General features: G+C 50.5%; 1 protein-coding gene across 1 annotated transcript; it reads left to right on the top strand.

Moving 5' to 3' along the window:
* Nucleotides 1-27,910: 27,910 nt before the first annotated feature.
* EYA2 (EYA transcriptional coactivator and phosphatase 2) lies at nucleotides 27,911-117,417 on the top strand. The gene is made up of 10 exons (XM_032592732.1): nucleotides 27,911-27,968; nucleotides 29,359-29,501; nucleotides 36,109-36,192; nucleotides 70,977-71,066; nucleotides 93,971-94,029; nucleotides 98,791-98,951; nucleotides 103,379-103,493; nucleotides 104,442-104,563; nucleotides 109,594-109,694; nucleotides 116,550-117,417. The coding sequence occupies exons 1-10, from the start codon at nucleotides 27,911-27,913 to the stop codon at nucleotides 116,628-116,630; spliced, it is 1,014 nt and encodes a 337-aa protein (XP_032448623.1). The 3' UTR covers nucleotides 116,631-117,417.
* The last annotated feature ends 2,071 nt before the right edge of the window (nucleotides 117,418-119,488 follow it).

Here is a 119,488-nt window from a genome sequence, read left to right as displayed (position 1 = left end):
TATTACTCAGCAGTTCCCTGGCAGATGCTATGAAATGCACCAGGTGGGGATACTGATGAAGAATTCTGAATTACTGTACGTGTTTCACCTCATTCTGTCCCAGCCAAAGAGAAATGGTGGGAGTGATGGTGATAAGAATAATGATACTATCGATGGATGGCATTGGCCCCGGCATTGCTGAGGACCAGATGTGTTGAGCATATTACGTGTATTAGTTCATTTGATTTTCACAATGGCCCTGTGAGGAAGTGCGGTTTTTAATGCCCAAATTACAGAGGGAGAGAGTAAGGCCCAGAGGGATTGTAAGTGACTTGCATGGGATCATATAGCCAGTAAGTAGCAGACTTAAACTCTGTCTGTCAGAATCTGTGTTCTCGTTCTTTTTTTGAACAATTCTTTTTTTTTTTTTTTTAATTTTTTTTTTCAACGTTTATTTATTTTTGGGACAGAGACAGAGCATGAACGGGGGAGGGCCACAGAGAGAGGGAGACACAGAATCGGAAACAGGCTCCGAGCCATCAGCCCAGAGCCCGACGCGGGGCTCGAACTCCCGGACCACGAGATCGTGACCTGGCTGAAGTCGGACGCTTAACCGACTGCGCCACCCAGGCGCCCCTGAACAATTCTTTAAGGGTGCCTGGCTGGCTCAGTCAGTGGAGCGTGTGACTCTTGATCTCGGGGTTGTGAGTTGAAGCCCCATGTTGGGTGCAGAGATTACTTCAAAATAAAATCTTGGGGGTCCTGGGTGGCTCAGTCGGTTGAGCATCCGACTTCGGCTCAGGTCGTGCCCCAGACTCAGGTGCTGACAGCTCCGAGCCTACAGCCCGCTTTGGATTCTGTGTCTCCCTCTCTCTCTCTCTGCCCCTCCCCCGCTCATGTTCTGTCTGTCTGTCTCTCTCTGTCTCAAAAATAAATAAACGGTAAAAAATTTAAGAAGTAGAATAAAGGAAACAAAAATCTTAAAAATAAACTAAAACAAAAATAAAACTCTTCATTTTGAAGTACGTTTAGACTTACAGAAAAATTGCAGAGATAGTACAGAGTTCCCAGAGGCCCTTCATCCATCCTCCCCTTCAATTTCCGGAACAGTAGTGCAGCGGCCAAAACCAGGAAATCGACAGTGCCCAGTGCTTTAATTGAACTACAGACCTCATCTGAAGATCACCAGTCTTTCCACAAACACCCATTTTCTGATCCCAGGATCCCACGTTGCGTTTAGTTGCTGTGCCTCTGTTGTGGCGGCCCCTCGAGGTCTTTCATGACCTTGACCTTTTGATGAACAGTAAGTCAGGCATTTTGTTGCAAGTCCCTCAGTTTCGGTTTGTTTGATGTCTTCTCATGATTAGATGGAGGTTGTGCGTTTGGGGCAAGGAGACCACACAGGCAATGTCGTACCCCCTGTGCATGTTATCAGGGGCTACGTGATGTCAGTCTGCCTTACTACTGGTGATGTTGACCTTGATGAGCAGAGCCCATGCCCTGGAACCCGTGGGTTTCAGTGCTTCCCTTGTGCAAAGAGAGGGGGGAACATAAAAACACAGAACGTTCAACAGGACACGTCGGCAGGCCTCGTCTGTCCCTTGGGCTGGCCTGATCTGTAGGATGCGCTCTGTAAAATGAGCACCCCCCCCCCCCGAGTTTCAGGACAGGCTCAGAAGCACCCACTGGTGATGGCGGGAGTAGGGGAGAGCAACACCCAAGTCCTGGGCCTTTGGAAATAATTTCAACTACAAAGATCGGAAGAGCTGGCCGGAGAAGGGGAAATAAATCCAGCAGAGATGAAAGGCCGAGGTCCGCAGCTGCTGGGTCCATCAAATCTTTAAAAGCAACGTGAGGTTTTAGGGCAAGGAGTGAATTATGGCCGTTAGGACCAAGGACAAGACGGCTTTGATCTGAAAGTGGGAGATCTCTGAAGGGAAGCTGTGGCCTTTGCATGCGTGGTTCCCACATCCTCCTGGGGTACTTTAGACGGACCGCTTGGAATTTACAGGTCTGCGGAAAGAGCCTGGCCGCTAATGGTAAACACTTGGAACGGGCAGCTTCGGGAGGAGTGGGGCGGAGTTGACATTCGGGGGGAATGGGCCCGGTGCCCCTGCAAAGGTACCTGAGAATAATGTACCGTTTTACGAGGCTCTTTGCCCGTCAGTCGGACAGATGGAGGTTTTGTATCTTATGAGGCACTCGAGGATTGCCGTGGGAGGTCATTTCGGTGAGCACTTGACCTCTCTATTTGAAAAAAGTATCAATTTGGAGAAGGTTGTCTTTACTGCCAGGAAACTTTAGACTAGAGGCCGTCCTGTGGCTTTTTGGAGGCCCACCCTGTCACAAACCAGATGTTGGCCTCTGCTAGCCCAGGGCGAGGCCCCCGCCGGCAGCAGACTCGCCCCTCTTTGCCGAGCCCCGGCTGCCAGGGAGCTAGGCAAGTGCGTTTGCAAGGCTCCACATTACGGCGTAGCCATGGGGCAAGCGGCTGGAATCGCAAACCACAGTCAGAACATCTTAGCCATCTCTTGAGAGAGAGAAAGTGAGACGGGGGGCAGGAGAGGGGCAAAGAGGAAGACAGAGAGTCCCAAGCCGGCGGCTCAATCTCATGAACATCATGACCTGAGCTGAAATCAAGAGCCGGACGCTTAAAGGTGCCTGTGTGGCTCAGTCGGTGAGGTGACCCACTTCGGCTCAGGTCATGATCTCACGGTCCGTGAGTTTGAGCCCTGCATCGAGCTCTGTGCCGACAGCTCAGAGCCTGGAGCCTGCTTCGGATTCTATGTCTCCCTCTCTCTCTGTCCCTCCCCTGCTCACACTCTGTCTCTCCTCTTTCAACAATAAATAAAACCATTTTAAAAAAATTTTTTAAAAAAGAGTCAGACGCTTAACTGAGCCAACCAGGTCCCCCCACTGAAACTATTAATGAACTGGAAATTCCCCCAGCAGATTGGAGGTGGGGGAACATTGAGGTGAAAAACAACAGGTCCCTGAGTCAGACAGCCCTGGGTTCAAATGACAGCAGGGCCATTTACAGTCTCTGAGCCTATACACTGCAACTTGCTTGATCTCTGTAGGTGTCAGTCTTTCACGTCTTGCAAATCTTTCCTCAAATACCAAGCCTTCTTTGACCACCCCTCAGTACCTGAGTTCCCTAGCTCCAACCAAGTGAACGTATTTATTCATTTTCGGCACCCACCCCCTCCCCGGCTAGGATGTCTGCTCCACCGACGCAGTGATCTCCCGGTCTTGTCCATTGCTGGGTCCTTAGCGCTAGGACAGACTGGCACATAGTAGGTGTTCAATAAACACTGATGGAATGATTGAAAAGGGATCACAATAGAGGCTACTTTGTTCTGTTCTCTTTGTTGAGTGGGGGATAAACTGGGATAAGCAAGGGAAGGGACTTAGCATGGTTCCTGATACATAGTATGTGCTCAATAATCAAACCATTATCAAAGTCCATTCATTTACAATGTTTTATTTATTCATTTGATGTACAGTTATTGGCTATTTGTTCTGTGCCAGGTCCTGGGAATAGTGCCAAGAACAAGATAGACTTTCTTTTTGTTTGTGTTTTCTTCAAAACTTATTTTCGGAGAGCCTGCCACTTCCTGGCCCACTTTTCTAGAAACCAAGCATAAAGCAGCGAACAGAGACAAAGTCCCAGCTCCCATGAGTTTGCATCCTACTTGGGAATGATGTGAACAATAAGCGTGTATCTAAATACGTAAGATGGTTTCAGGGGTGTCAATCCTACCAAAAGGAAATAATCGAGCCGGGATGACGTGCAAGGTGCGGCTGGATTGGGGGGAGGCGGGGAGGGTGGGCATGCCACTGGAGTGGCCGGGAAATGTCACAGCCGAGAAGAGACCTGGCTGAGGAGGGGCAGCCAGGCGTGGGAGGGGCCAGAGCTTCCCGCTGTGGTCCCCGGTCCGGCAGCAACAGCGTCACCTGGGAGAGAAATTGGGGTCTCACCTGGAAGCTGCACAATCTACTTTGCAACAGGACCTGCGGGTAGTTCCTCTGCACGTTAACGTTGGAGAAATGCTGGGCTGTGAGCACATACTCCAGGCAGAGGGACGAGTGAACGCAGAGGTCCTAAAGTGTTCCATATGTGGAACAGGAAGTTCCTAAACGTTCCAGGCAGAGGTGGGGTGGGGTGTGGATTTGCTAGGGCTTCTGTAACAGAAGTACCCCAAATGGGGTGCTTAAAAATGACAAGGCTGTATTCTCTTCCAGTTCTGGAAGTCAGAAATCCAAAATCAAGCTGTCAGCAGGGGTGGTTCCTTCCGGAGGCTCAGAGGGAGAATCTATTCCTTACCTCTGTCCCAGCTCCTGGTGGTTGCCAGCAACCCTTGTCATTCCTTGGCCTGGAGTCACGTCGCTGTCTCCATCTTCACATGGCGTCTTCCCTCTGCGCCTGTGTCCAGATTCTTCTCTTTTTGTGAGGATACCAGTCATTGGGTCCAGTACGACCTCATCTTGACTTGACTACATCTGCAACTACCCCTATTTCCAAATGAGTCGCATTCATAGGTACTGGGGCTAGGGCTTGAGGATGTCTTTGGTGGGGGACACGCATCAACCCATCACAGGGCCGAAAGGTGGGGCTCGGTGAGGTCAGAGAAGAGGCAGGTCACACCGGGCCCGTGGACCCCGTGAAGGGTTATAAATGCACAGGGAAGCCAAGAAGGCTGTGACTGATCTGGAAAAGAGCTCCGGGCGGGGGGCGGGGCGGGGGGGGCTATGAGGATAGCAGATTGAGCTGGGGTGGGGGCAGATGAAGGGGAATTAGCGAGCAAGCTAGGCGGCCCCCAGGCACGGACACGGTGGAATTGGAGAAATGGGGAGACTCATAGGGTTTTAAGGGGCCCTAGTCACAGAAATGGGGGGTGGTATTTAGATGGATGGAGAGGGGGAGGGGCACCAAGGATGATGATTCAGTCATCTGTCTGTCCTTTTAACAGACATTTTTTTTTTTTTTTTTTTTTTGCGTATCTGGTTAGTGAAAAACGGGTGTGTTATCTCTCTGGGGAGGAGGGCAGTCATGTGAATACCCAGTGCTCTCATGGTGGCCAAGTGACAAGAGCATTTCCAACCTCTTGACTATACATCTGGCACTTTCCTCTCATCTGGGTCTGCTGAGTTGAGGTGCACATCCCCAAAGCAATCGCTGTGGTCACGGGAGTGTGATGCCCTGACTGGTCCAGGCTGCGTCATACCCCACCCCTGCCGAATTTCCAACAGGGCGCGGCTGACCTCAGTGCCTTCCCGGGGCACTCGATCCGTGAACATCTCTCTCCGTCGTGCGTGACTTGTCTCAGAAGCTCTGATCTTTATGGCTTCCCGTTCCCAAGAATCCCTCCAGAGGAGATCCTCGGCAGGAACGATAGCACACGTGGTCTTGGGATCCACGTGACCCTCTCTGGTCTCTTTCTGCCGCGCTGAGTGGAGTCACACGGTCGGTCCTTCCCTGTGTCGTCACAGATCATGTCACTCCTCTGCTGGAAACTCTCCATGTGAGGCTTCCCCCTGCAGTCAGAAATACATGCCAGTACCTCGCCGTGGCCTCCCCCCAACTAAACCCTGCCGCGATTCAGCCCCAGAAGACCTCCCTGAGCTCATCCTGCCTACTGCACACCCATTGTCTCCACTTCGCACACAATGGCCGTTTTCGTATTACTCACACCGCAGGGCCTTTGCACTTTGCTCTTTCCCCCCGGCCTGAAATGCCCTTTCCCCAGATCTTCACATGGCTGGCTCCTTCCCTTCCATTTAGCTTCCGCTCGATCACCAACCTCCTCTAAGAAGCCCTCCCACGCTATCAATCCCCCGCATAATTCCCACGAACAAATATCCACATTTGGTTCTGGAGTGCGCTCACGATTGCCCCTTGCCTTTTGCCCCAGCTGGCACCGCGCGCGGGATGTCTCTCCACCCCGGCACACGTGGATCCACATGGGTGGCTTTCTCATCTGCAGCATTATCGCCCTTCTTGGCCCCCTTCTCCCCCATCTCTGCCCCGACATTATTCCCACTCGTGTGGCAGAGATGCAGTGACAGGGCAACCTATCTGAAATGGCATTCTCAGGAATGCAGATTGTTTTATTGCCGGTTAAATACGCTTTATGCTACCTGTGAATGAGGCCATTGTGACATTTAGCAACTGATTTGATTCAACACAGATGTGGGCAAGAGGACAGGATCCGGGTGCATATTTGGGTTTTTTAAGATGGCAAAATAGACCACATGACTCACTGCCAGCAAAACAGATATGGACGCCTCCCTTCCTGGCGTAGGGACTGAGTATCCCTGTTGGTTTTAGAACTGACAGGCCAATCCAGAGCCCCCCCAGATCCTTTGTTTTCATCTGGGATCTTCTGCTTGGCCCTATCCAAATTGTTGTAATTTGTTTTGTTTTGTTTTGTTTTGTTTTGTTTTAACCTTCCCCGGATGTTTTTATTCCCACGAATATAGAAAAAAAAAATGGTGCATCAATGAAACACTAACATCATTGACATCCTCCGTAGTGATTATCAACATGCAGAGAATAATAATCCAAGCTGTCATTTGTTGAACATTTACTCTGTTGTGGGCTCTGCTCTTTTTATACACCGTGTCTTACAGAACCCTCCTAGTTAACCAAATAAACTACACTTAGTTCCATTTTACAGATGGGGAGACTGAGGCTTAGAACTCTCAACTACTTGTCCACAGTCACTGTGGTTAATAATCAATTACGTGTGGATTCATGGTCATCTTCTGCCCCTTCCAGGCTCTAAGCTCCAAGAAGACAGGTCCTACCTAGCTCTTTCTCAAAAGAGAAATCTTAGCACATCCTAGGCAGTCAGCAAATATGTACTGAGTGAGGGAACACAGTAGGTAAAGGGCAGGGCCAGGGCTTGCCGGGTCAAGCCAGGTCTTTGCCTTCACAAAGACATCCTTCATCCTGTTGTTTTCTGGGCAAGGAAAAGAAACAGAGACATCAACCAGTGGAGATCTGGGATTTGCCCCTTTCTGGAACCTGGGCCAGAAGTTGGGGTACTTGGGTGGGTGGGGCTTCCTAAGAGGCTTACTTCTGTCTGTGGCTTTTCAGGCTGCTTTTTATCTCACCCCCCTCCCCCATCCCTGCCCCGTGACACATCCAGATCTTTCCACTTGCCGTCCTGGTATATTTTCAGCAATTTTATTTTAACACTGGCATCGGTAAGACTTAATCAAGAGGGGTAAGGACTTGTTTTTGAGTTGACTGTGGACCCGAAACGGTAGGTCCCTTTGCTGTGGGGAAAGGACTCGCAAGATCGATCCCCAAGCATGTAACACTGACGAGGGGATGCTTTGCATTGGGATTATCCACGAGGCTTTCTTGGCACTGCTGGGGATGGCAGGCCAGACCTGCGGCGACAGGGAAGTTGGCGTGGCTGAAGAACCGAGGCAGGCGGTGACCTGTGCTGTTTCCCACAGCTGCTTGGGAGGCAGGGCCCTGCGCTGGCTGGGAGCCGGGGCTTCGGGGTCAGGCTGACCTGGGCTTGAACCCTGCTGTGCCACTTCCTACTCGGACGGACTTCCTAGGGTTGTGCTGGAGATTAAGCAAGATACTGCTTGTACAGTGACCGGCCCTGGGGAAGGAAGGACGGGCTCAGTAAATGGAGGCCATTCTTGTGACTTCATTATTATTTGTCCGAGTGCTGACGCCAGTAACCAGGAGGTTTCCGAGCTGAGCTGAGCCCAAGCAAAAGAGGAGAGGTGTTCATGGCGACGGCCACCATCTCCGTGGAGGGCAGAGGAAATCCGGAAGGCAGCAAGCGCAAGGGGGATGGGCAGAGTCACCGGTGATCAGAGAAGCGTGGATTCAAGACAAGTCAGAGCCCATGTCAGTGCTGCTAGGACAGCAACACTGACAAGTGGAGTTATTCCAGCCGGTGGTGGGAGTGCAGGGATGGGGGCCCCTGGGCACTGCCGGTGGGAACACGCACCTGCAGTCAAGAGCTCTCGCCCAGCCCTTAGGGAGATTAGGTCTTACGACCTCGGGACCCGGCAGTCCCACCTCTGAGGCTACATCCCACGGAGACTCACTCCCAGACCCACTCGGGGACGGTCCCAGGGTGTTCATGGCAGCCGGGCTGTGGTGGGCAGGGTGCCCTCCTGGAGGAGGAGGGGCAGGAGATACGGAGAAGGCACACGAGGGAGGGCTGAGCGGTTGCCAGGGCAACAGGTGAGTGGGGGGGGCGGGGGGTGCCTACAGCATCGTGGACAGAGCCCGAGAACTTATTTTTTTTTTTTTTTTTAAAGACTTTGGAGGCTTTTATTTTTTTTTTAATTTTTTTTAACATTTATTTATTTTTTGAGACAGAGAGAGACAGAGCATGAACGGGGGGAGGGCCAGAGAGAGAGGGAGTCACAGAGAACCCATAGGGAGTGGGACAAACAGGACATACCCACAGCAACATAGATGGGTCTGAAGAACTGACCGATGAGTGAAAAAACTGAGAAACCACAGGGAATGTAACACACAGAATTTACAAAAATTACACACCTGCCCACAAAGCACTAATGCACTTTTGCAGGCACGCGTAGAAACAATAGGAGGTGCATCAGACACACAAGAGTTACTGGGAACAAAAGGAAACAAATTCTTTAAAAACAGGAGGTCTTGGGTGCACAAGTGAGGAGGACGTGCCATGAACTTGAATTAACTCCACAGTCAGCACCCAGCATTTTGCAGGAGGACAAAAGGGGATGGACTGATGTCAGCGACTGTCCACGCAGGCTCCCCGACTGTCCACGCAGGCTCCCTGACACCGGCGGAGGCAGAGTTCCAGGGACGTAGAGAATCCCCGTCTCTTGCGTAGAAGATACACATCTCGGTCTGGAAGCTCAGTAAAAAGTGGATCTGACTTTATTTTCGGCCTTTCAGCATGAGTTCTGTTTTGAGCTACGGCTCCCCTGGGCTCGTGGGAAAGTTTCATGGTAGTCGTTCAGGGCTTTCCCCAGATTCTCCAGAATTTCGACCATGGTTGTGGTTAGATTACGCCCCGCCAGTGTGTTGTGGTGTCAGGGCCTCATCCTCCTCGTCGCTGAGACCCAGGCTGCTGCCAACGTGTCCTTTCTCTTGGCCCGTGAGGCTCCTTTTAGTCTGGGGCCCTTCGTTGCCGTGTCTTTGCCACATTGTGGGCACAGGGATCTTACATCGTTCTATTTTCCTAGACCAGACGTCACAAACTGGAAACCCACAGGCCACCCCCTGCAAAATGTTTTTGCTTGTTTTCTTTTTCTTTTGTCCCCACTAATTTGTATTTGTTGCCTACATGTAAAAATTGGGCAATTTCACATGTAAATCCAGATTTGTTTACTTCTTTTGAGAAATCAGAAGCCCTGACGACATTAGACTCATTTCTAGGTGACAGAAGTTGGCTGGAACTGAGTAGCATCGTATCAGTTCGGAATGTTTTTGGCTTCTAGTAACAGAAGCCCAACTAATGTTGGCCTAAACCATAGTAACATTTGTTGTGTATTTAGCAAGAAGTCTGACCCCAAAGTTGGATGGGCAGCTCATTTGTATCTTCAGGGACCAGGTTCTTTTCATCCTTCTACTCCTTCAGCCTCAGCATGGCAGCCTTTTGCTTTTACGTTTGGAGCCTCATGTCCCAAAATGGCTGCTATAACTCCAGGCATTACATCCTTACGTCATCCAGGGGTAGAACTGGCAGGGGAACAAAAGAAAGGTCTTTCCCAGAAGCCCCGTGGCCAGAACCTGATTACACAGCCCTCCCAGAACTGCAGGGGAAACTGGGAAAGCGAGGAAAGAAACTGGCAAGGAGAAAGGAACTGGGAATACCTGTGGGGAGCCAGACAGCACCTGCCACAAACTGCTGCCCCATTAGGTAAAACTGTGCATTCCAGTTTGCCACGATCCCCACCACCCCCTAGTGTTTCCCAACACTGTCGCCATGCGTCAGTTGCCATTTATGTGGTGGCTGCACCAGCTCCTACCCTCACCTCCCTCTCCTGTTGGGCCCAGAAGGTTTTGAGGGCTGCCTGTCTCAGACTCCCATGGAGGAAGGGCTCGCTGCTTTCTCAGCAGCTGTGTGTGGGGACAGAGGATCCCTCTGCCCCAGAACCCCCTATTCATTCTCTCCTTCTTTCTCTACCCACCCCCTTGCCTTCCCTCTTGGCCTGCCCCGTTTCTCCAGCCAGGAAAATCCCCCATCCACCCACAAGAATCCTTCTTCCCTTGTATTTCTTAAGCCGTTTTGCCTACATCGATCTAATTCTTAGTTGGCCAACTGGGGCCAGTCCACAAACTCACTGGCCTGTGATAACCTAAGTACAGAACTGAGAGTAAGCGAGGGAGACTTTCCCAGCAGTTAAGTACTAAATCCTGTGCCAGGCACAACCCAGCACGCACTCCCAGGCTCGTCCCAGCACCGGGTGCAGACCCGTTTGGGACTTGTGGTGTCCCAACTCCCATGCACGAGGCATGAGTTGCATGCTGGCTGTGCAACCGTATCTTTGTTAAACTGGCCCTTCGCCGACAGTTCGAGAAGCATTGGTCTGCGCCTCAAATCCTCCCAGATGCCAGGGCTTAAACTTCAGGACACAAGAGCTGGGATGACTCATTTCTGCCATTTCTTCCACGTACCTCTGCATCCCGGCTCAGCACCCTGGACCCTGATGTGACTGGGAGAAGTCCCAGGTGCCCTGACCTGCCTCCCCTCCTCCCCTCATCCCAGCATGGCTTTCCACCTCTCACTTGTGGTTATGTGGTGAGGAGTAGCCGGTGGAGGAAGGAACAGTGAAACCAGATCGTCCACCTTGCAGCACCGTGGGAGGGCTTTCTCCGCAGGGACGCGGGGGAGAAATGTCCAGAAAGCGCACGCCTCTCAGCGTTCTCCTTAGGATCTCTCCATTAAACATCTCCGTGTCGATAGGGTTCCCGGTTGTCTAATCTGCCGTGTAAAACCTGCTGGCACGTCTGGTGCTGAGTTCGCGGGGAATTCTCCAGAATCAGGGCAGGCGCTGCCACTTTTATGCCGTTAGCCTCCCGTCGTGGGGCGATTTGGGTGCGGTGAGCATGGTCCCTTCCCGGTTTGCATGGAGTGCGTCCCCCTGGGGGCCCCGGCCCTCCGGACAGCAGTAATAAAGGAGGATGGATCTTCTCGCAGTGACAGCATTTGTAAGATCCCAGATGCCCCCCACATTGTAAGCGGCCCCCGCGCATGAGTGCTGCTTCGTGAGTTCAGAAAGTGGCACGCGTTGGCTGGGGCAGCCGGGCCCAGCTGGTCCTCCCCGCGTTCAGAAGAGCCTTCTGCAGGGAACCTTGCAGCCTGGTTAGATGAAGCCAGAATACTTCCAACAGAGGGAAAGAAGAGGATGGGAAGGGAACGTGAGGTTGTTGCCGAAGAGGTGGGTGCGAGGAATCCCGGAGACGCAGATTATCATCTCTGCTCTCGGGGCTCAAGGCATGGACTGTGCAAGAGTCCTACGCGAGAGGGAAGGGTCCTGAACTTTCTGGGCCTCCCGGTTCCCTTCCTTTGCTGCTGCCTGGGAGGCTGGGTGAGGGACGGTGCCGGGAGGTGGTGGGAACAGCAGCTTTGATTTATTTTTAATGGGGATGAAATTCACAAAACATTTTAAGGCATGTGGCTCAGTGGCATTTAGTGCATTCGCAGTGTTGCGTGACCACCGCCTCGGTCTGAGTCCAAGATATTCTCATTCCCCCAGAAGGAAACCCCGTTACCCATGAAGCTGTCACTCCCCATTCTTCCCTGCCCCTCGCCCCCAGCAGCCGCTGGCGTACTGCCTTGGCCATGTATCGGCCTATTCTGGACGTTTCATGTAAGTGGAAATCCGACAGTACGTGGCCTTGGGGGTCCAGCTTTTTCACTTACGATGTTCCCGACATTCATCCCCGTGGTATCGCGCATCAGGACTTCCTTCCTTTTCTTACAGCTAATATTCCATTGGATGGATGTGCCGCATTGTGTTCATCCATTCATCAGCCCCCGGACGTTAGACATGCTCTGCCTTTTGGCTTTGTGAGTAGCGCTTCTAAGAACGTTTGTGTCCAGGGTATTTTTGAACATCGGGTTTCCACTCTTTGGGGTACGTACCCGGGAGGGGAATTGCTGGGTCATACGGTAATTCTGCGTGTACCGCCTTCCACAGCCCCTGTAGATCTTACGCTCCTACCCGCAGCGCACAAGGCTTCCAGTTTCTCCACATCCTCACCGATACCTGCTGTTTTCCATTCTGTACGGTTTGGGGTGGTTTTTTTGTCTTTTTATGGCCAACCGAGTAGGTGCGTCAAGAACAGTTTCCAGCTCAGATGCGGCTCAGCGAGCATCGGAACGTTCCCAACACCGAGTTTCTGTAAACTAAATAACACTATGTTAGAGGGTCGACAGCAGCATTGAAAAAGTCACTGTACATGACAACGTGCGGTGCTGGGGACGTCTTTACTTGACATGGAGGCCCACCCTTGGTGCCGTTCGCCCAGGACTTCACGTGTTCACCGTGGGGAAGGACCAGGGGCTTTTCCTGAACCCAGTGTAAGACGCAATAAAAATAAACCTCTAGACCTTGCATTCTGAGTGGGGGCTGTATCCCCCAAAAGGAACAAACACTGCTTCTCAGAGCAGGGGCGAAAACGTCTTACTCTTTTCGTGTTAAGCACAAATCTACGCCAATACCCTAAATAGATACGCGGTGTATCTACAATATTAAAATTTCGTAGGAGAAGAGGTAAGTAGAGGGAAGCATTTCAAAAAGGATGGGCCAGTCATGAAAAAAGAAGAAAAAAAAAACCGGTTCAGAAACAATCAAATTGTTCTAAGAGTCCGGATTTTTTTAGTATCAGACTGAGCAAGACGTTAGAAGTTCCTACACGCCGTCTCCCGGGGTCTGTAGTCATCTCATCGGGAAGCGTTTGCAGACAGGCTCCAGTCCACAGTCCACATTTCGGTAGCGCTGTGCTAACACATCACTGCGTTTTGATCTGGAGTTATCGTACCTCTTTGGGTATCTGTCCACTTGATCGTGTTCTGTCTCCTCCCTGAACGTAAGTAAGCATCAGCCTCTTACTTCCCGCCATGCCCACAACGGCGCCTGACACAGGGATGCTTGGTTGGTCACTAGGACGTGTGTTGTTGACTAAACGGGTGAGTCTCCTCTTGAAATTGTTCTGCTGATGTGGTCGTTGTGGTCTGCAAATGTGGCAGGGGTCCAGGCTCCTTACGTCTCGATGCTCAGCCATGCGATCCAGGAAGACCCTCCTTTGCAGGGAAAGGGAGGCCCCGCCCCTGCCCTTGAAGGGCACAATCAGGAAGTCGCACACATAAACTTGCTCCCCTCCCCTTGTCTAGAACGCATCACATGGCCACGCCATCCACAAGGGAAGCTGGGAAAGGCAGTGTTTTATTCTAATCGGCCGTGTGCCCGGCTTCAAAGCGGAGACAGAAGGGGTGAATGGATATTGGGGGACCCCCGGCGGGACCCGCCACCATCACCTTAAGACAGGATGTTTTCCCCGCCTTCCCCAGCCCTCCCATGGGCACCCCGCCAACCAGATGGAGACATGAAGCCGGTGTTTTAACATCCCAGCTCAAGGTGGGTCCGTTTGGAAAACCCCCGCAGAGACCACATATTGTGGCACGAGATTTCGGGGGCCGCGTGGCCCGTCCTCCCGGGTCCCGTCAGGCATGGGACGGACTTCTCCCCGCGGGGGCTCTGGGGGTGCCCTCGGCACACCACGCGTTGTCCGGGCGTCCGTGCTCCAGATGCCCCTGGGTCACAAAATGAAAACAAACACGAGGCCGTTTGGGAGAAAGGATACCGACGGACAAGATGGAGGAGAGGGTGGCCTGTTTGTTTCCAGACCCGCCCTCAGTCGTCATTAGGTTGCCACGGAAGAAAAGAGAAATCAGAAGAGAAAACGCTGTGGCAGCCAGGCGACTTCCTAGGGCAGGTTCGTTGCTCAGTTCAGCAGGTAGGGTCACCATGGTAACCATAACCCAACGATGGCTTCGAATGGAAGAGGCCGGCCTAGACCTTCTGCTGGCCACGCCCGACAGGCCACGGAGGACAGAATGGGATGCCAGCGTGCCACGCTGTGGTGCACAGGTTCTGCGGTTTCTGGCCGTGGGACGGGCCCCTCACGTCACGGAGACTGGGAGAGGAGGCCCAGCTGTGGCCGTGTTCCTGTCCTCGCTCTCCTCAGAGATTAGTGTAGGTGCCACTTCCTCCAGGAAGCCTTCCTGGCCCCGCCGCTCCCCAGCAGGCGTTCCAGAGCGCTTGCCGCCCCCCCAGTGCATGTTCTTCTCACCCCTGCATATGGATATGGTTTATTTTGTAGATTTCGCTTTGGAGCCGTTTCAGTATTTGGTATAAAAACAATTCCTAAAATGTGACAGCAAACTGTTAGAAACCCAACTGCGTGTGGAATTGGTGGCATAACCATACAAAGAGGAGAATTTATTTACCCATAGTTTTGCTTTCTTCTTCTTTTCTTTCTTCCTGATGTTTCAAGATTCCTTTTTTTTTTTTAGTTCCTTTTTTTTAAATTTCCTGTCTGTTTCAAGAACTGCTCGTACCCATCTTTTCAGAGTGTATCTGCTGTGACAGGCTTTCTTAGTTTTCCTTCATCCTATTCCAATTTACTTTAAAAATCATCCAACTGAAAAAAAGAAAAAAGAAAAAGGGGCACCTGGGTGGCTGGGTTGGTTGAGCATCTGACTCCCGATTTTGGCTCAGGTTATGATCCTGGGGTCGTGGGATCAAGCCCCAAGTCAGGCTCTACACTAGGCATGGAACCCGCGTGGGATGCTCAGTCTCTCTCTCTTTTTTTTCTCTCTCCCTCTCTATCTATCTGTCTCTTTCTGTCTCTTTCTCTCTCCCTCCTCTCCCCAGCTCATGCTCCCACTCCCTCTCCAAACTAAAAATGAATCATCCAACTCACCCCATGGAGGAATTCTAGAGTATATAAGTTGTATCCCCAACAAAACAGTTTGCAAAAGAAGCAACAGCACAGAGTGATGTTGAAAACTCGGGTCAGGGAGCACCTGGGTGGCTCAGGCAGTTAATCATCCAACTTCGGCTCAGGCCATGATCCCGCATTTCATGGGTTCGAGCCCCGCGTCGGGCTCTGTGCTGACGGCTCGGAGCCTGGAGCCTGCTCCCGACTCTGTGTCTCCCTCTCTCTCTACCCCGCCCCCGCCCCCCCCACTGCTTGTGCTCTGTCTCTTCCTCTTAAAAATAAATACACATTTAAAAATTTTTTTTAAAAAAGAAAGAAAAGAAAACTCGGGTCAGACTGCCCGGTTCCAGCCCCAGCAGCTGTCACCCGCTCTCTGTGCTGCCTTGTGCACATCACTTAACTTTTCTATGCCTCACTTTGTCCAGAATGCCTCACTTTGTGTCAGAATGTCACCTGACACACAGGCGTCCACTGATATTCCTGTAACCACCCCCTTCCCTCCCTGGGCTCCTGCCTCATTGGCCTTTTTTTTTTTCTCTGTCTCTAACCTGCCAAGCGCATCCCTCCGTTAGGACGTGTGTGCTCAGTGTTTGTGGACACCCCTCCCCCTGGCTGTTTCCATTGCTGGCTCCCTGTCGTTCACGTCTCAGCTCCAGTGTCACCTCACAGAGGGCTTGCCTGACCACCCAGTCTTAAATGACAGCCCACTTGGGGCGCCTGGGTGGCTCAGTCGGTTGGGCGTCCGACTTCGGCTCAGGTCACGATCTCGCGGTCCGTGAGTTCGAGCCCCGCGTCGGGCTCTGGGCTGATGGCTCAGAGCCTGGAGCCTGCTTCTGGTTCTGTGTCTCCCTCTCTCTCTGCCCCTCCCCCGTTCATGCTCTGTCTTTCTCTGTCTCAAAAATAAATAAACGTTAAAAAAAATTTTTTTTAAATGATAGCCCACTCACTCACTAAATAGCACTTTCTAGTCATATCATCTTTAGTCCCATGTTACAGATGGGGCAAGTGATGCTCCAAGAGCCACAGTCATTTCATTTATTTATTCAATTTACCACCATTGAGTGTATTTATTTACCACCTTGCACCCGTTACAATGGCTGCTATCAAAAAAAAACAAAAAAGAAGTGTCGAGAAGGATGTGGAGAATTTGGAACCCTGGGCGCTGTTAGTGGGAATGTAAAATGGCGGACCTGCTATGGAAAACAGCAATAGGTTCCTCAAAAAATAAGAAGTCAGATCGCCATATGACCCAGTAATTCAACTTCTTTTTAATGTTTATTTATTTATTTTTAAAATCTTTTATGGTTTATTTATTTCGAGAGAGAGAGAGAGCAAGCATGAGTGGAGGAGGAGCAGAGAGAGAGGGCTAGAGGGAGAGCCTCAAGCATCTCCCTGATGGGGGCTCGAACTCACGAACCATGAGATCGTGACCTGAGCGGAAGTCAGACCCTAAACTGACTAAGCCACCCAGGTGCCCCAGAATGTTTATTTATTTTTGAGAGAGAGAGAGAGAGAGAGACAGAGCGTGAGTGCGGGAGGGGCCTGGGCGTGTAACGAAAGAACTGAAAGCAGGGTCCGAAAGAGGCGTTTGTACGCCTGTGTCCTTAGCAGCATTATTGACAACAGCCAAAAAGCGGAAGCAATCCACGTGTCCACCGACAGATACATGGAAAAACAAAATGTGGTGTATCTGTGCGATGGGATGTTATCCGGCCTCAAAAAGGAAGGAAGTTCTGACACCTGCCACAGCACGGACAAACCTTGAAGACGTTACATTACGTGAACTAAGCTATTTACAAATCCTAGGTGTTTCTGTCTACATGAGGTTTCCAGAGCAGTCACATTCGTGGAGAAAGCAGAGGGATGGGTGCTGGGAGCTGAGGGAGGGGAGGAACGGGGAGTCACCGTTTAATGCGGATGCAGTCCTGGCTTCGCGAGATGAGAAACGTTCTGGGGACGGATGGTGGGGAAGGTCGCACAACTGTGTGAATGTGCTTCATGCCAGTGAACCGTAGGCTTGCAAATAGTTGAAATGGTAAGTTTTAGGTTATGTACGTTTACCGCAATTTTCTAAGTAAGTCTCTTTAACCGCAGTTGTGAAGAACAAGAATCTGTATTCTATGTGCTATCTTACTCGTTGCTCACCGCAGTCCTTTGATGAAGGAGTTACTGTACTCGTCAGTCGACAGAACAGAGCGGCAGAGAGATTTGGTATACTGCCAAGGTCATGGCTCCGTCCCAGCCTGTCCGCCCTCAGACCACCCGTCTGCCAAATCTTTCTCCTCCCCGTCCCTCTCTGACTGCAAGAAACCTCACCTGTACCCATTCCTCCAACCTGCAGGCACAGCGGGGATCTATCAAGGAGCAAACGGGCTGACCAACGCGGCTGGATTCGGAAGTGTGCACCAGGTAGATGTCGCTCGCCACCACTCGTTTTCCCTGTTCTTTCCTTAAATCGCCCCCTTGACTCAGGGCATCCCAAGAGCCCACTCCTGCCCACCACCCCTGCCAGAAATGCAGTCTCTTACTCCCTGGGTTTGAAGACCACAGGAGTCAGGCTGTGCCAAAGGCCATCGGAAAGGTAACAGCGTAGAGACAGAGAAATTGGAATTATCAGCAGATTTCCAAGATGACATAGGCGATATTATATACTCCCCCTTGACCTGAGCCCGAGACGCCCATTGACTGTTGAATCTCGAACCTGTGAATGCAAACACATGTGCTCTCCTGCCAAACGTGACCTCCTCGAGCACGAGAACCCCTTGTCTTTGGTTCTGCATTCCGGTGCCGAGTGCCCGGCACACAGTGGGAGCTTTATAAATGCTCGTTAAACCACACCAGGCCAACCCTGTAAAGGTGAACGCTGGCTAATAGTTTGATTGTCCCGGCTTCCCTTAGAGAGTAAATTAAGAGTTAACCGGCTAAGGGTGTATGGGAAGTCCGTGTCCCGCTTGTACACCTCTTCTGTAAATCTAAAATTATTTCAGAACCAAAGGCGAGCATGTTTTCAGGCTAGCATTAAAACAGAACTACCACGGAGTAGGTGGGCTATGGAATATTTAACGTATTTAAATACGAGGAACGCACGGTTTCTTCAGTGAGCTAAAGAATCTAAATGGTGTAAACCTTGGAAGATTTGAAAATTTGTTTCACACATCTCTTATATTATTTCCGGGGTACTATCTCCATGGATAAAACACTTGTAAGTAAAAGCCTGTTTTAAAAAGGTGTGGTTCTTCACCAATAGGAGCTTGTCAAAGACAGAGATTCTCTAAATGCCACCCCCCAGAAATTCTGATTCTGTAGGGCTGAGGTGCAGCCCAAGAAGCCAAACTACCCGTGAGTCCCCGCAGGGTTGAGGAGGCTCGGTTTATGGTGATGGTGGGGCAGAACATTTGGACCAATGACTACCGTGGGAGAGCTGGAATGTCCAGTTGGTTTAAGCAAAGCTTGATAAAAAGGGGATTGGCACTCTTTTATTTGATGTCCCCGACTTCCTCATAGAAGATTCTGGATCCCTGATGCTGTATAAGTGCTGCTGTATTTGTACCCCTCACGAACATGTCACCTGGTCTCCTGGGTATGTGTGTAGGGTCTTTGTCCCTCATTCATTGGTTCGTTGATTTGTCTCGTATTTACTGAGTCCCCCTATGTGTCCAACACTGTGCCATGTGCGAGGGATAAGCGGGGATCAAGACAGATACTGACAGAGCCGCACCCACGTCCCTTAGGGTGCACCTGCTGACCTCCACATGGCAGCCGTGGCAGCCCTAGGGTGGAGGGTGTCCCCAAGAACCAGTGACTAGGGCAGGAGGGAAGTGCCGGGGAACCCCCAACCTTTTTCCCAAAAAATTGCACTTGCGGCCTTGTCTTGGGGGTCTGCATCTGGGGAAAGTCCCTGTCCTCACAGAGCTTTTATTCTAGTGGGAGAGACGGGGACAGACACAATAGACCCCCCCCCCCACACACACACACACACACACAAGGCCCCTCACCACTGGCCTCCTCACTCACAGCCTCATGTGTTTCCCTTTCTAGGACTATCCTTCCTACCCTGGCTTCCCTCAGGGCCAGTATTCCCAGTATTACAGCTCGTCCTACAGCCCTCCTTATGTCCCGGCCAGCAGCATCGGCCCTTCCCCACTCTCCACCTCTACCTACGTCCTCCAGGAGGCACCGCACAGCGCCCCCAGCCAGAGTTCCGAGTTGCTCGGCGGTAAGTGCCGTCGCTGTCTCAGGGTCATTGGTGGCTGTGATCTGAGCTTTCATATGAAGGGTGGACTGGACATAGGTCCCAGCTGTAATGAACTGTAAGGAACTCACCCAAAAGCTAAATCCAGCCCTCACATATATTTTGTTGACTGGAATTTTTTAAAAAATTCTTTAAGAAGGAATTTTTAGATGTATGTCATCAAGATGTACGGGGATGTGCGTGCATGTGTGTGTGTGTGTGTGTGTGTGTGTGTGTGTGTGTGCGTGTGTGTTTCATTCCACCTATGTTTAAAATTTTATCTGAAAATCTCTTGAAAGCAGATCTGAACCTGTTTGCTTAGGTCTACATTCCTAAGTGACAACAGTTCGCTGTTGTCTATAATGTCTGACCCATCAGACAGGGCATGAACAATTCCACATCTGGCCAGTTTACTTCAACTTCATTACTGCCTGGCCCAGGGAGGCACTGGAGTTGGTGAGCCCTGGTCCTCAAAGAAGGGAAACTAGTATTTGTTGCCCGTCCATGTTGTGCCAAGCACATATCTGCGTGGTCTTCTCATTTCACTTATTTATATGCTGATTCAACAAATATTTATAAAGTACCTGCTATTTTCCAGGTGCTCTTTAGTTTAGAAAGTAAAATAAAGTGCAACGTAGACTTCTTGATTTTTTCAGGCAGGAATCAAATAATCACATAAATACACAATTACAAACTGTGGTAAGGAAACTCACAATCCCTACGAAAACAGGTTTTCAGTCACCTCCTCTTTGCCAGGTAAGAACAATGAAGATCAGGGTGATCAGTAACTTGCTAGTAATTAGCGGAGCTGGGATTTGAACCCAGGCCTGCTGGGCTCCGTAACCAGTGCCCCTGGATACTCAGTAGCCACACGTAGCTGAGATTATGTTCTCTAAAACCCATCTGAGAACAGAAGGGCAGCGACCTTCAAACCTTGGTTCTCTCTCATCGAGAATTCTAGAATGTTTTAAAAAATCCTCATACGTGTGCCTTTCCAATAGCATAACAGTCTTATTAGGAATCCCTTTTGCTGGTCAGGATGTTTTGGCTTCAAAAGATAGAGAATGCAATGCAAACTAGTTTAAGCAAAAAAAGGAATTTTTAGGTGTATGTCATCAAGATGTACAGGGATTCGGGGCTGGGTCCAGGGGTTCAGATGATAATGTTGGGACTCAGTCTCTTTGTTCCTCTGGCTCTGCATTTTCCTGGATTCATTTCACCCTCAATCAGGCCTTCCTATTATGGTGGCAAAGATGGTCACCAGCTGCTCCAGGGTTCAGTCCTGCCTTCTTATCTACCCCTCAGAGAGAGTTCCTCCTTCCTAACAGCTCCTACCAGAGGTCCCAGGTCATGCCCCCGTTAGCCCAGCTTAGGTCACATACCTGTCCTCACACCAGTCTCCGTGACAGTGGATGGAATGCTGGGTGGGACAGCAGACTTGGGTCTCGTGCCCACAGCTGGAGCTAGAGTTGGGTCATCCCCACCCAGGCCACGTGGACTGAGTGAGGGAGAGGTGGTCTCCCAAGGAAACCCAGAGCCCATTACCCAGAGGAAAACGGAAGAGACGCTGGGTGGGCCAAAGTGACAGGTGTCCCCTACCTATGGAACCCACCTAGATTAGGAGCAACGTGTGGGAGAGTCCATGTGCTGGCCCTTGGGTAATGTACGTCCCTGTACAACTCACTCACCATTCTGTTGATTCCTTCGTTCCTTCCATAGATCTATGCACATATCTTCTCTTTCGTGCAGTGGTTCAGGCATATTATCATTACATGACATGACAGCAAGTGAATTAGAATGTCCAAGTGTGAAGAAGAGGTCATTGCGCTTTGTTCGCTTTTCTTTCCAGTGGGTTTTTCAGTAGAAGCTGAGCTGGCATGACAGTGTGTGGACAGTCAATACATACTGGTTGATGTTTAGAACAAGAGCAAGAGTGGAGACTTCTTTTGTTCCTGGGGTTCTTGGTGCCGCTGTTGCTTTTAGCCCTTATATTTTCCATCCCTGGGGACACGTTAATTATCCTTGGTTTGGTGACAAATAGAAACAACATAGCCAGGCATTTTTAAGTCAATTTTTAAGGAAGTTTAAGGCTGGAGCATTGATTTTGATCATTGCGATTTCATCGCAGAGTATTTAATGAATCCATAGTACCTATGTAGCAAGTTCCAAATCGCTTTCTTTGAAGGGGATGAAATTTAGCAAACTTTTCTTGGTGGCCAAGAATGTGGCCACTGCAAACTGGCTAGACGCCACTACCTATGTATAATTTGGAACTGGATTCCAAAGACTTACTTCCCAAGAATTTGGGGTATGTGGGAACGGTATCTTTGTTCCCTCTCAAGAGCAAACATAAAGGTTCATTGTGTCTCTTTGAAATTTTTCTTTACTGTTTCCCCCTGTTCTTCATTTATCCTCTAGTCTAAGGTTCAACAATAAGTGCTTGAGATGGTTTTTACTGTGTGTCTAACAAGCTCACATAAAATCTAATGACATAAATAATCGTCAGCTATAACTGAGGTCTCTTGCCTCTTTTCCCCAGTGTCTGTCATAAAGGAAGGGCATGTAAGCACGCATGTGTGCACATGCACACACGCACACACACATGCACTCTCTTAAAATTTCCCATAAAACCCCACTTTTGAAATTATCCAGGATCTCCTTGAGTGGTTGGCTCCAAATTCCAGAGCCTCAAGAGGTTTATATATTACCGACAGATCATGCTCGCTCTCTGCATTGCCTGGATACAGTATCCTAATGCTCTTCTCCACCCCCAGCCCCCAGCCCAGTTTTCACTGACATGTATTAACAGTCATATGAAGTCCCGACAATTTACAGATGATTGCAGGGCAATTTGCTGGTGTAGAGGGCAAAATCTAAACATACGATGTTACTCAAGAGAAAAGACAAATTAGTAGTGGTTGCTTAAGGACTTTTTTTCTTTTCAAACTTTTAAGTATAATGCAGATTATCTAAAAAGATAACTGGACAGACATTGGAGCTCCTGTCTCACAGGCCTTTGGACTCTAGGGCTTACACCAGTGGGGCCCAACCCCTCCAGAGTCCCCCTACCACTAGTTCTCAGGCCTTAAGCCTCAGACTGAATTATACCACTGACTTTCCTGGTTTTCCAGCTTGCAAACAACAGATTGTGGGACTTTGTGACCTCTATAACTGCATGAGCCAGTTACTATGATAAGTCTCTTCATACACACACACACACACACACACACACACACAAATGTATCCTGTTGGTTCTGTTTCTTGGGAGAACACTGACTAATACACCATGGGTCAAAGAAAAGAAAAGGAAAATTTTAAAGTATTTTGAATGTAATGAAAATGAAAACACAACATGTCCAAAATTCATAGACTGTCATTTAAAGCAGTATGTAAAGGGAAATTTATAGCACAAATGCTTGTGTTAGAGAAGAATAATTTCAAGCGAAACACCTCATCTTCCACCTTAAGAAACTAGAAAAAGAAGAGCAGATTATCCTCAAAGTAAAAAGAAGAAAGGAAACAATAAAGACCAGAATGGAAATCAATGAAATGCAAAAACAGAAAATAGATAGGCTGATACAGGAAAAAAGAGAGAAGACACAAGTTGCTAATAAAATGAGAGCAGTGACATCTCTACAGACCCTACAGATATTAAAAGGATAGTAATGCAATTTTGTGAACAACATCATGCCAATAAATTCAACAACTTAGATCAAATGGACAAATTCCTTACAGGGCAAAAACTTCCAAAACCCCCTCAAGAAGAAATAGATGACCTAAACAGACCTATATTTTTAATAGACCTATATCTATTAAATAAACTGAATTTTTATTAGAAATCTTCCCACAAAGAAATCACCAGGTCCTGATGGCCTCACTGATTAAATGTACCAAACATTTAAGTAAGAAATACCAATTATACGCCAATTTTTTAAGGAAATTGAAGAGGAAAGAATACTTTCTAACTTATTCTTTGAGGTCAGCATTACCCTGATGCCAAAATTAGGCAAAGACATTATAAGAAAAGGAAACTATAGACCAATATCCATCATAACAAAATTTCTAAACAAAATATTTAGCAAATCAAGTCCAACAATATACAAAATAAGGATAATACATTATGACCAAGTGGGATTTATCCCAAGGATGTACAGTTGGTTTAAAATACGAAAATCAATATAATTTGCCATATTAACTAACTGGAAAGAAAAAAAAAGATATCTCAATAGATGCAGAGAAAGTATTTGACAAAATTTATCATCTGTTTCTGATAAAATTCCAAATTAGGAGTAGAAGGGAACTTTCTTTATTAGAAAAAGACATGCTATGGACTGAACGTTTGTGTCCCCCTCCAGATTCATATGTTGAAGTCCTATTCCCCAAGGTGATGGTATTTGGAGGTGGGGATCTTTGGGAGGTAATTAGATCATGAGGATGGAGCCCTCATGTATGGGGTTAGTGCTATTGTAAGAAGAGACACCCAGGGCGCCTGGGTGGCTCAGTCAGTTAAGCGTCCAACTTCGGCTCAGGTCATGATCTCAATGGTTCGTGAATTTGAGCCCCGTGTTGGGCTCTGAGCTGACAGCTCAGAGTCTGAAGCCTGCTTCAAATTCTGTGTCTCCCTCTCTCTCTGCCCCTCCCCTGCTCTCTGTCTGTCTCTATTTCTCTCAAAAATAAATAAACATTTGTTAAGAAATTTAAAAAAAAAGAGACACAAGAAAGATAACATCTCTCTTCTCCACCATATGTGGATACGGCAAGAAGGCAAGAAAACCAGAAAGAAGCTCTGACTAGGAACAAAATTGGCCAGTTCCTTGATCTTGGACTTCCCAGCCAACAGAAATGTGAGAAATAAATCTTTACTGTTTAAGCCATCCAGTCTGTGACATATTTGTCATAGCAGCCCAAACTGAAGTAGGATAGCTGCAAAGAACCTACAGCTACCCCCAAGATCAGAAACAAGACAAAGATGTCCACTCTTACCAATTCTATTCAGCATTGTACTAAAGATTCTAGCCAGTGCAATAAGGCAAGAAAAATAAATTAAAATCTCCATATTGGATACGAAGCAAAACTTTATAAAGGGAGAAGAAGTACAATGACATGATCACCTAAGTAAAAAATTGGATAGAATTTATTAAAAAGCTAGAACTAAAAAGTAAGTTTAGTGGGGCACCTGGGTGGCTCAGTTGGTTAAGTGTCCAACGTTAAGTCAGGTCATGATCTCACTGTTTGTGGGTTTGAGCCCCACATCAAGCTCTGCCCTGTCAGTGTAAAGCCTGTTTGGGATTCTTTCTCTCCCTCTTGCTCTGCTTCTTCCTGACTTACTCTCTCTTTCTCTCTCTCTCAAAATAAATAAAAATAAAATTAATAAGTTATTTTTAAAAATAAATAAAAAGTAAGTTTAGCAAAGTTTCAGACTACTAAGTGAACGTATGAACGTGAGTTCTATCTCTATATAGTGACAACAAACAGTGGGAAATAGAATAGTTTTACATGCCATTTGCATACAGTGTTATCAAAAAATATGGAATGCTTGGGGATAAATCTGACAAAAGATAGATTTAAGTACACTTAAAACTACAAAGCTCTACTGAGAGAAGTTAAGACTTTAGTCAGTAGAAAGATACACCTTGTTCACAGCTCAGATTTAATATTGTTACGATGTCAGTTCTCCACAAATTGATCTATATATTTAACACAATCTCTGTCAACATCCCACTCGTTTCTAGAGATTGGCGAGCTGATTCTGAACTTCATATGGAAATACAAAGGACCTAGAATAGCCTCAACAGCTCTGATATAGAAAAACAAAGTTTGAAGGCTAACACTACCTGATTTTAAGACTCATTACAGAGCCACAGTAATCACAACATACGGTTTTGGTAGACAAGTATATCAATGAACCAGAATAGAGATTGCAGAAATAAACCCACATGTATATGGACAAGTGATTTTTTTTGACAAAGTTTCAAAGACAATTCAGTGGAGAAAGGATAATCTTCTCAAAAAAAGATTCTCTAACAACTGGATATCTATGTTCAGAAAAACTCAATCCATACCTCACATGACATTAAAAACAAGTTGCATATGGGGTGCCTGGGTGGCTCAGTTGGTTAAGTGTCTGACTTCAGCCAGGTCGTCATCTCATGGTTCATGAGTTCAAGTCCCGCGTTGGACTCTGTGCTGATAGCTTGGAGCCTGGAGCCTGTTTCAGATTCTGTGTCTCCTTCTCTCTCTGCCCCTCCCCCATTCATGCGCTGTCTCTCTCTCTCTCTCTCTCTCTCTCTCTCTCTCTCTCTCTCTTTCAAAAAGTGAATAAATGTTAAAAAAAATTTTTTTAAGTTGCGTAGAATAGACTATAGACCAGGGGCACCTGGATGGCTCAGTCAGTTGAGTGTCTGGCTCTTGATTTAGGCTCAGGTCATGATCCCAGAGTTGTAGGATCGAGCCCTTTAGAGCCCTGTATCGCTCAGCATGGAGCCTGCTTGGAATTCTCTCTCTCTCTCTCTCTCTCTCTCTCTCTCTCTGCCCCTCTTCCCAACTCATGTTATGTCTCTAAAATTAAAAATTAAAAAAAGAATAGATCATAGGCCTAAGTATAAAACCCTAAAACATCTATAGAAAGCAGGAGAAAAATCTTTGTGACTTTGGGTGAGGCAAAGAGTTCTCATACATGACACCAAAAACATCCAAAAATGAGGTGGATATATATTGGACTTCATGAAAATTTAAAACTTTTGCTCTTTAAAAAAGACTGTCAGGAGAATGAAAAGACAAACCACCGTTTGGGAAAAAAATAATTGCAAAGCATGTATCTGATAAAGTAAGTTGTATTAGAGTCCTCCAAAGAAACAACCAGTAGGAGAGAGACATAAGAGGAAATTTATTATAGAAGTAGCTCAGATCGGCAAATCCCATGATTTGCCTTCTGCCAGCTGGAGAACCGGGAAAGCCAGTAGTGCAATTCAGTCTGAGCAAAAAGGCCTGAGAACCAGGAGCCCAGCTCAAGAAGAGAGAGAATTTACCCTTCCTCTGCCTTTGTGTTCTGTTTGGGCCCCAGTGGAATGGGTGACCGCCCCCTCCCCCCACACTGGTGACGACAGATCTCTACTCAGTCTACTGACTCAAATGCTAGTCTCTTCTGGACACACCCTCCTTGACACACCCAGAAATAATGTTTTACCACTTCTCTGGGCATCACTTAGCCCATCGACTCGACACACAAAATTAACCATCACATGTATGGATGCAGAATATATAAGGAATCCTCAAAACCGAAGACTAAGAGAACAAACAACTCAATAATGAAATGGACCAAATGTTTGAGCAGATGCTTTACCAAAGAAGATACAGGGATGGCAAAAAAAAAAAAAAAAAAAAAAAAAAGTACACAATTACATAATTAAGAGGCTGATCGTTAGTCATCAGAGAGGTGCAAATCCACAAGGAGGGACCACTGCGTGCCCCTTGGAATGGCTGTAATCACCAAGACTGACCTTACCAAAGGGTGGCAAGGATGTGGAGGAACTAGAACTCTCTCACCTGCTGGTGGGAATGTGAAATGGCACAACCCCTTTGGAAAACAATTTAGCGGTTTCCTAAAAAGTCCGACACAGACTCACCATACAACCTCGTCGTCACACTGGTAAAACGAAAGCTTACGTCCGTACAGAGATCGACGTGTGAATGTTCATAGCAGCTCTGTTCCGTCCCCAAACTAGAATCAACCCACATATCCATCCACAAGTGACCAAAGTCCAAGCGTGATATATCTGTACAAGAGAATAATACTCAGCAACACAAAGGAATGAACTATCAGTATACATAACAACACGGATCGAATCGCAAGATGATTATTCTGGCTGAAAGAAGCCAGGCAAAAAAAGAATATATACCGTGTGATTCCATTTGTTTAAAACTCTAGAAAAAGCAAACTAATTCCTAGCGAGACAAAGTGTATCGGTGGATGCCTGGGAAGTGGAGTAGGAGGGAGAGGTCACAAAGAGATTAATAAGGAGCATCTTGGAGGTCCTGTAAAAGCGTGAGAAGGAAGAAAGGAAAAAAGTGAAATGACTCCAAGGAAGGTTTACATAAATTGCTCTGACTGTGACCTTCAACCTTGACCCTTCATTCTCAAGAATGTAGAAAGTTGGGAAAGGGGCTGCTTCTTTGGGATCGGGGAAAGGGGTACTCCTAATACAGTGGCTTCCCCCACACCTTATTCAGACAGTTCTTAGATGCCTGGCATTTTCCCTCTTTTTAAATAATATCTGCCTGGATTTTGATGGGCTCAACAGGTGTTTTCTAAGCCCCCATACCCTTAGAACCACCAAGTGAATCCGGATAAACCTTATTTATGACTCGTAAGCACCTGTGAACTTATCTACTGCCTGTTCCCCACCCTCCCGAGGAAAGTCTGCTCGCTCGATATTCGGGAATCTCTAATGCTGTGTCCTAGAACTGTTGGGGAGTTGGAGGTGGCCCCACAGTCCTGACAACTCAAAACCAAACCTTTTCTGATCATGTCCTTAGTCTGCTAAGAAGTTTTATAAATATTAAATAAACCAAGTTCAGCCCCTTGGGTTTTGGAGGGAAATAGTCCTTCCAGGGTAGGAAAAAAAAAAATCAGTCCATTGCCAAGTCTTTTTAGACAAAAGCATTTTCCTCCTAATGATCCAAGAACTGGCGATTATGGAAGGAGAGATGAGATCCACGGGATGCATCTGGGAACTAAAACAAGCAGCTGTAAAATGAGAGCGCGGGAGGGGGTGTCCTGTAAGGTTCCACGCCGGTTCCCGCTTCTGTCCCTCTCGCCACGAGGGCTGGCCCGCCCACACTTTGGTTCTGCCTTTACCGCTGGTTTTGCAGGGTGACGCGGACTGACATCATCCCACTTTGTGAGTGAAATGAGGTCACTACGCTTTCATAAAAAGCCACGTATTTCAAACTCCTGTGCTTAACACACAGCCTGGATGCCGGCTTTGGGACCTGGGTCCCAGGAGGGTGTGCTGCTCACTCATGCGGGGCTGGCGGACAGTGGCCTGAGGGCGTGAGTGCGGCAGCCTCTGTGTGCAGAAGCACCACCTGAATGGAAGCAGCAGGTGACTGCCCCCTGCCCTGCACCTCCTCACCGACCCCCACGTGAGTGTGGATGAAGCCAGAACTCGGTTCAGATCATTTCCTCACCGCCCTAAGTGCAGCCCTGTGTCGGGTGCTTTCGTGGATGTCATCTCCCTAATTCTCAAATCCACAAACGTCTTGACAAGTGAAGCTTTAAAGGGCTTCCTTTTTTAAAAAAAAAAAAAAAATTTATAGGTTTTTTAATTTATTTTGGAGAGAGAAACAGCACAAGTGGGGGAGGGGCAGAGAGAGAGGGAGACACAGGCTCCGAGCCGTCAGCACAGAGCCCGATGCGGGGCTCGAACTCATGAACCGTGAGATCATGACCTGAGCCCAAGTCGGAAGCTTAACCCACTGAGCCACCCAGGTGCCCCAGGGGCTTGCTTTTAATAGAGAATGGAGCAGGCCACATAGGGAGAGCAGCAGCATAGAGAATGCTCCCCACACACCTCCCTTTCACCCCAAGTTGGGGGTGAGGGGGTCTTCAAGATAGAAGAGTTTGCTGCCCTGCTCCACGCAGTTACTGACTTTCTTCCTTCTGTTCGTCTGGGGAGTCTCAGGCTTCGGGATAGAGAGAGTTGCAAACACTGTCAATACAGCTCCCCCAGTGGCCCACCCTCACTTCCCTAGATTCTGCTCAGGTGTCCCCTCATCCGCAAGGCCCTCCCTTGCGGCCCCATACCCGTTAGCGACCACCCAGCTCTTCCCCGTCCCCAGCCCATTTGCTAATTCTCGGTAACACACGGCCCCACCTGGCACGTTACATACTCACTTGTCTGTCCAATGCACCTCTCCTGTCTCTAGAAGCTGAGTGTTGTGAGAACCGGTACCTGGAACTCTGCGCACTCAGTGCATCTTCGCTCGATGAGTGAATGATTCTGAATAGGCAGCCTGAGGGACCGTCATGAGCAGTTTCGAGTCCACAAGGTCTTTGCCTTCTGTGCTGCCTTTGGGACCTACCACTGTTGGTTCTGGTGTGATACTTCCTGGGAGGCGACACTCAGCAAAGCTTCTGATGTGTCCACCCTTCCCTTTCCGACACCAGGCGAATACAACACACACAACGGGCCTTCCACGCCGGCGAAGGAGGGAGACGCCGACAGGCCGCACCGGGCCTCCGACGGGAAGCTCCGAGGCCGGTCGAAGCGGAGCAGCGACCCCTCCCCAGCGGGGGACAGTGAGATCGAGGTAACTCCAGACTGCCTGTTTGACTTGGTGAATGTAATCTCCAGCCGTGGCCGGAACGAGAGGCTGGGGGGCAGAGTTGTGTCCACGCACACAGCGGGGCTCTGGGTTCACAAAGCTCAGTAACAGAACAGGACCCTTGAGGGGAAAGGAGAGAATTGCGGGGGCCGTCAGGAAGCGCTGTTGACTGTCCAGGCTAGGAAAAGTCACCCCGGGGATAGTAAACAACTCGGGTAGACAGCCGCAGAATCACCTGGAGGCCTGTGAAAACCCAGCTTTCGGGGTCCCACCCGCAGTTTCCAATTTAGTAGATTGGGGGCGGGGCCTGAGAACTGGCATTTCCAGGGCATTCCCAGATGATGCTGATTCTACAGGTTGGGGAGCACACTCTGAAAGGCCCTGGTAAAGACACCAGTGGGCAGAGAACCTTCCCAGCTGGGTCAGAGGGTTCTTAGCCTCCTACGTATTACTGTCAGCTGGAGTGCTCTTTAAAATACAGGTGCCCTGGCCCCATCCCAGACTAATTAAATGTACATTGCAAGAAAGTTCTATTAGTTCCCCTCGTGGCTCTGATATGGCTTGAGGATTTACCTATCAGGAGACAGGAGGCTGGCTCAGCTTGCATCATTTCTACGATTCTGAGTTTTCATAGAAGGTTCTTGGAACCGTCATTCTCAAGCTGCATCCCAGATCAATTAAATCCAATTCCCTGAGGGAGGGACCCAGGCATCGGTATTTTAAAGCTCCCCAGGTTATTTCCAGAGTGCAGCCCCAGCTGGTCTAAGGGATGTGCCAGTCTTTAACAAAGCCAAGTGTAGGATCGATCATTGGTCACCCACTGGCATTGTCCCAAACAAACAAAAAAGAACAGCATACATGGGAGAAGGGAAAGGGTACTAGTGGGGACAGAGGAAAAACAGATGCCCAAAAAACAGATGGAAGCAACTGATAGACATCTAGGGAGAAAAAAAAAAAAAAACGGGCAGGTTCGTTAGTTTGTACTTTGCAAAAGGCAGAAATAATAGGAGGGCCGATCTATTGGCTTGAGTGTGCCATGGGTATATGGGTAGTATCGGCAGAGTCTGGGTCCGGGCCAAGAAATTGAAATGCACCATCATCCCATCTCTGTTCATAATCCTGTACAATTCATGCAGCAGCCACAAGGCTCAGCCCACAAACTCAGATGTGCTGAGAAATACAATTTTCACATCTCCTTAAAGTCATTGTGATTTTGACTCTGAGTCCCCATCCCATCAGGACGGTAAGAAATGCCGTGTCATTTGCGGGGGGGCCCTTCTACCTGGAATTGTATGAGAATCTCAGGGCTCAGGTGGTCTCAGAACAGACCAGGTCTACAGAACAGATCCTGCAACGGCGAGGATTCGAGGTGATGGCTGCTTCCTTCCTCCTTGTCAGTACCTGCCGTGGCCATACATTGGGCGTTGAAATCCTCGTCGAGGACCGGAACCTTGGAGCATGAGATACAATCCTTTGGTTGCAAGCAACAGAAACCAGTTCTGGTTACTTAAGCAAATGCGAATTTACCGGGAGGGCACAACAACATGGAGGGGGGAGGTGATAAAACCAAGGTTGGAAACAGCTGTAACAAAGACCAAGGAATCTAGGGAACCTTCCGGGTGCCAGCCCCTGCTGGAGAGTAAACCACGTGCGATTCTAACGCCAGTTCACTCAATGTCTGATTCCAAGGAGACAGCATCCACTGGCCTGACTCGGGTCTTGGGCTCACCCTTGATCGGCAGCCCCACCAAGACAACAGAAAAGAAAACCAGGGTGCTCTTATCAGACAGGGACGGATGCTGGGGGCCCAAGCACAAATGGCCGCCACCAGGGGATTTGAGATGTAGCCAGCGTTCGCTGGTAGGGCTTGTTTATGGCCAGCGTCTGTTCCGGCTGTCCCAGGAGGTGCTGCGTATTTTGATTACCACTCTCGTCTCCTCCCCTTGGTCAGCCGCCTGAGGTATTCCAGTGGCCACCCAGGCTGAGAACTTGACCCCCTGCGGACCCGCCACGGAGCAAGCGTTCCCACTGCTCATGGGACCACTCTTAGGCCAAAGGATTTGTTCTTGCTTTTCCTCTAATTCTTAGAGCCCTCTCCTTCCAACACTGAGGAGACTTTGCAGCATCCCCTCAGCAGGACTTAGGCCTTTGCAAAAGACTAGAAGAGAATTTGTGTGCCTCCGCTCGTCCTTAGGTTTCCTGCCTCCCATTTTCCCGAGGGTTTCCTACAGCTTCAAGTTGCGGGATCTGTGGGAATCACAGGGTGGCACACACACGAATGTCTTGTTGTTGTTGTGTTGTTGTTGTTGTTGTTGTTGTTGTTGCTGTTTCTACTATTCGGTCACTTAACACGGCTTCTGCTCTTGGTGGGGGTGGAGAGACATTTTCCACTGAACTGAGAAGGCAGGGGGGGTGGCATGGAAGTCAGGGATTACGGGGCGACGTTATTCTGGAAACAGCTGCTTCTCGATTCCAGAGGAAAGTACCACTGGGCGAGAGCCGTTGAAAAGGTGTGAGCTGTGTTTCACTTCTGTGCTTAATGTCAGCATGGAGGGTTAGCACCACATCGCACCTCCGAAGGCTTTGGCAGTTTTGCTAATGACTGAAGCCCACGAGAGAGAAACGACGTGGGAGAAGTGGAAAGGAGGGAAATTCTGAGCGTATATTAGTTAAACTCCATCGACCGCAGGTGCCAGAACCCCACGTGAGCTAGCTTAAGTGGAAAAGCAGAATTTATTTTAGGGATACAGAGATTCTCTTCCCCAAGGTGGGAAGAGCGGAGTGTCAGCAGGATGCTGGAACCAGAAGGAAGAGTGTGTGTGCCTTCTCTCCGCACGCACTACGGTGCAGGTGCCCGGATGCCCAACGGTAGTGTCTTCAGCCCGCACAGGCGCTGGTTCCTGGGCTCTGCCCTCCTCCAGCCTCGCTCTGTTTCTGTCTGAAACCAGGTCCTGGCAAAGTGTGGGGTGGTCTTTCCATCTCTCACCCCTCTCTGCCACGCTCCCTGCAGACTGGCCCTCCCTGCCCTTCAGATTGTGCGGCCTCCAACAGCCACTCAAAGATGGTGAACGTCTTTCTGGGTTCTGATTTCAAGTTTCCAAGGAAAAGCCTCTGGCCCAGTTGGGATTGGGGCTCTCCCTGGCCCAAACCATGATGGGCTAGGGGGGAGGGTCACTGCAAAACAGCCACCCGGAACTTACCCACCAAGGATCTAAGGCAGGGGAACAGAGTGGTAGGGAGGGGGGGCAGACTTTCTTCTTCAGAGGCTATGTTGTAGATAAATGAATGGGGTCTGCATTCAGTTTGAAAATACTCACTGATTTTTTTTTTTTAATTCCCTTACCAAAATCTCTCGGTTTAACTGATCCGACTAAGTTCATTTATTTTTTTTTTAAGTTCATTTATTTATTTTTGAGAGAGAGAGCTTGCATAAGCAAGGGAGGGGCAGAGAGAGAGAGGAAGACACAGAATCTGAAAACAAGCTCCAGGCTCTGAGCTGTCAGCACAGAGCCTGACATGGGGGTCGAGCTCACTAACCATGAGATCATGACCTGAGCCAAAGTCAGACGTTTAACTAACCAGCCACAGTGGCTCCCGATTCAATTGAGTTCAGATAAATTAGGACTTAGCCATTGAAACCCAGAAGCCCTCCTTAAAAACAATAGTTTTCAAATCTCTTTTTTTTTTACCATGACCCGTAATAAGGACTATACTTAATACTGTGACATACACACACATAAATGTAACTAGACCAAAAAACTCACAAAGTCACACTCAGATGTGCCAAGTGCCTTGAAAACCCTTGCACTAACTGACCTTTTCCTCCTAGAGACCACCCTTCTGTTAAAGGCATGGCGAATGCCCATGTTTCAATTAAGTACAGCCGTTCACCTCCAGAGAGGTTTCAAGGGTGGCCCATTCAAGATAGCAGACTGAGTAGGTGCATCGGGCCCCCTGCTACCAACACCAGCTACACACGCAGTCACTCAGGCCCTTTGCCCTTAAAGACCGTGATCCCCGGAAAATGACGGAAAGCAACAGTGTGAAAGATAAGGGCCAAAATAAGTTAATAGGATACATGACAGGTAACTTAAAAACCAGAAAAGAACTTTGGAAAACTCTGAGCAGTTTTCTTGTAAAGATCCAGGGAGCTCTTGCTTCTATAAAATATGCAGTGGGGGCTGTTCGGAAGGAAATACTCAGAGACAAAGAGTCATTGGAAATTTTTAAATGACAGAATCAGAAGTTTAATAGAAGGGTTGGAAGAAAACGTTTAAGAAATCTCCCAGAACACAGATCAAAAAGACAAAATTCTAGAAAATATTTTTTCTTAAAGTACAAGCAGTATCAATCAAAAAGGTCTAATTTGACTGTCTTCATGTAAAGAAGATAAAAAATGCTTAGGTGCTGAACAGTATGAATGAAGAAAGACCATACCTAGGTTTATCCTCATGGAACTTGAGGACTGCATGTATAAAGAAAAGATCTTAAAATATCCCAGAGAAAGAGCCCAAATGTCCATCACTGATGAATGGATAAAGAAGATGTGGTTTATATATACAATGGAATACTACTTGGCAATGAGAAAATGAAATCCTGCCATTTGCAACAGCGTGGATGGTACCGGAAGGTATTATTGCAGAGTGAAATAAGTCAGTCAGAAAGACAGATGTCATGTTTTCATTCATATGTGGAACTTGAGAAACTTAACAAAAGACCATGGGGGAAGTGAATGGGAAAAAATTAGTTACAAACAGAGAGGGAGGGAGGCGAACCATAAGAGACTTTTAAATACAGAGAACAAACTGAGGGCTGATGGTACAGGAGCAGGGGAGAGGGGAAAATGGGTGATGGGCATTGAGGAGAGCACTTGTTGGGACGAGCACTGGGTGTTGTATGTAAGCGATGAATCACGGGAATCTACCCCCAAAACCAAGAGCACGCTGTCCACACTGTGTGTTAGCCAACTTGACAATAAATGATACTAAAAATAAATAAATACAATAAAAGATGGACGAGGAAAAAAATAAAAATAAAATATCCACAAGAGCGAAAAAGCAAAACCTACGAAGGACTAAAGATTCATGAAACATTACACTCCCCGTCGGTCACACGGGACACTATGAGATAATGGAGGAATTCTTTCAAACATCCGGAGGACTTTATTTTCCAATTGGAATTCTGTACCCACGGGTACCATAGAGCAAAATGAAGATAGATCAGAAAGGTAGGAATTCAGCACAGTTACTTTCCAGACACCCTTTCAGAAGAAGCAGCTTCAGGATATACTCAAGCAAAACAAGGAGGAAAACCAAGAGAGACCTGGGTTCCAGGAAACAGTCGATCTCGTCCGGAAATGCAGTATAAGGAAGTCTCAGGATGCTAGGTGACCCTAGCCTCAGGCCTGAAGGTGACCTCAGGCCTGAAGGTGACCCAGGCCACATTGGAGCATTCTGTCACTGAGGATGAACCTCTTTGCTACAGCGGGTGTGGCCGAATTTGAGACTCCAACGAAAGCACATCATTGGAAATGAGACAAAAATTAAAGCAGTTCATAAACGCCTGCAAAAACAAAAAGTTATTCCAGACAGGCACGGTTCCTCTGTAGAACAAACTGGGATATGCCGTGGTTTTTAATCGGGAAGGAGCACAGGGAAGGACGTGACCTTCGTGGTAGAAACAGTCTCCTGAAAGTGGCTCTGGGGTTAGGACGTTGGACACACAGAGAAGGAGGTGAATCCCAACATAGTACTTGGCTCTACAGGTGATGAGAGATGCACATGCCCTTCACTGTTTACCAACCTTGAAAATCAACATAGAAACAGAGCACAGAAGATCAAAGTACCTCTATGAAACCAAGCACACGAATCGGTTTATCCACGGTGGGAGTGCAAAAGTAAGCCTAACGCCGCTAAATGACGGAGAGGGGAGGAGGTGGGGGAAAGGGTGAGAACACGACAACCGCCTTCCATGTGGGATTTACTGCGTCAGCCCGGGAGAGTGTCCAAAGCGGATGGTCTTAGAAGTCGAGGGGCTCACCTACGTGAAAAGCGTAAAGTCCTGGAGAAATGCGGGAGATCGCCATAAGCTAAACCCTCATCTTTCACATTACTGAGTCAAGAGCTGTTGTCTCAAGTCGGCCAATCAGTAAGTAAAAAGGCACAAGTACGTTACTTAGAGTTACGGGGGTAATCGCTAGAACTGCTAAAAACAGGAGTGTTTAGAAGTGGTCGGGCTTAGGGTGAGCGGGTGAATGTAAAATGGTAGTACTTCATTTTTTCAAATGAGTTATATGATTTTTATTGTTGCTTTTGGACTGAGCTCCTCCACTTTTGAGCTTCTATGTGGAAGGCAGGAACAGGCTTCTTGGTTCTGGCATCTGAGGGTTTGATAGGAGCCCAAAACTGGTCCTCAGAATACACTTTACACGGCTGAAGTTGGATGGGGACCCAGTGACACATCGGTGAGTCACATGTTTTATAACTTAAAGATAATGGTTTTCAAGATTTCTTTCTCCTCCCAGGGAATTGATTTCTGCAGACATTAAGTCAGATGCAAGCAAATCCATTTGTCTTCCTCTTTTTCATCACAGCGTGTGTTCGTGTGGGATTTGGATGAAACGATAATTATTTTTCACTCCTTACTCACCGGGACTTTTGCATCCAGATACGGGAAGGTAAGAATCCATGTTGTGTCTTCTCTCTCTGTTTCTTTTTTTTTTTTTTTTTTTCCCAACATGACAGTCTGTCCAGCTGGTTTGTCCTGGGAATTGTGGGGGCAGTTTATGAGGCGGCTTCTCCAACAAAAGCTACCCCTCTGGGTCAGTCTGGGTTTGAGAGCTCCTATGGAATTTTCCCTCGACATGTGAAAATTTAATTAGCTTCCCCTTCTGTCGTCCCCCATGCCTTTCTTCCAACCCACGAAGCGTTCAGCATCCACTTGATCGGATATAAGCTCTTAGTCTGATACACCACAGCCAAAAACAGTAATTTTAGCTAAAAAACGAGGCAAAGTGTTTTCCTTGTTCCCTGTTGTTTATCTTAGCGTCTCCGGCAGATGAATTTCATCTTCCTTCCGTGTTTCTGAGACGAGGGGCAGGCGTTTTGTCAGCCCCGGCGTGGACCTTCACGACAGCTTGGCCAGTCTGTCACCGACAGATTATATCAGAGAACCATCTAGTTAGAACTCTGGGCAGATGCTATGGGCTGATCGGTGGTGAATGGGAGAAACCCGGAAACCACCTTCATAATGCAAAAACGAACCCAGCTGCTAAGACCCAAACCCTGCCGATTCTGTGCATCCGTCCCGCGGGCTCCCCGGCAAACCACATGTGGATGCCGTCTCCCCGGGGAGGCCGGTTGGGGGGGGGGGGGTGGGTGGAGGGCAGGGATTCCGAGAACAGGCAAAAGCTATCATCTCATCTGAGGTGAGCAACCTGCTGGCAGCTGCGTCCATGCACGGGTAGGAACCCTGAGACTCGCCAGCGCCTGGAAAATATTTCTGTTTCTGTTTAGAGGCCAGAAATATGATTTGACATCACCTCATGGCTTTTCCAGCTGCCCGTGTTCTTTATGGGGCTTATAACAAGCTGGATGTGTAATTAGCAAGATAGATTTATCATCTGCCATTGTGTTGTAAAGAGTATAAAAATGGTGTTGGTGGTGCAGAAATCTCTTGCCACGTAGGAATGCCGTTAATACGTCTAGCAGGGCCTGCGGGAAATCCGGCGTGCGTTCTTGGACAGAGCACGGCTTAGGCAGAGGGTGGCGGAGTCGAGAACTGCCGAAAGGACACCAGACCGGACTGGCCGGCGTTGCAAAAAGTTGAGCCGTCCCGCAGGGGCTATTGTAGCGGGTTACCCACTAGGTCTGGGCGTTTTAGGGTTTTCCGAACCACCCCGGTAAAGTCACTGCCCCCTGAAAGGCTTGCCTTCACTCGTCTTGCCCTTAGAGACGGCCCCCTGTCAAGTTCTGCGGCTGCGGGTAACGGTCGGGTTCTTGCGGGTTGTGTAGGGCTTTGTCATCGTGGGGATGGTTTTTGTGTCTGTGTCTCACCACCGTTCCTGAAACCACACTGTGGGCGTCCTCGAGACCAGGGCAGAGCCCAGAGCCCATGCCACCTTGTCATCCCTCACTGCCAGCTGCCTCTCTCCAGCCGTACCACCTCAGCCCAGCCACGTTCACGTCCAGCTGTGGTGCTGGTCCTTTATAGCTGCCTGTAGAGGGACCATCCTACGGTACAAACCTGGTCGTGTCACATCCCTCCCAAGGCTGTTCGTGAGCAGGCTCCTGCCCGCCTCTGCAGCCCTGTTTCCTGCCTCTCGTCCTAAAGTGCTTTCTGTCCTCAAACCAGCCACCTTCCCTCCCATCTCTGCTGGGTTTCTCCCAGGAAGGGCCGGATGCGGAGTGGAAAAGTGAGATGGGAAGGCAAGGCAGCCCGTACAAGTTACCGCTGCAGGTGACTGGGGCCCAGTCCCACCGGGGACCCCTGGGAGACTCTGTAGAACACACCTCCGAGCTGACCCGCCAGGAGTGAGGGCGCTGGGATGTTTCTCTGCCACTTCCCTTCCATCATAGCTTAAGGGCTTCCCTAGGGGATTACCTCCCTACACTTCGGGCCTGCCCCTGAGAAAGCCCTCCAGCAGGGAACCTCGAGACTAACAGTTGAAAGCCTCTGCACCGACAGGAATGGCAACAGCTGAGAGGATGTGGGGAAGGAGCACCCTGGAAGCCTCTGCTATACTCTGGAATGTTCTAGCATGTTGTTTTACTAGCATAACTCTTACTTGTCTTTCAGTTCTCATTTTATTTTATTTTTTAATGTTTATTTATTTTTGAGAGAGAGACACAGCGTGAGCAACAGAGGGGTAGAGAGAGAGGGAGACAGAATCTGAAGCAGGCTCCAGGCACAGAGCCCAATGCGGGACTCGAACTCAGACAGTGAGATCATGACCTGAGCCGAAGTCGGACGCTTAACCGACTGAGCCGCCCGGGCACCCCAGTTCTCATTTTAAATGTAGCTTCCTTCGAGAGGACTTGGCTAACCTTTATCTAAAGCACATCGCTCCCCATAACTGTGTTTTTCATCTATAATTATGCACTCACTGTGTGTCTCCCTTCTAGGCTATACGTACCACGAGGGCAGGGCCCATGAACATTTTTTTACCTATTCAGCCAAACAATGCACGGGCCAGAATTGCTCAATAAATATTTGTTGCATGATTAAGTCAGGACGATCCTCTAGAAAAGCTACATGATGACAGGCACTTTTTTTTTTTCCTTTTTTTGCCTGTTTGGTTCATTGCTTTATCCCCAGCGCATAGAACAGTGCCCCCACTTAGAAGGCATCAAATAAATATTTGTGGAAGGAAGGAAGGAAGGAAGGAAAATAGTATCCAAACAAAAAACGCCTAGCTGGTGGCCGCTGACCAAATTCAGCCTGCGGACATTTTTGTTTGGCCCCTAGAGTGTTTGAAAAAATGTGAATTTGTTGCCAACATTTAAAAATCAGGAGATTGCACGGACCCAAACAGTCCAGATTTCCAACTCTTCTTGAAAAATTAGAGAATCTGGCAATCCTGCATTTTCGTGTGGCAGCCATCGATGGGAGCTGAGTAGCGACTGGCCTCTTGGGGGGGTACCCTGTGCAGCCCACCCCACAGGCCCCCTTGGCCTGTTTAACCCACTTATGGGACCCTCCTTGGCCCCACTGGCATCTGACTTCAGCGTCTATCCTAGAATTTCAGAACCACAGAAGGTCGGAGTTGGAGGGACCTAGGAGACCAACATGGCCGGTTACTCTCCGTAGTACAGAAGGAGAAACTGAGGCCCAGAGAGAGAGAGAGTCATTTTTCAGGCTCACTTGTCTGCCTCTGTGCCCCCAGGATGTCCAGGGGAAACATGGTGCCACGTTCACATCTGTTCTAGAATTCACCCCACCCTCCCCCCGCCGCTCTCCCGTAGGTGAGGAGTATTTTTTTTTTTTTAGTTTGCTAAATCCAGCCACTCCAAGAGGGACCCAAAGTGACCGTGGCTTAAACAAGATTGTTGACTTCGTCCAGCTAGCCGTCCAGGTGTAAACAGTTCAAGCCAGTAAGACTCCTACACAGCACCAGGCACGAAGGCCCTCTTTGTTCTCTGCCTTCCCTAGAAGTTGCCCTCATTGGCAAAATAACACATAGCTCGCCCCCCGTGTGTACATCCCAGCCAGAGAGAAGGGGGAACAGGAAAAGGAGAATTTACCCCTCTTTATCTTATTTTTCCCCTTCTCTGTTAAGGGCCAGACTCGGAATGTGTGCCTATCACTTCTTTTCACGTTCTGTTGGCTGGAACTTGATCACGTGGCCACATATAGCTGCAAGGGAACCTGGGAGATGTAGTCTTGTCACATGCACCATTCAAGTTCAGGGATTCTGTTATTCTGAGAGGGAGAAAGGAAGAGTGGATACTGGAGGAGAGCTAGCGTTTCCTAGCACGGAGCACCATGTAATAAGAGGAAGAACAATGAAAGGGAAAAATGTTGAGGAAAAAGAACCTAGAGGGCAACTGTATCTGTAGCTCCAAAGAGAGATCTGGGCTACAGCAATAAACTTGGAAGTGAGAGAAGTGTAGAGGACCCTAGAGGAACAGAAGTATGAACCACATTTTGCAGACAGAGTAACTAAGGCACAGGGAGGTTATGGAGTCAAGGTATTCATAATAGAAACAAAATACGTAGCCTTGACTTCTGGCCCACGACTCTTTCTCTTTGTGCTTTTCCAGAAGCTACAGCTACGTGGAACTCATTACTAACAGCTGGTAGCAAAGCAGGACTCAATTTGAAGCACTTTGTAGAGCGTTTAAGCTACAAAGGGAATTTATTGGATCGCAGTAATTGAAAAACTCAGAGGGACTTGGAATTCAGGTTGGGCTGGATCCAGGAGCACAAGCAGCATTCTCGAGGCTTGGTCTTTCTGCATCCCTCAGCCGACTTCCTCCATACAGCGACTCTCTGTCAGCAATCCCATCCAAAAAAGGAGACCTACTTCCCAAATTCCAGCACAACTCTCAGGCTTGAATCTCATCGGCCTAACCTCTGGGGCTCTGATTCGCCAGCCTAGATCAAGCCCCAGCCCAGATCAAGAGCCCACGGCCAGAGAGGGTGGAGGAGCGGGTCAGCTCCATCCCAGCCGAATGGATGGAATGGGAGAGGGACGCTTCCCAAAGGGAGACCGAAGTGCTCTTTCCAGAGAGGGTGAGGACAGGTACAGGCCAAGACACCTTGTACCTCCGTGCCAAGGACCAGCAGCTCCCTGCTTGTGGCCATGACACTGAGCACTGTACAGGAAGCAGAAACCATGCCAATTGTGGCCCCAGCCAAAGGGGTAACTTGCTGTTTACTTAGGGAAATAAGGGCAACAGAGCTCAAATGATTAAGGCCTGACTCAAAACAGAGCGTTTGAATTTTCAGACAGAAACTGGGCTCTCTTCCTGTTCCCAATCAGAGGCATGTGCTGCTCGAGGCTGTCGTCTGTCCACTTCCTTTCCATCTCTTCATACCCAGTGCTCGGTGCCAGAGCGTCCCTTTGGCAGAGCACCTCCCCCCATCTTGTGGATCCATTAGAAATTCCCTAGAGAGCTGGAGGAGCCCGCAGTTGCTGCCTCTCCCCTCACCTCTCCTCCTCCCACCGCTCCCGTGAGGCCCCGAACTTTTTTTTTCCAGCCCGGATTAGGCAGATGCAAGGTGTTCGGTAGCCTTTCTTTGCCTGTGGCCAGGAAGGGACTCTTAAGGGGGATTAATCAGCGTGGGTCGCCCCGGACTCTTCCTTTTGTGCCTTGCCTTCGAGACAGCTCAGTACCGATGGGAAACTCAACTCCAGGACCAGTTGTGTGTGCTTTTTAATAACAGCTTTCTTGGGGCGCCTGGGTGGCTCAGTCGGTTGAGCGGCCGACTTCGGCTCAGGTCACGATCTCGCGCTCCGTGAGTTCGAGCCCCGCGTCGGGCTCTGTGCTGACGGCTCAGAGCCTGGAGCCTGTTTCGGATTCTGTGTCTCCCTCTCTCTGACCCTCCCCTGTTCATGCTCTGTCTCTCCCTGTCTCAAAAATAAATAAAAAACGTTTAAAAAATATATAATAATAATACTAATAACAGCTTTCTTGAGATATAATCCATGTGCTATACCTGTACGTTTCAGTCTGTACAATTCAGTGGTTTTTAAAATTTTTTTTTTCAACGTTTATTTATTTTTGGGACAGAGAGAGACAGAGCATGAACGAGGGAGGGGCAGAGAGAGAGGGAGACACAGAATCGGAAACAGGCTCCAGGCTCTGAGCCATCAGCCCAGAGCCTGACGCGGGGCTCGAACTCCCGGACCGCGAGATCGTCACCTGGCTGAAGTCGGACGCTTAACCGACTGCGCCACCCAGGCGCCCCAATTCAGTGGTTTTTAGCATGTCAGAGTTGCACAACCATCAGCAGCGTGTAATTGTGGGACATTTTCATCACCCCAAAGAGAAATCCGTGCTCCTCAGCAGGTACTCCCTATTTCCCCACCTCCCCCCACCTCCGCCCCGTCCCTGGCAACCACTAATCTACTTTCTGTCTCCATAGATTTGTCCTGTCTAAACATTCCTTAGGAAAAAAAAAAAAAAAAATCATAGCGTGTGGTCTTTTGCGGCTGGCTTCCTTGACTTAGCATCATGTTTTCTCGATCTACCCCGGTTACTGCGTGTACCAGTTCTCCATTCCTTTTCGTTGCTGTGTGATTCTCCATGGTATGGGATGTGCCACTCTTTGTCCGTTCGTGAGTTGACAGACGGCTGGGCTTGGGGCTGGTATGAATAACGCCACTGTGAACATTTGAGGGTGAGATGTTGCACAGACAGGGGTTTGCAGTTCTCTTAGGTGCGTACCTGGGAGTGGTAACTCCAGGTTGAACATCTTGAGGAACTGCCAGGCTCTCCCCCGGAGCGGTCACGCCATCTTACGGTCCCCTAAGCAGCGTGTAAGGTTCCAATCTCTCCACCTCGTCCCCAACACTCGTTAGTGTCTTGGTGGTTATGCAGTTTTCCCAGTGGGGGTGAAGTGGGATTTTACGGTGGTTTTGATTGGCATGTCCCTGATGACTAATGACGTTGACTGATGACTAAGGGTGTTTTCATGTACTGCTTGGCCATTGGTGACATCTTCTTGAGAAAAGTATCTGTTCAGATCCTTCGCCCGTTTCTTCATCGGTTGATGCGACTTTTTAGCGCAGACTTCCGAGAGCTCTTTATATATGCTGGGTATATATGTGATTTGCGGTATTTTGCAATGGCAGATATGTGAGTTGAAAATACCTTTTTTTCCCCGCTTGGGTTTTTTCCCTTGGTTGATGGTGTTCTTTGAGGTATATGAAGCATTTCAGAAGAGAGGGATTGTAATTAAATTTGAGAAAAGGCAGCCAGAGAAGGAGGCCTCATGGAGAAGCTGAATGTCGAATAGACTTAAAGGAACAGATAGGTATGTGGCAAAAGAGCAGTGGAACGGCAAGTGCAAAGGCCCTGCGGCAGAAGTTTGCCTGGTGGATTTTAGGGACAACCAGGAAGCTAACATGGTTGGAGCAGAGCAAGCAGGGAGGAGGGTAATAACTCACCGAGCTTTTGCTCTAAAGTGGGAGCCATAGAAGCTTGGACCAGAGAGAGGACAGGGTCTGAGTTATATTTCTAAAGAATCCCTCTGGCTGCCCCCCTGGGGAGGGTAGACCACAGGGGAGCAACACAGGAAGCAGGGAGACCAGTGAGCAGGCTACTGCAAGAGTCCAGCTGAAAGATGCCGGCTGTTTGGACCAGAGGGGTAGGGGTGGAGTGAGGGGAGTCTGGATATATGTGGAGGGCAGAACCAACCGCAAATAAAGAATGCAACACGGCTCCTTCTTCTCCAACGTTGGGCTGTAGAGGTGTCCTCATTTCTGGCCCTGACCTGTCCACCCCCTATTGCCAACTAGCAAATTCCTCTTGAACAAATTCTGGTTTTTTTGCACAGTTTGCCATACGCCGAGCACTCTGCTATGAACTCTCTTGTTTTAGAAGTTGGGCCTCATGCGCAGATGTTGAGTTATTCGTGTTCTGTGGGCACACAAAGCCCCTCTCTCGTTTCACGGGGGTACGATGTGTGTTTCCTTTTATTTTTTTTATCTTTTATTTTTTTTTAACGTTTATTTATTTTTGAGACAGAGAGAGACAGAGCATGAACAGGGGAGGGTCAGAGAGAGAGGGAGACACAGAATCCGAAACGGGCTCCAGGCTCTGAGCGGTCAGCACAGAGCCCGACACGAGGCTCGAACCCACGGACCGCGAGATCATGACCTGAGCCGAAGTCGGACGCTCAACCGACTGAGCCACCCAGGCGCCCCGTGTGTTTTCCTCCTCCCCTCTCCCCATAGTTCACTGTGGTCGATTCTGGTTTCCTGGAAAATACGTACTGCTTGTTTCTGTACATTTAGGGCATGTATGTAAACGGCCGTATTTAAATACCCCGCGCTTCTCACTCGTCTCCCTCTGCTCTGTGGTTTTTTGATCCTTCCACGAAGCCGTACATCCAGTCCTAGGGTTCTGACTCCGTGGTTCTCAACTGGAGGTGACTTGGCCGCCAGGCGACATCCGGCACTGCCATAACCAACATCCCGCAGCGCCCAGGGTGCCCCCACGCCAGGGACTTACCTGACCCCAGGCGTCCATAGTGCTGCGTTTGAGAAACCCTGCAAGTAACCGACGCCCTGAATTCCACGCTTACGTCCTCCCCCTCCCCACGAGGAGGACAGCCAGGCCCCCCAGCACGGACAGTGAGGGACTGCTGCAGCTTTACACGTTCTCTCTGGCGGAGTCCCCACCACAAGCCTGTAAGGCATGGTGGCTCCTATTATAGTCATTTCTGGAGAAACTGACGCTTTGAGAGGTGGCCTGACTGGAGTCGCAGTCACCCAGCTCGGAAGGGACAGAAGCCAGGACGCGGCCCGCTGCTTTTAGCCATGCACCTAAACTGCGTCCCCCGGGGTCCATGTGAATGTTCTCAGGCCACTGGAGTGAACTCTTCTGCTGGACTGTGAGCTGCAACCGGGCATATCTGCTGACAAAGGTTTGTTGAATAAACAAATAAGTAAATAGCTTGCGGGCAGGGAGTTCTAAGTGCATGTGGTTTGCAATCACTGCAGAAATGAGACTCCAGGGTGCCTGCCCCCTAGGGAACCGAGAGCCGAGAGCCGTGCGCATGTGACAAGACGGGGGTTTATCAGCATCTGCCCAGAGCCAAGATGATGGGTGGCCCCTCTAGGGCAGGCTTGGGGCAGGTGGGGGACCTGGGATGGAGCCCAGTGGCCCTTGATGCCTCTGCTGCCTGGGCACAATCCCATCCAGGTTTTCCCTCCACATCATCCCTTTAAAGGGCCATGTCCCGCTGGGTCTGAAGAGATTCAAGGTTTCAGATGGGCAGGGCAGGGCCAAATGTGGCCTAAAGACAGGCGCACTCTGGCCCCCTGGCATGTCTTTAAGTTCTCAACTCGTTGCCAGTGTTTTGAAACCTGGATAGTTTTCATGAAAATCTGGATGTCTCGCGTGTCAGTTAAGCGCCTGACTTCGACTCGGGTCATGATCTCACAGTCTGTGAGTTTGAGCCCCGCATCAGGCTCTGTGCTGTCGGCATGGAGCCCACGTCGGACCCTCTGTCCCCCACCCTCCTCTCTGCCTCTCCCCGGTCTGCGTGCTCTCTCTCGCTCTCTCTGTCTCAAAAATAAACATTAAGGAAAAAAATACTTTTAAAAATCTAGATGTCTCACTTCTCTTGAAAACTGGGGCGTCCTGGCAACACGAGACCTGAGTTTTCAGAGAGTGGAGACCCCTCGCCAGGACGTGTGCACCTCGGCACCCCCCACGGGGTGGGGCCTTCCACGTGCGGCCGGACGGCGGGCTGTTCAGCGCTTCCTCTGTCCCCAGAGGCATTTACATTTGTGAGCCACCAACGCCAGGTTGTGCCCAGGGTGTGCGGGACGTGTGGGGGCAGAGATGGCCGGTCCCTGGCTCCCTCCGGCCGACCTCCAAGCTTCGTCGAGGAGTCCCAAACTGTGCCTTTAGCACCCTGTCTCAGAGATGCAGGCTGTCCCCTTCCCCGTGACGGTCCGTCTAGGGAATCTCCTGTGGCTGGGAGCTCCGCTCACTCCGCGTGGTTCAAGCCCCTCCCACAGGCACCACCAACCCCCCTCTTCCAGCAGCTGGAAGGGAAGCAGGGCCCCGCACCCAGCGTCTGCTCTCAGACCTTCCTGATGAGGTCTGAGCACCCTCCCGATGGCTCATAGCACCACGGGGCTTGCCATCGGGACGCCAAAGAGGCTCATTTCTCACTGGGATTGCTTGGTGATGAATCGCATCACTTCACCATTAGTAAGTGGCCAGGACGGAATTTTCATTAGAGCAGTGCTGTTAACGCCCCACCCTTGGCCCCCGCAGCCCTCCCCGTTCCTGTGGGCATGATGGCCTCCCCCTGCAAGTAGCTGTGACACTCTGGGGGTGTTCTTCACCGTCCCCCAGATGTCCCCACCCTCGTGGACTTCCTTCCCCCGGCCCCACTTGCCTCCCGGGCCACCAGAACTTCCCAGCGGCCCCTCCCAGATAAACTGCTCACACCTGAATCCTAGACTCAGGGTCTGCTTCTGGGGAGACCCAAACTGAGACACGGAGGGGGGTCTGAACGTTCAGACTTCTTCACGATCGGTTCTTACAGGAACGGCCACTCCTCATTGCCAGAACCCCGTTGCAACGAGCGTAAGCCCTCTTGGCGACCTGAAGCGTGGTCCAGGGACCGGCATCGCCGGGGAGCTCTTCGACATTCAGGGTCTCGGGTCCCAGATGAACCAGAAAGGACATTTAAACTTGACTCCCAAGTGATTCCTTCACACATTAGTGAAGCAAGATGTAAGCCACGAACTCACTTGGTGACGACTTTTCTGGTGGATGCAGCCAGCCCACCGGCCTCTCTGTACGTCTGGAAGAGGCTGGGCAGAGCGGGCCCGGCCAGACCTTGACTCCCCGCACGTTCCCTCCCATGGCTCCCCTGTCCCCTCCGACCAGCCGCGGTCCTCCCCCCACTCCTCAGCGGGTGTTATTACGTGATTCCGGCCCGGATTCCGGAATGCAATACCCAGCACAGTGCCGTCGGGATTCAATCAGATCCAGTTGGCGATACACGGCTTAGCCTGTCCGTTACTGCTTTACAAACTGAGAAGAAATAAAAAACCCCGGTTTTATGACCCAGCAGTTAAAAACTATTTGTAGAAGTTGCTACGGTTCAAATCAAAAGGGCCCTCCCTGGAGGACTATTAGTTAATTCAGAGGACCACGGATTCTTTTCCTTTTCTTTCTTTTTGCCCCATCTACCTTGAGATGTAGCTCTAATTCACCTCTGTCGCTCAGACATCTAGAGCTTTCTATCCTTTGACAAACACAAGCCAAAGTGCTTAAGGACATCTGTTTATTTTATTTCTTTAATGAGAAAACCTTCCAATTTCTCCGGGCTCAGCTGTGTTTATTTACACTGTGTTAGCCATGTGAGGCCAGCACCTTGGAAGTTTAAAGGCCTGGCGGGGCCCTCGCAGCGGCCTCCAGCTCTGGAATGGAGTCAGCCCTGCCCAAGGAAAACAGAGTCCTTGGAACTCTATAAAATGGATTTTCAAAATAAATACTGCCTAATTCACTCGGTAGATGTGGATTAAGTCAAGATGAATACAATTTGGAAAGGATTTTCTGAGGAAGTCGGAGATTTCTTTCCCCCACTGGGGGTTAAACCTTGTATTTAAATCTTTGTTTTTCCCCCTCCAGCTCTCTTTTCAGTGAAGTGAAAGGTATTTCATCTTTGTGGCTAATAAAGAAATGAGGACTTTGATTGGCCTTCTCGAGCGGTGATTATTTTCTCGGTAGGACGAGGGATGGGGACTTAGTTAGCCGCTCCCGTCCATCCAGAAGGGCAGGAAGCAAACATCTGAGGTTGTCATTCTGGCGGTGGTGGGTGAGGAAGAGGCTGGAAGTGCTTTGAAAGGTGTCCTAGAGGTGAATGACAGTTGGGGGGGCCGTGGGCAGGGGATGGTACCCTTTGTAGATTTAATCCCCTGTAATAGTGCTTCCCTGAGCCAGCGTGCCTCCCTGCCAAGTGCCTTATGTATTTTAGAGCATTAAAGGATTATTTCCAACATAAAATATATTTTAGAGATGGTTTGGGGTTGTCAGAAAAGTGCTCATTAGCAGAGACTGTCTTTGAAGCCCTGTGCTCTCTGCTGCTTGGAAAGAGACCATTTCCTTACAGAGTCAACTTAGGCTGAGGGTTCTCGAGCCGGTTAAGACCCCCGATTTTCCGCCCACCAGATTTAACAAACGCCGACTGCTTCCCAAGACTTCTTTTGCCAACTTCCCCCCCCCCCCCGGCCCCGTGCTTCTTTAGTTCTACCCTTCAGTGAATGCTGATGGGGATCTGGGGGGGGGGGGGGGCGGGGAAAAAAAAAAGTAATAATAATAAAAGGGATTTAAATCTCCTATGCAAAACCTACAACAGATTGTCGGTTGGGTTCAAGCAAGACACTCTTTGTCTTCTGTAAATATAGGGTTTGGTGCTCACAATGATAAGGAGTGAAAAAAAATCCTAGGCACCCTGCAAGCCGAAATAATGGGACCAATTTTCCCTTATGCTTAACTAGCAGGTTGGGAGGCTGCCTCCCCCATCGCCCCACCTGCACTTTTTACGGTACTAATTCCCCAACAATAGGGCTCTTGAGCTGTCCAAGGAGCGCTGGGATTCCCGTGGGCCTTCGGCAATGAGGGTGTCACACGGGGGACGGCAGGAAGGTGTCAGCTTGGTTAGATGGGGGGTTGACTTTGACAGGGCCTTAGGAGGTTCCCACTGCCACGCCTGTTCCCCCCCCCCACTTCCTCTGTGAATTAAGGAACTCGTAGGGCCTCCTGATGGCAGAGGGGGAAAGCTCTGACCCAAGTCCCCCCACGGGGCCTAGTTCAAAGTAGAAATATGCGGCTTGAGAATCTCTTTGGAGATGCCCGTCAACGGACAAAGGGATAAACACGTAGTCGGATGTTCGTACAGTGGAATATTTTTCAGCCACATAAAGGCACAGAGTGCTGATCTATGCTTCCACATGGGCCGACCCTAAAAACACGACACAAAGTGAAAGAGGCCCGACACAGCACACACATGGTGTGGTTCCATTTATACGAAACATCCAGAATCGGTAAATCCATAGAGGTAGAACACGGGACGGGTGCTTGCCAGGGACTAGAGGGGAGTGGGGAACAGGGAGCCATAGCCTCATGGGTATGGGGTTCTCTTTCGAGCTGATGGAAATATTTGCGAACTAGAGAGGTGTTTGCTCCCTTGTAAAACTGGAGTATCGTTCCTGCCCCACTGACCTCAACCGACGAGTCTGAGAATCAGGTGACTTTTCCCGAAGGGCACTGTGGGTGCTTTGGAGGGGACACAGCTGCCTGGAGCGGTAAGGTCAACATTTCTTACTTGAAAAATTAGAGGCTCTTTAAGAAATAATCTCTTCATTTGGGGTCAGGGTCACATTGGCCTCATAAGATGAGTTGGGGGTGTCGTCTCCTCTTCTGTTTCCCGGAACAGGTTGCGGAGAATCGGTGCTAATTTGGTAGAATTCTCCAGTGGAACCATCTGGACCTGGGGATTTTGTTTCTCGGGAGGTTTTCAGCCATGAATTCAATCCCTTTAATGCTTGCTGCTCGTTCATCCTGGGCGAGTTGTGGTAGTTTGTGGTTTTCGAGGAAGTCGCTCATTTTGCTCATTGTCAAATTTATGTATGTAAGAGCTAAAAAAAAAAAAAGAAAAAAAGGTATTTACTTTTATGGTGACTTTCAGTCTGTCCTATAACCCATACCCAGAAGCCTTCAACTATGGGGATAAAAGCTATAAACCTTTCCCCCACGTGCATGGCACTGGGTCACGAGTCAGACCCTTGGTCCTCAAGACAAACCCACAAAGGCAGATGTGGTGATCCCCATTCTACGCAGAAGGACACCGCCCCAGACCGCCAAGCTAGTGAGCAGCAGAGAAGGAATCAGACCAGAGCTCCAAAGACCATTCTGGGCCCCCCACCCGGCCCCTCCAAGCAGGCTACAGCCAATCACCAAGCCCCCAGTTCTAGGGCCAACTTTCAAACCTCCATCCAAACCAGCCACTCTCTATGCCGGACATCATGGCGGCGGCAGGGGGAGGGACTCTCAGCCATATTTTTTGTTGCATTTTTAAAATCAGTTGCAGCATTTACATTTGGGAGATTTCAGGGGCACCTGGGTGGCTCAGTCAGTTAAGCATCCGACTTCGGCTCAGGTCACGATCTCACGGTTCGTGGGTCCGAGCCCCGCGTCGGGCTCTGTGCTGACCGCTCGGAGCCTGGAGCCGGCTTCGGACTCTGTGTCTCCCTCTCTCTCTGCCCCTTCCCTGCCCGTGCTTGGTCTCTCTCTCTAAAATGAATAAACATTAAAAAATTTTAAAAATATGAAATGGGGAGATTTCACGTAAAAATTCAGATTTCTGGGTCCTCTTGAAAAATCAGAAGGTCTGGCCATGATCACAATCCCACGTGGCATCACTTGGCCGGAGCTTCATGGCAGCCGCTCCTGTAAACGGGCCAGCTGGGCTCCAGTTTGCCACAGTCCCCACCACTCCCTGTTGCCTCAGGCCAAATATCCGTTGTCATGACTCTCCCTTGCACTGTTGTCTGTCTCCAGGAAGAGTGAAAAGGAAAGTTAAACATTTCCAACTCCAACAGGAGTTGGAGAACGAAAGACAACAAGGCCGTGTGTGTGTCACTTGGGCCATGTGGTTGATTTAAGTGACCTGCTCAGTCCCTGTCAGTCTTGCTGGCTTTGGTGCCTCATTCACAGAATGAAGTCCAGGGGCCCCTGGGTGGCTCAGTCGGTAGAGCAGCCAACTTCGGCTCAGGTCATGATCTCACGGCTCATGAGTTCTAGCCCCGCATCGGGCTCACGGCTGTCAGCACAGAGCCTTCTTTGGATCCTCTCTCCCTCCCTCTCTCTCATCCTCTCTCTCTTCCAAAAAAAAAAAAAAAAAACAGGATAAAGTCCAAACTCTGTGGGTTGGCTTCCAGACCCGTCTAGACCCAGCTCCTTCTGTCCTCTCCTGCCTCAGCTCTGAGACTCCCAAGTGGATGTTTTAGGCTACAGCCTTGCTGGTACCCAAAGAAACCGCAGGCCTTTGCCCATGTTGTTCCCTCTTCCAGGAATGCTCTTTCCACTTGCCACCATTTGCCCAGCTAATGCTCACTCAGCCATCAGGTCTTATCCTGAATGTCTCCGCCTCCAGGAAGCTTTCCTTGACTGTCCTGAGTTAGGCATCCCTCCCGTGTGTTCCCTTAGCACCCTGCACTTGCCCCCTCCTACAGCATGTATCACTGGATGTTTCATCACCTCATTACTTGTCTCTCTCCCCAACTCGACTTTAGCCCCTAAAGTGCAAGGGTGCTGTGTCTGTATCCCTACTTTCTAGCACAGCACATTCAATGTGCCCCATAATCAGCCATCAGATCAGTTTGCTTTCAGTTGTAAGTAACAGAAACCCAACTCAAGCTGACTCAAGCAGAAAAGTGAATTCACTGGCTCTTATAAAATGTTCAGGGGTCTGTTGGCTTCAGGCATGGCTGGATCCAGAGCCTCAAGCAACGTCAGCAGAACTCGGTTTTTCTTTCATTTGTGGTGGCAAAAATAGCCCATAGCAGCATAAGACCAACATTCTACCAGCTCAGTAACCCCGGTGAATGGACTATCTCTTGGTCAGTAGTTCCAACCAAGTCGCGGACAGAGCTGTCCTTGACCTGGCTGGAACCAGTCACCCCGGGGGTTGGTGGGGTTAGCTCCCTCACGACTACACAGACGGGGCATGGTGAAATTCTGGCTCCCCCAGAATCACTCCTGATGCTGTTACCAGAAGGTGGGCTGTGTGCTCTCTTTTAGTTCTCCTCCCCTCCCCGACTCTAGCCCAGCCACACTGGCCTCCCCAGTGGTAGTCAGACCTGCCAGACACACTCCCACCTTAGGGCCTTTGAACACTTTGTTCTCTTTATCTGAAATGCTCCTCTTCCCCCACGGCTTCCTCCTCTCCTCCTGAAAATCTGCTCAAATGCCATCTTCTCAGCAGGAACCTCCTTAACCATTGTATGAAATTGCCACACCTCCAACATAGTCCACATACATGACGCGGATTCTTTGCTCTATTTTTTTCTGTAGCATTTACCACTGCCTGGCGGAAGCACAGGATGTACACTGCTCGGCGCTGGGAGGCGCCACTTTCATGGCGGTTATGTGTGAATGGTGCCCCTAGAGTTATGCAGTGCGCAACCTGTGTGGCCGTACACGGCATCCCTGCCATCAAACGTACTACAAACCTTGTTTTGTTCATTTCTATAGCTATTTTGCTTGCCGGTGTACCCCAATGCCTGGAACAGTGCCTGGCACATAAAAGACACTCAGTAAATATTTGAGGAATAAATGATAGGATGGGTGAGTGAGTTTCTGTCACCCTCAACAAGGCTGCATCTTGACAGCTAAGCTGGGGTGTGAGGGAAGAGGAACCCTGTGTCCTGATGGAGGACTTCCAGCTGCTTCTCAGGGCCTCTGTAGGTGCTGGGAGTCCGGATGACAGTATGCCGAGGGCTCTGTCACCATTTAAGGGGAAATCGATTTTGCTACTCAAAACAGTTGTTTGTTTGCTCCTACCGTCCTCCTGCTCTTTGGGTGGGGGGAGGGGTGCGGGGTGGGTAGGACGCTTAGCATTGTTGGTCACACCAGGACATGTACCATCAGTGTTTGTAAGATGGGTAGCCTCTCTGCAGACCGAAACGATGCCAGTATCGGCTCATGCCAAACGCCCTCGCTTTCCTGATCCTTGACACAAAGGAAACCTTTGGGCTGAGAGAGGACGGTCCAAACAGCCGATGTCACATGCTCTAGGGCTGAGTGGCAGGGGAGGAAAAGGTGGGATCGGAGCAGACCATCCTCGAGCTGGGTCCTGTCTCCACGGCCTTCTTTCTGCTTCTCCAACACAGAGCTTGGTCCTGCCCCATGGCCTTTGCTCTTGCTGTTCCTGCTACCTAAGCGCCCCACGGCCAGCTCCCTCGTTTCATTCGGGTCTTCCCTCAGCTCCTCAGAGAGACCTCCCTGCCCACCCCACCTCTAGCAGCCTCCCCCAAACACGCACAGGCACAGTCAGTCTGTCCTGCTCTCTCTCTTCCTCCCTCACCCTCCAGCACATCTTCGTGTTTCATTTTCTTTGGCAAACTGTATCCATCCCGTGGGCCAAAGCCGGTTCCCACCTGTTTTGTTTTGTTTTGTTTTTTTACATAAAGTTTTATTGGAACGCAGCCATGCCCATCCATTTATATATTGGCAAAAGCTTCTTTTGTGCTGCAGCAGCAGAGTTGAGACATGATAGAGACCCTATGGGCCACAGAGCCTAAAATACTTGCTATCTGGCCCTTTATAGAAAAGGCCACCTGGTCTAGAAAAGTTCACCTCTGGTCTAGAACATGGGCTCTTGAGCCAGACGGCTCAAGTTCAAAGCCAGCTCTACTCCCTAGCCATGTGACCTCAGGCAAGTCATTCTGCCTCCCTGTGCCTCAGTTTCCACCGCTGTAGCCTGAGTATAGTATCAGTAATACGTCATAGCATCCCTGGGGGAGGGTTAAATGAGTTGATACATGAGAAGCGCTTGGCACTGAGCCTGCTATGTAGCAAACAGTCTATAGAATAAGTGAATAGTAAATATCTTAATAAAAATAACGATGAACAGGTGAATAAATGTCTTTTGAAGAACCGCGTCTTTAGAAGCACGTGGCTGGTTGTATAAGAATGTCCTCTGGGTGGACGATACGCTGAAGCAGCATGGTCACTGCTAATTATAATAAGACGAAGACGCCCAGCGTCGAGGACGCGTCGCTGGTGCACAGAGGCAGTAGGCACTTGCTTGGTGGCCGGCCCTGATCTAACTCTTGCGTGAACTTCCAGAAACGCGCTGGTCTCCCATGCCATCAGATAGCCCTTGGTCCCAGGCAGTGGCTCACTGACCTTAGGGTGACCGACTCGTAGGATCCTTCCAGAACCCTTCCAGTTTTAGCACTCGGAGTCCCAAGTCCCAGGAAACCCCTCAATTTGGGCAAATCAGGACGACGGGCCCCCTGCTCCGTCCAGGACCTCCAGATCCACTTCTAATTTTTTGCCTTTGAATTTACATCCCAGAGAAAAACGCTTTAAAAGCTGCTAGATCCCGGGGCACCTGGGTGGCTCAGTCAGTTAAGCAGCTGACTTTGGCTCAGGTCATGATCTCACGGTTCATGGGTTCGAGCCCTGCGTCGGGCTCTGTGCTGACAGCTCGGGGCCTGGAGCCTGTTTCGGATTCTGTGTCTCCCTCTCCCTCTGCCCCTCCCCTGCTGGTGCTCTGTCTCTCAAAAATAAACAGGTTAAGAAAAAAATTTAAAAAAAAGAAAAAAGCTGCTAGATACCTCCAGCAGAAAGAACATTTTTTTCCAAAGGATAAAAACAAACCAAGGAGTCTGAGTCCTTGGCTAAAACTCCCAAAGAGGAACCAGTTTAGACACCTTTGTTCTCTTCGATTTGACCATGATTTAAGCATTTGTAGTCAGTGTGGCTGCTCTTGTGACTCAGTGGTGACAGGGTTTATCCTACAGTTTTTTGGGCAACGTGCTTGTTAGTACAAATAGACCCCTTTGCTGAGCTAAGAAGATCTTTTCTGTTTTCTGTGTTCTCCTGTGGAACTGCCCAAAGAAGTCAAGTTGTTGGGACTTTTTTTTTTTTTAAACTTCACTGTTTAAACATGCGAATCAAACTATTTTTTTCTCTACAACCCTCATTTTCTTGTCTTTCTCTTTTAAACAAGCTGATCTGTTTTCCAGGAGTTTCCAAGTAATTAAACCCAATTAAAATCATTAAATTCTTTCTTTAATGACAACTTGATTATTAGAAGCAAACCGCAAGGAGGAGATTTCACTGGCAAAGCCTTCCATTGTGTGCTAATCCGTCCCTAACCTCTGGCTGACACTTCCTCGAGATAAACCCCACAGAATAGTGGGGCTGGTTTAATGAATAGCTTTAATTAATACTTTTCTGCCTTGTGGCAGAGTAATTATTTGTTCAGCTTGTAAACAGCTACTTGGCAGTGGTTTGTTTTTTTTTTTTTTAAAGGCCCAGTTGGCTTGGAGGGTGCGATGGCTTTGATTGGTTTGGTGTGTTTGTGGTTTTCTTCTTTAAAAGTGGGGGAGAGGTCCCAGAATAGGTGTTGAGACGCCTTGTCCTGAAGGTTGGGATGTCAGGCTCACACACACAGAAGAAAAGCAAGGCAGATGCAGGTGGCAAGTCGCCTGTGTTTGTGAACCGTCTCCAGAGTGGGCAGGTCTGCCCTTTGCCACAAAAGTCTACAAGCCCAGACAGGGTACCCAGCCAGCCACCGGCCTGGCTCGAGGCAGTCTGCACGCTGCGATGACGGAGGGCCGCGACCACAAAATGCCAGGCCAGGCTCCCACCCTGGGCCCCCCCCCCCCCGGCCTTCCCTTCAGGTGACAGCGGAGGCGACGCTGGGTGTGGCCAGTGAGGCCCCAGAGAAGTGATTCTGTGAATAAGAAGGACGAGCCTGCCGGGGGGAGCGTGTCCCCAGCCTTGGCACCCATCTGAAGTGCTTTCCGTGCGTCCTCTCACCGACTCCTCATCACTTTAGGAGACAGGTGCTGTGGTTACCCCCCACGACACCCAGACAGGGAGCGGGCACAGTGACGTGCCCAAAGCCACACACCTTCTAGTTAGGGAGGGCAGGAGCCCCGGTCACACACAGATTTGCAGGCAGGTGTCTGGCTGCCGTGATGGGATCACACTGCCCTTGGGGACAGGAAAGTGGCACCTTTCACTGTTGGGAGACTGAGATTGTGTGTGTGTGTGTGTTTGTTTGTTTTACTTTACTTTAGAAAGAGAGAGAGTGGGAGGGAGGGGCAGAGGGAGAGAGAGAATCTTAAGCAGGCTCCGCACTCAGCACGGAGCCCAGTGCGGGGCTCGATCCTAAAACCCTGGGATCGTGACCTGAACTCAAGAGTCACACTTCAACTGACCGAGCCACCCTGGTGCCCTGAGATTTTCATTGAATGTAGCTCATCATTATTTAGAAAGCTAGTTTCGTTAATAAGGTTGCCCACTGTATAAATACAAAGCTGATTGACTAAACACCAAGGACTGCGTTTTTTCATTATTTTTTAATGACTTAGAGCAGTGGCTTTCTACTGATGGTAATTTTGCCTCCCGGGTGCACGTGACGAAGTCTGGAGACATTTTTGGTTGTCACAACTGGGTGAGGGGTGTTACCGGCATCTAGAGGCAGGGGGGACCCCTCCGTGCCCTGCAGTGGACGGGACACCCCCCACACCACATCATGATCTGGCTCAAAATGTCAGCAGTACCACGGATGAAAAACCCTGATCTGTGGACACAGGTCGGGGAGGGGCAGAGAAAGGGGGAGACACAGAACCTGAAACAGGCTCCAGGCTCTGAGCTGTCAGCACAGAGCCCACCGCGGGGCTCGAACCCACGGACCGCGAGATCATGACCTGAGCCCAAGTCGGACGCTCAACCGACTGAGCCACCCAGGCGTCCCTACGTTGCTTTTATTTTTTTAGTTTATTTTTTATTTTGAGAAAGAGAGAGGGGTGCAAGGGGAGTCCAGAGGGAGAGGGAGAGAGCGAGAATCCCAAGCAGGCTCTGCACTGTCAGCACAGAGCCTGATGCGGGGCTTGATCTCACGAACCATGAGATCAGGACCTGAGCTGAAATTAAGAGCTGGACGCTCAACCAGCTGAGTCACCCAGGCGCCCCTCATTTACATTGCTTATAATTAGTTAACTAAGTTAATTAATTATCTTAGTGATTTTGACTGTTAACCATGCCACCAGAAGTTTTTCAGAAACTCATGTAAGGTACTAAGAGTTCTCAACCAAGCATTAGCTATTGATGAACTTTGCATGAATATTTGAAGACCACTTCCCAGGTTCCCAGACATCTACGTCGATTTGTTACACAGGTTTTTTTAAGAAAATGCCTCGTGGGGCGCCTGGGTGGCTCAGTCGGTTAAGCAGCCGACTTCGGCTCAGGTCACGATCTCGAGGTTCATGGGTTCAAGCCCCACGTCGGGCTCGGTGCTGACAGTCAGAGCCTAAAGCCTGTTCGGGATTCTGTGTCTCCCTCTCTCTCGGCCCCTCCCCTGCTTGCACTCTGTCTCTCTCTCTTTCTCTCTCAAAAAATAAACATTTAAAGAAAAGAAAATGCTTCGTGAGGAGCACGAAGCAGGGTTCGCTAATTTCACCATCCGAGAAGCGTCGTGCTACGAGAAGCATTCAGAAATCCCCAGATGCCTCTTTAGAGCCACCAAGTCTTCCCTCCACTGGGAACAGTGCAAAGATGTGTCTGGAGCAGGAAGGATAAGCCAGCAGTCCAGGGGGCCTTGCATGTGGGACTGGGTCGGCTCAGAGACTGAACCTGGGGTTGGCACTTAAGGATGTCAGAATCCGAGCAGCTTGGAGCAAAGACTGGACTTCCCCGTCCTCTTCTAAAGAGGCCCTCCTCTAAAGAGGCCCTAAAGCTGGTCCGTTCTGACTCCTACAATGACATCCTAAAAAGTTATGGGCTGCCAAAGGGTGGGGGGGGGGGGGCGCAAAGAAAGGATTCGGAGCCGTCAAGGGCGGCTAACGTGATCTGATTTCCGATCTCCGCCAAGGTGTCTGGTTCCCGAGGCCTGGCCCTCAGGGCGGGGAGGAGGGCAGCTCAGAAATGAGGGATTTACCGGGGAACTTTGCTTTTCCATATCAAGTCCAGGAAATGAAAGGCACAGATGCCCAGAGGCAATAAGGGGAGATCCTTTCCCACCCCTGGGCCCTCCTTTTATCCTTTCTAGAGCCCAGCAGTTATTAGAAAGGCAAGCCAGCCTGAGACCCGAGGAAAGGGTCCGGGCTGTGATTTTTACACAGCGGCTACCTGTCATTCCTCCTAACTTTGCAAGTGTGATTTACTTACACAGACCATTTATTTCATTAAAAGTAGACATCGACAGTTTTAAAGCAGGCATTTACAAAAAGAAAAACCTGATTATAATGTGCCTTAAGCCTCTCTTCCCCCAAATAAGATACTTTATGTTAATTCCTGTGAAGATGTGGTCCATGCGTTAAGTGCTTAAGATTTTGGATTCTTGGTGGGAGAGTCGTGAGTTTGAATCCCAGCTCTGCTGCTGATTAGCAGGGGGACCCTGGACAAGTCACTTTGTCACTTTGCATCTTGATTTATCTGTAAAACAGGGAAGAGATAATTTGAGGAGGAAATGTGGTAATGCGTGTAAAGCTCACGTACAATCGTACGTTTGTTTAAAAAATAACTTACCTGAGCACCTGCTGTTTACTGGGCTGTGTTCCAGGCTCGGGGGCCATAGCAGTAGCTCTCACAGAGCTTGCCTTTTGGTTGAGGGAGAAGCGCCAAAAATCATAAATAAGAAAGATCATCCCAGATGGTGATAAATGCTATTAAAAACAGTAACAGGGTAAGAGATGTAGAGCGAGGGGGGCGGGGGTGGTTGGCATCTGGGTTATTTTGGATGGAATGATCGGAGAAGGCCTGTCTGCTACTGAAAGTGGGAACTGAATGTCACGAAGGAGCCAGCCATGAAAGCACCCGGGGGAAGGAGGAGTGCAAAGGCCCTGAGGCAGGCGCGGGCTTGGCAAGGTCGGGGAGCAGAGAGGTGGGTTGGAGAGGAAAAGTCGACGGTGGCCACTGAAAGATGTTAGCTGGTGGATTTTAAATGAAGACAACAGCTCTGATTTTTGCCTTAAAGAGGGCCCTCTGGCTGCCCCACAGACCACAGATGTGGGGGAGAGAGGAAGCTCTCTGTCTTTATCTATAGCCCAGCACACAGATACACTTGCTCCTCCTCCCTCCCTCAGCATCTCCCCCTCTTGATGAGGAACTAAACACCCCTTGGAAATAAGCTAAAGCACTAAGCACGGGGCCTAGCCCGTAGCAGGCACTCAAAAAGCAGGAAAGCTCTAGTAATGAGTATTATTATTATTTGGAGGAAATGTCTCTTAATCCCTCGCTTTGCAAGAAATCGGGAAATTGAGGTGTAAGGACAAAAGGAAGTCCTGGGGCTCTCAGGGTGCATTTGTGAATCACAGTCACGGGTGCTCTGCTCACCCCCCACACCCCCCAGCCAGAGAGTGAACTGCCCAAGGACCCAGAGGGGGTCCCGCAGGACGGGCCAGGAGAGTTCTTGGCTTTCTGCAGGATAGAGATCAAACACGGGCCAGGAGGAAGCGAGAACAGAATTAACTGAATAGCATGACTGATAGAGCGTAGCAGGCGGTGTATCCGGGAGACTCAGAAAAGGAGAGGTGAGTTAGGGGTCTGCATTGGAAAGGGGTCCAAGGTACGTGTTCCTTCAGGAATCCAGGGTAGGAGTCCATCAGAGGGTCAGGTGAACAATAGGCGGTGTTCCATAAGCCACTGAAGGCAGGGGTAGGGATGCCCGTGTCAACCAAGATTTGTTGGAAGCCAACGTCCTCGAGCTTGGTTCATCTTAGGTGGTATGAGGTGTGTGGGGGCCTAGGACGAAACTCAGAATGACTCGTTTTCATGCTCCCCTCTGGAGTGGGAACGTAGCTTCTTGGGTTTACTCAGATGCGGTGAAATACGGAACGTGAGGAAAGGGGGGCTGGCAGAGACACAGCAGAGGTGGAGCCTTTCCAAAATGGCGTCTCTTCAGTCGGGACAGTAGAGCCGCTGCCCTTGGCATCAGGATTTGGGTCACTGCCTCGGCTGCCAGACTGTCCTACAGCAGATTTCAGCTTTATCACCCCTTCCAAAGGCCCTTTCTGTTTCTTTTTTCCAAGCCCCCTTTTTAAAATAAATAGCTCGGGGCACCTGGGTGGCTCAGTCGGTTAACCATCGGACTCCTGGTTTCATCTCAGATCACGATCTCGTGGTTTGTGGGTTTGAGCCCCACATCGGGCCCTGTGCTGACAGTGCAGAGCCTGCTTGGGATTCTCTCTCTCCCTCCCTCCCTCCCCCACTTGCACACGCGCTCTCTCTCTCTCTTTCTCACTCTCTCTCAAAATAATTTTTTTACTATTTTTTATTATTTATTCTTGAGAGAGAGAGAGAGACAGAGACAGAGCATGAGCGAGGGAGGGGCAGAGAGAGAGGGGGACACAGACTCCAAAGCAGGCTCCAGGCTCTGAGCTGGCAGCACAGGGCCCGCCGTGGGGCTCGAACCCACAAGCGGTGAGATCATGACCTGAGGCGAAGTCGGGCGCTCAGCCGACTGAGCCACCCAGGCGCCCCTCTCAAAATAAATTTTTAAGAAGATTTGCACTTAGGAGAAGAAAATCTGGAGCCAGCCTGTGCTAAAAGAAGAACTGGGTTTTTATGGAGGGTTCATCACATCGCCTTGATTGATTACATCATTGGCCATTAGTGATTGCACTCAACCTCTAGCCTCTCCCTGGAGGTCAGGGGGCTGCAAGCTCCAGCCCTCTAATCGCTAGTTGGTACCCCTGGCAACCCAGCCCCCCTGTTTAGGCGCTTTCCAAAAGTCAGCTCGTTAACATAAACTCATTGTGGTTGAAAGAGGTTGGTCCTGAGTAAGAAGATACCCAGTTCACCTTTGTTTCTCTTATCTCTCAGAAATTCCAGGGGTTTAGGAGCCAGGAAAGGGGACAAAAACCAAATATACATTTCCTGCTAAAGTATCACAATGTATATCACACTCCCAAGTACCGCCCCCCCCCCCCCCCCATTATTATGACCACCAAAAACTGCCAGGTGACTCTCCAGAAGGATGGGCCGCTCTCTCTTGAGAATCACAACTTAATTTTGTCATCGCTTGATGTGGAAGGCAGACCAGTGGCCCCTGAAAGATGTGTGCGCCCCCGTCCCCAGGACCTGGGACTGTTACCTTCTGTGGCAGGTGTGATCACAAGGGCCGTTCCAAGAGGGAGGCCGGAGATAGGAGCGTGTAGTAGGAGATATGAGGACAGAAGGAAGAAGTTGGGGTGGGAGGGTGGGGGACCAGGGAGTGCAGGCTGAAAAAGGCAGCCCCAGGGACCTGATATTTCTGCTTACCTTCCGGTTACAGTGAGTGGAAAACGGATTTGCCGTTTACATCATGATAACAAGCTTGCTTCCAAATTAAATGCATTTAAGTTTAAAAAAAAAAAAAGCGGGGACGGGTAACTGAATTAAAGGAAAACATGAACCCCGTTCCTCTGCGGTGCGACACAACCTGCAAAGGTGTTACGAGAACGGCCATGGTTTGGGAAATACCAGGTTAAACTATTGCACAGGAATTTCCAAGCAGGGAACGGTTTCTGATGGAAGATTCTGGCCCCTGCTGCTTTTTGCTAATAATACCCAAGCACCAGGAGCAGGTCATAGCACATGCGTGATCCTGTAGGAGCCCTGGGAGGAGCTCACTGTTTGTATTTGGATAAGGAAACTGAGGCCCAGGGAGGGTGAACATGTCATCCAAGGTCACATCCCTAAGGAATGGCAGCCCCCAGGATTTGAACTCGGGTCCCACTGACTCCATGATGGATGCTCTCAGTGGTTTCGCTTCCTGGAGCGCCTTGCCTGTGGCCGCTGGCATGGACGCCTTGTGCGGGTGGAGGCAACGTGTGGTGGCCATTTGCCTCATTAGGCAGTGCTTGTGTGAAGGAGAAATTGATGCTCTAAGACCAGATAATAACCCGGACCTTGATTTATATCCCCTTGGGGAGGGGCTGTCAGAGGTGCAAAACTGGGTTGTTGTGAAATGTGTAGAATTAGGGGCACCTGAGTGGCTCAGCCGTTTAAGCGTCTGGCTCTTGATTTCGGCTCAGGTCATGATCTCACAGGTCGTGGGACGGAGCCCCCCGTGCAGAGCCTGCTTGGGATTCTCTCTCTCCCTCTCTCTCTCCCTGCCTCTCCCCCACTCGTGCATGTGCATGCGTGCTCTCTCTCTCTCTCTCAAAATAAATAAACATTTTAAAAATCTGAAAAAAGACGCGCAGAATCACTTGAACTTGCCCACCGGACCCTGGCCGTGTTGGAAACACCCAATTTCCCCACAGTCGTGGGGAGGTGGCAAGAGGGGCCAAGAATTTTGGATTCTAAGTGACGAACACTCAACACACGTCAGTTTAGGCCAAAAAGGGAAATTGATCTGCTCCTGTAACCAAAATGCCCAGAAGTAGACTTCAGGAACAGTGGGATCCAGTCACCAAACAATTTTGTCTGAATCTGTGTGCGTCGTCACGGAGGCCCTGCCGGCATCCCCCAGCTCAGGTTCCACCAGCTCACCGGGGGTAAGAAGTACCTTTTTCCCCGTGGTTACAGCTAAAGTCCCGGGGCCAGATCTCAGTGGCTCCCACTGGCCACGTAACCATCCCTGAACGAGTCTCTCTGGTTCTGGCCAGGCCTGGGTTACGAAATCATTCTAGGAGGCCAATATGGGTATTATTTTTACTCAAAATTAATAACTGCTTATTTACAGACACGAAAGTTCATTCCCAGAGAGATCAGGTATCTCCACAATATCGTGCTGCCCCTTTTCTTAACCGGTTGGTGTTTTTTCAAAGTGTCTAATAAAGGCCCTGTGTTGGGGGCCCCCAGGACCACCCTCGGGCTCGATGAGCTGCTAGAAGGACCCACAGGACTCAGAAAAGCTGTTATATTCACAGTTACAGTTTATTGCAGTGAAAGAATACAGATTAAAATCAGCAAAGGGAAAAGGCACGTGGGATAAAATCCGGGAGAACGTAGGCACCGCCTTCCAGACGTCCTCTCGCAGTGGAGCTCAGGCGACTCTGCCAGCACTGATGTGCCAAGAGTCGCCAAGCAGTGAAGCTCCCCCGAGCCCTGGTGTCCAGGGGCTTCCTGGGGCCCCTGCTGTAGGCTCACGGCACCACAGCCACTCAAGACTCCAGCCCCGCAGAACAAAAGCAGGCGTTCACCGTGATCCCATTGTTAGCATAAACCGTCTGATCAGCCAGGACTGCCTGGCCCAAGGACTCAGAGCTCCTCTGTGGGGAGCCAGCCCAGCAAGGACCAGTCTGGAAGACAGACCCGAGGAACCGCGCAGGGTTGCGGCAACACTCGCCGAAGTTAACCCTTTCCTGCGCACACAGCCTCCAAATCTTCACAGCAGGGACCCCAAGGGAAACCCACGAAACGGCTCAGCTCAAACCGAGAGCGACATCACACTTCGTCCCAGTCACGCAGCTGAACCACGGAAGGCAGACACGTCCTCAGAGCACGGAAGCCGTAACGGGCATCATGGCATAACCGGAGGATTGTGGAATCTGGTGTCAGATCGGACCCGAGTTCTAGTCACAAAGCTGCCTCAGGAAGAAATGCGCTTTATACCGTGACCCACCTCCGTCTCTCTCTCTCTCTCTCCTCTCTCTTTCTTGCCCCTTCTGTCTCAAACACGCACACACACAAACACTCCACCCGAAATAGAAGCTCACCATTACTGTATATGACATGCTCTGATTTTTTGTTGTCTATTCTAGGGATTGGCAAACTTTTTCTATAAAGATATAATAAATATTTTAGGCTTTAGGCTAGGCCCCGTGGTGACTACCAACTCTGCCACTGTAGCACGGAAGCAGCCATAAACACTAAGTGAACAAATGGGCACTGCTGTGTTCCAATAAAACTTTATTTACAAAAACAGACAGGGGGCCACAGATTCTCTTGTATTTCTTCCATTCTTTTTTTTTTTTTTTCTTTTTTAATGCTGGCCTTTAAAGTCAGCTTTCACTAAAGGGATTATAACCTGCACTTTGAAAACCCCATTTGATCTCTCTAACGACCCATCTTGCAGATAACAAACAGAGGCACACAAGAAGTGAAATGACTTGGACAAGGTCATTTAGCTGGTGAGCGGTAGAACTGGCCTTGGTCATAAGCAGTTTGGCTGAGAGCCCGCTCTCTTTGCCTCTACCCCAAAGCACTCAAAGGTCAGTTATTACTATTATTACCGAGTGAGCTGTGAAAGAACCAAGATGAGGCTGTGCCTTCCTTTTGTTCAAAGGGTTGTTGTGATTCCAGATAAATAGTGTGTGGGTCGGGACACCTGGGTGGCTCAGTGGGTTTAGCGTCCAATTTTTGATTTCAGTTCAGGTCATGATCCCAGGGTCATGGAATCAAGCCCCACATCAGGCTCTGCCTGCTCGGGATTCTCTCTCTCTCTCCTTTGGCCCCTCTCCCCACCTCATGCACTCTCTCTCTCTTAAAAAAAAAAAAAAAAGTATGGATCTCACTTCTTTGAATTAAACACCTATTGGAACCAGGGCACCTGGGTGGCTCAGTCAGTTAAGTGTCCAACTTTGGCTCAGGTCATGATCTCATGGTTTGTGAGTCTGAGCCCCGTGTCAGGCTCTGTGCTGACAGCTCAGGGCCTGGAGCCTGCTTCGGATTCTGTCTCTCTCTCCCAAAAATAAATAAAAACATTTAATAAATAAATAAGCACCCATTGGAACCATCTATGACAAAAGTGCTACACTTTTTTTTTTGTAATGTTTTTATTTATTTTTGAGAGGCAGAGACAGAGCGTGAGTTGGGGAGGGGCAGAGAGAGAGGGAGACACAGAATCCGAAGCAGGCTCCAGGCTCCGAGCTGGCAGCACAGAACCCGACGTGGGGCTCAAACTCACGAACCGTGAGATCATGACCTGAACTCAGATCAGACGCTTAACCAACTGAGCCACCCAGGCGCCCTAAAAATGCTACACTCTTAAAGCAGAAAACGTGGAAACTCAGGGAAGGGAATTCTATAGCGGAGTTGTGATTCACTTAACTTTTTGGTAAAAAAAAAAAAAAAAAAACTTGGGCTGCTTTTGAAATGAAAATGCTGCTTCCTAATCTATAGGGATTGAGAATTAGACCTCCAAGAATGTGGCTTAAAATGAGAAGCTTGTAAATGTGGGCACGATGGAGACACTTGGTAGAAAACAACTACTGTTGGTTTTTTTTTTTTATGTTTATTTATTTTAGAGAGAAAGCATGGGGTGGGGAGGGGCAGATAGAGGTGGGGGGGTTGGCGCAGAGGATCCGAAGCAGGCTCTGTGCTGACAGGAGAGCGCCCAGCGCGGGGCTCAAACTCACAAACTGTGAGATCATGACCTGAGCCGAAATCAAGAGTCAGACGTTTAACGGACTGAGCCACCCAGGCACCCCCACGAGGCAGGTCTTAGCCCAGCCCTCGTGGAGAAAGTCCCCACCATCCGCCTCTCATTAGAGACCTTCCCCAAGAATGCGTAATAATTAGGTTTCCAAGCTGCGTCCAGGCCCACAACATCTGCCTGGAAGCCGGATGCCAAGGCGTGGAGCCCCCGCGTCAGCCCCCTGAATGAACACACGCATAGCCCAGCCCTCCATGTCTAATGTGAACCCTGGGAAATCTGCTAGGTCATTAGAACACATTGAGAAAATCCGCAGGGCCTTTGATTTGTGCCTTCCCTGGGAGAGAAGCAGCCCCAAACTCTGAAGTCTAACAAAGATGACGTCCCATCCACCCAGCCCCATCAGCCCCCACCACGGTCCTTTGGTGGACAAGGTATGAACTGAAGCCTGTTTTGGAGAAAAAAAAAAAAATCCCTTTTCTCGGTTCTCCCTTCTGGTTTAAATGGATCATTTTTAAAAAACAATCTGTTTCTGCTGTTGCTTATTTAAGACATTAACCTAAGCAAGCCGACTTTTTTTAATCCAAAGAGTGTGTAGTGATTAAGAATGGTTTTCAGGGGCCCCTGGGTGGCTCAGTCGGTTAAGCATCCGACTTCGGCTCAGGTCATGATCTCATGGTCCGTGAGTTCAAGCCCCGCGTCGTGCTCTGTGCTGACAGCTCGGAGCCTGGAGCCTGCTTCTGGTTCTGTGTCTCCCTCTCTCTCTCTGCCCCTCCCTCACTTGTAGTCTGCCTCTCTCAAAAATAAATAAACGTTAAAAAAAATCTTTTTTTAAAAAGTGGTTTTGGGTGGTTCTGTGTCTCCCTCTCTCTCTCTGCCCCTCCCTCACTTGTAGTCTGCCTCTCTCAAAAATAAATAAACGTTAAAAAAAATCTTTTTTTAAAAAGTGGTTTTGGGGGCACCTGGGTGGCTCAGTAGGTTACGTATCCGACTTCGGCTCAGGTCACGATCTCATGGTGCGTGGGTTCGAGCCCCGCATCAGGCCCTGTGCTGACAGCTTGGAACCTAGAGCCCGCTTGAGATTCTGTGTCTTTCTCTCTGCCCCTCTCCCACTTGCACTCTGTCTCTCTCACTCTCAAAAATAAATAAGCATTTAAAAAAAAAAATTTTTTTAAGTGGTTTTCATAAAATGTCATCTGATTTAGGGTGTTTCTGCTGGGTTCACAGAAACAGGTTCTTTGCTTAAGGGTTCGAGGAAGTCGATTGGGGGATTTTGACAATGACGAGCGCTTATGGAGTGCCTGCTGTATACGAGGCTGCGTGTCCCCATGTGCTAGCTCATTTAAACCTCACTGCTTCCCAGGGTGGCAGAGGGACCAGAGCGGGTTTGAATGGGTCAGTGGCCTGTTAGGAGCTGAAGAACATGCCATGAAGGCTTCCATATTTTAGGCCTTGTTTGCCAAGGAGACGTGCTAGATCAGAGGATCCCCCTCCAAGCCGCACAGAGTGACCGAAGCCAACAGACCAGGGTGGTATGTTTGTGGAGCGTATGAGGGACGTATTCAGCCGATAACACAGGATAAAACCAGTCATTTTCCTCCCACCCCACTCCAGATGTGTTTCACACTCATTAATGCTGCGTCTCCACCAATTTTTTTTAGTTTCTCAGTCTTTGCAATCCTGGAAGAACGTTTTCTACTTGGATAAAGTGGTCTGGCCCTGGGTCACATTCTGTGTTACTTAACAGTTGTGCTTCTCTTGGGTTATTCCAGACTTTTCTACCCCTGAACCCCTAGTTTTTATCAAATTCATGGGAAAGAGGTCCCACCAGCGGAGTTCAAAACAATCTCCAGGCAGCATCCAAGCAGATTTTAGGAAAATCTGAAACAAGGAGAATTATCAAGGGATAGCTGGTATCCTAAAGGTTCTTCTCAGAAACATTTGGGTGTTTTAGGGGCGCCTGGGTGGCTCAGTTGGTTGAGCGTCCCACTTCGGCTCGAGTCAGGATCTCGCGGTTCATGGGTTCGAGCCTGGCACCGGGCTCTGTGCTGACAGCTCAGAGCCTGGAGCCTGTTCGGGATTCTGTGTCTCCCTCTCTCTCTGCCCCTCCCCCACTAGCGCTATATGTCTCTCTCTGTCTCACAAAAACAAATAAAGGTTAAAAAAGGTTTTTTTTTTTTTTTAATTTTGTTTTAATTTTTAATTATACTGTATGTGAATCCTTTCTCTTTCAAAACATTTTAGAATATTGTAGCTCATGTTAAAATTTACTTTCATCCTTACCTTTAATTCCTGTCCCCTCCTCTCTGCCTTCCAGAAGTAATTAACTGTTAGGATTCTGGTACATCCTTTCAGATATTTATAAATCTAGAAGTGCCTATGGAAAATATGTAGTAGCATTTTATGTGTTTCTAGTAAATGCTAATAACTAATGCAGTATATAACTTTCAGAAAACTGTTGCTTTCACTCAGTATTATGGGGGGGCGTGTCCATGTTAATATGCAGAGATGTGGTTCATTTCTTTCCATTGAATTTAGTTTTCCACCAAATGAATATACTGCAGCTTATATTTCTAGTAACCTTTGGCCGGACAGCTAAATTGTTCAATCTTTTGCTATTTACAAAAAACTCTGTCTTGTTCATAGGTATGGCCTTTCTCTAGAGTAGACAATGAGAAGTAGAATTACTAAGTATGTTCCCTTTTATTTTTTTTTTAAGTTTATTTATTTATTTTGAGAGAGAGAGAGCATGTGAGCAGGGGAGGGGCAGAGAGAGAAGGAGAGAGAAAGAATCCCAAGCAGGCTCTGTGAGGAACCCCAACTCACAAACCGAACCCCGAGATCCTGACCTGAACTGAGACCGAGAGTCAGACGCTCAACCGACTGAGCCACCCAGGTGCCCCACGTTCCCTTTTATTTAGTTTTTTTTTTTTTTAATCCAGGAAATACACACATATAGTTTAAAACTCATATAGTTCTACAAAGAAAAGTGTCATGAGAAGCAGCAGTCCTCAGTGGACCCCACCACACCATTTCTTTCTGCCCAGAGGCCACAACTTTCCACTCTCGCTGATTCTTTTGGTATTTACCTCCAAATTTCTGAGTAGCCTGCTTATGGTACCACTCCTTGATTTTTTTTTTCCTGCTTTAGGCATGCTCCCTGGCCTCCCAAGCTAGAAGATGAGAATTGAGCTCTCTTTTCTCGCCCCAGCCCCCATCACACACATGCAGATTTTCTCTCCACATCCTGCCAATATCGATAAGACACAATTCCAGCTTTATCGATACTGAGTATTTGCCTTCGTCTAACCATACAAAATACTTTTCACAGACAGACCCTTCCGCATACAATAATTACTTTTCCTGTTTTATGTGCTGGCCTGGGAGTTGACGTTTTTCTACATAAATCCTTTTAGCAGCTGAGTGTGGATGGCAGCTTCTCCCTTCTTGTCTAGCATGCTGCGGGCTGGTCATCCGTGGTTAGGTGCACAGCCTTGCCAAGAAGGAATGTGCAATTGTGCAGAGGTAAAATGGTTCGGGGATGAGTCATGCGTGGAAGCCCCCCCAAAGTCCTTTCCCGGGTCACAGAACGATTCCCTGCTTGGCCCTGAAACGTTTGTTTTCCTTATCTTCCCTTCATTTTTCACTGAGCGCTCTACCCCGCCGCCTTCCAGCCAGGACCCAGAGTGCTAAGCTTTGGCTTTGGGGGCCCTAATGAGGTGTTTCACCTAATGGCTGCGTTCCTGGGCTTGATTCTTCACAGTTGTGTGTGTGAAGCTGACGTCACCAGCGACATGTTTTTCCCTTTTTCTTTAAGGGTCAAGAAGGGTTTACGTCGTTAATTATTTATTTTTTATAATAGAGGTCAGACAGCCGCCCGGGGAAAAATGCAAACAGGAAAAGAAGTGTATGGAGTGACAGGCAGCACAAGGTCCCCTGCATGCCTCATTCAACCCCCGCCCCTCCAAGCCCTCCTCAGAAGCAGTTTTGGTCTGGGGCCACACGACGTGGGTTCAAATCCCCGCACTCCACCAGCTGCCGGGCCTTGAGCAAGTTACCCAACCGTTTGGGGCCTCCGTTTTCTCATCTGTAAAATGGGAAGATAATAATGCTCAACCCCTAAGTCTTTGTGGGAATTAAATGGACTCATTTGTAAAGTGGCACAGAGAAAGCACTTAATAGATACGAACCAGGAATATCACTAAGTGTTGTAGATCCTTTCAGACCAGTGTTTCTCAACCTTGGCTGCATGTTGAAATCGGGTAGGGAGCTTTCAACATCCCTGATGCCTGGACCCCACCCTCAGAAATTCTGATTTGATTGGTCTGCGGTGGGGCCTTGAGCATCAGGATTTTTGAATGCTCTCAATCATGACGGCGTGCAGCCAGAGCTGAGAACCATCGTGCCGAGTATTTTTCATGTGCATCAGTTGGGATGGGTGAGGTTATGCTGCAGTAACAAACATCCCCCGAATCTCGTCTACTTCTCTTTCATGCCCGTTCTGATCTGCTGCAGCTCTGACCCACATTATCTTGCCTCTGGAACATTTAGTCTTGTGAACTGGGAAGAGAGAGCCTGACCAACCATGCACTCACTCTGAAAGCTTCTGACCACAGCTGAAGCATGACTTCTGCCAACACAAGTCACACGGTCACATCTAAATTCAACAGGGAGGGTATATATCAGGGACTGGCAGACTTTTCCTGCAAAGGGTCAGATAGTAAATATTTCAGTCTCTACAGGACAATGGGGCTGTGTGGCTCCCGCTCACCTCTGCCTTCAAAACGCAAAAGCATGGGGCGCCTGGGTGGCGCAGTCGGTTAAGCGTCCGACTTCAGCCAGGTGACGATCTCGCGGTCCGGGAGTTCGAGCCCCGCGTCGGGCTCTGGGCTGATGGCTCAGAGCCTGGAGCCTGTTTCCGATTCTGTGTCTCCCTCTCTCTCTGCCCCTCCCCCGTTCTTGCTCTGTCTCTCTCTGTCCCAAAAATAAATAAAAAAAAAAAAACGTTGAAAAAAAAAAATTTAAAAAAAACGCAAAAGCAACCACAGACAATACACTGTTTAAAAAATGTAAGAAAAAAAAAAAAAGTCAGGGCCCCAGGGTGGCTCAGCCGGTTGAGCATCCGACTTCAGCTCAGGTCATGATCTCGCAGTTTGTGAGTTCAAGCCCCGCGTCAGGCTCACCACCGTCAGCACGGAGCCTGATTCGGACCCTCTGTCTCCCACTCTCTGCCCCTCCCCCACTCGTTCATGCGCATGCGCTCTCTCTCTCTCTCTCTCAAATAAGTAAACATATATATTTTTTTAATGTAAAAAGTCGATCTTAGCTCATAAGCCATACACAAACAGGCAGCAGGCCAGATTGGGCCCGTGGGGGTAGGGTACCAACCCCCAGTGAGGATCCCCCTCCTACAGGGCAAAGCTCCCCAGGAAGGGACCCCAAATATGGGTGATCAGTAATGCAGTCTACCATAGCACGTGCATAGAAAAGAGAGGGAGGGAGAAAGAAGGGACCCTTCATTGCACAGTTGGGTTTCACACATAACGTGGTGCGATCTGCTTTTGTTACTTAATACCTTGGAGGTAGATTCAAGTAATTCTAGCATGACTTCACTTTTTCAATCAAGTGGGCTAGGTTTCCAGGGTATGGATGGACCATAATGGGGTTTAGTTTGTGTGCTCATCTTTCTTTTTTTTTAAGTTTATTTCTTTATTCTTGAGACAGAGAGAGAGAGAGAGAGAGCAGGGGAGGGATAGAGAGAGAGAGAGCAAGAGAGAATCCCGAGCAGGCTCGCGGAGACCGACGCAGGGCTCCATTGCACAAACCCTGAGATCATGACCTGAGAGAAATCAAGAGTCAGACTTTTAACTGAGATACCCAGGGCACCCTGTGTGCTCATTTTTGTAATTAATCCATTTGCTAGATAACAGAGGGACTTCATGTATCGGGAAGAGTAAGACAGCATCTGTAGAGAGATTGTCATAAAGAGAGAATCGACAGGCCAGCTCTCCCAGTGGGCTTGCATAGTTTATGTTGCTTCCCCTGCAGTCGTCCAGGCCTCCCGGAAAGCAGGAGGGCCGGGAGGGAACCTTTGAAAACACATTGACACAGCCTAGGCCGCGTGTGAGCCCCTCAGAACCGACCTGGGCTGCCTGACAGTGGCGGGATGGGACGGGGGAGGCCCCGCTGGCGTGTGACTCTGTCCTTTCTTTCTACCAGGACACCACGACGTCTGTGCGCATCGGCCTGATGATGGAAGAAATGATCTTCAACCTTGCAGATACCCACCTGTTCTTCAACGACCTGGAGGTTTGGAACTGCCCGTTTTTTGTCGTAGTCGCCGTAGTTGGTGGCCTGTGTCTGGTTTCAGGGGAAGAGATGCTGCTTCTTCTCTTTTCTGTGTTTCCTTTTTCCTTTGGAGGCTAGAAGCTTTTGCTGACAACCCCCAAGAAGCCACAAAACGGCGGCCAGCGCCAATTTATTGAAAACACGCTTGACCAGCTGATCTCCCCAGCTCCCCCCTGTGGCTAATGGGCGTCTCTCTGCCCTGGTGGTGACGTCCACGGCCGTTTCGCTGATCTAATAAAGGCTGTGTAGTTTCTTCCTCCCGAAATTTGCTATTTGATAAGTCTGTTAAGGCAAATTAGTACAGATCCTCCTGGGTCAGTAATAATGAGCAGCGGGCCGGCATGGAAGCTTTTAAAAGCAATTTACATCCCCCTGAAAACGTGTTGTACAAAGAGAGTGAGCGCAGACAGAGGGACCGTGCTTATTCAGTGTCAGCTCCTGGGCCCCGAAGCCAGTGGCAAAGGACATAGGGAAAAGGGGGAGGACAGCGTCAGAAATAAGTTTGAATCCTTTGTTTATACCCGGCCTGTGGCGGAAAGATTTGAGAAGAACTTCAAATAAAAAAACATATTTAAAATTGAACTATTAAAGCAAAGGCAGAGCAATAGAAAGCTAAGGGTAAGGCACTTGTGCAAAAATATCTGGCTGAGGCCACCACCTGCAATTAAGTTCAGAGGTTAATCTCTGAGCTTCCTGGTAGCCAAAGCAAGGAGGGAAAGGCGATGCATTCCTTAGCTCTGATGAAAAAGCAAGCAGCCTTTACCAAGGTGAAGAAGGGTTCTTTGGGTTGATAAGAGGATTAATGTGGGGACCTTCTGGCTCGGTAAATTGTATTTGCATGATTGGTTTAACAGATTGAAAAAGGAAGGGAACCCAAAATTATACTGCGTGTGAAAGAACACTCCTATTTATCTTAGCAGGGCTATTTTTTTCCTGGAATCAGAACGCCCTGGGACTAGCCTGTAAAGTAGGCCTATGAAGGCTATGAATTCCAGAACTGTCCTGGTGGGCCCAGAGCATGAATCCTATTTACCATCAGGAAAGGATACAGGTTTTCCTTTCTGGTCTGCAGCCCTGGATTCCCAGAGGAGGAAATCCTTGCCGAAATGAACAATCTTGTGTTCCGTGCAGCCTAGGCAAGCCATTTGGGCCTCAGCCTTCCCATCTGTGAAATGGAATTGATGTTCTCTGTCCAACATCTATTTTAAAGAGAGGGTCTGTGTAGAAACTCATCGACGCATTGATGACAAAAGAGAACACTGGCACAGTGGGGAGTCCGTGAGCCATCAGACCCAGGACTGTCCCTTTAGCCAGATGCAATGTGCAGGCTCCCTTTACAATGACCTCTCGTGTCTTGGGGAAAAGAGGGAGCACGGAGGGGGAGAGGGAGAGAATAAATGAGCAAAACAACAAAACAGACGTGGTAATTGAATTCAGCAAGGATTTATGGAGCCTAATATAATCAAGAGCGGGCTGCCTGCAAATAGCGAAACCTGATTGGTTTTAGCAAAAGAGAAAAGGAATTTATTGGCTCTTGTACTTACAAAGTCAAGGGTAGATTTGGTCTCTCACGATCTCCTCCTTAGAATGTTGGTTCCATGAGGGCAGGAACCACTGCTGTATCACCTTCAGTCCCCAAGCTTCAGCAGTAAACAGCCAAACAAATCCATCCGTGAGAAAGTTCATTTAATGAAAAGGGTGTAAAGAAAAGAATGAGATATGATAGTGGGTGATGGGCAACAGGCGGGTAGGGTTGGGGGGCAGCATTCTCGAGGGAGCCAGGGAAGGCTTCTCGGGAAGGACGCTTGAGCCAAGGCCTGAGTGGCGGCAGAAGCCAGCCAGGCGGAGATGTAGGGAGGTGGGACCAGCACATGCAAAGGCCCTGGGGTGGGAAGTGGTATGAAGGCCACAGTGACCACAGCATAGAAGTGAAAGCGTGGGGGCAACTGGGATGGATGAGTCTGGAGGTGGAGTTCTGGGCCAGACACAGGTCCTGGACATCAGAGTTTATTCTAGGTGCTGTGGACAGCCATGGAGCCCGAGAGCAGTAAACAGGAAAGGCTGCCTGATCTAGCTTATGTTTTAAAAGAACTACTCTGGCTGCTGCGTGGAGAATGGGCAAGAGGAGGGAAACAGTGGAGGCTGGGAGACCAGCCAAGAGATTACTGCAGTTGTCCGAGCAAGAGAAGAAAGATGGGCGGGACCGAGGCGGTAGGAGATGGGCCTCGGGATGGCGGTAAAGCCAAGAGAGCTCCTGATGGGTTGGATGTGGGGGGGTGGAGAGAGAGGAGTCAGGGGTGAGGGTCCTGGGCTTGGCCTGACCAGGGCAACAGTGCCACTCTCTGAGATGGACAGACAGTGTGGTGGGCACGCGGGCTTTGAGGCGTCTGTGACACCCCAGGGAAGATACCAGACCGACCGGCAGATACAGGAGTTTGAATTAACACCAGACACACAGTAGGGGCTTTCTCAGCGTCGGTTGAACCGGAGGCTCAGAGCCGGGCATTATGCTGGACTGACGTGTGTGTGTTTCGAGGCAATGTCTTCAGCCTTCCCCCTCTGCCGTTCCTCCTTGGCCCCGGAGTGGAAGTCACACCTCTTGGCGAACGGATTTCATGGCCAACTGGAGCTCCTAGGGAAGCCAGTTTGGTTTTCTTCTCGGAATTTTTTTCAAACCTGTCCCCAGTGCCAGAGGCCCCCAGGGCACCTCGGCAGAATTGCAACCATGCTACCCGATGGAGAAGTTGAGACTCACACGAGCGCAAACAGTTCGCTTGCTGGTGCGGGGAGCCCTGTGTCAGAATCCGGGGGGGGGGGGGGAGCCTCCCGGGGCTCCCCGAGGAGGCTGATGGGACTCGGGAGAGGTGCTTGGTGCCAGTGCCCGCCTGGACGGTGGGGTTTAGAAGACAGAGTGCAGAAGACCCCTTTCCACTCTGAGCTTGCAATGCCGTCTGTAAATCGGGGTTGGCTCTCGCGTGCGGCAGCGATTTAAGGGAAAGCTGCCATTTGCCGGGCCCTCCTCTAAGTGCCGTGGATCCAGCGGCAAACGCAACAAGATCCCCGCCCTCGAAGCACGGACCTTCCAGTGCGGGACGCGCAATATAAACAACTATGTACCGTCAGACGAAGGGCCCCCGCCGGAAACCAGCAGAGTCAGGGAGGAAAGGAGATGGTCCCGGGGCTGTGACTTCACTTGATGCAAGCAGGCCAGGCTTCTCTCCCACTTGAGCAGACACCTGAATGAGGTGAGGGAGCCGTGTGGGTGTCCCGGCAGGGAGTGTGCTGGGCAGAGAGAACAGCAGGGCAGAGGCCTTGAGGCCTGGCCAAAGTTGGCAGGTTCCTGAAACGGGGAGGCTGGAGCGTCAGCAGGGAAGAATACGGTGGGCTGGGGGGGGGGAGGGGGGGGCCTAGGTGGGTGCAGATCCCACGGGGGTCCGGGCCATCCTGAGGCATTGGGCGATATTCTCAGGGTGACTGGAAGCCCCTGGAGGGTTTCGAGCAGGAGAGCTCCACCATCCGACTTGGGGTTCAGAGGCTCCCTCTGGCTGCTGGGGGAAAGCAGGGATCTGCATCTGGCCAAGTCAGGTGCCCAGACCCCCGTGTGAACGCACTCGAGGGGAAGAATGGGAGGCGTAGGGGGACTGGCAGACACACAGTAGGTGTCAAGTTCAGCTGCAGCTCAGGCTAGCCAGGGTACGCGTCCCGACTCTAGGGCGAGCACCTGCTAATCAGCCCTGTCTGCCTTTGAGCCTGGCCCCACCAGTCCCTGGCTGTGTGCCCTGGGCAGGTTTCTCCCTCTCCTTTGGCCTCGGTCACCTCATCTGCTAAATGGGTAGAAGGGGAGCCCCTGCCTTCCCGGCTGTAATGATGACGGGAGATAGATGGAAGCCGTCCGCACGGAGCCCAGCACGCTGTACGTGAGCCGTAAATGGGCCTCTGCCCTGCGTGTGCCACTGGGATTGGGGGGGGGGGGCCATGGTGCGAGGGCAATTTAAATAGTCATCTACGCTACTGTGAGCTAGAAGAATACAGCTAGCTCGCCCAACTCTGGATTTTACAATGATTCAGAAACGGTACGCGCAATACAGAGAGAGCTGGAGCCTGGGCGCATACCCACAAGTACCTCCCGCCTCCCTCGCGGCCACCTCGCCTTGGAGCAGGAGCTGCTCGTGGTGTGGTAAAATCCAGGGAAGGGACCCCCGTCCAAAATGTTGGCTGGGTCTCCGTGCAGGGTGTGGGCTTGATTGACGCCCGTGTGCTTAGGGCTCAAGAGCCGTGGCGACCGTCCTCAGGACGCACTGAACTGCGCTCACCCTGAAAGCCCTTTCGTGGGGAGCCTCCCGAGCTGCCACTTCCTAGAGGGGTGCATGAGTCACGGCCAAAGCAGGTGCTGGACCCAGCCCTGCGGCCTCCATCCCAGCTGAGCAGAGAGCTCAGGAGCACGGCCCTCTTGGGTTTGACGTGCAGGCTCAGGTTGCCGGGGCGGAGATGCCAGTTAACGTGGCCCAGTATGAAAAACACATGACAGACCCGAACTAGACAAAGTACTGTCCTTACTTCTTCCGGCCTTCCCTCTTTGCCTGCTTCCTCCCTCCCCTGCTTCGATCTTAGCTTGCATTCTCTCTCTTCTCTCTCTTTCTCTCTCCTCCCCCGCCACAGAACCCAGCCCATCTGTTCTTTCCTTTACTTCTCTCCCACCCCCTTCTTTTTTTCTTCCTTCCATTCTTTGTTCCTTTACCCATCCTCTGATCTCTCCCTCTCTCCGTCCATCCACCTGTATTTCCAGCCTATCATTTTCATCCACCTGGCCCTTCTCCCTTCCATCCATCAGTCCACCCCCCCCCCAACTCATTCACCCAACTATCCATTCTTCCATCTTCCCGTCCATGTATTTTCCATCTTCCTTCTTTCCGTTTATTCCCTAACTTCCCTCCATCTGTCTTTCCTCCCTTCCTGTCTTCTGTCCATCCACATAGCCTTCCCTCTTCCTTCCTTCCACCTTGGATTCCTCCCATTAACATCTACTGCCCATCTATTATGGACTAGGGGCTCTGGTCACAGACATGAGCCAGGCATGGCGCCCCTGTCCACCTCCTGGTAAGGGACACACACATAACACACCATCATAGAACAGGTGGGCCAGGACTGCTCTGATGGGCATTCCCAAGGTTGCTCAGCAGAAGTCCAAAGTAGGAAGTGATTAAGTAACCCTTCTGGCTGGGATGAGGGGAACAAGGGAACCATCAAAGAGGAGGAGCTACTTTAGCTGGGTATTAAAGAAAAAGTAAGGATTTGCTGGGGGGGGGGGAGATGGGGAGGAAGTACAGGAGAGAGACACTTGGGAGAAGAGTATTCCCAGGCCAGGGAACAGCATGTGCAAAGGTGAAGAGGCAAGATATGGATTTGCATGTTTGGAGAACATACAATACAGCAGAAGTTAACACTCCTGCAGACAGACCCCATTTTTATTAACTTGTTTCACCTTCATAGATGGAAATGTGCGTCAGAAGTGCCAGCCAGTCACTTCAGCAACTTAGAGACAAAATCTGGCTTGCAGAATTTACAGCTTGAGGGTGATTGTTCAGGTCATACTCCCATCTGTTAAGGGTGCGTGAACCCCTGAAAATGCATGCAGCAGCATAGTGTATGTGTGCAAGTATGTCTCTAGAGAGGGTGGTGGGAAAATCCCATTAGCCTAGGGTTAAGATCCACCCCAAGATTAAACCTTGTAGCTTTGGGACATGCAGTAGTTTGGTGTCTTTTTCTATCTCCCTGTAACCCCAACGAAACCAAGAGAAGGCAAAAGGAAAGTATACTCAGAACTGAATTAGGACCCAGCTCCTTTGGGAAAAGATATTTTGCAGTGAATATGGGAGCCCTCGGAGCTCTCTGCCTGGGGCCAGGCTCCCTCCAGGTGTCAGCTGGGAGGCGGGGAGCACAGGTTGCCCCCCTGGCTAGTTCGATGTGTTGCCAGTGGCAGGAAGAAAGCAGAATCCTGACCATTCCCCTGCCCCCACACTCATCCACGCTGGGGGACATCAGCACCCACAGGTGACAGCAGCAGCGACGAGGCCCTGGCCTTTATACCGAAGCCAGTCTCTGCCTGTCCAAAGACTGGGTGACTGCAGGAACTTCCAGCAGGAAGAGAGACAGACGTCCCTTTCTTTGACCCACCCCCAGAATGCATGTGGTGATTGGAAAAGTGAGCTTGGCAGAGAACCATGATATTCAAAGCAGAGCAAACGCCCACAGAATAAGGTAGTGGTGGAGGCCCAGGCTTTGAAGATTTCGGTTTATACCCCGCTTTGCCACCCCTGAATGATCTTAGACACCGTGACTTCAACTTTCCAGGCCTCAGTGTCCATTCCTGTAAAATGAGAAGTAAAATACGTCTTGTGGATCGTTGTAAGATCAGAGCTGGAGTGGGTAAGGCCCTTATCCTGGTGCCCAGCGCCGCCTCCCTACGAGGATTGGGTGTGCTGGTGCGCGGGGTGCCTGGCACGTGGTAAGCGCTCGACGATGGCGGCTGAGATGATGCCAGTTGTAACTGCACCTACAGGATTGGCCGCGGTCTGTCCTGTGCCCCCGTGCAGAGCAGCGAAAGGTCTCCATCAAGTCTTAGAGACGGCCTGAGAGGTGGGAGTCGCCAAGGAGCAAGTCTAGATCCAGACCTGGGAATGGACCCACTGGGTGTTTGGACCTCAGCTTCAGGGACCTCTGGGCTCATGACTTTTTGAAATGACTTTGATGGGTACAAAAACCCAGAGGATGAGCTACAAACTCCCCCTGTCCAGTGGGCCTTTATCAGAGGCAATAGGACGTAATGATTGAGAGCAAAGATTCCGGGGCCAGATGGCCTCGGTCCATATCCCAGCTCTGCACTTACAAGCTGTGTGACCTCAGGTAGGTTCCTTAACCTCTCTGTGCCTGTCATCATCTGCAACATGGGGGTAATAATAGCCACCTCATAAGATTACTATGAGAATTAAGTGAATTAATGTATATACAGCACCTAGAACATAATGGTACTACGTAACTGATGGTGATTAGCATTATTTTATTATAACAATTTTCATTATCATTATGTGCATACAGAATCATCACCTACAGGGGCGCCTGGGTGGCTCAGTCGGTTAAGCATCTGACTTCAGCTCAGGTCATGATCTCACAGTTCATGGGTTCGAGCCCCGCATCGGGCTCTGTGCTGGCAGCTCAGGGCCTGGAACCTGCTTCGGATTCTCTGTCTCCCTCTCTCTCTGCCCCTCCTCCGCTCATGCTCTGTCTGTCTGTCTCTCTCTCTCTCAAAAATAAACATTTAAAAAATTTTTTGTAAAGAATCGTCACCTGCAAAGGTGCCAGGAATTTGTGCACAACCATGTGTAGCCAGTCGTGTTAATTTTCCCCCATTTTGCAGACAAGGAAACTAAAGTTTAGAGAGGGTGAGATATTTGCCCATGCTCACAGCAGCTGTGTTAAGCCCAGATTCAAACCTGAGTTTGCTGGGCTCCAATGTGTGCACTCTTGAAAAACAAACAAATCTTCAAGACAAAAATTCATTATTTCTATTTCAAGATACTATAACTTCGATTAAAAATAAATTTGAGGTGGGGCGCCTGGGTGGCTCAGTCAGTTAAGCATCCAACTCTTGATTTCAGCTCAAGTCACGATCTCGCGGTTCAGGGGATCGAGCCCTGTGTTGGGCTCTGTGCTGACAGTGTGGAGCCTGCTTGGGAATTTTTCTCTCCCTCTCTCTCTGCCCCCACCCTGCTCGCACACACTCTCTCTCTTAAAGATAAATAAGCTTCCTTAAAAAATGAAAAAGTAATAATAATTAATTAATTTGAGGAGCACCTGGGTGGCTCAGTCAATTAAGCATCCGACTCTTTTTTTTTTTTTTTAACGTTTATTTATTTTGGGGACAGAGAGAGACAGAGCATGAGCGGGGGAGGGGCAGAGAGAGAGGGAGACACAGAATCGGAAGCAAGCTCCAGGCTCTGAGCCATCAGCCCAGAGCCCAACGTGGGGCTCGAACTCACAGACCGTGAGATCATGACCTGAGCCGAAGTCGGACGCTCAACCGACTGAGCCACCCAGGTGCCCTGTCATCCGACTCTTGAGTTTGGTTCATTGTGATCTTACAGGATCGGGACCCATGTTGGGCTCTGCACTGTACCCCTGCCCAGGATTCTCTCGCTCTCTCTCTGCCCCTCCCTTGCTCTCTCTCTCTTTCTCTCTCTGCCTCTCAAATGAATAAATAAACATTAATTAATTTTTAATTAGAAAACTTAGCGTCACCTGGGTGGCTCATTTGGTTACACGGCCAACTTTTGATTTTGGCTTAGGTCATGATCTCACGTTTTGTGAGACTGAGCCCCACGTTGGGGTCCGTGCTGAGCATGAAGCCGACTTGGGATTCCCTCTCTGCTTCTCTCTCTGATCATCCCTGCCCCCGGTCTCTCTCTCTTAAAACAAACATTTAAAAATAATAAAGTATTTTAAAAAATAAAATGAAGTTGAAAATCTAGACCATTGTAGAATGGCTGAGGTTTTATAGGCACTGTGATTAGGAGTGTTTCCAAATTCCAGCAAGAGGGCTCTCAGTTTGGGCACGAAAAAGACACGAAACAGAGGTAATTGTAAGCAAAGGCCAGTGCGGTACGTGGGAGAGGATGGGCATTGTTACGCTGTTACCATTTCTTCTCAAAGACAAGGCACTGGCAATGTCTGCAACCTCATTATTGTCAATATGGGGTTTTTTTTTTTTAAGTTTGTGTTGAGAGAGAGAGAGCACGCGGGTGCGGGAGGGGCAGAGAGCGAGGGAGAGAGAGAGAATCCCAAGCAGGCTCCGCACTGTCAGCACAGAGCCTGGTGCGGGGCTCGGACCCACACACCATGAGATCGTGACTCAAGCCAAAAGCAAGAGTTGGACGCAGCCGAGCCACCCGGGCACCCCTTTCAGTGTGTCTCAACTGGACCCGAGGGCAGAACCTTCCTGCCAGGAGGATTCATTTGGAAATGGGAGGGAGGGTGCTGGTTGTCACCGGAAGGGGAAGAATTATTGACTGTTAGCAGGCAGGGCCCGGAATGCCAGATAACCCAGCACTGAGGACAGCGTCCTGCATGAGGAACCCGAAATGCCAGCGGCACCCCGTTGAGAAACTCTGTGCTCAGCCCTTGAGAGCCGTCAGCCAGATGCACCGTATTTCTGGATCCCCTAGTGTCCAGCACAACCCAGGCCTCACGCTGCTTGCTTTTACTCGAAATGCCAAAAAAGAAACCACCAAAAAAAACCTCTCTGTGTGATAGCAAACGTATTTTCTTACTGGAAGTCACAGTCAAAACCATTTGAGGGGCGCCTGGGTGGCGCAGCCGGTTAAGCGTCCGACATCAGCCAGGTCACCATCTCACGGTCCGTGAGTTCGAGCCCCGCGTCAGGCTCTGGGCTGATGGCTCAGAGCCTGGAGCCCGTTTCCGATTCTGTGTCTCCTTCTCTCTCTGCCCCTCCCCCGTTCATGCTCTGTCTCTCTCTGTCCCAAAAATAAATAAACGTTGAAAAACAAAATTTTTAAAAAAAAAAAAAAAAACCATTTGAAAGCCAGTTCTCTAGAGCAGTCCCGTCCAGTAGATTTTTCTACAACGCTATAAATTTCTGTTCTGTCCAGTACAGTAGCCACTGGCCACGTGTGGGTTTGGGGCACTTGAAATAAGTCTAATGCCACTGAGGCCCTGAATGCTTATTTAATGTTACTTAATTTTAACTAATTTGAATGTAAATAGCCACCTGCGGCTAGTGGCCGTTACAGTGGACAGAACCGGACATTTACCTCGTTGTAGAAAGTTCTGTCAGTGCCACTCTGGAGTTCTAAACTTACCAGACATGGCCTGTATTTTCTTTTTTTTAATTTTTTTTTAAGTTTATTTATTTTTGAGACAGAGAGAGACAGAGCATGAACGGGGGAGGGTCAGAGAGAGAGGGAGACACAGAATCTGAAACAGGCTCCAGGCCCTGAGCAATCAGCACAGAGCCCGACGCAGGGCTCGAACTCACGGACCGTGAGATCATGACCTGAGCCGAAGTCGGACGCTTAACCGACCGAGCCACCCAGGCGCCCCATGGCCTGTATTTTCAGGGACGATGATGATCATCATCTTAGCTGACGTTTCTATACCAAACACTGTTCTGAACACTTTACATGTATTACCTCGTTTAATCCCCAACAGTTCCGGAGGCTAAAGTCCCCGATGGAGGTGCTGGCAGATCTCGTTGCTGGCGAGCACTCTCTTCCTGGCTTGTAGAAGGCCTCCTCACCGTCTTCTCATGGCCTCTCTTCGGTGCGGAGACGGAGAGCGGGGCTCTGTGGTGTCTCTTCTTATAAGGGCACTCATCTTATTAGATTGGGACGCCACCCTTATGACCTCATTTAACCTTGGTTACTTCCTTGGAGGCCCCATATCCAAACCCAGGCACACTGGGAGTTAGAGCTTTGACACGTGATTCGTGGCGGGGGGGATCGCAGACATTCAGTCATAACACCCATTTTACAGGTGAAGAAACTGAGGCACAGAGAGGTTCAGTGAACAGCCCGAAGTCACACAGTTGGCAGTGGCAATATTTAGACCCAGCACTTACTCGCTGTGTTCCGCTGCCTCTCCCAGGGAGAGCAGCTGCCATCTGGCTTGAGAAAGAAGATTCCAGACAGGAAATCTAGACTCAACACGGTGCTGTAGATGATGGGTTCAAAGGGAAAGAGAAAGCAGAGAGGGTTGGTGTAGCCTGGACATGTGGAGAAAGGCAAGCAAGGTCTGCCAGCAAGAGGAGAAGAAATTTCCGGCAGAGGGGCCACTGGCTGGCATAGTAGAGCCTGCGACTCTTGATCTCAGGGTTGTAAGTTCAAGCCCCAAGTTGGCCGTAGAGATTACTTTTTTCAATATCTTAAAAAGAAAAAGAGAGAGAGACGGAGGGAAAGAGAAGTTCCCGACATAGAAGACAAAGACAGAAGTTCATCTGTGAGTTAGCACATCATCTTCACGCTGTAGACGCAAAACAAAAGTCACACAAATAACAACGGAAATCACAACGAACTGAGCTGGCGTCCTCACTCCCCACCCTGAAGGTGAGCAGAGCAATAGACAAGGGGTCGGAATGCATTTCTACAAAGAAGGACGCAGGCCGGGGCTGGGGCTGAGTGGAGGGCACACATAGGAATAATAGTCACAGTGCCAGCTAAAACGCACTGCATGCTGTCCAGAGGGCTTGCCTGCACTCATTCCTTTAGGCCTTACAGGGCCACGGACAGTAAATACAGTAAATGGGTTACGTATACCCATTTTAGAGATGGGAAAACTGAGGCACCGAGATGTTAACTTGCCCAGCTCTTGCCTGTATTGAGCTCCTGTGCCACACATCACACATGCATTTTCTCACTGACATCTCACAACAAGCCTACAAAGGAGGGTTTTTATCCCTATTTTACAGATGAGGAAACTGAGGCCCAGAGAGTTCACAGAGTAAGGGTAGTATGGAGATTTAATCCGAGGCCAAGCTGACTTCCAAGCTGGGACCTTTATCCTGCATGGGAAACACAGTTTTGAAATGAACTGAGTGGGTGAAGAAGGCATAAGATCAACAGAATGGAGGGGAGAAAAGTGTCCTCTGTAAGAAACAAGATTGACCTAAAGGTTTTTGGCCGAAAGTATCCCCCCCCCCGCCCCGCCTACCAGGTGCAGGAGTGGCCAGGCAGGTGGGTGGGCTGGAGGGGGACGTTTTCCACGTGCTGCCAGAGCTTCAGGAAAGATCTTGCTAGAGGGACTCAGAAGTGGCTGGAACCTGGGCAAGCCGTGGCTGCTTGCCTGACGTGCAGGCCCGATCGCTAACGTCTGATTTATGGTGCTGCGGGAGCCATCAGGGAGAATAATATTTCACCATGTCAACGCTGAGCTGCTCTCCGAGGCATCCTGCCCAACCGGCCATCAATGCGGCGCAACCCACGGCCTCCTTGGTGTTCTTCAGATAAGTTAAACATTTAGGCAACACACGAAAGACAGCCCGGGGTTCCCTCCCGGGAGCAACAGCCGTAAGCAATCTCACTTAAAAATATACCTGCCCTGAAAGAGGAGGAGTGGCCAGGGAGTCCATCTGGCCTCTGACGAGAGTCATTTTTCTGCAGCAAATTTGTCAACAGTTTCCTTTCTGCGTTCGTGTCTCCAGGCAGCCAGGGACAGAAAGCCATGGGATCAGAGCTCGGCAGGGCAGGTGGGGAAACCCCAGCTGTCCCCAGCTTGATCATAACAGTTTTGATAAGTATTTGTCACTGCGTTTGCTGGTCAGAACTGGACAGCAATGAGAATGCTGAGTATCGAAGTCTGTGGGATGCAAGCAAAGGGTGATCCGGCCTTCGATTACATTTCTATTAGAAAAACAGGAAAGTTAAAAGAATTGGTCATTGAAAAGACCATGAAGGCAGATGATGCTTTTGGCAAGCATGAACGAGAAAAAAGAAAAAGAACGAAAAAGAGGCAGAGATGGATAAACAACATTCAGAACGAAAGGACGGACGTTACTCAGATTGAGGACAGATCCGGCTTTTTTTTTTAATTATGAGAACACTGTATGATATTATACCAATGAACTTGACACCTAGATGAAGTTGGCACTTTCCAGGAAGATGGAAATTACCAGAATTAACCTCGGGGGGGATTTTAAAATAAATGAACCCATGGCTGTGAGACATTGGAACAGTAGACTCTCCAAAAATGGCACCAGGCCTGTTTTAAAAAGAGTTCCAGCAAACATCAGGGAAAGGGTAAACCCCATCCTGCACAAACTAGGAGCAAAGAAAAAGGTGAGACGCTCTCCTACACATTTCATGAGATGAGTGTCACCCTGAAGCTACACCTGGACTTTGAGCCCATGACAAACGGACAAATCGCTGTCGTTTTCATCGCTGATGAAAGGCCGGCTACCCCTGCCATCCCGCGGATACTTTCACCCATGCCCCACGACTCTTCATGTAAGTCCCATTCGGGCCCTCTCTGGGCTTCCACTTCAGGCCCGTGGTGAAAGAAGGATCTGAACTATAATTGGGACCATTCATCAGGCCGTCATATGCCTTGTAACACACCTGCAAATGATGTGCTACCCAGGTTTCATAATTTCCAAAAAGGAACCTGGAGACTTTTCTCTGTCACCTGAGAAAGTCCCGAAGCAATGACACTCCGGGAGCAATGAGCACACCCAGCCCCCAGATCTTGGGCTCTAATGCCATTTTCTGAGAAAAGAAGCCAGGGCTCCTTAGAGAAACGGCTGATTCTAGGGCTGGGGCAGGAAATACATATAATACATGTGGCACGTCTTATGCCAAAAGTAAGTGCTCAAAAGACTCTACAGCGATGGAAGATGTCAAAGGGACACGGGAGCTTCCTGGCGGAGTTCTCAGTGGCCAAAGCTGGGAACAATTTGACTACGAAAACAAGTTACATGATATTGGATTCTAAGTATAAAACAAGGACCCACGGGTCCGTAATGACACAAATAACGATTAGACAAATAAATAAGTGGGAGAGGATAGACTAATATCTCGGGCAAAAAATTTTGAATCACTTATTCAGATAACTCCACCCTCACTGTGAGCTTTGCATAGTGACTTCCTTTCAAAGAGTACAGTATGGAGGGGCGCCCAGGTGGCTCAGTCAGTTAAGCAACCAACTTCGGCTCAGGTCGTGATTTTTTAAAAATTTTTTTAATGTTTATTTATTTTTTGAAGGAGAGAGAGACAGAGTGGGGGGGGAGGGGCGGGCAGAGAGAGAGAGACACAGAATCCGAGCAGGCTCCAGGCTCCAAGCTGTCAGCACAGAGCCCGACGCGGGGCTCGAACCCATGAACCTCGAGATCATGACCTGAGCCAAAGTCGGACGCTCAACCGACTGAGTCACCCAGGCACCCCTCAGGTCATGATCTTTTGGTTCGTGGATTCAAGCCCCGCATCGGGCCCTGTGCTGACAGCTTGGAGCCTGGAGCCTGCTTCGGATTCTGTGCCTCCCTGTCTTTGCCCCTCCCCTGCTCACACTCTGTCTCTCAAAAATAAATAAATGTTAAAAAAAAAATTAAAATCAAAGAGTACAGTATGGAAAGGGGAGGAGAGTGACTTTACGGCAGAGGAACCTGACAGAGATGACCTGAGCCAGGTGATCAAGGTCAGCATGGGCAGTGTAAGCCCTTGGAGAGGATGCACCCTTAGAAAAGGATGTGCAGCCCTCCTCGCCAAAACCTGCAACCCCAGTCTGACCATGAGAAAAACCACAGGCAGATCCCCGTTGAGAGGCATCCTACAAAACACCTGACTGGTTCTCCTTTAAACTGCTGTCAACACCAAGGAAAGTGGGAGAAACTACCGCGGCCGTGGGGAACCTGAAGAGGTAGGATGACAAAGTGTAATGTGATGCCCTGGCTGGGATTCTGGAAGAGAAGAAGGACATTAGTGGAGAAGGCTAAGGGATTCTGAATAAGGGACTGACATTCCCTGGGCCGTTCTCCCTGGGGGGAGGCCACAGGCAACAGCCACGGCACCCAGCCGGAGGCCCCAGTGCCTCAAACAAACAACAAAAAAAGAATTGACATTAGTTAATAACGGTATAGTAATATTTATTGGTTGTGACAGGTACTCCATACAAATGTTACCAATAAGGGAAACTGAGCGTGGGGTTTATGGGAACTCTCTATACTACATTCACAACTTTTCTGCAAATCTAAAATTATTCTAGAATTAGAAGCTTTGGTGTTAATCGGGGCGCCTGGGTGGCTCATTCGGTTAAGCATCCGACTTCAGCTCAGGTCGTGATCTCACGGTTCATGCGTTTGAGCCCTGCGTCGGGCTCTGTGCTGACGGCTCAGAGCCTGGAGCCTGCTTCGAATTCTGCGTTTTCCCCCCTCTCTGCCCCTCCCCTGTTCACGCTCTCAAAAACAAACATTAAAAAAAAAAAAATTAAGCAATCCCTATCAAAATAACACCAGCATTCTTCCCAGAGCTAGGACAAACAATCCTAAATGTGTATGGAACCAGAAAAAGACCCCAAGTTGCGCAATCTTGAAAAAAAAAAAAAAAAACTAAAAGTTTTGGTGTTAAGTAAGCTGCCTGAGATCACACTCCTAGAAAATGGCAGGGCTGGGACTGGAGACCAGGGAAGGGTGTTTGAACACCATCTGCGAAGTCCAGGATGTAAGACCTCAACGAGTGTCTTCTGTCCCCCCACGCCCCCCCCCCCACTCCCTGAGATGCGTTCGCGCACAGCGTCCTGACACATTGGCGGGGTTTGACTGAGGAATGCGGTTTTCTGCTTTGCTTCTAAATTGTCTCATCTGCAGAGCTGACCATGCACGAGCCTCTCTTGATGGTGAACTCAGCTCAGTGTGATCATTCCTGAACCAGGCACAGAGTTCAGGCCTGTAGAATTCAAAACAGTCATAACAGCAGTGATTATGCCAGACACGTAGGTGGCATTTTCGACAGGCAGAGGCACTTTTCAAAGTGCCTCACCTGTACCGACTCATTTAATCCTCGCAAGGCCCCGTGCACCGAGTGCTGTTCCGTAGCTCAGTTACCGACAGGAAGCTGAGGGTCAGAAAGATTCAATACTTGGTCCAAGGCCATTCAGTTAATCAGCAGCAGAGCCAGAGTTCGGAACCGAGGGTCTGGAGTCTACGCTTTTAACTGCTGTACTCTCTGACCTTGCAAAAAATCAGCAAACAACGGGCGTTACCTACTGGATAAAAAAAATAGATTGGCCATTATATCAGCCGTAGGTTAGCCCTGGAGGCCCCACAAAGTGGAGAAACGGAGAAGTTACTGGTCCTGATGTGAGGTGGAGCTGGGACAGTTTTCGCAAAGGAGAGGACATCAAGGAGCCTTTGCAGGCTTGTGGCAGATGGATAGAGAAGAGAAAGGCATTCAAAACAGAAGCAACAGTAAGTGCAAAGGCCCTGCAGCAGGAGCGTGTGGGTTGTTGAAGGAATAGCGGGAGGCTGCTACGTCTGCGAGTGCAGTGGGAGATGGGGGGGCGGGGTGCAGACACGCAGGCTCAGAGACTTTGTGAGGACCGTGCATTTACGCAAAGGGAGGCAGGGGTGGAAGCAGGGAGGGTGAGGAGGTGACTGCAGTAGTCAGGGCTCCACAAACTTCGTCCGTAAAGAGCCATAGTAGATACTCCAGGCTTTCCGGGCCACACGGTCTCTGTCTCGACTGTGGGACAACAGCAGCCACAGACAGTATGGAAAGGAATGAACTTGGCCGTGCTGCACTAAAGCTTTATTCACACAGGTTGTGGTTTGCTGAGCCCTGATCTCGGTGGGAGATCATGAGGGCTCGGACCTGGTGGGAGCAGTGGAGGAGGCGGGAAGAGACAGACTGTGGACACATATTGAATACATATTGACTTATTGTGGACATATGTTGAGTGATTGTGGATATCCACGGAAGGGAGAGTCGGCAGGATTTGCTGATGAGGAATGTGAGGGGAAGCAGGGAGTCAGGGACTGTTCCAGGACACATGCAGGGTCCAGCCTGGCGTTGAACTCATAGTAGGCGATCAGTACGTCTGTGGATCGAATCAGCAGTGCGGTTTTTCATGTGCATTCACCTCACCTTTTCTGGTGACGTGTTAAGTACCTTGAAGGCGAGAGCCACTTTTAATCCTGGAAACCTCCTTGCTCTTTTTTTTTTTTTTAATGTTTACTTACTTAGTTTGGGGGCGGGGAGGGGCGGAGAGAGGGAGAGAGAGAATCCCAAGCCAGCTCCGCGCTGTCAGCACAGAGCTCGACGTGGGGCTCGATCTCATGGACCGTGAGCCGAAATCGAGAGTCAGACACTTAACCGATGGAGCCACCCGGGCGCCCCTGAAACCTCCTGGCTCTTGACGCATGCATTGTCTGATGCGGTTCTGGGCCCATAGGAAGGGTTTTTACGAATAGTCCTCGGACGGGTGGCTCTTTGGGAGCACAGGCTCTGAAGGCGGCCGGCCTCCTGGGCCCCTCCTCCCCTCACTGCCGTCATAACTGGATTAGACCCACCACCCTAATGACCTCGTCTTCACTTGATCCTCTGCAAAGACCCCATTTCCAAATAAGGGCCGTTCGCAGGGCCTGGGGGTTAGGATTTCAACATCTTTTTTAAGAATCATAATTCAGCCCATAAGAGGCAAATTTCTGCACCTCTCCCCACCTCCACTTGCCCTCCATGAGATGGGGGTCAACTGTATCCCCTTTCATATGTGCAACGTATTGAGCATAGCCTCTGGCGCGTTGGGGACTTAAATGTCCTTCAGTGTGAGGGGCGCCTGGGTGGCTCAGTCAGTTAAGCGTCTGACTTCGGCTCAGGTCATGATCTCAGGGCTCGTGAGGTTGAACCCCACGTCAGGCTCTGTGCTGACAGCTCGGAGCCTGGAGCCTGCTTCGGATTCTGTGTCTCCCTCTCTCTCTGCCCTTCCTCTGTTCATTCTCTCTCTCTCTCTCAAAAATAAACATTAAAAAAAAATTTTAAATGGCCTTCAGTGTTAGATCCTGCCTGTCTCCTCCCCAGTGAGATATTTTCTGTTTTCAAAGGCAATGCATATGTGCATTATCCTTATGGAAAATGAGGGGGGGGGGGAGGAATAATCATTTCAGTAAGTTGAAAGCCTCCTGTGACCACTAACCCAATCCCAGTGCCTTCCCAGACAGAACTGCTGCTTCCAGTCAGATGTGTAAGCTTCCAGACCTTTCATTGTCCATCTATGTATATATCCATATAAAATATCTTGTTTTGTTTTCAATGGGTTTTTACAAATACAGTTGACCCTTGGACAACATGGGTTTGAATTGCATTGATCCACACATATGCAGACTTTTTTTTTTTTAAGCTTTTTTTTTTTTTAACGTTTATTTATTTTTGAGGCAGAGAGAGACAGAGCATGAATGGGGGAGGGTCAGAGAGAGGGAGACACAGAATCGGAAACAGGCTCCAGGCTCTGAGCTGTCAGCACCGAGCCCGACGTGGGGCTCGAACTCACGGGCCGTGAGACCATGACCTGAGCTGAAGTCGGCCGCTTAACCGACTGAGCCACCCAGGCGCCCCCAGACTTTTAAATAAATTTAGTACAGTACTGTAAATGCATTTTCCTTGTGATTTTTTTTTTTTACTCTTAATTTTTTTTAATGCTTATTTATTTTTGAGAGAGAGAGAAAGAGAGAATGCGAGCAGGGGAGGGGCAGAAAGAGAGACACAGAATCCAAGGCAGACTCCAGCCTCTGAGCTGTCAGCACAGAGCCCAACACAGGGCTCAAACTCACGAACCGTGAGATCATGACCTGAGCTGAAGTCAGACACTTAACCGATGGAGCCACTCAGACACCCCTCCTTGTGATTTTCTTAATAACTGTTTTTTCTAGCTCACTTTATTGTAAGAATATAGTATGTAATACGTATCACATATAAACTAGGTGATAATTGACTGTTTATATTATCAGTAAGGCTTCCAGTCAACAACAGCTATTAGTGGTTAAGTTTCGGGAGGGAGTCCAAAGTGATACACAGATCTTTGACTACACAGGGATCAGTGCCCCAACCCCCGTGTTGTTCGTGGGTCTTTCACCCAATAGAACGTCTTAGAAATATTTCCGTGTGCTAACAGAAAAATCCACCTCATTCGTCTGAACCGCTGGGCGGGATTCCGCTGAATGGACATACCACGTTGCGTTTAGTGATGATCCGGTTGAGGCAACTTTAGGTGTTGTCCCGTTTCTCACCGGGATGGTGGACATCTTTGCACAAGACGATGTGTGGGTGTTTCCGTAAGTCAGAAAGCGTAAATTCCTTGCTGCTGCCCAGACCTCACCCAGGTCAAGGCCATGGGAACGCTTCCTCTGTCTTTGCTAGCAGGTCCCACTCGGACCCCCCAGGATAGTCACGCGTGACCCTGAAGAGGCCAGAAGCACCCTAGGCTGTGAAAAGCTGGTGCCCTCCACCGTACAGGCCCGCCCCCCATGCAGGAGAATTGAGGCGCATAGGATCTTCCTCCCCCAGAGCTCACTCCCCTCATTGCCGGCTCAGCCTCAGCGGGTAACTGGATCTAGGTCAGCTGGTGGAGTATGAGGTAGCGTCTAGCTGAGCGTCATGGTATTTTATTAAGTCCGAAATGTGATCGCTACTGTTGTCACACTTTAGCGCCCCCAACAATCCCCTTGCAAATGAGAAAACCAGAGCCTCCCACATACCTTTCCCCTGACATCAGGGAAAGCGGTGGGTGCCCCTGCCCAGGGGCCTGAGCCCGTGTGACCCCCGGAGCAGCTTTCGAGCCTCAGGCAAGGACTGGAGGGGGGCACGGGAGGTGTTTTTCCAATTTTAGGCAAAGCATTGGATGGGGGAGAAGTCTGCTACTAATTTGGTCTTCTCTGTGCCTGGGTCTTCGGAGTCCGCGTTGGCTTTTTAAAGACAGTTTTCACTGACGTATCAGGATTGCTGTCCCAGGACCCTTCGATTGGTATACGAGGTCTGTGGATCAGAGGTCTCAAACTAGGAAGCCCACAGGGGCCAGGTAAGCAGGTGACGTGAAGGGAAGAAAACCCAGACGAGACTGTGGAGCGCTGGAAAGGGCTAAGGGCGGATGGGACAGAACAATGCAAGCCCTGCACTGCCAGAGTGCGTAAAGTCTCAGAGTAGCTGAAGATCTGGAAAGACAGAGAAAGAGTGAGAGCAGGAAGGGAGAGGACGGAGACGGGGAAAGAGAGGTCCCCTGAGTTCACATATTGGCTATTGTTCCCAAACAATTTTTCAAGCGTAGTGTGGGCTGAATAAGATACGTCTCCAGGCTGGCTTGCGAGCTCATCCCTAATCGAACCTGTCAACACAGAAGAGAAGTTGTCAGCCTGGTGTCTTTACCCCTCGAGAGCAGCACCGTCCACTAGAATTTTCTGTGCCGAGGCAAGTACGTGCACCGTCCAGTACAGCAGCCATTGCCTACATGTGGTTACTGAGCACTTGAAATAGGCCTAGGGAACTCAATTTTTTATGCGGTTGAGTTTAATTTGAAAATAATATAAATAACCACGTATGGCCAACCACTACAGTATTAGCATGACTATAAAAGCTTTCAAGTTGGGGTGTACCATGGCGCTCAACTACTTTAGGAAAGGACAGTCCCTCTTGGGGAGGGGGATCGATGATACCTAAGACCACCAAGCGTCAGTCAGAATCCCAGATACGTGGAAAGGAAGGAAATACGGAATGAGCAACAGTAGAGGTTTAGGTGTAAGCCAGATGTCTGCCAGCTCGAGTGGTCACTCAGCGTCCCCAGTTTTTTTCCAGCACTCTCCAAAGAGCTTCTCAGTTGGGGTTACCACTTGTCAATCGCCATGTTCTTCACCGATTTCCGCTTGCCCACGGCTGACCCCTAGGAAGCCATACGGTGGGACCTCCCCCTGCCCTTCCCATCCAGGCGAGTCAGAGCACACACTGCTGCCTGTTCCCAGGCGTTGCCCCGGGCCCACGGAGGCGTGAGGTCCTATGCGTCAGGACTCTGAGTCATGCTCTGTCACTGCCACTGAGCCGTGAGTCCGAGTGTGCCAGGGACTGTGGAAGCAAACCTCACCTCCCAGCAAACCCCTTTTCAATCCAAAGCCCTTTCCGGACACCAGAGAGGGACCAGTGGCCACACTGGTTGTCCCAAGTTCCAGCCCCGATCCCCACAGGGTAGCCCGGGCTGCCCCAAATGCCACTGTCCCCACCCCCACCCTGCCCCCACATCTCCCATCACAACACGGTTGCCTCTACATATCTTAAAGAATTAATGAGGGAAGGGGTTCCCATCATCCCCCAGCAGAGCTCCTGTTCTCAAAGATAAATTCAAGCCCCGTCCTCACGTAAAAAGAGATCTGCTCAAAATAATAGAAACCGCTCTTTCTTTCCCAGATGCTACCCCCTCAACAAGAGTCCAGAGGTGTTACCACCAATCGTTTTCTTAGAGGTCAAGCTCAGAGTTGCATGTGCTTGTCCTCTCCCTAGCAGTGTTTTCCAGGAGCCACCTGCCTCCTGAGATCACCCTGACACCTAAATGTGGACATTTTTAAATCTTAACACGATAATAAGAAGAGTAGCGTGCGTCCCCGTACCTGCCGTGTTCCAGCCACTGTACCAGACGCTCCCAGCACAGCCTCTCGCTTCTCCTCACATCCGTCAACCCCGCGAAGGAGGTTCCCTTATCTCCCATTTCCCCATCCCACCTCTAAGGCTCAGGGTGGTTATGCCACTGGCTCAAAGTCACACAGCCGGGAAGTGGCTGGATCTAGGATCCAGACCCAGGCAGTCTGACTCCGGAGCCCGGGCTTCACCAGGACCGCAGCGGCGGGCAGAACACGCTCACCACTTGTGCCACATCAGCCTGTCGCCTGGATGGACTTTATGCCGGAGGCAGAGGTGACCGATGGGCGTGCACGGCGCGTAACTTCGTGGAGGGTGCGGTGTTGCCCGGTGGCCGAGTGACAGAACGGCCACTCCACTAGCTGGAGCCCAGGGGCCCGTGGAGTCGTTTCCTGCAGCGGCTGTAACCAGTTACCACACACGCAGTGGCTTAAAACACCACCAGCGTGTTCTCTCACTGTTCTGGAGGTCAGAGGTCCAGAATCAGTGTCACTGGGCGAAAGACGCCAACGAGGCTCTGAAGGGAGAATCTGGGCGTCTGGTGGGCACCCTGTATTTCTCGGCCCGTCGCCTCTTCCTCCGTCTTTAAAGCAATCACCCCAATCCCCTTCTCCGTCTTCCCATATCCCTCTGCCTCTTACTCCCAAAGGCCCTTGTAATTACATTTAGGGCCCACCTGGAGAATCCCGACTGCTCTCCGCATCTCCAGACCTTAAACTTAATCACATCTGCGGAGGCCCTCTTGCCACATGACGACCATGGGATTAGGAATGGGCATTGGGCAGGGGGGTTGAGCATTATTCTACCTACCACAGTCAGGGTGGCCTGGTTTCAGCTGGGGCCGGGTCCAGGGGCTCAGATAACGTGACCACCACCCTCTGACAGCTGCAGCCAAGGTCCCAGCCGAGTTCCCAGGGCTGGCTCTCCCGTTGGTCCAGTTTAGATCACGTGCTCCTCTTTGACGCAATCGCTGAAGCCGGACGGCTCCTGGGTCTCTCTGATTGGTTGAGCCTGGGTCACGAGGCCATTTTCCTCACCCCGCCCCCCTCGGTCTTAACTCGCAGGTGTTAAGGTGTTTTCCCCAAAGAGAACGGGGGGGGGGGGGGGGGGGGGATGTGTGGGTGGCGGAATGACAAGCCCTCGGAATGGTGCCTGGCACGTAATAAGTACTCAATAAATGATGATCACATATCATCGGACCCCGAGGAGGACTGGGGAAGGGGGTACCTCCAGAAGCTAATGCTTGAAGAATACTAAGTTCACTCTGCGGATGAAGGCAGAGAGCATTCCGAGTGGAAGAAGATACCTCGGTTAAGGCAAAGGCTTCCACTATGGGGCCAGGGTGACCATATGTCCTAACATACTCACAGGTAGAGAGGGGTGGTCCTGTTTTGTGCCTGTCCCTCCAATGTAATCTTCACAGCAGCCCCTTTGACTTGCAGAACTATCTTGGTTTGCATGATAAGTTATGTGGTCACCGCCCCACCTTACACCCAACCTGCTCATGTATAAGGAAACCAAAAGCAAAAGAAGGGAAGAGACTTAACCGGAGGTCGCCTAACCTTTAGTGGCAGAGCTCAGGCTAGAATCCAGGGCTGGTGACTCCCAGGGCAGTGCTCCCCCGATCAGCTCTCAGAGGCTACAGCAGATTAACCAGCCACACCTCTCCCTGTCTTTCTCTTCGTGCCACATTCTCCGCAGGATTGCGACCAGATCCACGTTGACGACGTCTCATCCGATGACAACGGGCAAGATTTAAGGTAAGCCTTTGGGGAGTCCAAAATGCCCCCTTTTGATCGGCGATCGAGCTTGCCTTTCACCAGGAAGCGGAGAGGAGGGGCGGGCTGGTTATCAGGCTGATGTGTGTGCCTGCCTCAGCCAGAACCCACAGGTTGCAGCCCAGCCCCCACCCTGCAGACTCTTGCCCATCACCTCCAGTCACCGAGGTGGAGATTTCCACAGATTCTCCAGGACTCTGCTTATGTTTATCTCGCTGCAGTTTTTTTTTCCTACTTACTAAACTGAGGCGTGCACATCGTAAAAAACCTCAAACACCACCTGATCTAGCCTCCCGGAATCACCGCCACTAAGAGTTTGGCACCCCTTCGTTAGCACACGTACAGTATTTACTATAAAAGTTGATCAGTCGATACTCAGAATATTTCTTGACTGAGTAAGAGGTATGTGTCTGGTTTCTAGGGGCAAACCCTCCTAGGACATGGATTCCAGAAATAAGGTACCCAAAACGAGACAGCTTTCAGAGGAATGTGGCTGGAATGTTCCAAGCCTGCCCCTGAGAAAACCTTACAAAAATGGAACCATAGTTAATCTGCACTTATCCAAAATTATCACAACCTAGTGCCTCTTGGCCCATCAGAAATATTATTAGACCGAATGACGCTTCGCTTAGGGGGCCAGTAACGTCGCTTAGTGTTTGTGTCTTCTGTCTCACTCCAAAAAAACAAATCAAAGCTTCTGTGACTGCGCCCTGGGAGTCGGTTCAAAGCCCGGCACAACTAGGAGTGACAGGCCAGCGCCTGCTTCGTATTAATTAGCCGTTCTGAAAATCCCTCGCAATGAGGACTGGCAGGGAGCAATCCTCCAGTGCCAGCCAAGGTTTCTCTATTTATGGAGTAAATAAACCGCAGATCAAGGTTAATTGTGTCCTTTCCATGACGTCACAGCTGGGAACCACTCTCCCCTTCACAGCGGTGAGCGACCAGAGTTCCGTTTTTATAAAGCTTCCCTGGAGCTGGCTGGCTTGGGGCAGAGAGCAGTGCTGCTCTGAACCGGGTTTCGTGCTGAGCTATTTGGAACCTCACTTCCAGAACCCGCCATCCAAGGAGGTTTTCCCCCCATAAAAACCAAGCTCTCCCATTTCTTCATTCAGGAAATCTCTTTTGAGCACCTGCTGTGCACCAGGCACCAAACATCAAATGCCCTCTCTTTTTTTTCAGTGAACAACAGAAACGAACCTTGGTAATGCCCTTACTTTGCCCCATCACAGTTACCACGGGGAATAGATGCTCTTTTCATCATCCCCATTTGACAGTCGGGGAACAGGAGGCACAGAGAGATTAAGTAACTTGCCGAACCTCACACAGCTGGTAAGGGGTGGGGGGGGGGGTGCGGGATTCAGGGACGCCCTGCCCTGCCCTCCACCTCTTGGCAGAACATCCAGGCATCTCCCCAGGGTTTCCTCTGAGTTCTTAGTCAATGTTCTTTTTCAAGACTAAGTTATCTGGTCTTCCCACACTACCCAGCGAGGGGTCTGTAAGGCGGTGCCCTGGCTTCCCGTCGTAACTTAAAGGAAAACCTTTGCGATGTCCGGAGTCCTTGATGTCTTGCCAGTGAAGCAGGAGGGTGTCCCCAGATTTCTTACAGCAGGAACCCACTTCGGTGGCACAACCTTGACTTCCAAACAGAACAGTGATCCACGGAAGGAAAGGTATTGGCATTGGCACGTACATCAGAAATCTGAAGAAACGCGGAAGAGGCTCTGTTGACAGCTCGTCACGTGGTTGCCACTGAAGACCCGGCTGATGTCGGTGTCCTAGCCCCCCGGGGATGCTGGCCGGCGAGCCGTGCTGAAGTGTGCTGCCACTGCAGGGGCCGGTCCCGTCCCTTCTGGAACCTTCCCTGACCAGATCCGGGCAGCTTCCGGGAGCCAGGCCTTCTGGCGGCTACTGATCCCAGGGTTGACCGCCCGCCCGCCTCTCACGGTGGTCAGCCCTGGAATCAGTAGCCGCCAGAGGTGCTAACCTGCCTGCCGTTGCTGTGTGTGTGACAGACCCTCCCCTGAGCCCTGTGGACATCGCCACCACATCCGGCAACAAGGGGGCTCACATGGCGGGCCCAGTGAGGCCCCGGAAAGCCTGCACGTTCGTGGCACCTTCTCCCGTGACCACCCGCGGAGGCCATGCCTGATCTCGGCTCCTACAGAGACTTAAGAGATCGAGAAGGAAGAGGAACTTCCGGGGGAACGGGCTGCCCTGGCTCCAGAGTTCGCTGCAGACGGGTCGGGAGGCGCACAGCTGCCCTCGGTGCCTGTTCGGTGGCTCGCCGGTGAGGACCGCGGTGCTCCGCCCACCACCGGACTCTGGCCTGCGGCTCCCACCGCTCCGGCCATCGAACGGGCAGGAACGACCCCGGAGGGGTCGGAGGCTGTTCTTCCACAGACGGTTAAAGAGAAAATGGAGGGGCGCCTAGGTGGCGCAGTCGGTTAAGCGTCCGACTTCAGCCAGGTCACGATCTCGCGGTCCGTGAGTTCGAGCCCCGCGTCAGGCTCTGGGCTGATGGCTCGGAGCCTGGAGCCTGTTTCCGATTCTGTGTCTCCCTCTCTCTCTGCCCCTCCCCCGTTCATGCTCTGTCTCTCTCTGTCCCAAAAATAAATAAACGTTGAAAAAAAAAAATTTATAAAAAAAAAAATAAATAAATGTTACAAAGAATTTAAAAAAAAAAAAAAAAAGAAAATGGAAATGAGGTTGGCGGAAAATAACGTTTCTGAGAAAGAAGAAGGAGGAATTATCTAGCAAGAAGGGAATGTTTGCAGTAAAGAAGAGGAAGGACCACGTGGCAATTGAAGGGTGGCTTCTGGAAACGAGGGGATGTGACGGGGTAAAGTCATTTCTCCCGCTTCTCACCGGCTTGCCTGCGTGCTGGAAAAGCACCCCGCACGAGTGAGTCCCCGACACGTGGCTCCCCTGCTCCCGTGGTTGGATGTTGTTGGCCCCCTTTTGCCAGTTGGGTGTATTTCACTCATCTTTAACCCCTGGGCATCACCACCCAAGGGGGGCTGAAAGGGAGAAGAAGCAACAAACATGTCTGTGTAATGAAGCCATTCACATCTTTCGTGGGAAAGAGAACATTTTTGTCCGAACGGGTTATTAGGTCGGACCATGTTCTCCACGGGCTTTTGTACATTTGAGAAGGAACTATACTCACCCGTATTCTCACCGTCTCGAACCAACCGCTTCCTGACATCATGACTTCCTTGCTTCCAATGTTACGCACAGTCACACTCGCAGAAATGTCCGTGACAAATGACACAGGTGTGTGTGTGTGTGTGTGGGTGGGTGTGTTTATATGAACCTGTGGGCACTGTCTCTTTCTGGCTTTTCACACAGTGTGCTGTGGAGAACGCCAGAGTCTATATTCGAGGCCTTTTGGATTAAGTCGCCTGGCCCGCGTGCCCCAGGAAGTCCCCAAGGTGAAATTAGCTGATGAGTCCGAGACGTTCATCCCAGGCGTTTCTGTGGCTTCCACAGGCTTCCGCTCAAGGAAGGCTGAGCCCCAGGCACAGAACAGCAGCATGTGACATCGCGCCATGCTCTGGCTGTGCACACCGCAGACGCCCCACAGGGAGAACGACCCGGCCCCTCGTGCTCTTCAAATGCCCTTTGACCTCCGCCGCAGCAGCGGCATTGAAGTACCAGACGTGCGCAAGATACGGTTTCCAAGTGTCGCCTCACCCGTGCCGCAGCGCGTCTTGCTAAAAAATAAAATACCTTTCTCTCTCCGCTCTTCAGCTCATCACAGAAAATCTAGAAACGGCAACATAGTGCAAAGAGGAGAAACGTCAGCCAAACGCACAGCCTGAGACAGCTGTGGCGTCACACTGACCTGTTCTTTCTTTTCTAGAAAGAGACTCATTTTTTAAGCTTTGGGTCATACTATACACGTGTCCCTTGTCACGCTGTGGTTTTTCCCTGCGATGGTATGATTTTGCAAACCTCCAGCAGAGCTTCTGACAGAGGGAGAGAAGACGGGGGTTTTCGTCCTCACGTGCTCGTTGCTGCAGGTGGGGAGCGGCCCCCGCTTTCCCGTCTGGGCTCCCAGCTGCCACTTCTGTCCTTAACTTTCTGTGACACCCTGGCTCCTCCCCCGTCCACACGTGGAACTCGCTAGGCCAGCATATGTTTCATTCCGAGCAGAGGATCGCATCTGCAAAGCCAGCAATCGACTCTGCCTAATTTAACAAACCCAAAAAAACTAAAGGGCGCCTGGGTGGCTCATTTGGTGTAGCGTCTGACTTCGGCTCAGGTCATGATCTTGCAGTCCGTGAGTTCGAGCCCCGCGTCGGGCTCTGTGCTGACAGCTCAGAGCCTGGACCCTGCTTGGGATTCTGTGTCTCCTCTCTCTGTTCCTCCCCTGTTCACACGCTCTCTCAAAAATAAAAATAAATTTAAAAAAAACTAGAATATGGTACTTCCCTGGAAAGACAGGGAGATGCTCCCAGAGTGGGAAGGAGGGGTCAGCAGCCGGGCCTTACAGGGGGCGCGAGACAGCACAGATTTGGGGATCGGAGTAGCGGGAGCTAACGTGTTTTCTTCCAGACTCTTCTCTCAGGATGAACCGGCCACAACCATAGTTTGGACTTCCCTTCAGAAGGGGGGAGGGGGGCTTTTCCTAGCGTGGCCACTGCACGCAGGGGCCTCGGGGGGCCGTGGGGCCCGCGGTCTCCGGCCAGGAACCCCCCCCCCCCCCCGCACACTGACCGCGTCTCTCGCCCCCTCTCGCAGCACGTACAACTTCTCCGCCGACGGCTTCCACAGTTCGGCCCCGGGAGCCAACCTGTGCCTGGGCTCCGGCGTCCACGGCGGCGTGGACTGGATGAGGAAGCTGGCCTTCCGCTACCGGCGGGTGAAGGAGATGTACAACACGTACAAGAACAACGTCGGTGGTGAGTGGGCCGGGGGAGGGCCGGCCGCGCCGTGCGGGGCTGGGGGGGGGAGGGGGGGGGAGGGGGGGAAAGGGGGGTTCTGCCCGTGCTCAGGCCGCGGCCAGGGCCCAGGCAGGGTCAAGGACGGCCGCGGCCCCTTGCGTGTGAACGCGGCCTCCCTAGTGCGTTCTGCGGGGGGGGGGGGCGCCCCGGGAGAGGACACTACATCTCACCTTGACGGGGAGGAAGCTGAGAACAGATGACACCGCCTGCCCAGGATCACATGACCACTGGGGGTGGGGGTGGGGTAGCCTCACCGCACGTCGTCACCAAGTGTGGTCCCCGCACCAGCAGCACCCGGAGACGTGCTGGACCTCAGCGTCTCGGGCCCTCCTCGGACCTGCCGAGTCTGAGGCTGGGGTGGGCCGGCCCGCTGCTTCCATCACGCCCTCCGGGCGACACTTGTCACTCGCTGGAGCTGGAGGGCCTGTGGCTTGGCGCTTGCGGCTCAGACGGCCGGTCACCTTGGACGTCAGACTCTCGGGCCCTACTCTAGGCGACTGAGTCAGAATCTGCATTTTGAACAAGATCCCCACGTAATTTGTGGAAACATTGAAGCTGGAGACGGACTGGAGGCCACTGGTTCTCATATTGGAACCACCGGAGGCATTTCCAGGTCTGGTTTTCTTTCCTTGTTGAGAGAGAAAGAGAGAGAGAGAATCCCAAGGAGGTCCCGACTCCGGGTTCCATCTCACGGCCTGACGTCATGACTCGAGCCAGAGTCAAGAGTTGGACGCTGAACCGACTGAGCCACCAGGTGCCCCCGGTTCTGACTTTCGTGGCTGCAGCCTGGGTCGGAATCACAGAATTCGGGCTCAGGTGTGCAGGCAAGGGGACAGCCACCAGGGTCGGTAGCAAGAGACCATTGGTTATCACACTGAACAAGAAGTCTGGACGCGGCTTTGGGCAAGCGCTAGATCACTATTTCTAGAACTCTCTAGGCCAGTAGCTCTTAACAGGAGGTGATGCTGCCTCTCCCCAAGAAGGCATTCGGGGGCGTTTCGATTGTCACAGTGTGTGGAACCAACCGCTGGCCCATAAAGGGAAGAGGTCTGAGCAGGCAGCCGATAGTGTTGCCATATACCCCGTGGCCCCCAGAGTGTCTAGGGCCCCCTCCCCCAGCCCCAGAAAGAGTCCCGGAAAGAATTTAGGGTCTCAAACTGCACAGGACCTGCTTCGCGTCCCAATGCCTCCACTTTCTAGCTACCTCCCTGAGCCTTGGCATCTAAATCTGAGAACCGGGGATAAAACTAATTCTGTCTCCCTGGGTTATGGGAACGTCTGTTGTTAATGGGCACGAAAGTCATGACTCTGTGCCTGTTAGATAGGGGGCACTCGGAAAATGGGAGCATTTGTCCTTAGTTCCTTTCAGTTTTGCTTGGGAGTTTTTCGAATTCCTCTCTGCCTTCTGCTTTCTCCAGACGGACTGTCGGTTTTTTGGGACGGATTTTCTGTCTCGTCCTGAGCGCTTACTGTATGCCAGGCTCTGTGATGAGGGCTTGTCATCTAATATCTTATTTGCTCTTTACGAGACCCCCATAAGGTAAGTGCTTTTGTCCTCCATGTTGTGTAAAGGTGGAAACTGAGATCAGAGACGTTAAGTAACCTGCCCAGCGTCACACAGCCCAAGTGGCAGAGCCACCACAACGGAGTGCCAGACCAACTGCCTCACCACCTCTGCCCACACTCCGTGGCCTCTCACACCCAAGTGTGTGGACTGTGAGAGGGAAGCAGAGAGCGGCAGAGTCAGCCCTCTTGCTCACCCACCCCTACGTGGAGAGAAGAGGGGAGCAGGTGTGCTTGGAATAGGGGAGACGGGTGGAGTCGGCCAGTAGGGGCCACCATGGGCAGCCCTTCCCTTCCTCCCCCCACCCACCTCCAGTCTCTGCATGGTACTCCCCCTCACCTCTCCCAGCTGTTCCCGCATCACAGAACTAGCCTGGGGAGGGCTGCAGCCCCCAGTCTGGGGCTCACCACACACCCAGGAGCCCAAGGGTTTTGGAAGTTGTGCTCAGAAAAGAGACATCTGCAAGATACAGGGTGAAGATAGAAAATGCTTAACAAGGGGCACCTGGGGGGCTCAGTCCATTCAGCATCCGACTTCAGCTCAGATCATGATTTTGCGGTTCCTGAGTTCGAGCCCCCGTCTCGGGCTCCGTGCTGACAGCTCAGAGCCTAGAGCCTGCTTGGATTCTGTGCCTCCCTCTCTCTCTGCTTCCTCCCTGCCCCCCATCTCAAAAATAAATAAACATTAAAAAAAAGATTAACCAGTCAGCCTCCAGGAGGCAGGGGCTGGGTTCAGAGAGAGGCCTTTGCCTGATTTCACACCTCCCTCTACCACATCCTGTTGTACCCCCCAGCAGGTTACTTAACCCCTCTGTGACTCAGTTTCCTCATGTGTAAGATGGGAATAATGACGCGGCCCAACTCATGGGATAAATGTCAGGATCGTGTGAATTCACACGCGGGAGACACTCAGAACAGGGCCGCCGCACCGTGAGCACTTCTTAAATATCACACGTGTCCGGGGAAGGAGAGCAAGTCTGAGGCAAAGCCCCAGGTAGGGGGCAGGCAGACAGAAGCTCGAAGCATGCTTCCTAGCAGGTGCCAAGTCGGAGTGGTTGACGGGCTGGCTACCCATGGCAGCACCCGGGGGAAGCCTCTTGCGAAACATTCGGCACCGCGCCCCTGAGAGTTTGCATTGTTATCAAGTGCCCCAGCTAAGGGGCCGTGGGGAAGGTACAGAGAGAAAGGAAAGCCAGGGGCCACCTGAAGCATTCCTGTCCCACTGAGTGCATTCTCCCTGGTTCAGCATCAACCATGCACCAGCCCCTGCCATACAGTACCTCCCAGGGGCTGGTACCATGGTGGTGAACAAAGCCGGCTTGGTCCCTGCCCTCACGGAGCAGACGGCATAATGGCTGAAGCAGACGTGGAACACGTAATCACACAGATGCGTCTCGAATTATACCTGTGCCAAGTGCTGTAAAGAAGAAGTACAGTGTGTTGGCAGAGTATAACATAGAGCTGACCGGGATAAGCCTTCCAGAAGAAAGGACGCTGGAAATGAGTGTGAAGTATTTATGCAAAAAGGGAAGGTGTGGTCCAGGTTCTGAAACGAGGTGTGCAAAGGTCCTGAGACAGGAACAGACTTGATGTTCCAGGGGACAAAGAGGAGGCCACCGGGATGGGAATGGAAGGACGTCAGGGCAATGGCGAGAGGGGAGATTGGCAACCTCGCAGGCACGTGGACCGTGGAGTCTGAACTTCATCTTAAGGGCCTCGACGACTGACAGGATGATGATCAGGTTTAGAAACACCGTAGGGTGGGCTCTGGAGGTCTGCCGCCTGGCTGCCAAACCTGTCTCCATTATGTCCTCCCTGCGGTGAGCAAGTCCGTCAACCTCACGCAGCCTCAGTTTCTTTACCTGATTTACACAATGTTATATGCCAATTATATCTCCATTAAAAATAAATAAAAAGAGGGTCCCCCTCTAGGGTCACTGTGAAGATGAACGAAATAAATCATGTTAAGAGCCCAGGACCCTACACATAGTAAGCACTCAATAAATGTTAGTCCTTTTTATTTCCTTATCCATTTTTTGTCTCCACTAATAACAGTATGAACTCAATCATCTGCATTTTTTGTTCATCTGTGTATGCAGTGCCTATTACAATACTGAGCACACAGAGGGCACTCCTGAAGTCTTGGTTAGATGGATGGATGGATGGATGGATGGACAGAGGGATGGATGGATGGATGGACAGAGGGATGGATGGATGGATAGATGGGTGGATGGACAGAGGGATGGATGGATGGATGGACAGAGGGATGGATGGATGGATGGATGGATGGATGGATGGATGGATGGACAGAGGGATGGATGGATGGATGGACAGAGGGATGGATGGATGGATAGATGGATGGATGGACAGAGGGATGGATGATGGATGGATGGACAGAGGGATGGATGGATGGATGGATGGACAGAGGGATGGATGGATGGATAGATGGATGGACAGAGGGATGGATGGATGGATGGACAGAGGGATGGATGGACGGATGGACAGAGGGATGGATGGATGGATGGACAGAGGGATGGATGGACGGATGGACAGAGGGATGGATGGACGGATGGATGGACGGGTGGGCAGAGGGAGGGCTGGAAGGATGGGAGGGCGGATGGGTGGATGAATGGATCAATCAGTAGATGGGTTGATTGACCCATCAATCCCAAAATAAGATTAAAATCACTGGATTAAAGTTGATCTTGGGTGTCATCTGATTTGAAACCCAGAGAACCAGTAGCTACACTCCCCTTCCCTAACCACTACCGCCCAGACTTCTAAAATAATAACTAGCCCATCTTTTTTTCCCTTGTCCATAGGCTTGATAGGAGCTCCCAAAAGAGAGACTTGGCTACAGCTCAGAGCCGAGCTGGAGGCTCTGACCGACCTCTGGCTGACCCACTCTCTAAAGGCGCTCAACCTCATCAATTCCCGGTAGGTGGGAGCCCCCTTTTTCCTTTGCGCCCCTGAACGTTCCCCGATTTGAGGGTGGTGGCTCCTCCGTTTCCACACTTGGGAGAACTGGACTCTCCAAATTCTCATCTGCAGGCTTTCCAGACATTTGACAAAGCGGAGGTATTATCAGACACCAGGGACACCTTGTACCGTAGCTGAGCAGATGGCTACGGAGACCTACCAGGGTCCAGCAGAGCCCGAACATTTGTACATAGGTCCACGTTGTCCCATCCACTCTTGCCCACAACACCCACCAGTCACAACACCCTCTAAAAACCATCTTATAGTAGACCGCAGATCATCTGGCCCTTACGAGGTACGGAGCGTCCAGTTTCATTCTGGGCCTCCCAGTAAGTTGCCTCTTGCTCCTAAATAAGATCACCTGGGCCAGAGGACAAATTACCGTCTGTGCTATAGCATCCCAGAATCCCACGACGCCACACACGAATGGTCACAAAATGGCCGCTGGCTTCATCCCGCTGATGCGTCTAGTTTGACGCGCACTCTGGCCCCAAGATGGGAAAGTAATCCATGGCTCCCGGTTTCTGGATTCTGTAAAAATCTCAGAACTGGTAGGTGCTCCCCAGTTCGCCCCAGCCCTCACCACTCCCTGTTGTCCTACACCTGATCCACATTACTCTACATCACCGATAGGCAGCTGCAGCTGCTCAAGTGCGGGCCCCGCAGGACACGTTTTTCTAAATAAAAGTATTGCACTCGTGTTTCAGTGTGCCAGGCAGCCCCGGGCTTAAAGGAGAGGAACAGCTGAAAGATCTTTGGGCCCCACTCTCACCTGAACATGACTTAGCCAGAGCTCCCAAACCCCACCAGAATGCCTGCCGACTCCAGGCTCAGGCTGCTGGGTGACCAGGCCCGGCCCGGCTCTACCTTGGTGTTCTGACCCACGGTCTTTTTCTCCGTCCTCAGGCCCAATTGTGTCAACGTGCTGGTCACCACCACTCAACTAATTCCTGCCCTGGCCAAAGTCCTGCTGTATGGACTGGGCTCCGTGTTTCCTATTGAGAACATCTACAGTGCAACCAAGACAGGTAGGGAGAACCCAGACCTCGGGGTGATGCACAGAGGGTGGGTGAGGTTAGCTCTCCATCCCTCGTGTGAAAGGCTTAAGGAAAACGGCATTAGGAAAGCTAAAGAACTTTCTTGTCCAGGGCCATGACTCAGATCCCCAGAACAATCCCACAAACCACGCGCTTCAACCTCAGCCTCCAAAGGAGTTGGTTAGGACCATATTCTAAAGTGTGTGTGTTAGTTAGGATACCTGCAAAGCTGCTGTAACGAATACACCCCCCAATACACGGGCTGACTTCAGAATCAAAGCGTATTTCTCCCTCACGTGTCAACAGACCAGAGACGAGTGATCCAGTCTAGTGGGGCAGCTCTGTCCTGAAACTCACCCAGAATCCCAGGTCGTTCCCATCTTATTTTTCCACCATCCCCCGTGGGTTTATTCTCATGTGTGTGGTCAAATCAGAATCCTACCACATTGTCATTCTGGCTTGGGGGGGGGGGGGGGGCAGAGAGAAAGGAAAGAGATACACTGTACTTCTACTCACCTCCTGTTGGCCCCAGCTTAGTCACATGGCCATGACTGTTTGCAAGGGAGGCTGGGAAATGTAGTCCATAGCTAAGCGCCATGACCCCAGGTAAAAGTCATGGAATTATGTTACTAAGAAGAGGGAAACAGTCCTCATCACAGCATGGCACAGGCTGTGATTTTAATTCTAGGTGGTTACAAGTCACCAAATAATCCTAAATCTAACCTTGAACCACACAGAAAATGTTTGGGTTTTTTTTTAATTCTCTTTTCAGGAGAGAGTCTCAATTTAGTGTTCTCCTGCTTTAACACCTCTCTTAATACTTGAAAATCTCTGGGGCACCTGGGTGGCTCACTCGGTTGGGCATCCTCCTCTGGTTCAGCTCATGATCTCATGGTCCTTGAGTTCGAGCCCCACGTCAGACTCTGTGATGACGGCTCAGAGCCTGGAGCCTGCTTCGGATTCTGTCTCCCTCTCTCTCTGCCCCTCCCCCACTAGCATGCACATGCGCTCGCTCTCCCTCTCTCTCTCTCTCTCTCTCTCTCTCAAAAATAAATGTTAAAAAAATCTTTTTTTAATTTAATTAAAATAAAAATAAAAGACTTGAAAATCTCCATTATTAACAGAGAACAAGCCTTAGGCTTAGAGCTTCCATCAGATAAAAGAATTTAATAACTAGAAATTAACAGCATCATTTATCATCAGGGCAAGTCATATTGGTTTTCTTGGGGAGGGGGGTCTTCTTACATGACCTAAAACTGTATAATAATACAAAATAAATCTAGTTAGTTCAGACTTTTTTTTAAGTTTATTTATTTTGAGAGAGAGAGCGTGCACATGTGTGTGAGTCACAGCAAAGAGCCCCACATGGAGCTTAATCTCATGAACCATGAGATTATGACCAGAGCTGAAATCAAGTCAGACTCTTAACTGAGCCACCCAGGCACCCCAAGACGTTTTTAATTAGAAATCTTTACCCTTGTTTTCTTCTGTGGAAAAAAAAAAAAATTATAGTATACTTCGGAAGCAATTTTCCCAGAGCAGTTTTTGCCTTTAGTGGAGTTCTAGATCTGAACGTTACCTGGACATCAGGCCCCGGGTGGCCATTAGAGCCTCTGCAACGGGACCTGGTGAGCCTGTCATTTTCTTTCTGCACAGTCTACTCGTGTGCCTTTGCGGCTTAGTTAGAACCTCGTTTTAAGATATTTTTTATCATGAGGTGCCAGGGTCGCTCAGGCGGTTAAGCGTCCGACTTCGGTTCAGGTTGTGATCTCATGGTCCGTGGGTTCAAGCCCCGCGTCGGGCTCTCTGCTGACCGCTCAGAGCCGGGAGCCTGCTTCGGATTCTGTGTCTCCCTCTCTCTACCCCTCCCCTGCTCATGCTCGCTCTCGCTCTCTCTCTCAAAACTAAATAAACATTAAAAAAAATAAAATGAAATAAAATATTTTTATCTTTAATTATGGGAAAATACACATACAATTTACTATCTTAACCATTTTTAAGGGTGCAGTTCAGTGGTATTAACCACATTCACATTGTTGTGTAACCGTCCCCACCATCCATCTCCAGAACCCTTTCCATCTTGTAGAACCAAAGCCCGATCTGCATTAAACAGCAACTCCCCAGTCCTCCCTGCTCTCAGCCCCTGGCGACCACCCTTCTACTTTCTGTCTCTGCGAATGTGACTCCTCGTATAAGTGGAATCACATACTACTTGTCTTTTTGTGATTGGCTTGTTTCACTTAGCATACTGTCCTCAAGGGTCATTTCCATGTGGTGGTAGGTGTCAGATTCCCTTCCTTCTTAAGGCTAATAGTCCGTAATCCATTCCATGTACATATGACATTTTTTGTATCTACTCACTTGTCAACGGACGCTTGGTTGCTTCCATGTTTTGGCTGTTGCAAAATAATGCAGCTGAAAAATTAAAAACAGAACTACCCTATGACCCAGCAGTTGCACTACTAGGTATTTATCCAAAGGACACGAAAACGCTGATTCAGAGGGGCACGTGCACCCCAATGTTTATAGCAGCAGTATCGACAATAGCCAAAGTCAATGTCCATTGACTGGTGAATGAATAAAGAAGACGTGGTGTGTATATATATAATGGAGTGTATGTGTACACACACACACACACACACACACACACACACACTGGAATATTACTCAGCTATCAAAAAGAATGAAATCTTGCCATTTGCAACTATGTAGGTGGAACTAGGATGTATTATGCTAAGCGAAATAAGTCAGAGAAAGACAAATACCATATGATTTCACTCATATGTGGAATTTAAGAAACAAAACATAGGGGAAGGGAAGGAAAAATAAGATAAAAAGCAGAGAGGGAGGCAAACTGAAAGCCATTCTTAAATACAGAGAACAAACTGAGGGTTTCTGGAAGGGAGCTAGGTGGGGAGATGGGCTAAACGGGTGAAGGGCATTGAGGAGGGTGCTTGCTGGGATGAGCACTGGGTGTTATATGTAAGTGATGAATCGCTACATTCTACTCCTGAAACCATTATTACACTATATGTTAACTAACATGGATTTTAATTTAAAAATATATATATACTATGTATTTGTAAATGATAAAAGAAATATCAACTTCAAAAAAAGAATGCTAAAGGCACAATTCAACTGTAAAAAAAAATGTGTGTGTGTGTGTGTGTGTGTGCGTGTGTGGTGATTCCATTCTGTATTTAAATGAATTCGTTTAAGTAAAAATAGAAGTGTGAGTTGATTTTTTTCAAGATTACCGAACAGTGATTCCCAGATTTGGTCCTAACTGTTAATGGTAGTTCTGGAGTATTTGAGAAATTCTGGTCCAGGGTAGCGCATGTCAAGAGACGATTCATGAACAAACGATCCAGCCAGTGGCCAGATGAGCAAAGTTTTAAAGCCAGGTTTCATGTAACAGCATCTTTTTCCTGTAGATTTTGCACAAAAGGAATCTGTGACCCAGACGCGTCTAAAATGTTTGTCCCGCCCATCAACTCTGTTTCCACGTCAGAGGCATTAAATCCCATCGGGGAAATGTTTTAGCCACTTGCTTCCCACCTGGGGAGCCTGAAGGTCAACGAGCTGAGGGTGATCCAGGTGGGGACCGCACAGAAATGTGGCCTCCAGCTCCCTGTTTTAACTTGAAAAGCATTATTTTTTCCCAGCGGTCAGGTTTCTGCTCTGATGATGCCGCATAACAAACGCTCAGGGGCTCGCAGTGTGGATTTCTCACTCATGGGTCTGGGGCGTCTGCTGCGGCCCCACTAAGCTTGCCTCCAGGTTCCGCTCTGTTCCATATGCGCCCTCACTGTGGGACCAGCGGCCATCAGGGGTACGTTCGTCTCATGACCGTTGGCAGACGTGAAGGGGGCCAAGCCACACCACCCACACGCATTTCCCGTGGCAGGTCCCGAGCATTCGGGTGTCGACCCAGTATCAGCGGGGTGGAGAATGGGCTCCACCTGCTGTCGGGAGAGGCGCTGCACGGTGGTAACGTCATTCTGTTAACTCACAGTTGTGATTCACAGCTCGGCACCCGGCCTCTGCTCCCACAGAGGAGAAAGCAGGCACAGAGGGATTAACGGTCTGCCGCAGAGCTGAGTCCTACCTAGAGCAGGATAAGAGAGCGGCTCGGAGCTCAAGCAACTGGGGCAGGCAGCCTGGGTTCAAATTCCGGACTGTGTGCTTGCTAGCTGGGTGTCCCAGGCAAGTGACTTGACCTCTCTGTGCCTCAACTTCTCTGTCTGTAAAAAACTGGATGATCAAAATACCTCTCAGCATAGGACAAAGGGGAATCGTGCGTGCACAACATCCAACAGTTCCCCGCAGAGCACAAGTGCTCAAACATGACAGTTGTTTTATTATTATTATTATTGTTGTTGTTATCGCTACTACTGGCACTACTCCTCCAGTCCTTTTCAAGGCACTTCACGGGCCTCAGTTTCTTCATCTCTAAAATGGGAATTCTATTGATTGCAATTTCATAAGGATTGCCACCATAGTAAATGAATAATGTTAAGTCAGTGGTTCCCAAACGGAGCGGGGGGGGGGGGGGGGAAGCAGTTTGCCTCCCAGGAGATATTTGGCAACATCTGGAGACATTTTTCGTTTTCCAACGGGAGGAGGTGCTACCGGGGAAGCTGCTACACATCACAGCGATCGGGGCAGCACCCCCAGCACAGAGTTACCCAGCCCCACATGCCAGCACCGCCGAGGCTGGGAAATCCTGCTGTAGGAAGCACTCAGCGGAGTGCTTGGGATATGTTCTCGTTACTCTTCCTGCACTTGCTCACACATCAGGATGAGCTAAGATCCGAGTCCAGCTGCGGCTGCCCACGCAGCTGGGCGGAAGGAAACTACAAAGAGGTGGTCCTCACCGGGTAGCAAGGAAGACGCGGGCAGGGGAGTCGCCCTGAGGCCCGAGTCTGTGGCCGCGGCTGCAAGCACTTCCTTAGCGATTACGAGTCGCCACAGTCCGGGGTCCCCAGCGTCTTCTCTCTCTTTCCTTCCTGTGCGTGCAGGGAAGGAGAGCTGTTTCGAGAGGATAATGCAGAGATTCGGCAGAAAAGCCGTCTACATCGTGATCGGTGACGGCGTCGAAGAGGAGCAGGGGGCAAAAAAGGTACCTCGTCCGCCTCTCGGGCCGCAGGGCCCTTTACCCAGATTTCCTCCACTTCCCAGGCAAAGGCTGGGTCCCCTCCTTCCCAGGCTCTTAGCTCCCAGGCCCCCTCCCGTTTGCAATCGCAGAAGCATCCTGAGTAATTTCCTTCTGCAAATCCCCCTCGGTGCCTTTGGCTGCCGCCCCTGGTAGCCCTGGATTTTTTCTGGGACAACTGCTCGGGAGCCCGGAGACGCTCTGTCAGGGCAGGCTGGTGGGGGGCTGGTGCACGTGTGTGCGCTTTACTTCATACTCACTGATCATATGTTCCAGGAACCCTTCCCAGTTAATAAAGACAGCATTAAGCTAATGAAAAAGAAAATCCTGCATTTGTGATCTCGGGCCCATGAGGAGAGGGGCAGGGGGCTCTGGTGGCCGCAGCTCTGCTGTTGGAAAAGAAACAGCTGCCAAAGCCCTGGGTCTGGACCTGTCAACAGCATCCCAGAGAGCCTGCCGCCCCCCCACCCAGAGGCCTGGGAAGTGGATCGTTAATGTCACAGAGCTTAATTGGGAGGACCTGGTTTCCCCCTTCCCTCCCCAGCGACGGATTCCAAGGAAATGCAGAAACGTTCGGGGTCTTAGTGGACAAAGCCTGAAAAGAGAGGGAGGGCCCCTGGGGTCCCAGGAAAGGGGGCCGGGGGCGGAGCTAGAAGCCCCCCCACCCCCACCCCCACCTGCAAGGTTCCTCCCCTTCCCAGCCCCTCCGGACTCCACCTTTAGGCCTCGGGCTTCAGCCGCACTTGTGAGGGAAGAATTCCCTCATCAGCTACCTCTCTGGTCTGTCCAGCAACTACCTCCCCGCCCCGTCCATATTCGGTCCTCGGGGCCTGTGTGAGGGGTGGCTTGAAGGCGGACCCTCCAGCTAGTGCGTAAGCTCCATTAGCTGGGCCTCCGCCACCGCCACCGTGTGCCCGCAGCTGTCACGGTCGCTGGGGAGCCTGCAGTGAGCAGAAGGGGCAGGCTCTCACCCCTCCCTCAGCTCACAGCCTGGGGGCAGGCATGTGAGTGAGGCGGTGGCCAGAGCTTTGGAGAAGACTAAAGCAGGGACTGCGAAGGGACCAAGGGACCGTGGGGGCGGGACAGGTTGCAAGTGTGGTCAAGGTAGGCCTCGTGCTGGGGGTGACAGGAGAGCAAAGACAAGAGGAGGAGAGCTAGTGAGCCAAGTAGATCTCAGAGGGAAGGCAGCCGTGAGCCAAACCGACTGAGCCACCCAGGCGCCCCCTGAGCTCTCCTTTTTAAAGCAGATTTCTTTAACTTTAAAAATGGATTGATTTAGGGGTGCCCGGGTGGCTCAGTCAGTTGGGCATCCGACTTGATTCCAGCTCAGGTCATGATACCACATGGGATGGAGTCCCACGGCGGGCTGTGTGCTGACAGTGCAGAGCCCGCTTGGCATTCTCTCTCTCTTCCTCTCTCTGCCCCTCCTCTGCTCCCATGCCCCCCCCCCCCCCGCCGATAAATAAATTTTTTAAAAATGAATTCATTTAGAGAGAAAAATGTTAAGTAACTAATCAATCGTGATAGAGGTGATACACAAGAAATGACCAAAGCAGTAGCGTGAATCACATGAATTACCACGCGTGAGTGCTGTTCCAGAAACGCTGTGCCAGGTCAAGAGCATGGTCTGTGTGATGAGACGATCCGCCGTCAGTGTCTCTAGCGCCCTCTGTCCAAGCTCAGACCTGAGAAGTCTGCCCTAAGCATGTGACGGTGATCAAAATAAAGTTTTGCTTCTATCCCAGTTGGACTGGAGAACCAGCTTAGGCCTGTGGCCCCTGGCACCCCTTGCCTGCCATCCGGCCGTCACCCAGAGGACGACAGGGCCGTCCGTGGAGGTCCTGACACTTTCCCGCCTTCTCACAATCAGAGAGGGTTTGTTAGGACAGAGTAAGCAGTAAATGTTCTGAAATGAGCCCTTTCTCTCCAGAAATGAAATGCTAATGGACGATATAACCATAGTGTCCAAAAGGCCAAGGTCCGATGTCATCGGACAGAAATAAAGGGCAAGTTATTATGTGCTCACTTTACCGTGTGCTTCGGTATGTAAATGTTCGGGCACACAATCCCAATGCTTGTGCCCGTAAGTGCCGTGGCTGTGGGTGCGACCCGGCAAACGCAGAGGGACACGGGTGCAGTCTCGACCGTTCACGAACCAGGTCGGGTGCTGCTGTCCTAACGTGCTTTCTCCAAACTGCTGAGCAACTAACTCATGGAAAGATTCCGAATAGAACAAAATACAGGTTTCCCTTGATTTACCCATTGCACTTCTGGAAATTCAGGTTTGCTTGAGAGCATGCACAAGCTACTCTGTGTTTATATGTGACCTATAAAATGTGGGGTCCAGTGATTACGTACGGGTTTCTCCTTGCTAGAATATCTGATAGCACATTCGAAAATCTCGAAAGTCAGGTCCAAGGTGTGTGAGAGGGGGTCGGACACGTGCGCCCCCGCCCCCCGCCCCCGCAGTGCCCCCAGACCATTAGGGGGGGTCAAAATTCACACCTCCGGAAACTTCCGCACTGACCCCTCGAGGGCAGGCTTTTCCTCCTTTGAGAACAGCTAGTCTGGGCTCACCTTCCTAGGCTGGGCCAGGCACCTCCCTGGCCTCACCCTCCCGCCAGCCCTGCTCCCACAGAAAGATTGTGACGGGGAGTGCATATTCTACCCTAAATCCGAGCTCTGCCGTTTTCGGCTGTGTGGCCTTCGGCAGATGACGCCCCCTCTCTGAGCTGCCTTTCCTTATCTGGGACAGCTGCTGGGAATCTGCACCCAGGGCTGAGCAGAGGAACCATGCATAGTGAGTTCTCACCAGCCCGAAGCTCTGTCAGTATTCTGCACACGGCAGTGGGGTGGGGGAGGAAAGATAACACAACCTTTAGAAATTCAGGAGAGCTTCTCTCTCCGGGGGAGCCAGGGGAGAGAGAGAAAATACGAATGCTCATTTGCACATAATTGTGAAAGCTCACCCAAATCTCTCGTTTGCTTGCTGCGAGCCCATGGGAGAAGCACGTTGCTGCGACCTGCGGAGGAGGAGGGGGTGGGGGGTCCCCAGCAGGGACTGGGCGGGAGCATCTCAGCAGGGCCCGTGCCTGGAGCGGGGCTGGGGTGGCCGGAGATGGCCGGCAGCAGGGTACACAGTAGAGACGCCGCTCCCTCGGTCCCGTAAAAACATCCACAGGCTTCCGGGACCCGGGCTCCTTCCGTGTTGTTGCTCTGCCATTTCCGGTGCTGCTCTTGCCACCGCCCACGTCCACACTGCGGCGACCGGGGAGGAAGAGGGGGAGGATGCCTCTTCCCCTGAAGGGCGTGGGCGGTCCCGGGGGACCCCACGCGGCTCGCGTCCCATTGGCCAGATCTGAGTCACGTGATCCCACCTGGCTCCGGAGCCCGCTGGGAGATGCAGCCTTTGTTCTCAGCCACCCTGTCCCCCGCTAAGAAAAAAGGAGGCAGCTTCTGCGAGAGAAGGGGGGAACGGATGATGGAGGCCGCTGGCAGTCTCCGTCGCCACGGGCCTGTGGCAGGGCTGTGACCGGCACCTCGGGGCGCCTGGCCTAACCCCGTGCCCTTAACCACTCCTCCTGATTACTGACCTCATCGTTTTACTTAATCCTCAACCCTCCCTGCAAAGTGGGTATCGTTGGCTTCAGTTTACAGAGGACGTATCTGAGACCCAGAGAGGTTAATGAACGCACCTAAGGTCACACAGCTGTACACGCCAGCGGATGTGTGTTTTGCTCCAGATGCCAAGCGGGAAGGGGGTGGACCTAGGAGTTTCGAGCACTCCCCCCCCCCCCCCGCCTCCGAGCTGGTCAGACAAGAGAGGGCACACACACCCCTGTATACTGAGCTCCCCCCCCAAAAACCTCCGCCAGTGTCTAAAGCAGCAGCCCCAGCCCATTAGCGAGCAACGCTGTGCACCAGCCACTCTCCCGGCCTGATGGATGGGAGTCATTAGCCCAGGCTGCCGGACACCCGAGCAGCGTGAAATACGGCGACCGGACAAGGGGCTGTGACTGTTCGGGCTGACAGGGTTGTTAATATCTCCATTTTAGTGGGTCATTTGTCTCCACCTCTCCACCAGTGATAAATCCACCTGCGCTCTAGGGCTGGGATCGAGGTGGCCGAGACGTTCTCTTCCACCTTTGCTCATTTCGTCCCAGAAAAATGAATTACACTCTTTAAGGGGAGACAGGATTGGCCGGGCAGGAACCAAAATCCATCTTTGCAGAGAAGGGAAGGTTTGGCTGAGGTGAGGAGGGGGTCGGGGAGCTGGGGCAACAGGAAGGCATTAAAGAAATGGTATCTGCTGCCCGTGATGGGTGGCGTTCTGCTTCCTTTGAGGGAAAGAAAAAAGGATGTGTTCACTGAGGACTTAGAGAAACTCACCTTGCCACTTCCCCCCTCCCTCCTCTTCACTCCTTCTGTGTGTGTTTCTTGAGCACCTACGATGTGCCAGGAGCCACGCAATGCAGTAGTGGGCGTGACATTCCAAGCCCCAACTCACCTCAGGGCCTTTGCACTGGCTTTGTCTTCTGCCTCGACTACCCAAACACACAGGTTTGCACATCCTTGCCTGCTTAAGTGTCACTCCCTAGAGAGGCCTTTCCTGACCCAGCTATCAGAATAGATGTCCTCCCCCAGCTGCTCTCTGCCCTGCCTCCCTGCCCTATCTCCATCACAGTGCTCACAAGACAAAACCATCTTGGTCATTTCGTGCCTCTGGATTTCTTATCTGTGGCTCCAGCGAGAACCCTGTGTGTGCGTGCACCACCCCTGCAGGAGGCTCCAGGGAGGGCACAGCAGTGGACAGAGACCCCGCCTTCGGGATGCTCTCCCCGTCTCAAGATCCTTCACTTAATCACATCTGCAAAGTCCCGTTTGCCGTGTGAGGTCACATATTCACGGGTTCTGGGGATTGGGACCTGGATGGACATCTTTGGGGGCTATTATTCCGCCTGCCACAGTCGAGAAAGGTAAAGATCAACAATGATATAAAGAATTCACAGAGTGATACGTGCAGAGTCCCCAGAGGCAGGGAAGGATTTGATGGGTTCCAGGACCCAACAGGATGCCTGCATAGTTTCTAGCCTGTGGATGTAGAATCTCAGAGGGCAGGACTCGGGGCATCCAGATGTTCATCAAGCACCATCTGTTCACTTTGTAAATAATTTGAGGCCAATGGCTGTCTGGAGGACGCTCAGAATCTCTTAGCTGCAGGTAGCAGAAAGCCCATGTAATGACGAGCTAAACACTTGCTCACCTAACAACCTTAGAAGTAGATGTGCCCCAGCTTGTTTTTCGCCAAGCATCCCTATCTATCATCTTGCTCTGCCTTTCTAACCATCTTTGGCTTTTTTCGTTTCTGATTTGTTGCCTCGTGATCTCAAAATGGCTGCCACAGCTCCAGACATCACATGCCAACGTGACACCATCCAAATAGGATGGGAAAGTAAGGAGGAAAGTCTCTTCTCCGGTGCCGCCCTCTAATCCTGGAGGAAAACCTTTCCCAGAAGCCCCTCGCCCCTTCCTCCTGGGCTTTCAGTGGGTCACAAGTCAGGAGGGATACAGGACACATCACTGGCAAACAAGGCCTGGCGTTGCCACAGCTTGCTTAGAAATCATAACTCATCCCCTAGGCCTGGGCACAGTGCTGCCAAATTCGGGGTCCCGGAAGCAAGAAAGGAGAGGGGTGTTGGGCAGGCAACAACTTTAGCCAATGGTTAAATTGTCCAGCGATCAAAACGTTCCCGGCCTTCTCCTCCGAGCCTGACATAACATCTCTGTGGCTCAGTCTCCTCATCTGTAACACAAGACAGGGTGCCTCTCTCGGAGATCAGTGACCTGGTTCAAGGAGGTGATGCGTGTGACACGTTCAGCACGGTGCCTGTCACGGGACAGATGTTAATGATTCTGTGATGGTGATTATGATGCTAATTAGTTCTGGCTTGCCGGTGATTGAACTTCGGTTAAATCCATTTTTTTTCTTTCTCGTCCCCCACTTGCGAAAGGTGCTTGTGTTTTTGCCTCCAGGTTTTTTGTTGGCTTGGGCGGCTTCAGGGAGCAGTAAACACAGAGCACTAGCCCAGGGTCTGACTCCGCAACGGTAGATTTAAGAGACTATTATTTGATTTTGTTTTAGCGTTTATTCATTTTGGAGAGACAGAGAGAGAGAGTGCGAGCAGGGGAGGGGCAGAGAGAGAGAGAGAGAGAGACAGAATCCAAAGCAGGCTCCAGGCTCTGAGCTGTCGGCACAGAGCCCGACGCGGGGCTCGAACCCATGAACTGTGAGATCATGACCTGCACCGACGTTGGACGCTTCACTGACTGAGCCCCCCGGGCGCCCCTAAGAGACTATTATTTAAAAGCCTGGGTATCACAGGCGGTCTCGCTGGGACCCGCTCGGTCAGTTTAGATGGAGATTAGCACATGTCAGGGAGGGGTGAAAGTCGCAGGAGCACCCGGTGGAGACTCTGATCGTGAAGTAGCAGGATCGAGGCCAGTGTTCTAAGAAGGACAGCTTTGTCACTGCGTGACTTCATTCCGGGTCAGCGCACCGCCGAAGGCCACGCCGGGCAGAGCATCAGTTAGTGTCCCAGGGAGCACAGGCCCCGAGGGGAACAGAGAACGTGTGGCCGGACCGGTGGACCCTGGCCAGACAGGGGGTCTGCCTCCTGGCTCGGGAAACACCCACGGGCCACGCTGACACGGGTGGACTTCTCATCGGGCTCCAGCTGTGGGCACAGGGAGGGGGTGGCCGGCGGGAGGCGCCGGGCAGGGCCATAACCCAGCGGCTGGCGTCCTGTGTTCCTTCTGTTCCAGCACAACATGCCCTTCTGGCGGATATCCTGCCACGCCGACCTGGAGGCGCTGCGGCACGCCCTGGAGCTGGAGTATCTATAGCAGGACCCCCGGCCTCGCCACCTGCCACCCCGGGTGCCTCTCACCCACCCGGGGCCCTCGCCTCCCCCGCCTCCTCGCCAGATGCCGGACCCCGGGCGCGGGCCCCGCGGCCGAGGGGACGTGCCTGGCGACCGTCTCAGAAGCCGTCCTTGCAGTCCACGTGGGTCCTGAGACGCAGAGTGCCCGGCAGGGGCTTTGGGATATTTAACTTTGGAGGAAAGGGCTGGCTGGGAGTCCGGGCTTTTCCACAAGACTCAACGGAACAAAAGCGACTTATTGCTGATTTGGGGGAGGGCTGGCGGTGAGGAGGGGGACGGGCTTGGGTTTTACTTTTCCTTTTTAATTTATGGACTGATCTCACTACTCCGGTATTACGCTCTCGTGCCTGTGTTGTCGGTTTTCTTAGTCGTTGGCTGGGCTTGGTTTTCTAAACTGGCATGCGGGGCCGTGCAGCTCTAACTGAAGCGCTCTCGGCTCCAAGTTGTGCTTTGGGGGGACAATCATTCCTTGAACAATTGGTGAGGGAGGCGATTCGGGGCTGATGGGAAGACGGTTGCTTATCTTTGTTTTTAAGGACCTAACCTGACGTCATGTGGACAGTGCACGTGCCTTATGCTGCCATCTTGTTTTCTAGGGGGAGGGGACCCTGGGGAGGCGGCGGTACTTTGTGACGGATAAAAGGCATTAAATAAACCCACGTTTACATTTTGAAGTGGGGTAGGGTGTCGCTACTTTATGACCACTCTTCTTAAGGCCTCCATTACGTCTGTTTTAATAGGCTTTAGTAGACTTCGAGCCATCCCCACAGGAAGATGTTTGGGTGACACAGACCTGCCCCTTAATCCTGACATTAACCACCTAGGTGGTCAACTACTTTTCTGCTGTTGTGACTAAATGTCCAAGGCTGGGTCTGAGGGAAACTGGGAGGCCACAGTCTGTAAGGTAAGTGTGTTAGCCTGAATTCTAGAGGACTCAGGGCTCCCAGTGGTCAAGGACAGCATCTTCCTCATTCGGTATACTCAGTGCCCATAAGAGCCTGACACAGGTACAGCAATTATTGAAAGTTGAATGATGGATGGATGGATGGATGGACGGGTGGTAGATGGATGGATGGACGGATGGATAGATGGATGGAGAGACGGATGGTCAGATGGGGGATGGATGGATGGGTGGACGGATGGTAGATGGATGGATGGACGGATGGATGGATAGACGGATGGTCAGATGGGGGATGGATGGACGGATGGATAGATGGATGGAGAGACGGATGGTCAGATGGGGGATGGATGGATGGACGGATGGGTAGATGGATGGAGAGACGGATGGTCAGATGGGGCATGGATGGATGGATGGTAGATGGATGGACGGATGGAAAAATGGAGAGATGGATGGTCAGATGGGGGATAGATGGATGGATGGATGGATGGGTAGATGGATGGATGGATAGACAGATGGATGGTCAGATGGGGGATGGATGGATGGATGGTAGATGGATTGACGGATGGAAAAATGGAGAGATGGATGGTCAGATGGGGGATGGATGGCTGGACGGATGGGTAGATGGATGGATAGACAGATGGATGGTCAGATGGGGGATGGATGGATGGATGGTAGATGGATGGACGGATGGAAAAATGGAGAGATGGATGGTCAGATGGGGGATAGATGGATGGATGGATGGATGGATAGACAGGTGGATGGTCAGATGGGGGATGGATGGATGGATGGTAGATGGATGGACGGATGGAAAAATGGAGAGATGGATGGTCAGATGGGGGATAGATGGATGGATGGATGGATGGATAGACAGGTGGATGGTCAGATGGGGGATGGATGGATGGATGGTAGATGGATGGACGGATGGAAAAATGGAGAGATGGATGGTCAGATAGGGGATAGATGGATGGATGGATGGATGGGTAGATGGATGGATGGATAGACAGATGGATGGTCAGATGGGGGATGGATGGATGGATGGTAGATGGATGGACGGATGGAAAAATGGAGAGATGGATGGTCAGATGGGGGATGGATGGATGGACGGATGGGTAGATGGATGGATAGACAGATGGATGGTCAGATGGGGGATGGATGGTAGATGGATGGACGGATGGAAAAATGGAGAGATGGATGGTCAGATGGGGGATAGATGGATGGATGGATGGGTGGATGGATGGATAGACAGGTGGATGGTCAGATGGGGGATGGATGGATGGGTGGGTGGTGGATACCTAAGATTCCCCCAGGCTATCTTCACTGTTTCCCCAGCAGTATCTTGCAGCTCTTGAGAACAATCTTAGCCTCCCAGAAGTCTGGACATGACTCCAGAACCTCCTGACAGCCCAGTATAAGGACAGAGACCCAACAAAGTCCTCAGGTCAACCTCTGAGGCTGAAGGTATCTGCCTATCCAAGGGTTTTAGAAATCAGAGGGCCGCCATTGGGATTCCTTTCAGTTGCAAAGGACAAAAACACAACAAAGGGGCTTAAACAAAACACAAAACAGAACTCTCTGGCTTCCTTGACTGACAAGTTTCGGGATGCGTGACCTCAGTCACCCCCCACACTCCCATCCCAAATGCAGAACTCAAAAAATGGCTTTAAAATTTTTAATCCAGTCTTTTCTCTCCATCCTTGGACTCTTTAATTTGGTCTCATTTATAGGCAATAGTTCACATGCCTATGGCAGATTTCCATCGATACAGCATTAGTTCCTAATGCTCACAGTTGGTGAGGTTGAGCCCCGCATCAGGCTCTGCGCTGACAGCGTGGAAACCTGCTTGGGATTCTCTCTCTCCCTCTCTCTGCCCCTTCCCTGCTCGCACTTTCTCACAAATAAATAAACATAAATAAACAAAC

The sequence above is a fragment of the Lynx canadensis genome, chromosome A3 (assembly GCF_007474595.2).
Source record: "Lynx canadensis isolate LIC74 chromosome A3, mLynCan4.pri.v2, whole genome shotgun sequence".
NCBI lineage: Eukaryota > Metazoa > Chordata > Mammalia > Carnivora > Felidae > Lynx > Lynx canadensis.
Note: the sequence above shows the minus strand (reverse complement) of the source record. Positions and strands in the feature narration are given on the sequence as shown.

Bases quoted from the DNA above. Each gene is read 5' to 3' on its own strand.
- EYA2 (XM_032592732.1), top strand. From the start codon at position 27,911: ATGCATCTGGGAACTAAAACAAGCAGCTGTAAAATGAGAGCGCGGGAG. The intron at 36,193-70,976 runs GTAAGAATCCAT...TCTTTCTACCAG, and splicing joins TTGCATCCAGATACGGGAAG to GACACCACGACGTCTGTGCG. The intron at 109,695-116,549 runs GTACCTCGTCCG...CTTCTGTTCCAG, and splicing joins AGGAGCAGGGGGCAAAAAAG to CACAACATGCCCTTCTGGCG.